The sequence below is a fragment of the Larus michahellis genome, chromosome 1, assembly GCF_964199755.1.
Source record: "Larus michahellis chromosome 1, bLarMic1.1, whole genome shotgun sequence".
In the NCBI taxonomy this organism is placed as follows: Eukaryota; Metazoa; Chordata; class Aves; order Charadriiformes; family Laridae; genus Larus; species Larus michahellis.
The window spans coordinates 190,320,709-190,450,237 of record NC_133896.1 but is presented as its reverse complement, the minus strand read 5'-3'; the positions used below and the strand labels follow the sequence as shown (position 1 = coordinate 190,450,237).

Genomic DNA, 129,529 nt, shown 5'->3' with positions numbered 1-129,529 from the left:
TGGGGCAAGGCAGAACCGAAATCCAGCCTGGGGCGCAGCTGCTGGTGGTGAGGCTGAGCCGCCCCCAGCTCCGGTGCACCCGGGCAAAATTGCCCAATGGTTCGGGCACGATGAGGACATTGCACGGCGCAGGGCTGCGTAAACCACATCTCCGAAGGAAACCAGGCTGAAAATCAGGACAGGAAGCTAGAAGTGTTCAAGAAACATATCTTTTTTCCCTGTCAGAGACAGCCAACTGCCTGCCTGTTAGCAGCCTACGTCGGTGGACCATAAAGCATGCAGCAGCAGATCAGGAGCTGTTTTCTGGCACAGGCACACTTGTCTCCTATAAATACTACTCCGGGAGGGAACAAAACAGGTATTGTGTCTTAATGCTCCCATTAAACACAGCCACGCAGATGGTAATTTATGCATCATGACGAGACTAAATTGTAAGAAGAAACTGGTGCAACAAGAAGTCACCACAAGAACAGCAGGATTCATTTTGAGACCGACTCCTCCTTCTTTGCTTGAAGAGCTAGGGAACAGCTATTCCACATTATGAAAGATTTATTTGTCTGCTTTCCTGAGTTTCGGGTCACAATGGAGCTTTGTTATCTTTAATAGATTCATGTACTCCTTCCCTAGTGCTTTGTCAAATAATAATACTTACAAGGCAATAAAAGGAAAAAGAAAACACAAAGAAAAGAACCACCCCCTGTGTCATAAGTCCCCGGTAGGTGAATGCGTGTGTGCATTTGTGTGTGCGTGTGTATAGGAGCAGGGTTGTTTATTGCACCGTCCAGCGCAGAATGAAATAATTTATGTACCATCTACATGCAAATGTATCTTTCATTTAGGTAATAAACTGCACCCTTGTATAATTTACCCAAACAATGGGGCTGCAAGGACACCGCTACTAATCTTCAAAAATCAACTGTGCCTTTTCAAAAGGGATTTTTGTCTTTCTATGAATTGATCAAACTTGACAAGTAATTTCAACCTAATGTTCACGGCTATCCTCCTCTCTCCTCACCATCTGTAGGTGAGAAATCCTATTTTCTGGAAGTGACAGGAGGCTGCAGACATCTGTAAAAAAAAGAAAAAAAGGAAAAGAAGTGGTTTTCCCAGAGCTACAGGCAAAACAGGGGTGGATTCGGGAAGGATATGAGTATTTTCGAACAAATGATAGATTCTTCATGCCTGCAACAGGCCACATGAAGTCATGTTTTTAAGCCACTAAGTTTAATGAGAGTAACTGAGAGATTAAAGTGTTTCTGTATTTAAAATACTATCGTAGAAACGCTCCAGTGGATTAGCCTTGCTCTTGTTAACAAATATAATAAAGACTCTTGAAAGAAATTCATTCTGCAAACTTACTGCATCAATGAAAACTGCATTATAGACAAAGAGACTGAATGTAAACTCAATTTGCTTCCAGATTTATTTACAGCAATATCAGCTTTGACTGAAAGCTGATCAGTCCTGCATCAAGCAATACAGGAGAAACTGGAAAAAGGCCAGTTATCACTCCGCCAGGATCACTGACATGACTGAGATTAATCCAAAACAACTTGCACAGCTACAAGACAGTCTTGCGCAAATTCGGGGGTTTCACCCAGAAAGTACAATGCCAGCTTCTTAGGGCCCTTTTCAGCCACATCAGGACACTTCAGGGAATACAGACCAGCCCCCATGGATGGAGATTCTGGTATTCCTAGACTGAGAGTATCCAATTCCAAACATAAGCACATCTGTGTGCAATCCATATAAATACACCAACGCTGAGGGAGTAATTAATTTTTTACTTAGAAAACCTTCTGTGCACATGCTTTCCCCTTTTCTGGATCACTGCTGCTCCTGAGAAATCCTTCAGGGCTCTTTTCCCTAGCAAGCAGGAGGTCCTCATGCAGGACACCAGGTGCCCTCACACCCAGCCCAAGGTAAAAGGATGGGTTTTTTTCACCATACTTACATCTAGATAACCGGACCCAGGAGTGTCCTCAGCTGCTGGGTCCTGCTGCACATCTGCATGTGTCCTGCCTCCAAGAGCTCCAAGCCAGCCTTTTTCCCACACACACACTCTACTTCCCACACAGAGGGATCCCCTACCTCCCTTCTTCAACCGTCTTCTGGGGCTGCTTATTGTCATCTTTGAGACAGACCTGCTAAACGCAAGCTGAAGTGCTCATTTCATGCGGATGAGGGGAATAAGTGGTGGCCAGCAGGTGAGCTGTGACTCAAGACGAGCTGTAGGTCAGGTTGAAGCACCTGGCTATGCAGGGCACAGGGATAGCTGGAGGGTGGCAATTCACTTTGGTATCATGAGAATTTTTGAAGTCCTGAAATCTCCTTTAATTTTCCCATTAGAAGAAATCCCAGAGCTTCTGATGGTTTTCACAGCAGGGGATTATGCCACAAGAGATCAAAAAGGTCCTTTGGAAGATTGAAAAGGTTAGGGCTTTCAGGTCTTTCTGTATTTCTCCCCCTTTGTTTCTCTCCCTCAAGGATATAACCAGACAGTCCACCTCCAACTTCGCTAAAGCAGAATGGGAGAACACAGTCAAAATCAATACATGACCACAAAATATCTTCTTGAAGAAAAAAAAAAAAAGAAGCTAGCAAAAAATACATTTTTTAATTAAAAAAAAAAATATCTCTGCAACTCCCCTAAACACATTTTCTTCCCAGACATCCCAGCTGAAACAAAAATTAACCTTCTTTCTGTTGTCGGCTAGGTGGACACTGTGTTATCTCCTTAACCAAGAAAGTTATTTTCATCTTATGGCCTGGTCACTGCTGGTCAGTGTGGGTCATGGGGCTTTCTGATTGCACAAGCAAGAGCTGATCCCTTCAATTTGCCTTGTGAGGGCACTGGCAGCAGTAAGTCAGCGGACCAGTGGCAGGTTGGTCATGCAAGGACAGACATGAGACTTTTTTGGTCACAGAACTCACCAGAATGGGATTTCTGAGTGAGGAAAATGCTAGGTGTGCTTGTTTATACTTCAACAAGGGGAACGGGATTTCATTTCCATTCTGTGTAAACAGTGGTTTGGCAAAATACATTGGCCTCTACTAACAACATTACTCCTGTAGGTAAAACAAAACAAAACAGATAAAACAAAACAAAACAAACCCTCTATAACAATACATCAATTTCTCGAGTCATGAAGAATGGTATTTTTTTTTCCTGTTAAACCTTTGGGCTTCCTGAGGTTGTGAGCTTAAACCCATGGTGAGGTCAGAGAGAAAATGCCACTGCTGAGAGATCCTCTCCTCTCCTCTCCTCTCCTCTCCTCTCCTCTCCTCTCCTCTCCTCTCCTCTCCTCTCCTCTCCTCTCCTCTCCTCTCCTCTCCTCTCCTCTCCTCTCCTCTCCTCTCCTCTCCTCTCCTCTCCTCTCCTCTCCTCTCCTCTCCTCTCCTCCTCCTATCAATCATCATTCATGTCAGGCAGGACCAGACCTGCTGTTCCCACCACCAGTAGAAAAAAGTTCATTAAGCTCTCCAGATCATTTGGGTCACTGAAGGGAGAAGGGCAAGAACTCAATGCCAATGAAACCTTAATTTTTCTCTGAAAAGAGAGGCAGCAGCCTAAGTTACTGCCAATTTCCATAAAGCCATAAAAGTCCGGCAGTATCAGTAAGATAGGATTCAGACTGCGGCTCCTCATTATTCAGAGGGACCGGAGGATACAGAGACGCCAGAGTAATCTGGAGCAGACAATGAAAGTTGTCGAGGCTTCTCCGATTAAAACTGCAAATCCTACAACCCTAACCCTAATCCCCCCCTGTGGAAAGGGGAGATTAGCCTGGGTGCCGAAAAAGATAACTCTACATTTTCCTTAAGTTACGTGTTAAAATTCAATCTCCTCCCAGGAGACGGCATCCATGGACATCGCTTTTTCTCTCACCCTAATTAAGAAAGTATAAGAAAGTAAACGCTGCTGTTTGCACAGTAACGGGAGAAGGCTGCCTCTGTGGTCTCTGATTGCTTTATTAGCACCCTAAGCCTACCCGAGCGGCCAGGGAGAACAAGCCAAGGGGGCTTTTTCTAGCCTTTGGGGGCTATAGAATCATAGAATCATCTAGGTTGGAAGGGACCTTTAAGATCATCGAGTCCAACAATCAACCTAACAGTGCCAAAACTACCACTAAACCATGTCCCTAAGCACCATGTCTACCTGTCTTTTAAATACCTCCAGGAATCAACCACTTCCCTGGGCAGCCTGTTCCAATGCTTGATAACCCTTTTGGTGAAAAAAATTTTCCTAATATCCATCCTAAACCTCCCCCGGTGCAACTTGAGGCCATTTCCTCTTGTCCTATCACTTCTTTCTTTGGAGAAGAGACCGACCCCCACCTGGCTACAACTTCCTTTCAGGTAGTTGCAGAGAGCGATAAGGTCTCCCCTCAGCCTTCTTTTCTCCAGGATAAACAACGCCAGCTCCTTCAGATGCTCCTCATAAGACTTGTGTTGGTGTTTTGCAAGATGCTGAAGCAATCCGTCAACTTCTGCTCCCATTTTCACCAGTGTGAATCTGCAGCAAATGGGGAGAGGACTGGCATGCTTGGGCACCACGGCCCCTCTGCCTCCTTGTGTCTTGCACAGTCCTCTAGGCATTAGGAGAAATTTTTTTAATGGGATTATTTCCTGCATAATCTGCGCACACCAGAGAAGGTCCTCATCTCTCTGAGGCTCCTGATCCAGCCAAATCTTTGCATCCGTAAAAGGTGCTTTTAATGTCAGTGGGACGGGCGGTGAAGGCTGCTTTCTTGGCAGCATGCATGAGGGGTGTGCTTATGTGTTTTGAACTAAGGAGCCCACACCCTGCAGCCAGGACCTGTGGTGGCTGATGTCCTCCAGGGATGGGGACAGAGGCAGCCCTGTAACACAGGCAGCAGCCAGTGGGATAAACATTCAGAAGATGCTCTACATTGGTACCTGGTGAAACACTCTCCCCACTGGCATCCTCCCTGTCGTCCTTCACTCCAGTAAGTCCCTGGTACATTTTTTCCTGGCTGACACCCCAGCCAGACCAGAGGCAGATGTGCAAAACTTCATTGCACAACCAACAGGGAAGGACCATACAGACCAGAGAAGGCTTTTTCCAGCCCCCAATTGGTGCCAACGATTCCTTGTCACAGCAAGGCACGTCCTTGATGAATATCCCTCCCTCAACTTCTTGAGCTACTGTGCTCACCAGTGCCTCCATATGGGGCTGCTGGTTTTCAGCAGGAAAAGGCCAGTTTTGGAGGACAAGGTGGATCAGGGAAACTCCCATGGAGAAGTGCAGCTGCCATGGGGCAGGGAACCCCCTGTAGAAACCCATGTCATTAGAGGGCAAACCCAACTGGGGGGCACCAGGATGAGCCTCTGCCTGTGAAATGACCCTTTTCAGAGCCCAGAGAAGATGACAAAGTAGCAGCCTGCATTAATATGACACTTTTTTTTTTGTCAGCCGGGCTCTTACTGTGTTTAGATGGAGACAATAATAACTCGTCATTTTGTTTCCAAACTAAACACGGATGAGACCTTTGAGATCAACTGGAAACCCTGCTGATGTCTTTAAAACACATCCATGGGAGGAATGCAAAGCATTAGCTGTAATATTTATTTTGCATGGCGTAACTCTGTTTTGAGAAGGGGAGGGCAGTGCTCATTAGCAGCGTAAATGCACCAACCTGTGTTTGCAAGCTATTAGTATGGTGGCTAGTCTTAATGGAAATATAATAGAACAAAATGCTTTTAAAAGTAGGGGATTTAGCACAGTAAGAAAAAAAAAGACATGACATTAATGAAATTTTAATGAGAAAATCAGCTTGCAGTAATTTTACAAGTAATGATTATTTCCCTGATTTGACTAGCCGGAATAGCTTTGTCTTTGGTGGGATGCACTTGCAAGGTGTTCACATGAGGACAGTGATCGATGCATTACAGGCCATTGTGACTGTCCTGGAAAAGAAACATGGTTTGGGGTTTTACTGCCTGCCTGGATGAGAGGATAGAGCCTGACCGCCTCCTTTCCACTGAAGAGCAGGAAAGGCTCTCAGACATGCTTTGGCCACTGTCTGCCAGTCATATCACATCTCAGCGCTCTCAATTTATCCTTGGAGTCACCCACCTACCCTCCTCCTTTGGAGCTGGAGCTAAGGATCTTGACCTAGGTTGTGCACCTTGTCTTCCAGGAGCATGTGCTCCTAATTAGGCACATAAACCAAGTAATACATGGGATCTTACTACAGTACACTCACATACGCTCGTGCACACCTTGCAGAGGTTTCCTCTTTGCTGTGGCATGCTGGCATGTGGGGACCATCACAGCTTTCCATCAGTGAAGCTGACCTGGAGGGATGGGATTGTGCTAATAGGGCTAGTAGGTCTAGGGATTTGACTCACCTAGTCTGGGGTGCCAACAGAGCAGTTGTCTTCTCCTGAACGTCCCACACTCAGCTCCCTTTACTGTCTGTGGGAGAAATGGGCACATTTGGCGTCTATCCCATCTGAATGCTTTTGGACCTCTGTGCTAAGGAGAGCTCTTGCACCTTGAAGGTGCCTACTTGCCTTCACTGGGGATAACATGGACCATATCTGAGCTTGAGATCTCCGCTGCAAACTTGCCATTTGAATCCAGACAGACTTGGTCAGTCCTCCCAAGATCTTCCTAAAGTGAAGCCAGCGTACATCAGTCTTCTCCACTGATGGCATCAGAAATGCCCAGGGGCCTGAGGAAAGAGCAAGGGAGACGCTGTTTCAGGGACGGATCAGGATGATTTCAATACTGCAGTTCCAACTCAGGTTGCCTGAGCCTGCCTTATCACACCCTGGTGCTAGAGAGGACACCCAGGCAGGAAAAATTCTCCCTTGTCCGACAGAGACAGTGTCACCACCATCCTCTGCCTGGATCACATGTCCCTAACCTCACATGTTTGAGAAGCTGTATCTGAGTAGTATGGTTAAATCTGTATGCATCTTCAAGGACACAGCCTCAAAGAGACATTTCTTGTTGTTCCTGGAGTCTGATGTCTAGAATATCTTCTCACCCTCTCCTAGTTCTACAGCTATTATAACGAGAGAACTTCTGCCCCTCTCTATAAGGCAAATTGTCTCTGGTCCTCCATAAAGGGCTGGATCATGGTAGTAAGCCAGGAGAGAAATCTACTGTGAGAAAGACTTAATCCTGGTGCCAGCCACTGCTGGTACAAAATTGATAACTTTTGGGGCCAGGAAGGAACTAATTGTGTATATATAATTTTATAGTGTGAGCTCCTTGACAGAACTATGGGCCATCTCAGTATTCTCACGTGGAGCTCAAAACTCCTTGCTGAGCTATGGCACGCATTTTAGGAGGACATCCAATTGCTTTCTGAGGTCACCAGTGAGAAAACAAGACGTGAGGGTATCCAGGAGGGGAGCTGCTTATGGTGCCCTCTTTTTTACTACTGGTCACGCTTTTGCAGCAAAAGTAAACTGAAGCCCTGTCAGACTGAAATGATTTGTTAACGCAGTGTTCAGTGCTCCGTCCCCACTGTCGCTGCTCACTCAGGCGAGTGGTGTGTGAGCAACCTACGTGGGGTGTATGCTTTGGCAGGCCAAAGTCCAGGAAATACGCTATTACCTGAGCTGCTTTTTTTTTAATGTTTTTTTTTTCATTCTGGATTTGAAAAGGTTAACGTGAAAACTGGAAGCCAAACCTTTATACCTGAACTGCAGTGACAGTAATGCAGCAAGGTAGCTCCGATCACTTCGAAACTGTAATACCCGTGAAATCAAGTGGACACCTCTAATGCTCAGAAGTTACTGGAGTGATTCTCCATCGTTTTCCTTTCCCTGGTAGATTTATTCTGTCATTTGCTTTTGTGGTTTGTTTTTTTTTTTCTTTCCAGCATACTATGAAATTTAAAATTAAAGTTCTATTCTGAGGGGAAAGGAGTGCAAGAGGTGTTATAAGTTATCTGAGCTGCTAAAGCAGAAGGGAAAAACTCAGCAAAGATATTGTTTGTCACCTGCCCTTTAAACAGGAGTGTATTGCTCTGAAAGGTGTACCGTATGGCAAGGAACCTTTAGTGCCATTTGCAGCATTGCTTCAAGCTTGGTTGCTCGCAACTTAATTCCCCCAATGCTTTCTACCTAAAAGCAAATTGCTTATTAGGAAATGACACCGCAAATGCGGATCAGGCAGAAACACTTCTCAGCGTCAGCAGTAGCGTCGGTCCCAGAAGCAGAGGGAAACGGCGGGGTGGCACGGAGCTCTCGCCTGCCAGTGCCCACAGAGGCCAAAGGGATCGAGCAACGTGTGTCACTGACTCGTCACCATTTTCTTCCTCCCTTGCCTGCGAGTTTTATTTTAGTGAAATGTAATCCCGCAGGGTTTCATTTTACTCATTGTCACAGACAATGCAAAAATAGTTCAGCCACCTTTTTTTTTTCTTCCTTTTTTTTCCTTCATTTCACCAGCTGAATTTTCTGTGGGCTGAAGATGTTTCCTTTAGGTTCTGATTCAGCAGAGTGCTTAAAGATGCATTTAACACTCAATGGGTTATTAGTAGAATGGTTTGTAAACATTTTCGGGACGGAAAAATGTGTCTGTGCTAAAGCTATTTCTTCCTACAGCAAAGGGAAACAAACGATAGTGTGGAACCTCTTCAATTTTTTGCCGTTGTCAGCTTTTCTTTAAGCGGAAAGCTGGACTTTGCAGCAGCAAGTCTTGTAGCATGAGGAATCAGAGATCTCTCACCCACTAGTTTAAAATGTAGATGTTTACATCTAAGCCCACTACCAAGGCTTCCTTTATAGCCAAGGAAATAAGCACTCATGAGGTGCTGCCGCTGGTCCCCTGTGCAGGCAGTGGTGAGAAGACACCCCCGGCGCCCGCGCTGGAGACCTTCACAGCAGCCACAATGGGTGCCCACTGCCTTCCTCCCTCAAGGGGTAAGCCTACTTTTTCCTTAAAGCTTGAAAACCGCAAGTTTTCAGCTTTGAGCTCAAGCCGTTGATTTCTTTCTGCAGTGAAAAACTGAAGCCAGTTGCTGATAATGGCGGCTGATAATTCTTCGTAATCCATTTGAAAGGGTCAGGTAGCGCTACCAAGCTGTTCAGCTCATGAAATTTATTTGTGTTTTCAGCACACATGAAGCTTCAAAGTGCTGTGTAAATATTATTAGGACCGTGTTCTCAAGCCTGTCCATCACTTGCCTTATTGCTGCATACTTGAGCATATTGCTATCCTTTGTAAACATCCACGAAACCCATCTTGTGAAAGGTCATTACGTGTTCATTCCCGGACCCCTTTAAAGGATCTGGAAATGAATTATAAAGATTTACATATATATGTGTGTGTGTGTGTGTGTCTCTGTGTATGTGCACGTATGCGTGTGTATATATCGCTTATACATTTTATATATCTATATAAGAATATATGGAATAACTTGGAATTATCTTAGAAATAGGTGATCCAGAAAAAGAATTAACCAGGTGTGAATTGTGCCTCTTCTTCACCTTCATTTTACCTCTGACATGTATATTTGCATGACAGCCTTCTTTCCACTGTCGCTGCCTGTGTTAGTGACACCTCAGCCTCTTGCCACACAGATGTAGGATGGCGAAGTCGCGGCGACGAGGAAGCAAGAAGGCTACCTATCTCCATGAATGACCAGGACATCTCCCACCGCAGTGTTTCCTGGGGTATATGACGGGCGTGCATACTGGTTAGCTTAACAGCAGGAGAGCCGGAGGCCAGGCAGAAAGGAAAGCCATAGCTGTAGGTGAATAATCTGCCAGTAAACAAGGACATCCCGGAGCGATGCTTGAGCTCTGGGCAAGGCTGTAACGGAGTTGCAGAACAAGTCCCAGGACTCGTTTCTCCAAGGCTGGGCGCAGCAGAGAGTTAAGTCATTTTTTTTCTGCAGACCAAGAAGCAGTTGTCAAGGAGTCTGGCCCACTTCCATGGCATGTCAAACCCTAAGGTAAGGTGAGCAGGTCTTCAGACTGTTTTGCATGTGTTTAAATCCCTTTCCCGGAGACGCTGTGACTGGGGATATTTTTTATTAAACCACTGTAAAAAAACATTACCAGGCAGCTACCTTTTAGTCTCTGCCTTCACCCCATCTCTTCCGGGCCAAGGGGGCACTGCCTGCACCGGGCTGGGACCAAGCCCTGGGGATGGCCCCCAGCTCCCTCCCTGCCCCTCTCCCTTCCTTTTCTTCCTTCTCTAGTGAAAACTGTGTGTTACTCTCATAGAGCTGTTACTGGGTGCTGCTGTGGTGGGAGGCTCGGGGGTCTCAAAGGAGGGAGCGGATGAGGTAAAGGATTGAGGACTGATGGTTGACACCCCAGGAGGCTGCAAGCCCTGGGAAAGGGGCTTGTCATCAGGTCCTTCACCTAAATCTGCCCCCCCTAAATCCCTCACCTAAATCCCTTCCCAGAACTAATATGCCTTTTTGCCTTCAGGAGGAAAGACTCCTTGCAACCCATACGGGATCTCACTACTCCAACTTTTCTAATGCGACATCTCCTTTTTAATGGACAACTCCGCTGGGTTCAGACAGCCACAAGGGACTTCAGCCACACCTGGCTCTCCTAAGCATCTATTCAGAGAAAGTAGTACAGCTCCATGTCTGAGCAAGTCTGTTCTGCTGAGACCTAAGAAAGAGGTTTAAAAGGAGAAGGCAGGTCTTACGAGCGTAGCACAGCCCTCTACCACGATGGACTTCTGAACTACAGCTACATCAAGTCCCACCATGTGGGAGCAACAGACCTGTGGCTGCACCCACCCTACATTAAATTCGCCTCAAGTTGCAGTGATGGAAATCTCAAAGCTAAATTATTAAGTGGAAACATTTCAAATGGGGCAAGGCCTGGCCCTCCCTCTTGCCTGATGACATTTCTCACCTGTAAAAATTGCACCTTCATGTTTGCACTTGAAAAACATTTCCCTGTGTACTTGCATCTCTCCCCACTCCCCTTTACCCCACCAAATAGCTTGCTTTTCAATCCCAGGTGAAAAAAGTCCGTGCAAATTGCAAGGCTGACCTTCTGAAAACGAAGCCTTGAATTACTCCTCTCATGTATTTAACTTCTGCTTTACCATATGGTGGGAAGATAAATTAGATAGGTTAATTAGGAAGCCCTGGAATCCTGTTCATCATTGTGCTGTGCAATCATAGATGCAACTTGCCTTTAGGACCCTGAATATGCTGACATGTAGACTTTTCTGCATGCCAGCCTCACGGCATCTCCATCACAATAAAGGAACGGGAGGGGGAGATGGTTGGAGTAGCCAAGCAAATCAGTAAAAACAACCAGCTAAATTGAGTGCTTTCTAATCTAATGCATTTAAGTCATACTCAATAAAGCTTGCCAACAATCCCTGGCCTCTCTGCTGCAAAGATCACAGAGGCATCTGATTAGACTAACATGTGTCTTCTAAAAATCCTCTTTTAAAAAGATTTTCAGTCTGGATAGGCAACACGTAATGAATCGGAAATGTCCCTTTGCGAGTGTGGGGAGAAGGGGGCATTCGCCAAGCCCACCCAGCCCCTGGAGTCCTACTGCTCTCTGCCTGCTGCAAGATGGAAAACCTATCAGCTATGACAAGTTTTTTCTTCCCTGCCAAAAGTAAATAAATGGAGCAGAAATAGCTCTGATCAGTCCTGCATTCAAGTAATTTCCTGAGATCAGTTTGGGGCTTGAAATCCAAGCTCAGTTTTAGATACCAGCAAAAGCAGTCACACATCCAAGGGTCCTCAGGAACATCATCCCTCAGGAAAGTATTGATCTTACATGATGTACAGTAAGTTATCCCAGGTAAGGATATTGGGTTTTAGGAGACAAGAGTGGGCAAGGATTTGAGGAGACATTAGGAATATGGTGAGGAAACGGATAACCATGGTGTCACATCATGGGCACTCTGCAAGTCTGTCGAGAGGAACACAAATATTTTTTTGAAGACTAATTTAAGTTTTGCATCTGAATCTTGTAAAACCCAGACCAGATAAAACCTTGATTATATATTGTAAAGGAGTACATATCTTGCAACACATGCTTTGTTTGTGGCTGATTATTTGTCTGAAGAAGAACCACTCCATGGACTGTGTGTATCCATGCTCTATATGTGTTTATTCCCAGGAGGAGTCTGAGCTTTTCATTTGCAGAATAGCTGGTGTCCATGCCAGAAAATAGTACTTTCTTGGTCAGTCTCAGTCAATCTGATGCTCCAGCTCTGGAGATGTTCTCTAGCAGGGTCACTTGCTGCTTGCCCCCATCAGCCTGAATAATGTCACAAATGAGGTGTCTAACCTTCTTGAGGAAGTTTGTGTTTGTATGTTGTATTTCACACATGGTGTTAGAGCCAAAAAACCCCTCAAGGTCTCTCAGACTGCACATGAGCAAAGCTTTGCTTGCAGCAACAACATTCAATGCACAGTACTGCATGCAGCTCTGGAGCCCTCAGCACAAGAAGGACATGGACCTGTTGGAGCGGGTCCAGAGGAGGGCCATGAAGACGATCAAAGGGCTGGAGCACCTCTCCTATGAAGACAGGCTGAGAGAGTTGGGGTTGTTCAGCCTGGAGAAGAGAAGGCTCCGGGGAGACCTTATAGTGGCCTTCCAGTACCTAAAGGGGGCCTACAGGAGAGATGGGGAGGGGACCGTTTATCAGGCAGTGTAATGATAGGACAAGGGGTAATGGTTTCAAGCTGAAAGAGGGTAGATTTAGATTAGCTATTAGGAAGAAATTCTTTACTGTGAGGGCGGTGAGGCACTGGAACAGGCTGCTCAGAGAAGCTGTGGATGCCCCATCCCTGGAAGTGTTCAAGGCCAGGCTGGATGGGGCTTTGAGCAGCCTGGTCTAGTGGGAGGTGTCCCTGCCCATGGCAGGGGGGTTGGAACTACATGATCTTTAAGGTCCCTTCCAACCCAAACCATTCTGTGATTCTAGGATTCCCCTATTACAGTCCGGATTCCCCTATTACAGTCCAGATTCCCCGCACTGCTGGTATCTTTGCAGGCTGGGAGTATTGGAGGTAGTACTAGAGAAGGCATTTCTGTCCAAGACATACCTATAGGTGGGGTGGCAGAAGAACCAATTCACATGAGGGAGAAGGGGAAGGACAGATGGATATTCAAGGAGGGATCCATACTGGCCTTCATAGCCTCACCCAGCAATGGGCAGGGCAGCAACGCTGAATACAGCAAAGCTCAGGGTCACTTCCTACCATGTCCTCTTCAGAGGTCACTCTTGCCTGGTCAGAGCTCTGGCTCTGGCCTAGTGAGGTGGGATAACCTCCGTTTTCTAATCTGTCTGCACCTGTGACAGATGGGAATGTGGGACGTGATCAAAGCTGCATGACCCTCTAATGCCTTGCCCAACACCCACACCACCGGAAAATCTAGTTGAAGATGAAAGCCTAAGATAGCTGAGAAAATGTACATTCAAAAGAGACTTGCTGCATACCGATGCATGGGTAGAGCCCATAATATCAGCCATATTCTTCAGTTTTATCTACAGTCCCCATGACTTCACACTTTCTTTGGAAAATCAGTCAGGAATGAGGACATGGCTTGTGTTATCCGATACCTGGAGAACCACTGAGCTGTCTCAGATTCGCAAACACATTTAAATGGAACAGTAAACCATTCTTGAAACTGGGTGCCAGACTCTGCTTATATTTGCTCTGGTAAAAAGGTTTCAATGCAGCAGCAATGCACACTGGTTTTACTGGGAATTAGACTGTTCCACTTTAGCATGGCATATGGTATTTTGTTGTACCAACAATTAGGTATTTACAGGCATGCAATTTTATGCCTAAGGCTCGCTTCCGCCAAGCAGTAAGGGTTTGCACATGTGGTGCAGATTTCCTATAAACAAGGAGCTTAGGTGGAATAGCAGAGCACTAGTTTGCGTTCAAGTCTGATAGTACCTTGAAGGGTTGCAATTTCTCCTTGCTTGTTCCGTCTCAGAGGCGTACAGCAACACACTGATCTCTAACTGTTTCCTACAGCGTGTCCCATAAAAAATAACTTTTCCATCCTCTTTGTGGCATTAAATTAGCAGCGTTACAATTCCTCCTTCGGGGTGTTAAAGAATATATAAGGAACCTGTTTCTGATCGCCAGCTGACAGACACACACAGTTTTACACTGCCAGCAGAAGTGAAATCTGCTCCAGTCCCCTACTTGCTTCTTTGTTGAGTGCTCTTTTGCAGTGCCCACGAAATCTCTGATTATTTAAAATAGTTAAAAATAGCTATGGGTTAAGAGCACTTGAACCTTTTCATGCTCTTCAAAGAGTAATTTAGAAAACCTCGCAGGGTTCATCATTCTGTTCCTGATCAGTATAATCTTTTCTGTCATTGGTGGTGGAGTACCAGCTAGACCAAGGGAAAATGACTACTCACAAGTAAGCTGTGGAAATAAAAAGATATTAAGCAAAAGGCTTGGGCATCGTTCAGTAATGACCTTCATCAGCTAAAATGTTTTTGTATTTTAAGTGAATTGATGAGCTATAATTATTAGTGATCTCGGAGATGGTGATCAGGGAAAGCATTTTGCATAATGCGAACAGTACAACACAAATGGAAGCACTGTCTGTCTCAAACAATCAGACAAGGTCCTTTTTGTTATAATTAAATGGTATCACCTTCCTTGCTTCTTAAAATGTGCTTCACACTTTATACTTTGACATCCTCATGCCACCACCCCGTCACTATTTATGGTACAGCCACAACTGCCACAGCAATGGAGGTTTTGAAAATGTTTTACCTGACTTTTAACAGATGGATGTTAATGGGATATTTATTTACAGAACAAAATTAAATCGAAGCTGAATCTTAATGCACAATTTACATAATCAGCTTTGTTCTGAGCTGGTGAGCTGTTTTTCCCAGCACTTGGGACCCTTCAGTCACAGCTGCATCAAAGAAACAGCCACTGAGAATGGAGATTAAACAATTTCCTAAAGCTAGAAGTCTTGATGAGAATCTATTATTCCATATTAGAATCCCATAATTTCTCCAGACACTGCCATAAGATCAAAGATGTATGTTAGAGCTTTGGCATAGCCCATGATCAAAAGGAAGATGTTCGATTTGCATTTAGAAAACATTTCTGTCAATTATATTTTTCTGAAAATCTGAAAGTTCTGCCATTTTACCTTTTGCACACAAAAAAACCAACAACAAAATATTAACCCAGAGGCATTGAAAGGCTGAAAAGCTTGTATATATATATATATATTTACAATGAGTTTGGTGAGATTTGGTTGTGGTATTTGTGCGATCTGACTACGATCCTCTATCCTGCTGATGCTCAGCTCAGCTGGAGTTTTGCCACGGGCTTCAAGGAGCGCAGGACAGAACCCTCACCTGCGATGCTGAAAACCTGCTCGGTGACTAAATCCCTAACTCTGAAGTTGGGTGAGTGGCTGTGAGCCACCAGGATCAGGCTGAGGAGCTGATGTTGGGCTCAGGAAACAAGCTTTTGCTTTTTGCCTACAAGGGGAGCGAGACAAATGACCTCTGCCAAGTCACTCATGGCTCCCCCACCTCCTTTTCCTTTGGTATCTTTTGGGGTGTTGCCTGGGCAAATGCATAAAGGGCTGTGACCATGGCTCAGGCCTGGGCTCTTCCCTCGTAACCTTGGCCACTCCAGGCTCTCTGCATCCAGCAGGGAAAGACCTGCGCCCCTGGAGAAGGTCTCTCTGGCAAGCCTGCCTTCCTCCATCAGTTGTAGAAGTTAGCTCAGGTGGCCACGGGTCTCAATTACTGCTTTCATTTAAGTGCCTCCAGCTAGATGGTATGAATACCACCTTGGAAAATGTGGTCATGTTTTATAAGCTGCCTGCTTTAAACCAGCCAACAGCTTCTGTAGGAAACGATTTCTTCATGCACCTTACCTGAAGAGTTGCTCCCCACCTTCTTTGCACCTCACTGCATGAATACTGTGAGTAGTCTGCACTCAAATTTGAACATCAAAAGAAGGTGACTAGTTCAGTTTCAGAAAAAAAGTGAATGACTTCCACCATATTCTACATTTAAAAGTACACTTACGGTTAATTCTGTGCTGAACTGGGACCGACACTGGGAAGACCAGCCTGGGCTGCTGAAAATCCCAACACACAGCCCGCACCACCGTGGAGAGCATGGGTTTTGGCCAGTGCCACAGCTTCTGAAGCATATCCCCCATTTCATGAAATCACAGGCAAAACTCCTTGAAAACTGTCTTCAGCAGTTGAAAGGAGCAGACCAGGGCTCAAAGAGGCTCAAAACACTTTTTTGCAATTCCTAAATTGCAATTTAGGGATGGAAGGATGTGGTGGGGCTGCTAAGAGAAGGGCAAAAAGCCAGGGAGGGTGCTATATGGAGACAGTACAAAAGCAGCTGTATTAGACTGCCTAATAAGAAATGAGAACAGGAAAGTCAGCATTTGCACAGAGCCCAGCTACAGGCAATAATCCAATTTACAGGGAAGCAAGAGGCTGATGGTGACCTTGCCAAAAATCCAGCTTTCCAAAAATAGTACTGACAAATGAGTAGTGCAAAAATAAGGAGCTAATCAGCAACAATAAGGAGGAGAGAGACAGAAAGTTTGTCTCTCTGCAAAAGGTAAATTATGCACCGTAAGAATGCCATCCATCCATTTCAAAACAGAAGAGTTATCAGTTTTCCAGGAACCTGTAAATCAGTGAACAGGCTAGGAAAAAAAATTAAACTCACCCCATTTTTTCCCAAACCGGCCTAAATGTTATGACAATTAACAAGTTGTTCCTGTAAATACCTGCTGCTGCATTTTTCCTCCATTCGTACTTTAAATGGGCTGCAAAAGCTGTGAGCCCGTCCCTCCTCACCAGCACCCAGTCTGGATGGAGACCTGTAGGATACTGTGATGGCCCCCACTGAAATCGTCAATGCCATTTGCTGGGGACATGGAGCAAAGCAGAGAATGGGCAGTGCTTAGGACTGTCCCCATGAAGTCCTGTGGCACTCTGCAGGCAACTCAGTCAACTCTCACCTTCTGTGCCCTCAACATTGAGTAACAGATGGAGCAATACTCATGTAGACCGAGCAACACTCGTGATCCATCTGCCTTTCTCCTGTCACCCAGAAGTGATCCTCCACTGCTGTCACCAACTCTGTCTGGTTTGTAACCAAATAAGCACGGACCAGAGATTTGGTACCTTCTGGGATTATGAGAGTTTGCTTATCACACAGTCCTCTGAAAGATTAAGCGCTGGGCAGTCATTATGGGCATTGTTATCTCAGCACATGACAGACTTGAGAAACCTTTATGGCATGAGGCAATTCAACTTCTCTATGAGGGATGCCAAAAAAAATACACCAGATATAGACTTTTTGTAACCAGGAGGATCAAAGATCCAAAACAGCGACCAAAGTGCAAAGAGCTCACAAAACCTAATTCCCTCCAGGAACATCGTTAGCATTCGGGAGAAGTAGCTTGTTCCCCTGAGGATCCTACATGCGTTCCTGACAGTTAAGTTCTGGCCAAACTAACTCAATTTTATTCACAAGATAATAATTTCCCCTCGCAACGGAGAGATCTGAGTCAGCTGCCTAATGAAGGCATCTCACTGAAAGCAAAGCCAGGGACTGGGACTGGCAGCACACACTCCCGAGCTTGTGCCACTTCAACACCTTGTGAAGCACCTCCTCTGCTCTGGACTGCCAAGCCCCTCACTCAGAGGGCAGGATATGTCCCCTCTAACTCGGAGAGATCCGAACTGAGTGTCTAAGTTGGAGCTAATTGCCCCCAAAGAAATTATAGAGGCAACAGAGATAAGCAGGTGACTCCAGCTGCTGACTCAGCCCATCCTGAAAGGTTTGTCTGAGAGAGGTCAGATAAATCATAGCCTGAAGGTGCCTGTTTCTTCCTACAGGCTAGAAAGGAAGCCTAGGGTGACTAGCTGAGATCTGGATGTCCTGTCCTGGATGGACACCCGATGTTAGGTGAGATGACACTTCCCAAGCAGCTGGTAGAAAGCTGCACACCATGTACAGGGACATGGCAGAAGTCAGCGCCCTGACCACTGGCTTAGGAGTAGCTTATTTCTTCTAACAGGACGCAAATCACTGTTAAAATATGAACACATGGCCAAAGCCTGTCACTACCACTACTCCTCTCCGGAGCTCAGCATTAGGGTCTTCATAGACCCCTCCTGCCTCTTAACAAATATTACATTAAAACACAGTGAGGGAGACAGCTAGGAGAAAAAGATGGTGTCTGAAGGCATAGAAGCATGAACATGTTCCCCTAAATATAGATATTGATCTATACATACTTGTAATCCTGTCATTAAGAGTGAGCAATTTGGTGGCTGCACATCCTCCTATTAATGGACATTGTCCCTCCTCTTCTCACCTGGTCCTTACACATGCAGCCCTCCCTGCACCACTGAGAGTGAACCTTTTACCTTCAACCATGAGAGGAGATTTGCCTCAGCGTCTTGAAGCCCTAACAGCAGAAGAAAATACCCCTTACTTTAAGCCTCTGAAGTAAACAGTCATCACTGGTAATTGGCCTGGTGTTTTCTGAGTGAAATGCAAGTTGAAACATAATTCATCTTTTAAGTAATTTGGTGCCAAATCACTTAGAGGCCTATAAACTAGAGTGACAACCTGCCTCCAGGGTGCTGTTGCAAGAGGTAAACCTCACCATAACCTTCCCTTTGCTTTACAATAATGCTCCTACAACTCCTCTGCAGGAGTCTCCTTGCACCTGTCTTGTTAGATTACCTAAAGATTCCCGCATTCTGCCTGAAAGGCTGCGGCAAATTGCACTGCATCAGGGATGTCCAAGAGAGAGGAAAATGCATTTGCAGACACTCTGGCCACAAAATTGAGACTAGACCTGATTTTAAATATGAGCATATCAACAGGCTCCATCTCCTGTGCCAGCAGATCATTTGAGACTGGTATGTCCATTCACAGCGTGAGCAGATACGCATCCAGGTGTCCATTCATAGTGTGAGCAGATACACATCCAGGTACCAGCTTAAACCATGGAACAACCACCAAAACATCACTTTTGGCAACCTACTTGCTTGCTATGGAGCAGCTAAAAACCTGTCTTATCTGTCTATTCAAGAAATTAAGAGGGACCTTGCTGCTCTGCGCAGGAGATGTGGCCTTGCTGCCTGCTCCATTCACTCCTGTGGCCCCACCATGATGTCTGGGAAGAGGGATCCTCCTTTATTAATCAGCACTTTGTAGCAGAGGGCTGTGAGTATGCCCTCGGACTATGAGCTGGGACCCACATTTCTCACTGTAGTCTTCTTGTCCACCCCTCCCAGGCTAAGACTGCATGTGACAGTTCAGCAACGGTGCAGAACCAGGCAGTCCTCCTCAGAAGTAGTGTCTCCTACAGCCTGTGCACCCACATGAGTGGGACACCTCTTCCCTTTCTCTCCCTCTACATCTCAGGTGAGGACATACCCCCGACCTCCTCTCATTTTCTCTGGGGCCATATCCCTGAGGCAGGGCAGTGATTTTTTTGCTGCCAGTCAATGGGACAGTTCTGCTGAAGGCACCTTAACGGTGTCCCATCAGCTGGTCTGAATGCATGACAGCATGGTGGCTGCAAGATACACAAGCAAAGCTGAAGAAAGCATGTGAAGAGGGGACTGCTGAGTTGATATCAGTTATCAACAGTTCAAAACAAAGGAGGAAAATCATCGGACATATGAACAAAAAGGCACTGCAAGGACAAGGTGTAAAAATCCTAAGAGAAGCAGGAGCAGGACCAAGGTGCAGAAGAGGTCAGTCCATCCCCACCTGCCTGCAGTGGTCTGGCTGACGGGGACCCGCTGGGTGATGGAGCAGGGTTGGTGAGGGTATCGGGGCTTGGCCTCGCAGCGTGCTTACCCCAGCCCAGTCCTCAGCACGTGACAGCAAGTTATTGCGGTATGTGTGGTCCTGCTTTCAAGTCTCCAAGTCCAATGGAAGATTCCAGAAAGACAGCTCAGACTCACAAAGCTGCCCAGGAGCTTCTGCTGCCCAGGGGAAGGGCATTGCCGTTTCCCTTGCCCTGTGATATCACCAGAAATACCGGTGCTCCTCCAGGCTAGAGAGCTGTTAGCTCCATAGCTACATGTGATTGTTTGCAGACAAAGGCACACTTAATTCCTGGCCACAAAGAAGAGGTGGTCCAAAAAGACCACCGAAGTCTACAGGAGTTTTCTTTTATCAGTGAGCTATAAATAAGACACTAAGCAGTCTTTCCTATACACACTGCGTCCTAAAAGTGCCATTTATCAGCAAATAATAATCTCACTTGAAATCAGTAGGATTATTCAAGTGTACCAAAACAAGGCAATTTCAGAAGAATTAAGCCTAATTAAGGTACAAAATGATGAAGGTAATTTACAAATAACCAAGGCAGAAGGGGATGTGCTGTTCTGGTGGGCGATGTTTGCTTTATGGTTCTGTTATGCTCTGAGGCAAGAGATGGATTCTCTTCTGAGGAAGAGCTTTAAACAAGGGAAAGAGACAACAATTTAAGTGGGAATGTGGGACTGGAGAAACGGAACAGCAAGAATGTATATATATGGCACATACAGTGTGTTTTTCTGTGTCCTTTTGTCTTTCATGGGCCTGTCTCACCTGGGAGGTTACATTTTCCATGATCCACTGCTCACCCTGTATGATAGAGGGAAAGCAGGTGCGTGGCAGAAGACACAGTTCAGCCATTTAACTTGGCCAGCCATGAGAAAGAGAGGGACCGCCAGGGATCCAAATTCAGCTCACAGTTGGGATCCTAATCTCAGGAAGTGAAAAGTATGGCCAACGTAAGATACCAAATGAAGCGTGAAAAACATCAATTAGCTTTTGAAAATCTAGGCCTTATTGTCAGAAACTTTGAAAAAAAAATGCTGAAAAACATGTTTTCCTGACACTAGGCAAATTCATGACAGTCACCCACACTGTATAATCAGGAGGTGCAATACATCTAAGTAATGTAAGAAAGTTTCAGAACAACACAACGTTCCCCAGATGTCTTCAGGCTCTACTAGGGTTTTATTAGGTTCCCTGAAACAAGGAGAGAAGCTTTGCAGGAAATTGAATTAACAGGTCTTAGCACCAAGCTTCAAATTTCTCCAAGCTGATGTCCTGCTTCTTCATACATTGGGGAAGTGATTGCAATGAGCTCCTTTTCCAACATTTCAATTTGAGACCTGATGCCTGACACAGTGTTTTTCACAGCATTCAGCTGCAGCTTCAATTCATTGTAATCTTCTTCGAAGGATCTGCTCACATTGTAGAGAATGCGACAGCCCTGTTCCTCCCCAAGTAGACGGTTCTCTTTCAGGAAGATGTGGAGGAGTTGGTATAAGTCCTGGAGAGCCCAGATGATTTCATACTCACCTTGCATGCCTGAGGCAGACTTGATCTTATTCTGGGTTGGAGTGGTGCTTTTCTCCTTAGCTTCATGTTCCTGCTGGGGAGCTGGGCCAGGGTTACCTTCTTCCACAGCTGTGATGGTGTCAGTATCCTGCTGAAGGTCTGAGCTGGCATCCTTCCTCTCTTCAAGCACTGTGATGGCTTTTTCGTCTTTCCAGATGATGGGGACTCTTTTATTCTCCTGCTGTAAATCCTGCAAGACTCTGTTCTTTTCCTGGACTGCCTGGAGAGATTTGTTTCCTGGGCTGACCTGAAAGCCTACATTCCTCTCTTGGAAGAATGGGAATGGCTTATTTTCCTTCTGGAGGCTTTGCTGAATGGCATCAGTGTAAATAACCTGAACAGCTCTGTTCTGTGACTGGAGACGTTGTAGAGATTTGTTTTCTTCCCAGAGCATCCTGTTCTCAATCCGGAGGACTTGGTTTTCCTCCCAGAGTGCCCTGTTCTCCTCCCAGATGCTCCACTCATTCTGTGCCTTCTTGCTAAATAGTTTCCGGTGGGAAGCAATGGGTGGCTGGCGACAGATCTCATTCACCCATTTACCGTCAACAAAGACAAGCATGTCATCCCTCAGTTTCACCCGTGGGGTGATATATTCTATCTCAGGTTCTGTACACTGGTTTGTCAGGTCAAAAGCAGACATGGCCTTTCTTTAGTGAATTGAGGAAGACTGTGAGAAAAGACTTCTTCTGGGACTTCTGCAAGAGGCCACTGTCCACTGGCAGGGAGGAGGTGACACAGCAGGGATGGAGAAGCTTGATCGTAACTGGAAGAACAGGGAACACAAATGCACAGAGTTACTGCCAAAATTCAAGGTCAGAATTAAAGTCCATTGGATGACAAGAACAAGCTAAGAAGTCCGTTCCCACAGTCGACTGTGTTGCTCCTTTGACTCTGGAAGGTAAGGAATACACCAGAAACACAGTTTATAGAAGCTGAGAAAATTGGCATTGGTAGATAAAGCAGCTCTGTGGCAGCGCTGCAAGTTTTGGTATAAAACCTGGTCTCTCCTGTCTCTCTACCTCATTTTTACAGACTAATAAGGGGGTAAGATGTGAAAGTATCTTGCACTTCAGAATAGTCCATTCCCAACCGAGTGACAGAGGAATTAAAAATCATTACGAGGCTGAAACCAACTTTTCAAAAGAAAACATTTTCAAAGGATGATCTTGAAAAACTGGTCTGAAGAGCAGCTTTTTCTTGTTGATGCTCAGTAGCCTGTGTTAACAGGACACCACAAAAATGTGGTGGCCATTGTGCTTTTTAATCTTAAAATCCACGGAACCGTGAACAGGAAGAGTGATGAATGCTGCAATATGCACAGATAATTAAAAATCCCAACCTCAGCCCCAGACCACTGGGACTAGGAGAGCTCTATTGCTCTTTGCGTGTTTTTCTGACAAGTTCCCATCACCACAGTCCAAAAACTGTCTCAACCTATAGGTAATTCTCCGTCTTTCCTTCTCATTTCTCCCTGATCACTCTTTTCTTTATATCCTTTGATAGCTCTATTATTTTTCTTGCTTTCTAGGCTTGCAATAGTGATTGCTTATCTCTTTTTTACAGTCTGCCTGCCTCTTTTTCACATCACCAGAAAACTCATCTCTTTAAAATCCATACTGCTGGGCTGTACCTCCAGTGCTTCTCATTTCAGTCACAGAAGCCTCAGACTTATCTGCTCAACACCCTCCCTTCCTTCCTTCCATCTGCCCAAAATGTTGCCGCTTAAATCACCTGCTAGTCATAAGTAAACGTGGGCAAATGAAGGATTTCAGTCTTTTTACATGAATAAAAGAGAAAAACGGCCAAAAATAAATAATTTGGTTAATGCCAAAGACAATTTTATTTTCTGCAGTTTTTACCAAAATTAAATTTGTGTGATTTTCAAGGTGAAGTCATTTGAACTGAGGTTGAGCTATTTTTTATAACCAAATTGTTGGAGTTCTTGGGGTTTCTGTGCAGTGTTTCTAACAGCACAAATGGGCCTTTTTCTAGTTAAAAAAAAGGAAGTTTGTTGTCAAATTTCACCCAGGCCTGCCCCTTTTTCCCCCTGAGGTCCCTCAGCTTTCCTCCTGCCCCTTGTGAAACCCAGTTCTGCTTTTCCGTCAGTGAGGAGAGCGTTACCTTCATGAATTTTGTCCCCATGTCTCTGCCCTGAGTGTTAGGCACAGGGTGACGACCATGCACAAGCTTCTCGTACCCTCCAGCTCTGCCATCACATTGTGCACCCCCTGCCCTGTTTTTGCCCTCTCCTTTCCAAAACCTGCCGCTGCCCCCTTTCCCTGCAATCTCCGTCACACAGCACTGCATCTTCAGGCTGGGCTCCTCCAGTTTACTTCTGAGAGCCAACTTCCGCAGATGCCTCCTTTGCCTCCTTTCTAAGTTTGTCCAAAAGCTCAGCGAATTATCGGTCACATTCAAAATCTAAAATCCCTTAACGCAGAAGGGAGCAATTGCAACATAGGTCTGTTTGCAGTTAACACTTGATTTTACTGCAATAGGGTCCCCTGATTCTCAGGGCTGTCTCCGGCATCACCGTCTGGTTTATCTCGCATCAGACTCGTGTTTTCACAATATCGTTCCTCTACTAAAAGGGATTTCCCCCAAAACTCCCAGTTTTGAAGGTTTTTGTTTCTACTTATGCCACGTTCAGAGCCGTATATCACTCCCTCCCTTGCACCCTCTCCCTCACAGCCTTTCCAACCCATCCCATTCCCTTGGGGCATCCCAGTCCCAGAATTTCTACCGTCAGCCCCAGGATGGGTGGTAAATCAGCCACAGGGGGGACTGACCCTTAAATATCCAGATGAGACGCAGAAAACATGCAGCACCATAAGCCCAGACCACTGCGTGTCACGGGCGGGCAGCTGGAGTTGTTAAAGTCACTTATATTTAAAGTGTTTAGGTGGCATGTTTTCAGGATAAACAGAAACTTATAATATATACGGCATTGAAGGACATTATCTTGGGGACAATTAAATTTGACAGCATCTCTGTCAGCTCTTTTGCAGTGCCGGGGAGACATCAATCCAAGCTTCAGAGAGGCACTTCCATTTCTCCCACCTCCTGTATCGTTTCCCCTCATCTCTAAACTAAATAATCCCGGGAAATGCTAGGCAGCTGGGGCGGGTGGTCAGGGCAGCCAGCTGGGGGAAAGCCACACGAAACTGAGCTGGAATGGGTAATTCGGCAGCCCTAAATTACGCCCCGGCATGTGCTTACCTACTCACCGGGACCGGTGGTCTTCCCTCTGCCTGCACTCTGCCAAGAGCTCGCTCTGAAGTCCCGCTGCTGCTGGGGTGTCCGTGGCAGCAAGGGTGTCAGCAGGGGACAGAGGGGACCCACTGTGATGTGAGCGCTGGTGGGGATCTCGCCCCAGAACCGGCCCCTTGCTCTCCCTGTGGGGGCTGCGGGCTCCTGCGCTTCCTCCTCGTACCACCCCCTTCTGCGCTCCTTCCCTGCTGGCCTCCGAGGACTCTCTTTGACTTTTTCCCAGCGTTGTGGTTTTGGGTTATTTCTCATGGAAATGACCTTTCTGGTAGCTCAGCTCTCATGCCCTTTCCTGAACCCAGACTTCCCGATCTGCCTTTGATGCTCATAACTGAGAGCCCTTTGGGTGGATTCTTTCTCCATCACACCCTCTTAAAACAAACTTTGGTTTTATTCCAAATGTTTGAATTATATTTGTTGCTGAACTGATATTGATATATTCAAAAATCACTTCCTCATCTATGCTATGAGACCTGAAGTTATTTTCCAAGGTCAATGTGGATTTGGAGTTTTTGGACTATAAGGTTAAGTTTGGAGGTTTTTTGGACTATAAGGTTAAGAGCAGACTATCACTGAAACATATTAAGAAGAAAATAGAATAGGCAGGGCATTCATGCATTGCAAGTTTAGATATTATTTGTAGCAGTTATTCCCACTTCCATGTCTTTACATTTCTAATGATCTCATTCCCTTTCTTATTTGCTACATCTTTCAGATGTGGAAATATTTTTTTCTAATCAGTGTTCTTGAATAATAAATACAGCAGTTAATTTCTTTTCCAGTGAAAATTACCAACTTGACATCAGCCTCAAGGTGACTGTTATTGCTTTAGGAAGTTGGAGGTACAGTTCAGCTTTGGTGTTATGCAAAGATGATAAACTCAGGTGTAAAATTCTTCTCTGTAATTTCTCCCTCGCTTATATTTAACCTCAGACAACAACAAAAAAACCATCACAGGTTACTATGGCAACTCCCCAGGGAGCACTCTCCTCTATTCAAGCTCCAGGATCCTGCAAAGGAAAGCACGAAAATGTCCTCAAAATAGAAAGGAAAAGATATCGTGGGGTGCTTGTGCTTGGCCTTCCATCAGATGGGAATTTAGAGGTGCTGCCCATGTGCAGCAGTTTTCAGAAGAGATGACTTAAATGGCTTGCCTGAACTTCTGAAGAACTGAGGCTGTGGACCACTGAAACAGACCTTTGATGAACACTTTAAGGTGTAAAAGCTGACTGGAAACTGTGTTAATAGAGACAAGCGCAGCATAGGACTGATCAGCAGACAAAGTCTGCTGAATCCAGCGACACTGAGAACTGAGTTAGCAGTGTACCTTTGCCTTTTCTTATGCAATATTTTCCTGAAAGTTGGATAAAGTTGTTCTGGCAAGTCATTCATTTGCTGAAAAGTATGATTTCAAATACTAATGTATTTGGATCAAATTTAGCGAACAACATGAGATGTGCAAGTGCATACACGGAGACGTACATCAGAATTGGAAACGCTGCAACTGCTCGCTGAAGATTTTTTTATAGCAGCTGCACTGATTTCTGAGCTGGACTCTCAAAAGGACTGAGTTGTCATTCACAGGATTACAAAGGCAGAAATAATGCTGAGTGCGTTCCTCTCCCTGCCAGGAGACAAGTAACCCCTGCTCTGTAAGACGGGTTTGAACTAACTTCCCAGCTGAATGCATTGTCCACCGCTCCAGACTACTCAATTTCTCCAGGTGAAACCATTTCACTATACAAAGAATTGAATACTAATTGGAACCAAAGCCATATGTGGCATCCTACCTGCACATCTTCCACCAGGCGGTTCATCTGACCTTGCTGTCCTTCTTCTCAGTGATTATCTCGTTCTGGAAAGGATCCAGTGGGAGAGAGTGGATGATCCCACATGGATATACAATATTCTCCAGTTGGGAAACTCAGCTCCATGCTGGGCTGCAAAAGGTCACCATCCAGTGACGGGTTGGAAATGGAGGGGAGAGCGAGGGCTGAACTGCTGCCATGAAGATCTTGCAGGAAGGGCCCTGGAGACCCCATCCCATCCTCCTTCCCATTAGGAACAGTGGCATGTACCTACAGCAAATCTGAACCCTTTCCTTCCTTTGCTTGACCTGCTAAAGTACCTGCAATCAGAATAATCTGGGTTTTTTTAGTAAAAACATAATGTTTCTTTGAACTTGGAGCATCTTCTCTCTTTTTCTCTGTATTTGATAAAACCAAAGGCATCCACTGCCACTTTCCACCACCTCAATTCCATTCGTGCTTCTGAAACACCAGCCTTTGTTCATGTTGGCACAGGCTCATCTCACCACACATTCATCTGCTGTTCTCCAGGGCATTAAGTCTGGATGCAAATTCCACTGAGTCACTAAAAAGAACCTTGCATATTTGAGTGATCTTGAATCATCTCCTGGCCTGGATAAGTGGATAGGGAGTAAAAATAATGTTTTCTCAGTTTTTGATGCAATGAAGTGTCTGGAAGGAGAGTGTGATTTCTCAGCATTGTATTTTGACCAGGAAGAGATGAGTGCCCTTGGTCAGCAGAGTAAAAATCAGTAATTAGAACCTTCAGAGCAGGGTTTTTTTTCAGACAGATAAATAGCTTGAGGAACACACCTATGCTGCCAGCTATTTGGACTAATTGCCCTTTCACAGACAACATCACAGTGCTGCTGCCAGTGTGCCTCCGTGTAGCCCTCACACATGCAATGCCGTGCAAAACATCAGACTCTGCATGCTCATGTCAACACCAGCCAGGCTGGGTCAGCTGAGAGCTGAAATAGGAGGTGGAAATATCTACTTTTATACCTTTATTCTGGTCCTAAATTCATTTTAGACATTGGACATCTATTCCCATACCCCCATTTCCACCTGACTTTCCGGTGCAAGCTGTCAAGAGAAATTAGAGTCACAGAATCAGAGAATGGTTTGGGTTGGAAGGGACCCTAAGGATCATGTAGTTCCAACTCCCTGCCATGGGCAGGGACACCTCCCACTAGACCAGGCTGCTCAAAGGCCCACCCAGCCTGGCCTTGAACACTTTCAGGGATGGGGCATCCATCCAGATTAGTTCTTACTTTAAAGTACCTTGAACACGAAGAGCACTCCAGTAAAGAAGCCCACTCTTATTTATTCCCACGATTGTAATACGCACATCGTTCACAAGCTGAAGGAAAACATTTGCTTTTTCCTTGTAAGTGATGTCTTACAGAGACGTCAGGTTTTGTGTTGTTCCATCTTAGATCTCATGCCCACCTTGCTTTCATTCTACTTCAGCTATGAATATTTTAAAAAACAGATCAAACCCATGTGCAGTCTCTTGGTCAACTCTGAGCCGTTGTCTGTCAACACTATTCCTTTGTGCCGTGTCTCTGTGATATACTGCTTGTGCGCCTTGCCAACAAATGCTCACAGCCCCATTACTGCGTCACTCTCCTACTTCTGTCTGACCAAACTTTACAGCGCACTCTGTGTGGCTGAAAAAGCCCATTAGTTGTTTATTGATGATTAAGTACTAGCAGCAATAATCACCGGTGCACTTGTTTTTGTGGAGAGAGCAGAGGCACACTCACCAGGGGCGATGGAGGTGCAGAGCTGACATTGCATCCGAAGGAGTTCTTTGATCTTCCCCTCCACTGGGACAAATTGGATGTGTACAGTTACCTTAACATGCCATGTGTGACCATGGGGTATCCCACGTGGACTCCAGGGGCCACTCCAAGAGGCAGACCTGCCACCAGGCTGTGCCAAACCTGCTGGCCCTGATCTCTGATACCCACAAACCCCAAACCAGACTTGAGTACTTGCTGGCTCATCAGTTAAGTGATGCTCCAGCTCTCATTACTGCACTGATTAGGTGTCTGCTGACTGGAGGAGAGCTTAAGTGCTTCGCTGTGCTGTAGGCACATGTAGACATCTGAGAGTAGGTGTCTACAGTTTGGAAGTGAATCCTTCCTGGCCCGCGCTGTTGATGGACATGGTGTGCCACCTCTTAAAGACGTAGCTGTCTCTACCTGCACTGACTGCAGAGTTGTCTGCAGTGGTTCACCTCCTCGATTAGGTGGCTAAAGCAGAGCCTCACACCCTAGCAGAGCCCTCCAGCTCAGCTTGGCTCACGCATACACCCTGCAAGGGAAGGTGCTGCCCGGCCAACGACTGCTGCCTGTCCGTGGATGCCTAAATGACATCAGGCTGGTAGAACTGAAAGACTCATGTTAAAAATAAGCACCCTCTTCCCAAGGGTTGCAAAAAGCCATGTGCAAAATCCCTGTCCCTCACAGGAGTCAAGCAAAAGACTGCAAAAGTTCTGGGGACAGGGGGAACACTAAGGAACGTCCCATTTCATGTGCAAGGGCAGGAGCTGAGCATCTCAATGAGCAGAGGAGACCACAAGAGCACAGACGTGAGCTGTGATGTCCTGCGAACAGTTGTGACTTTTGGGAGTTGAGGGTGTTTCAGCTCATTCTGAATGCAGCGGTTCTTCCACATGACAAGTCTCACTGGGTGAGAGGAAAAGTCAGTGGCTCCGTTCCTGATTGACAGGGAGAAAATTGAGGATTCAGGCTTATTAAACAGTCTCTAATAGTGATTTATGGGGTCCTGTACATTTTAATCTAACAAAAAAAAAATTAAAATCATCTAATTAGCTAAGTGTGTAATCCTGTATATTAATTGTCTATTAGCCACTTCTTAATTATAATTGAATGCTTATAAAATAACATGTGATGGCCACGTAGCACCAATTTAAGTCATTATCAGACTAGCTCCCGCTTTAATAAGGATCTGTTTAACTGAAATCTAACCATTTCATTTTATTTTAAAAGCTGTAAAGAAGAGGAAGTTAAGATCTTAAAAAATTAGTATCCCGTTAGGATTTACTAGGCGCTATACTATAAACAATGCTACACGAAGAATCATGAAAGCAACGTAAAAAATCCATTCCGTTGCTAACCCAGATGATGAAATGGCAGAGCACGGTGAAGACCTACCAGGGGAGAAAGATGTATCCCGTGTAGAAATACTGGCAAGCTCAGGTATTCCCCTTCTCTTCACTGTTTGACTTTACAGCCTTAATGTTCAACTGACATGTGTTTGTGCATGTGCATTTTCTGACATTTTTAAAGAGATGAACTGAGAAAATTTGATTATATACAACAGCATTGATCTCTACACGTGTCACCAGCAGGACTGGTAACATCTCCACAGTTTGAATTAAACCGGATGTATTTGCAATAGCAATAGTAAGAAGTTATTATTTTATACACAAAGCCATGCTATAGGGAGACCGTATGATGCAAGGAGATAGTTGTACTGTCAATGAGTTTCATGGGTATGTGCTGACTACCAAGGAACCTGGAAACCCCAAAACACTAGGTTTGGATCTGTGGGATGGATAGGATTACCTAGTAGTTCTTCACCGCAGCCCAGCTCCATCAGCTGCTCTGTACCTCTTCTTTGTCTTCTCCAGCCACTGCTGGTCCAATTCCTATAGCTCACGAAACAGGCTTGCGTCCTAGAGATGCCATTTCCAAAAAGGATGAATATGTAGGGTCCCGGTCTCCCTCCTATGATTTTATACAGAGTCTTCCCTCCCTTCCTCATTACTCGTGTTCCATCCTTCAAGAAATTATGAAATATCTTACTTGGCGTTGCACCCATGCTCTAATGGGCAAATATACATGAGCTGCGTACAACTCTCTCGGTCTTTACAGGCATGCAAGATTTGTTCTCCCATTTTGTTATCACCAGATCTGTGGGGGAAGACTTCCAACGGGTCACAGGACCCATCTGGTAATCTTATTAAAAATGAGGTTTGACTTTCAGAAAACACCCTCTACCTGGTGGGTTTCTCTAATGGCAGCTTTGTCCACACTCAGCTCCAAGGACTATCCTTCCACAGCATTTTTGCTTGCTACAGTTCCACCCAGATTTTGACTGGAGCTGATGGGTTTGTTCAAAACAAGAATCTTTTGAAAAATATGAATAGCTTGAAGGGTCTCTGAAGCATATTGCTGGACAGTGTAGGTTTGCCAAACTAGGTACGCAAAAAGTATAGGGGAAAAAAAGGGAATATAGGCTCATAAGAAAACTTCAAATGTGGAGCAGTGCTGAAATGAGACTATTTCAAGCTCTGTGGAGCCACCGGTTTACCTTTTCTAGCATGTATCATGTTTTGATGGGCCACAGCACGCTTTGCTTAGAGGAATACAATTTTAATACCTTTTCGTCTCAGGTTTAAATTGCTGCCAGAGCACTTTTTTAACGGTATGCCAGAAGAAGAGAGGTTTCAGCGATAAAAGAAGAGAATAAACAGTTAGATCCCAGGTACTATTGTCAAGCTTACCTGGGAAAAGTTAAATGGGCATTGTTAGAAATGTTATGCAACCCCTAGGAATGATTTTATGCCAGAGAAGCAGCCCCTTTTACCCATTTCCCTCAACTTTTAATCTACGAAGTCTGTCCTGGGGTGACTGGAGGTTACAAAAGTTACCTGGTTTTATAGAACTACTTGCAAACATCTGTGCAAATGTGGGGTCACTGTCTGTCCAAGTGCTCTGTGGCGGCACTCAAGAAATAACTGGGACCAAAACACACATCCACCCAGAGAAATTCCACAAGAAAGAAATAGGTTAAACTGTATTCATATGTGTCCAGAGGATATCATTAACATTAATGTAGTCATAAAGCAGCACCTGCTGGCTCAATGCAGCAAATCTTTGCCTACTACCAATTAACTCTTCAAAAAATAATTGAGAACAGTTTTCCCCCTTCTCGCCCCAAGCACAATAACTTGTTTCCTACTAAGCATTATTAATTATAATGTCCCTGCTGCTTTGCCTCGCTCAAATGAACAGTTCCATCAGTGGCATAAGCTTCATAGTAAGGTGTATCTCAGCAGGAGCAAGTACAGAGTTATTTGGCTTCAAAAAATATTACACTACTTTTTAATACTATTGTTGTTCCTTACTTGGTGTAGCAATTTCACTCTTTACCATCCAGAAGAAAAAAACCCACAGATCTCAGTCAAAACACAGATCTCAACCCAGTGTAGGGACAAATTCCTTGAAGACGTTCACATTACCGTAATGTCAGTGATTCAGTGAGCAAGTCTGAGAAGGTGGTATGAGGCATGGGATGGGGGAGAGACATGCCTCAAACACAGTTGTGACCTTGTCCCGCATTGCTAAATGTGAACTGCAGTCAGATTGCTACCACGACTGATGGGAAGAGTGTTGGAGGTGACCCTACCTCTGGGCCAAGTGTAAGGCTCTGTGACCTTGCAGTTACACATTAGCTGTATGCTACCGGCTTGCACGTGTCATTGGTTTCCCTCCAGTGGCCCTTTTACACCAGCTCTTCTCCAGTGCACTCAAGCGATGGCAACCATCCAGGAAGAAATTCTTTACTGTGAGGGTGGTGAGGCACTGGAACAGGTTGCCCAGGGAAGTTGTCAAATGGCCCATCCCTGGAAGTGTTCAAGGCCAGGCTGGATGAGGCTTTGAGCAACCTGATCTAGTAGGAGGTGTCCCTGCCCATGGCAGGGGGGTTGGAACATGATGATCTTCAAAGGTCCCTTCCAACCTGAACCATTCTGTGATTCTGTGTGATTCTGTGAACCATCTCTTGTGCAAGGTTTCTGATATGGTGGCCCTGGGGTGCAGAACACCATAAGCGTACTGTCCAACGGGTTCACATGTGTACACAAGCTTTGGATCTCTGATTTACAGTGTAAGGGACACTGTCTCTTCTGCAAGGTGTCTCCTACAATATAACATAAGTCATGTTATGTGTCTGAGCTGCCATCCAAGTCGGACGCCACCCGGCATCACTCCTGGTCTGAGCAGTGCTGGCTGTGCCAGAAGCAAAGCTAACCCTCTTCTGCTTGGGGAAAACACAGCTCACCTCTTTCCAACTGTAAGCAGGGATGAGGTGGCAGAAATACGCGATGCCCTTTAAAATATTTTGCGTGGTATTTAACCTGAGGATTGTGGTAGAAACCGTAAGCCACCTGGACTTTCTATACAAGATAAACATACAGTATGTGGCAGTCTGAAACATCAACTGAAACAACATTTTGCATACTACAGGCACTGAGGTTATACATTGTGCTGATACTACTCTTCCTATCTTACCAAAGTCACTTTCTGCACCCACAGATTATCAGGAATATGACTTGCTATTTATACTTGTCAGTGCGTTGCAGGTGTCACAGACCAAGTACCGTGGTGCTCACTGCCAAATGGACAAACACCAAGGACGCTGGTTTCTATACTTGTAATAGAAAGACAATAATGGGTTGATAGTTCCTGTCTAACTCCAAGTTGTCACTAGTCTATAGCTTGGGGAAGCTGCACAGCAGCTCCTCTAAATGTGTACCTGCTTGCATGTTTTTTCCCAAGTTTGAACTGCTAGAAAAGAACAGTTGCCCTGGCTGCAGAATCTCTGCAAACCTTTTTTTATGAGACAGCAAAGTCTTTCCTGAGCCATGAAATGCTTTGTATTATCTGCTGCTGTGATTGTCACATCTTAGGTATCTAACAAGGTACCTGGAGACTGTCCTCCTATTTCTGGCAAAGATTTCTACCTGACACTAATAAGAAGACAGCATCCTGACACCACCTTTTCGAGGCAGAAATGGGCACTCCAGTGACCTGGGAGGCCTCATCTGAAATGACTGAACCAAAACCTGTCATAAGCTTAGAGACAAGGTACATGTCATCAGCCCGTATCTCCCTCACCTTCCACCCCAATGCTGATTAATTTCTACAAGTCTCATCCCAGGAACTGATGAATGACAGAAAAAAAGATATTTCTGTGGCTCTCGGGCCAATTTTTTGCAGTGCATCTTTATCTGCTTTGCCTGATTGATCAAAGATATTGTTATCCGCTGTAGTCTACAGTCTCATTGACTAGGTTCAGCCTTGCTAACCCCAAGCCTTCAACAGTCATAAAACTTGCTAAAAATAAAGACAGTTTAAAAAATATAAAATAAAAAAGAGGGGTTCTTTTTATTTGACATCTGGATTCTGGATCTTTATAGAGGTCACATTTCCTTCTCACCCCTGGGAGACAGAAAGTTACTTTCTTTCTGATGACAGCAGATGCTCTCTTACAAATAAAGAGACATCTGCCTAATTATTTGTCTTTCTTTTGTCATATTTACTTTTGCTCTGTGATTTTCTTCCCAGAACGTGCTTTCTTGTTATATAGGGAGTAAAAGACCACACTGTGCGCATCTACTTCATAAAACTCTGCCTCAGAAGAGAAAAGCAGACAGACGACTAGGCTACCTCCAGCTCCTCTGGCCAGAGGGATTACTAGTCCTATCAGTTCTGTTACCTGCCACTGTCTCCATTTCTTTCTCTTTGCACCAGCTTCACCCCACCAAACGCTGAGCCCTTAGAAACCATCTCCAACCATGTCCATTTACACCTACGTACAAGCCTCACATTTCCTCTTTTGAGAAAGCCCCAGGCAGTACTGCTCAAAAGGCAAAAATTTGCATGCAATAAGCATGTTTGAGCAAATGAGAGCGGAAATTGTTTGCCACATTGTTCAACCATGCCATTTCTGATGCATGACTGCCACCAAAACACAGGCAATACCTAGGTGATGGCTAGGGCTGATGGGCAGATCTCCTGGGAGGCTTGCTAAAGAAACTGCTTCTGACATACAGGGGAATGTTAATATCAAGTGAAATTGTATCCTTCCATGGGATACCTGTGTTCTTAGGGTGGAAAAATATATAGCACTGGAAGTACAGGCTCTCACAGAAATATGAAGCAGCATTTCCTCTAAATTATGCGTATAAAACACCAATACCTGAGAAGTAATATCACACAACTACCTTTTTTTTTTTTTACCCCAAATGACAGAATCACAGAAAAACTTCCTAAGTAAAAAAAAAAAGCAGATGTGGTAACAAGAGGTGAACTAAAATGTGGTCTGACCATGAAGTTTATTAAAAAGATACTTGTTTTAAATGCCCTGTCACTTGTATATACATATAAAATAAATGATAGAGAGAGTGCCGCCTCATTATACTGACATCTTTTTGTAGTGCGTCTGAGAAACCACAGGTACGAGTTCACATACGTGTCACTGCGTAAAGTGCCTGTGGTAATCATTTTCATGGGGAAAAATAAGCACTTGCAGGATCATATATTTTATGTCGTAACTTTAGTTAATGCCCACATCAATCAGATTGTCAAAGCTGTTTACAGCCTATGCCTGGATATTTCCAGCTTTTGACTTGTTATGTCAAGGAGAACCAGAATCCTTGAAACATAATTTTGTCACTCTCTCTCTACTTACTCCTCTCTTCCCATCTCTGACTTCCCTGGCAAACTCTTTATATCATTTGCGGCTTCTTCAGAATCCCACAGCCACCAGCTCATTGGCAACATCAAGATCACATTATTCCTCTTCCAGGAGACTCCCCTGGACTTCCCACAAAACTCACAAGGACCAAGACTTCCGATATTTAGGTGGGTTCAGCTTCTAACCTAAATTGCTCTGTTACTCCTTTGCACATTGCATTAAAGTCTAATTTCTTTCATGCAATTCCAAGAATGTACCATTCTTCTTTCTCATTCTTTTTCTTTATTTTTTTCCATTTGCATTTGATACTTCTGTGTCTGGCAAGTCATCATTTGCTGATTATGAGCTATGTCTCCTCTGGGGTTTGGCCAAAGTTTAGAACTAGCCTAAGATATAATAGTCCCGAAAGAGGGTGTGAGAAGGAAGAAGGGTTGGAGGATCTGTATATTCTCTCGTGAAAATTTAGAAGTCTGGAATTAGAAATGACCCTTTCCTCTATATTTTTTCCCAGACTAAAATCACAGAGAAATCCACAGTTTTATCTCCATGCATACCATGTGTCACGTAACAGGGACTCTGGAGTCGGGTGTTTCAGGCCATAAAGACACTCATTAACCGAGCGAGTACCAGCACAGAAGATTTCTAGGAACATCCATTGAGAAGCGACAAGTCCAGATGTGCTTTACACCACCACCAAATGAGGTTATCGCGGTCTGATGGACTGTCCTTAAGAGACAGGTGCTGCACTTGACAACAAGCCCGTGAGAAATGAATAGGTGCAATTTATTCAAAGGACTGAATATGTCACAGAAATGGGCAGGGGGAAGGGAGGAAAATACACGAGGGTGAGAGAAGGATCAAAAGCAGACCAAAACTTCTGCGGGCAGCTGCAGCACAAAAAACCAAACCAGTACTGCCCTGAGACCTTGGTCATAAAGTTTAATGGCTTGTTATCTTTACGAAGCCTTCAGCAACACAGAAAGAAGTACCTGTTTCCCGTCACTTCACATCTTTACTGTTAATGCTTTCTTTTCTCTCTCTCTCTCTCCCCATTTTAGTCTAAACACTATATCTGGTTTGAATGCCACTATAAAGCAGACTCTTAGCGGGGATAGAGGTGTGTGCCGACTGGAAACAGCCCTGCTCCCATTCCTTCCCAAGGTCATTCCCTGTTAGCCACACATGAGGACAACGAGCCCGCGATGCCGTGATCAGCCACGAGCATGCACCAAGGGTAGCAAAGGGACAACGTGTCCCAGAAACTTGCCGGGATGCGCCTGAGTGCAGCAGGATCTCAAGCCTTTGAGGTGTTGTCAAGCGTTGTCTTCCTTCAAGATATCTGTTAAACGCTAGATGACAGAACGCCCTGATAGGTTTGCATGAAGGGCGTTGTGAGCCTGACTGACAGACCGATGGGATAAAGATGTCAGGAAAACATTCAAAGTTTAGTTTTGGAAAAAGTCAAGAAAAACAACTGCAAAGCCTTCCAAATCTTGCTGCAAATAGACTTTCCCACGAATTTAATGGGGGGAAAAAATGTGCAAATTCCAACAGACTCCATTTTAAGTCACATTAGCGATTTGAGATGCTTTGTCATTCTCTACACTATGAACTGCAGACTTTTTCTTTCCCAGACTCTACTAATAACAAGCCCTGTAATTAGGTGTTTGTCCTTTGCAATCAGTACTACAGCTTTCTGTTCATAGGAGAAAAATTGTAGGGTGGGGAGAACCACTCAAGAGCATAGGAAAGAGTTGTCACCAGTGCAGTGTGACTGGGTAATAGTTTCAGAAAAGTGATTAGGAGAGAATAGTTCCTTAATTTCGGTATGTAGCACGCTAATAAAGACACTCTTGTTCATTTGTCTGTCTGATTGAACCTGACTCAAGTTTTGGGTTCAAACTCTTTTTCTCAGCCTGCAGTAGTTAAATAACATATTTCTTCTGATTTCCTCCTCCCCTGTACCCATGAGGCATTTGCCTGAATGACCGGCCACGGGCAGTTCTTGCTCATTAGCGCTAGTCGAGATCGGCTTTTGAAGTTTGATATAGCAAGGCAATGCAGAAAGACATGCTGGAGAGATGCTGCCTGGGTTTCTACCCTCCTGTTTTTCCCTGGTTTAGGAGTGAGAATCAGACCAATTCCCGTGCAGTTTGCCCGTTTCTGTTCTTTGATTCACAATGAAGAGCCCAGTTGTCAGCAGGCAAGAACCAGGCTGTTATTGGACTGCCTTGGAAAGCTTTGAGTAGCTGCAGCAGGAGGCTTCAGTCTAAAATCTTGGCCTGTTGAAGTTCAACAACATCGAGTGTATCAGGGATTTCACATCCAAAGGTAGAAGCATTTTGCCAGTCTTATTATAGCCATTAGAAGCAAAAGAGGAAAAATGAATCCGATTACGTTGCCCCCAGTAAGGCAAAAGTCTGCTCTTCACTGTCTCACACCATTGAGCTCACAACAATTCCATGAAACATTCTGGTGGAGTTCCTCTGAACCCACTTTTGCATCTGGAGAACTGAATTTTCCCACTGAGTTGCGCTGGACTACATTTTTAAAATGAAATTCACTCCAGTGCAGCATCCCATTCTTCACTCCAGAAAAACTGTCTCTGGAGGAAGGAATGACAGGTCTCGGACATAATCTTCTGTCCAGCACTTACCCAATAGTCTTTTCATCTCCAAGCTTTCCAAAGGCAGGAGGGTTATTTTCAGAGACAAACGTATTAAAATTAATGGTAAATCAAAAGGACTTCCTGCCGCGGGGCTTGATTGGATTTGGACAAAGAATGTCGCTTTCTGAAGACAACCCGTGTGTAGATCATTTTTTTCACTACCTAATCATGATTGTGAGAACGTAAATCATGCGAATTACAATGAGCGGCGTTGATGAATGTGCACCACAGGAACTCCAGCTACAATCCCCTTCGAGGTCATCACTGCAGAAAGTCCTTTCCTAGGGCTGGGTTTCTACTCCCTGGCACATCCACTCTTTAGCTGCGCTTTTTTTGGGGGCACCTTTGCTTCTGTTTTGTCTATAACCTGTCTCTCCTTTTAACCAGAAAATGAAGCCTGCTAAGTGTCTTTGCTACAAAGGCTTCCTGCATTTTTTTTTTCATTCACTTACAACCGCGCTCTTAATAATTGGATGTAAAGCAAAAATCCTCAGGAGCACAAGAGTGAAGTCTGCAAGTGCATGGGAATTCAGTCCTCTCAATATTTATGTTTAGCATTAAATACTTCATGCAAAAATAATGACTTTGACTCCCGAGGCCTTCCCTCTCTTATCTCAAAAACTGTTCGTACACATGCTCCGGGATCTCTATGCAAATATAAAAAGGGGATTAAGTTGTATGTGTAGTAAATCCTGCTTTTACATTAAATAGGTAAGAACTAGCGGAAAGCCTTTGGATTAAAAATAGGTCCCTGTTTGCTGAGCAGACTAAAGCATTCTTTCCTCTGGCTGCCCTGCCATGCAGGAATCGACGTTTTCCTAGTGAGAAATTTGAGTCAATTATAAAATCTATAGTATATTAGAGGTGTGTACTGTACAATACATGATTTTGTTTTAAATTATTGTATATTAGGGAATGCCCCCCGCCTCCACAAAAACACCCTTTGTTTTGCAATGGAAAGCTGAGCCCCTGCCCCCATCTGAGAGCACCATTGCGTGAGAAACTTCCACATCTGGGTGCCCTTAGGGAAATTCTGGGGACGCAAGGTGAAAATCTAAATCATGGCTGTCTGGGAGAGGTGGTGAGCCCCTGGCCCCAGACATCATGTCTTTGACCGTCATCTGGTGATTTCTCCCCACCCTTTGCAGCAGGAGCTGGGAGGAGGAAAGCTCCTCCAGCACCACCGGCCCTCCAGCCGCCAGCTTATCAATTGTAAGTTCTCAGACCGCACGCAAAGGTCAAACCCACTGACATTTTGGTTCAATTTTTACTGCCGGTCCCGCAAAAGAGGAAAACCAGGCTGTGGCATCAAGCTGAAGGGCACGTAAAGCAATGGGGCTCGGCAGGCAGCCCAGCTGTGCGGCTGCTCCCCTTGTCATGTTTTGTTTCACCTATTGTCATTTGTTCCCTTTAAAACAACAAAAAAAACCCCACATCAAGACACCACAAAGCACAAGACGAATTCCTCTCTGTGCATTTTGTAAGGTCATCCCCTGGGGCCCACTGCAAGCATGGTCGCCAGCGTGGAAAATATCCTGCAGGGACTCATGGAGGGGTTCAAAGGAACCAGCTGTAAAGGGTAAAACACAGCTGGAGGCAGTAGAGACAGGGCTACAAACTTCCTGACAACGCCAGTACATCTCCCAGCTGGACTTTAGCAAGCCCTCCGTTTAAACCTGGCTTTCCTTTCAAGAAATCTCTGAATGAAATGAAGAAGCAGCTTTTGCCTGAGTCATTGGCCTTTGCGACTTCCCCAGGACCCCAAGCCCTTTCAGCTCAGACACTCAGCTGCCAGAATAAGAAGCAACCTTATTTCACCTCTGGATGGCACCGGGATGGGGAGGCATATATATATATATATATATATATATATACACATATATATATATATATATACGAGACACCTAAAACCCACCAAGCTGGAGAGCCCTTTTTGAGGAGAGCAGAGGTTACTAATTCACCCCGCACTCTGACAGTGGATGGGGTGAGGATGATGGTGTGCTGGGGACGGTGAGGGCAGCTCATGTCAAAGAGGGCTCGGGATGCAGCACACGTCAGAAAAACACCAGCGAGGGAGCTCTCGCTGGGAAATTGTCCCCTGTGACTCAGATGGATGGGTCCAAGTGTGAGATGCCCAGGCTCTCCTTATAGAGAAACACACAAGGGCAATCCATCTGCCTCACCTCGCCTTGCCTGGGGCAAGGTGTCTTAGATGATGGTGGTACCAATCTTCTCCTACGACAAGCTTGCAGGTCGGCATCCCACTTCCAGCAAGCCGGGCATCCCTGACTTCTCTGGACAAGGTCCTGCACATCTTCTTCCCCTGCAAGTCCCTGGCTCCTCCATCCCCCAGCCCTGTGCCAGGCTCCCACAGCCCTGCCGAAATTTCCAGGGAGGTTCTCTCCCTGGAAGGGAGAGAATCTCCAAGATGGCAGGAGCCCCCATCTCCCTGCCTGCCCCGTTGCTACGGCCCTGGGAACCGTGACACCAGCGGCCAGACAGAACAGAGGGACAATGGGACAAAGGGAAGAGGTCCACCAACCCTCAGGACCACTGAGGACCAAGAAGGTGTCCTGAGCATCTACCCACCAGCAGGTCTCTGCCTGCTCCTCGTGGGGCCACGGAGGGGTGGTTTCCTCTCCCGCTCTCCTGGAGAGAGGTAAGCCTGTCCTGGGATGCTTGTCCAGGGTTTTAGGAGGGGGGGAAGCTTTTTCGGAGCCCCCCTGTGGCTGTCAGATGCTGCTTTAGCATTTCCTCCATGTTTCCTTGCTTCTCCTGTTTTTGTTGCTCTCCTTCCCCATTTTGCCTTTCATCCCAGGAGATTAAAACCAAACCCCTACAAGAAAAAAACAAGGAAGCCGAAGATGAGGAGGAAGCTGCAGGGTGTCCTGGGGGCTGTCCCCTTCCCTGCAGCAGGCAGGGGTGGAAACAAAAGGGTGGGTGATGGGAGAGGGGAGAGATACAGAGCCGACCTCCTCCTTCAGCCCCTCCCAATCCTCCCTGAAGTCAGACACTCCTGAAATGTAGGAGCAACAGCTGGCCAGACCATACTATAACATACTTTAATAAAAATATTTTTTAAAAAGGAAACAAAAAACAAAAAACAAATTCCTTTCTCCAAAATCTGCTCAGCCAGTCCCGGTGAGAGCTGGATTCAGCGTCCCCTGTCCCCACCCCAGGGCACTGGCGCAGACCTCCGGCTGGCAGACCCTACAAATAACAACCTCTTGCCAAGGTGCCTATGGATAGCATGCAGGCGAGCGGGTTTTAGGGCATTTGGTAGGACTGTGGCTCAGCAGGGTCAATGCTGATGGGATTCGCTCTTGGTTCCTTTCTCGTTCTCTATTTTCCCTTAATAAACAGTGTTCACATTCGTTTATCTCTTTGTCTTTTTTTTTTTTTTCAGATTACGCTGTCATAAATTTCTACTCCAGAACTTGTAGTTTTAATAGGCATCTCTGTGAATATATATTTTTTCCTGAGACTTACCATAACATTTTTATTTCCTGATGCATACTTCAGAGAGCATGGCAGAAAAAAAAAATGAGGCTCAAATGAAGAGCAGAAGTGTAGTTTATTCCATCAGGGGAAGGAGGAGACATCAGAGAGCTTCTCAGCTCTTTCTCAGTGCGGCTGCCTGTGATCCTGTGATTTATTCTGCTCTAAAGCTACAGCCACGGTAGTTACTGAGCATTGCTGCAAATTTACACTGGACACATCGTGACTACAACAGTTAGCTCTGTGTTTAGGGGCTAATGGATTAGTTATGCATTATTTGTCACCTGTAAGTAATTCTGGTTCGATCTGTATTAAAATATTTGCCCTCTGCAGAGGGCAGGGCCAAAGGCAGCGGTGCTGGGCTTCCGTCTCGCGCTGTGGGACGTGAGGCAGGAGGGACTCTCCTGCCAAAAGACCTTTGCATGGATGAGAGGATCAGGTCCTGCTTGCCAAAACAAGCACAAAATGTCTCTACCTGCAGTTCGCTGCAGTGTTAGAAATCAAAACTGCAGCCGGCGGTAACTTCAGCTCGGTGTTACCCAGAGCCAAACCCAGTAAATCTCCAGCAGCGCTGTCGGACGAGTCCTTTCCCCTTCCAGAGCAGGAAAGAGCAGGAATTGCTGGCACTGTTAATCGTGGATTTCTGTGCTTTCAGACAATCTAACTTCAGTTTACTTCTTGTCTCTCATGACGCAAATCCCAGAGCACAAGCTAATAACCGTGATTTAAGGCTGGAGCCGCTTCGTTTTACTGTGTCGTGTAATTGTTATCCTGTTGGAGAGCCAGGCTTTCTGAAGAATATTCATGGACTGCAGCTCCTGTGCTGTGCGCAGAGCGAGTGTCCTGTCTGCTCCACGGCCCAGGCGATGACACCTGCTAAAATCAGGTTTATTTTACAATCCCAGTGATAGAGGTTAGTAGTCTGGTTCTGCGTGCCCCTCCTAAGCTGTTTGTGCCTACCTATTACAAACGCAAATGAATCACAGAATCACAGAAACTTCAGAGTTGGAAGGGACCTCTAGAGATCATCTAGTCCAACTCCCCTGCTAGAGCAGGATTGCCCATTACTCAGAGCGCATCCAGGCAGGTCTTGAAAATCTCCAGAGAAGGGGACTCCACAACCTCCCTGGGCAGCCTGTTCCAGTGCTCTGTCACCCTCACCGTAAGGAAGTTTTTCCGTGTATTTGAATGGAACTTCCTATGTTCCAACTTGTGCCCATTGTCCCTCGTCCTGTCACTGGGAACCATTGAAAAGAGTCTGGCGCCATCCTCCTTAAACCCACCCTTCCGATACTGGTATGCCATAATAAGGTCTCCCCTCAGCCTTCTCTTCTCCAGGCTAAAGAGTCCCAGCTCTCTCAGCCTTTCCTCATAAGGGAGATGCTCCAGTCCCTCAATCATCTTAGTTGCCCTTTGCTGGACTCTCTCCAGCAGTTCCCTGTCCCTCTTGAACTGGGGAGCCCAAAACTGGATGCAGTATTCCAGTTGTGGCCTCACCAGTGCAGAGTAGAGGGGGAGAATGACCTCCCTCGACCTACTGGCCACACTCTTCTTGATGCACCCCAGGATTCCATTGGCCTTTTTGGCAACAAGGGCACATTGTTGGCTCATGAATAATTTACTGTCTACCAGGACCCAAGAGAAGTTACTTTTCTGATTTACCAGAATAAATGGGTTTAACTCTCAGTTTGCGGGTGTTAGTGGCTGCAAGCAGAGGCAGCTGCTTCTCATCCGTGCACCTGCAGAAATAGCGTGGTCTTCATAACCTTGAAGCCGAGGGAATTCACCAGGGTCTGGATCACCGCGTATTTGTCATACCCTTCTATATTGCCTACAAGCCTGTTAATGGCCACTGTGGGTTACAGAGAGACAGGCAGCCCCTCGGCTCGAGCCAATGCCACCCCTACAGTGAGATCCAGGCTTTTGGAGGCAGCCCCTCAAGCTGAAAGGCACTGCTGAGATGAGTATTGCTGGCTCTGCTGGTGCTTATGGGGCTGGTGGGAAGTAGTAGGCATGAGGGCCGCAGAACAGGAGACCACTCCAGAGCCTTCTGTGTGATTTACAGTGACCAGTTGCTCTCCAAACGTCTTCGCAAGTGTAAAGTGCAGAAATGGAGTTATTTTAGGAGACTGTTTTCTCTACAAGAGCAGTGGTTGTAACTCGGAATTTTGGAGATCTAGTCTGGATGCAGCTGCAATGGCAGAAATAGAGGAAACTTCCTGCTTGTTTTTCATGGGCTAGTTCTGCAATTAAAGCCCATAAATGCTTTTTTATATAAGTTTCTGTGTATAAATATAAAATATATATTATACGTATATAGAATCTTCATGGTTGGAAAGGACCTTTGAGATCATTGAGTCCAACCAAACAACCTACAGTCTCTGCCACTAGAGCATGCCCTGAATCATAGAATCATAGAATCATAGGGTTGGAAGGGACCTCTGGAGATCATCTAGTCCAACCCCCCTGCCAGAGCAGGGTCACCTAGAGCAGGTTACACAGGAACACGTCCAGGTGGGTTTTGAATGTCTCCAGAGTTGGAGACTCCACCACATCTCTGGGCAGCCTGTTCCAGTGCTCTGCCACCCCCAGGGTAAAGAAGTTCCTCCTCATGTTTAGGTGGAACTTCCTATGTTCAAGTTTGTGCCCGTTACCTCTTGTCCTGTCCCCGGGCACCACTGAAAAGAGCCTGGCCCCATCCTCCTGACACCCACCCTTTAAGTATTTATAAGTGTTGATAAGGTCACCCCTCAGTCGTCTTTTTTCCAGACTGAAGAGACCCAAATCCCTCAGCCTTTCCTCATAAGAGAGGTGTTCCAGCCCCCTAATCATCTTGGTAGCTCTCTGCTGCACCCTTTCCAGCAGTTCCCTGTCCCTCTTGAACCGGGGGAGCCCAGAACTGGACACAGTACTCCAGGTGCAGCCTCACCAAGGCAGAGTAGAGGGGGAGGATGACCTCCCTCCACCTGCTGGCCACACTCTTCTTGATGCACCCCAGGATGCCATTGGCCTTCTTGGCCACAAGGGCACATTGTTGGCTCATGGTCATCCTGTTGTCCACCAGGACTCCCAGGTCTCTTTCCACAGAGCTGCTCTCCAGCAGGTCAGCCCCCAACCTGTACTGGTGCATGGGGTTGTTCCTCCCCAGGTGCAGCACCCTACACTTGCCCTTGTTGAACTTCATAAGGTTTCTCTCTGCCCAGATCTCCAACCTGTCCAGGTCTCTCTGTATGGTGGCACAGCCTTCCGGTGTGTCAGCCACCCCACCCAGCTTGGTGTCATCAGCAAACTTGCTGAGGGTGCACTCTATCCCCTCATCCAGGTCATTGATGAATATATTGAACAGGACTGGACCCAGTACTGACCCCTGGGGAACACCACTCGTCACTGGTCTCCAACTAGACTCTGTGCCCCTAATCACAACCCTCTGAGCTCTATCTTTCAACCAGTTTTCTATCCGCCCCACTGTCCATTCATCTAACCCACACTTCCTAAGCTTCCCTATGAGGATGCTGTGGGAGACCGTGTCAAACGTCTTGCTTAAGTCAAGGTAGACCACATCTACCGCCCTCCCCTCATCTATCCATCTAGTCATGCCATCGTAGAAGGCTATCAGATTAGTCAGACATGATTTCCCCTTGGTGAATCCATGCTGAGTACTTCTGATAGCTTTCCTTTCCTCCACGTGCCTTGAGATGACACCCAGAACGAGCTGTTCCATCATCTTTCAAGAAGTGCCACATCTAGACATTTCTTAAACACCTCTAGGGATGGTGACTCAACCACCTCCCTGGGCAGGCTGTTCCAGTGCCTGACCGCTCTTTCAGTAAAGTAATTCTTCCTAATATCTAATCTAAACCTCCCCTGCCGCAACTTCAGACCATTTCCTCTGGTCCTGTCATTATTCACCTGGGATACAGGTGAATATATATATATATACACACATATATAAAAAATATTAGGAAAGTAGTCAGCCGCTCTCCTTGGATCTGTAAATAGATACATACGTACATATGTATATGTATATACACACACATATAGCTGCTGCTTTGGCATTTAAGGAAGTGTGGACTCCCACCAGCCCAACCTGCCCTTGGTGGGTGGTATTTAGTTATAGCTCTGTGCATCACAGCACCCATGGTGCCTCTGGACGCCTCCGCTCCAACAAAACAGGGTGACCGCAGTGACGGGAGGGCTTTACTGGGGGCCTCAGTCCCTCCTGGGGACCGAAAACTCCTGAGATCTGATATTGTGTTGTAAAATTCCTGCCTCAAAGTCACATCTAAACAAAGCAGAGGCACCGTCAGATGCCTTTCATTGTAGCGGACTATGGAGCAGGAGATTATAAATCCCATAGGATCAAGCAGGCATTGCTTAGAGGGGAAGATTCCCTCTACAAGCACAAATATCTTGAAGATAGCGAAGGAAAGCAGAGGCTGACTAAACTCATATTTACATAGTATTCTCTCCAGACCCACTGCGGAGTGGAAATCCCCCTGCAATGTCTGTGTATGAAAGTCTCTCTAGCCTTGTGTACATAGCACTCCTCTTCCTTTTGGGGTATGTGCAGGGAGCTTACGGCTGGAATTAATTTAGTTAACTTCTGGCGATACGGCGCGAGGTTTAATCCTCATTTGATGGCATTGCGCTCTCTGCCTTCTGCCATTGCCTGGGGAGTTACAGCCGTGCAAATAATACCATTTCCCCCAGAACAATCCCACGAGAAAGGCATCATCTCTGACCGTGTGCTGGGGATGCTGGGTGCCACCAGGCGCTCTTGGCAAAAGAGATGTTTTCCCAGCCATTCTTGCACCCAATGGGGGACCCCAACCCAAGGGCCTTGGTCATAAAAACAGTGAATTCACCTTGCTTTTTAATGGGGGATGATGGGAGATCTCAGAGTAAGGAAAACAAGGTTTTGATGGCGAAGCAGGCAGCTGTGATGGGAATACCCATGCAGGGCCAGGCAGCCAGCCCCACCAAGCTCAGGGCAGCGCTACAGGATGGGGATGGCAGGAGGTCCCGCCGTGACCTCCCGTGGCCACATCCAGCCTGGCCGTGGCTGAGAGCAGAGGAGCGGGGGGCTGCGAGATGGGGCATGACAGCAAGAGCCAAAGAAATAGGGGGGTAACGGCGCCAGGGAGGCAATTCCACTGTTATTAACACAAACACAGTCATCGCTCTGCCTTTGTCTCCCGATGAATCAGAGGAAATTGCCTCCCGAGCCCTTCGCCTTGCAGCTACTTCAGCTGTGTTTTGTTTCCCTAAGATTCAAATATTCTGACTAGATTTCAGCATATTATTATGAGAACAGAAGAGCTATAGAGAAAGTGAAGCTTCACAGAGGAAATAGCCAATAAATGTTGCTTTGAATTCACTTGCTTTTTATGGCGAGCTCTGATGTCAGGGACAGATATGGCTTTGGAGAAGATGCGTCGCTGTGCTGCAGATGTGTTTGTGAATACTTAGTGGACAATCTCCTGTGACATTGTAATGGGCAGCTTACCATTATCTGTTAGGGTTTTAAGCCTGTCATTTTGATGTGACTGATTTTTCTATTTAATACCGGTCCCCGTGAACTATGAGCTTACAAAAGCAAGAGCACTCTTCTTTGTGCGGCGGTCCTATCTGGCCAGATTAGCAAAATGTTTATTTGCATTTTGCCAAAAAGATTGGGCTTTGTAACGAAAATATGTATCAGGTCAAGTGAAAAATGTGATGGTTTGATATCAAAATCCCAGAATGGCTCGTGATGGAGAGCGGGAGGCAAACTTCCAAAGCAGAAATCTTTAATTTTGGCACTTTCAAAATGTGGCATTTCATCCCTCTAATTTGCCATGGGCTTTTTGTTTCATATATTTCTTTTGATGAAAGCAAGCATGGAAAGAAAAAAAAACACCCTACCCTATTTAGAATTCAATAAAATGCTTCATTTGATCCTCTTCAGTTTCCTGGAAAAGTTCAACATGAACATTCAAGTACTGCATTTCTTCAAATTGTGGGGAAATTGCTGCTCTGGTAGCTGTGCAGCTTTGATGTGCCAAGTGCCAAGAGAGGGTCCTCTAAAAGCCACCGTAACTCATACTACTCAGTAGGGCTGTCCCGATGAGCATGAAAGCTCAGCCTGGCAGGTACAGTGCGAGCACAGAGACAGAGGCTACCTGTCCTGAAGTCTTTACCCTCCTGATATACGGTTCCCGTAGGGTCAGCTCTATGGTTTTGTGCAGAGCGGCACAGAGAGAACGGGAAAGTCCATTTGAAATGACTTTCCATTGCTGGAAGAGTTCTCCACACTTGCTGTGTTTTTCTCTTTTGTTTTGGGGGGAAGTCAGGATAGGAAGGGTGACAAGGCAACATAGACAAGCATATATTAAGGATGAGATCCTGCCCCTAGACTGCTCCTGCTGCGTGAAGCCAGGCAGGTGACCTAAGCCTGCATGTCCATGTCTTGCCCTCTTCTGCTGGGTCTGAAAAGTGCTCACTTCAGTCGTGTTTTTATTAATTTAAATTCCCCATTTTGGAGGTTGCAAGAGAAAAAATTGTAAAAGCATTACTAAGAATACACTATAAAACATCCTTTAAAGCATTTGTGAAAGAGGAAGAGTTCAAGGGTGGCAGCCAGTTTTAAGAGGTGATGGTGTGGGGGGACTAACCTAGGTGAAACGTGGCACCTGGCCGGAGGTGAAGAGAAGCACCATGCACAGACAGGGGGGCGGGACAGCCCCTGACATGCAGACATTGTGAAGATGGCACCAGCGTGACCCAGAGCAGTCTCTCAGCTTGCCCAGATCCATGCATTGCAATTCAAGGCAAATGGCAATTACAGGTAGTTAAAGCGGGGAGACAAAGGTGACCCTGGGTTGGAGGAAATGGCAACCAAAACAGCCAGGTGAGACTTGTCTTCTAAACCCCAGGTGAAGGGACATCATTATTAGCCTCTGCTTGGCACTGGTGAGGCACATCTGGAGTGCTGTGTCCAGTTTGGGGCTCCCCAGTATGAGAGACACGGATGTACTGGAGCAAAGGCTCACCGAGACATGTAGAGGCTGATAAGAGAGCCTATGGAGAGGTTGGAGCCTATAGAGAAGCTGCAGCCTATATGCATAAGAGGAGGACAAGAGAGCTGGGGCTGTTCAGCCTGGAGGAGAAAATGCTCAGGTACATCTCATTGCTGCCTATAGCTGCCAAATGAGAGGATGAGGAGAAGGCAGCCAAACTCTTCCCAGAGCTGCACGGCGGTGGGATAAAGGGCAACAGGAACACACTGGGGTATGGGAAATCCCAATTAAATATTAGCAAAAGTATTTGCAGAATGAAGATAGTTAAAAACTGGAGTCAGGAAGGCTGTAGGATCTCAATCGTTGGAGATATTTCAAATTTGACCAGGCAAAAGCCCCTGATCTAGTTGACTTGCTTTGCGGAGGGGCCTGGACCCTGGCAACCTCCAGAGGCACCTTCCAGCCTGGCTTCTTCTACAGGTCTGTAACCATGAGAATTTGACACAAGAAGCAAAAGGACATCAGTACAATGATCAGTAGAGTTAATGGCATCGGAGATGTTTTAAAGAATGATGAAGCAGCAAAGGTATCTGAACATTAATTTGTTACACGAGAAATGACAGAATTGTTCACAAAAGGCAGAAATGATAGTTTTCCCAAGCTAGCTCTCTAAGGAGACGAAAATCAAGAGACATAATTAGATTACATGATAATGAGATACTTTCTGTCCCAGCAATGAAGGATGCCACTGGTAAACCTGGAAGCTTTAAAATCAGATGTAGACAGCTAGCCCAGACCACACAGTAGTAAAAGAGAAACCTTTGGGTGCTTTTTGGGTCATTGGTATTGGTTTTCACAAGTCCTGGATCAGAAGGGAAGTTCCAGAGAACTGAAAAAAATTATCCGAGAGAAGGATAAGAGAACTAAAGACAGTCCTTAATGTGAATCAACACAGAGTCAGGGAATATGGCTTTTGCCAGACCAGCTCAGTGATTTCTTTTAATGAGATGTATAAGTTTGATAGAAAAAGGGAAAAGTATCAGTGCCCTATGCGTGTGCTTCTCCATAGCATTTGAGTTCATTCTGTCAGGGACTTGCATTAAGAAACTAAACTAAGTCAGCCTTGTGGATTAAAACACACTAACCACCGCATCTCAGACCTACGGTCTTTAGTACACAAGAAATCGTAACAGGTGACCATTGCCAGAGTACCACAGAAGCAGTGCTGGCTGGGACCTCGACTGGTCACTGTCTTCACTTTGGGCGGTGCTGTGCTGTTCCTGCTTGGTGTTTGCCTGCTCTGTTCTCAGAAATTGCCCCACCAGGGAAGCCCAGCTGAGGGGTGAGGAGCACGTCCCTCTGAGCCGCTCCCTGCGCATCCACAGTGCCCTCGTGTGCGTGTGTCCGTGGTCTCCCACAGCTGGTGGAGACCACTCTGCCCATGTGGATGGAGAGGGCTGCATAGTCTAGAGGTGATCCATGGGTACCCCAAAGCTGGAACCCAGGGCACTGGAAGATTTTGGGCCTCCTGCATCAGTAAAACACCTGGAAACGTCTGTCTCGGTTTGCAGTCAGAGTAAAGGAGCATCATACCCAATGGGAATTGGCAGTGACGGTGGGCAGGGGAAGAGGAGATTTCAAAGCACTATTTCTGTTGAACTAACCTTATTATTTTTCCCTCCTTTCTCTTTTGACATTAAACAGGCTGAGTGGATGAAGGGAAGATGCAGACACAATTAACCAGATATTGCAAACAGGAGGGCGAGTTGCTTTTTATGGCTAGTTTATGTTTCAGACATGCCACTATACAGAATAATGCAATAACAAAAATCATGCGGTATTTACCCTGGGTTTATTCACTGCTAGTCCTTCGAGAGCTGCTTTTGTTTGTCTTTATTTAATTGGCATGCTCGGATGGCCACCAGCAGGTCCAATTAAACAGATTCAATACATTCCATTGTACCTTTTTATTTTTTTCTTCATCAGCATGTAGCATAAAATGTCCAAAATAATTTGTCTGAGTACTGGTAATGAATATAAAGTGCACTCTGTTCCAGCCTGCATACAGTAAGTTTCAGCTGTACAGTGTTTTACAGCCAAAGCAAACTGGGTTAATAATAAAATCACGGACGTAATCTTTAGTACAGCCTTAGTGGGGACGAGGGTACCATTGCGTGTTACGATGCGAAGTATTTGGTTGCTCAACTTTGGGCCTATCTGAACACAGATAGGCATTATGCCGTCTTTTTTAGTTATCTTAAGCTTTGGCATTTAAGTGTTAGGTGGAACCTTTTTAAGAATATCCCACCAATGGGACTTGGGCATGCCCTTAATATCAGGTATTTGTTTAAGTGCTTTGTTGAATTGGAGCCTAGTAGATCCTCTTGAAAAGAAAGTGATTTTCAATCTAATAAGGTTATCTTAGTGTGAACATTTTAACTACATCAATCAATATGCCCGTCAGGAGTAAATGACTAATGGGATTTCTCTTTTCTTTCTTTCTTTGTTACCAGAATGATGAATTGACTTTGCCTGTTGCTGAAGATTCTCATCTCCTTAATGCATTGCAGATATGTCTAATGGACACAAGCTGTCGGGGTCTGGCAGTAACCAGTCTCAACCCAAAACAGTTTCCCCTGGGACTGGGTCGTCAGATTCCAGCTCTGCTCTCACGGTGGAAAATGTGAAAAGGCTGGAAAAGGAGTACATGACTTCTAAAGAAGCCTTTACTAAACAGAGAATACAAGATTATATTAAGCAGACTAACCTTGCTTGCCTCAACAAAGAGACAACTGGGAAAACCAGCGCAGAGGTTGCCTGGGATGCAGAGCCTGAAGGAGCCTCCTCATCCTTTCCTGCAAAGGGGAAAGAAGAGAGTGAAGTTTGCTGGAAGACCTCTGAAGAAATTTCAAGGAAAGATAAGCTACTAACAGGTATTTTTCAGCAATCTGTTAGAAGGTAGGAGAGAGAATAAGACAGCTGGCCTTCACCTTTTCCACATTTCTGTTTGCATATGGTAAATATGAGAATAATGCATGGGCACCTGAAATTTGAGGAGAAACTTGTGCGTCCCCTTCCCCGCCTACCAGCGAAGGCTGTGGTTGTGTGGACCGTTGGGCTGGCTGGTACCAGGTTTTGGGCAAAAATATTGAGCTGTGAGAGCATGGTAAGGAGGAGCACCAGCACCCAGACATGAATCCCAACCATGGAGTTTGTCAGAGAGATCATCACAAATGCAAAGTGTTAGTCTAAAAGTGCCCCAGTGGAAAAAATAGGATTTTACCAGTAATTTAAACAGAAGCAGAGTGAAGCCAGGACAGAGTGTAAACGGAAAACCCACCCATCCATTTAGGCAGCACTTCTGACTTTCCAAGATGTTCAGAGTCCAAACACTGTGATTTAGTTTTTTTCTGGAGTTTAGTATTAAACAATTATCTCTTATTAGATATCTCAAGCTATATTTACCTTTTTTTTTATATGTATATACCCTATACCCTGCTTTTAATAATATTTTACCACTCATTAAGTAACCCAGCCGATGTTTGGAGGCAGATAGCAGGGGCTTTCCATGGAAAGAAACACCCTCTAAATTACAGGGGGAAAAAACCACCTTTTTTAAGGATGGCAAGAACTTGTCCCATTTTGGTTCTGGCTGCATGTGGTGACACAGTCCATCTGCTCTGCTTGCAAGCCAGGATGTGGCTTGTGGATGTATGCAGGACAGGGTCACAGCTGTCACCTGTGGGTGGGTGAAGGAGGGACAAGTGGCTCCATCAAAAGCCACTGGAAGGGGACCACACAGCAGCCGTGGGGAACGGCAACTGGTTCCCTACATAGGGAGAGTCTGACTTTCTGCAACAGAGACTGGATCCCAAACTGGGATCCAAGTGGACAGCTCGGCCTTATACTAAGTATAAACAAAGTTTTTAGAGGAAAGGTTGGACTTTTTCCACATGCCATCCTTGAGCACGCCATAAGCCCGCATTCCACCTGCTCTAGGAAAGCCCCTAGTACAGCCTGCCTTGGCACAGCCAGAAATGCACAGCCGGCAAATTTGCCAGCTCCCAAGAATGAGAAAAATCGACTGTTTGCAGACGTAAGGTTTATTTTTGAAGAGCTTTCCATGTGGAAATCAAGTATTCTTAGCAGACATACAAGTGAGCTGCACCCTTGAGGACAAATCTGCCCCTGCAAGAGGCTGAGGATCTGAAACAGCCACAAGTGACTGGAAGCAAATGTGTGCAGAAACCTCGCTCGGTGATATCCCAGGCAATCGCTTGTTGGATTTCGACATCACAATTTAAAATTCAGATTAAATATGAAGTTTCTTGCAGCGTGTTTCAGTAGAGGGATAGTATTTAGACACAAGTAGATTTACCAAGGAAAATCAAACATGGGAATGCCTCATTAGGGACCTAGAGTGAACAGTTATTATGTCTTCAAGAATTTGTACAGTACAGTGATTCACAGCGCTTCATTGGCCTTTTTCAATCTCTTTTCATTGCTTTTTTGTCTTTCATAAGAGTGGTTTATGTAATCTGAGCCATAACCTTTTTTTTTTTTTCATTTTGATGCTTTTTCTGGCTCACTCTCACAGCCGTGCTTCTCTTTTTTCCATGTCTTCTACATTGTCATTTCCACCGTCTCCTCTGCCATCCTGCTGCCCTTCCCAAATGCCTCCATGTCCATGCTCTTTCCCCGGACCTCTGCATGCCCACGGGTGCCTCGCCTCTCTCCCATCACCTTCTGCATAAGTCTGCCCTAAATCTCTCCCTCCGTCCCCTCTAATTTCTTGGAAATAACGCCACTTGGGCTGTTGGCGCTGAGGTAGGTTGCCTCAGCAGTGGTTTATCTGATAGAGCATTTGGGGTGAGCCGAGATGTACAATTAACCCTGTAGGAGGGGGCTGCATCAGACCTGGAGGAGAAAGAGGCCGCTCTGGCAGCAAACCCCCCAGGGTACTTCATCTGCCTGGACAAGGTGTTTGGGCCAAAATTCCCGGTTTCCTCCCTATTCTTGTAGCATCATGCCTTCACCCCATTGCCCCTGTGCAGCCGCAATGAAGGTGAAACAGGCGTGAGAATATGCCCTCCCAAAGAGTCGGTAAAGGGAAGAAGCCCAAACTGCTTACAGGCGAAACCCGAGCGGAAGGGCAAAGTAAATTAGCTTGTAACTCTTGCCTCTTCCTCTGCAAAGCCTGCCCTCTGTCTCCAGCAACTTTTTTTTTTTTTTTTTTACGGCTCATTTTTGGGAGCTTTTTCTTCGCTCTCTCGCAATTTATTATACCATAAAAACCCATGGCAAAAAATGTTCCTCGTTAAGGTGGGAAGGTTTTATCTGAAATACAAAATAATGAAATGGCAAGAAATCTCAAGGCAAGAAAAAAACCCTGCTGTTCTGCACAAAAAGAGGATCTCTTTTTTTTTTTTTTTTAAAGAAAGCTTTTTCTGTCCCTTCCAGCACCGACGACAGATTCCCCATCAGATCAGCCCACTGGTTCTAAGCCAAAGGAATCCAAGTAAGGAGAGTAATTGGTAACATTTTTCTATGGAATTCAGTCACGTTAGGCTGTATTTATGCCACATGCGGGTGAGCAGCAGGAACACCTAACAACTGGAGAATTATAGTATGCCTGAGACATCCACAGCCTGGCAGCCGCTGCTGTCCCCCTGCTATTAATAAAGTGGAAGTTATGTCTGTCCAAGTGGTTGTCTTCAGGCCCTTCAGCATTTGCTGTATTAAAAGGGATGCTGCGAGCCTCTGCAGAGGTTTTTTTTTTTTATTTTTGTTGTTGTTGTCAGATAGATAAATCCCGTGCAGCATCTCTCGAAGCGGCTGCGATGTGTGATTTTTATTTTGCAGGCTGGTCTTCCTGCTGGGGAGGAAAGGGAGGTCTGATTCCCCAGCCACGGTAAATCAGCGTAATGCCACCCTTCACGCCACTGATGCTGCTGGAGCAACGTGGATTTACATCGGCCGGGGATGTAGCTCACTCCTTTCGGCTGCCCGATACAAATGTTAGACATATCTAATCTTCCTTGCAGACAGAGAGAAGGGGAGAGAAAAGAAATTGAATAGAGACTCTTGTTCAAGAGACAAATAAAGACCACATTCTTCTGCAGTCTACTTCAAATGGCACTCAGCTCGTTGATAAAATTCCTTATGTGAATATCTGAAGGATGTTTTGCCTTTTTTCCTTAAAGATGTTGCCACATGCACTCGGCACCAAGGGAAATGGATATAAGCAACTGTTTAAAGGAAGGCTGTTGTACTGCTACAGGAACATGCAGCAAGGTGTTTTTTTTCATTATAGGGTTATAAATTCATAACTTGCAGCCCAAAAGAGTGTGGGCTCTATTTCTTCCCCCAGATTTTGAAAATGTTACGGTCTGAGGTAAAAACTGTGTTGTGATATCAAGGGAAATCGGTCTTAACTGATTCCTCGAAGGTTTTAATCCACAGATGCATTAATTTGTGTGCACTGCGCCCAGAATCCTTTAAAATTCGTAGATAACTAATAAAAAAGCAGTGATGTGTAAAGGCCTTGTTGAATTACTAATGCAGATAAACAAACAAAAAAATAAATAATCAAAAGCCCTTCACTCCTTTCCCTGAATCACATCAAGTCAGGCCCCAACCACAGTTCGTTCAGCATCTTTTTTGTTTTCCTGCTTTTTTTTATTTGCCGAGGCCGCCAGCATCTTTAAATTAGTATATCACAGGGGTGATCAAAAAACTCTCCCTGCATTACTGAGACAGAAGCAGCCGGACATCTCAATAGCTCTGTGTCGTAGGCTGGGAATGATTCCATACCCTGCCAGACAACTGCGGGGGAAAAGAGAGAGTGGGAGGGGGTCTGGAAAGCCCCAGTTACCCCCACCCGCACCCTCCTGCCCTCAGCTTTGAGAGAACATCTCTCCCCTCCGCACGCCGCAAGACCTAACTTTCACATCTTCTGAGCCAGAACTCATTTAAGGTGACTGGTGCTCCCTGCCCAAAATAATACCACCAAGAACCACTGGAAACAGCTGGGAAACCTTGTCTGCTCCTAAACCCCACAGCCCTTTCCCCCCCTCCGCAGCCACGAACGGCCTACAAGTGTCCTACCCAGTGTCACTTCTTTTCAGATGGCGTGAAGACAGCTATCCTGCCAACAGAACGGACGACTTCAAGGACAAGACGACCCAGACGGAGTGGAGCTATTCAGACGAGTCCCTGACTGCCAGGGAGGAAGGTGAGTTCATCTAAAGCATCCCTGTCCGACATCCCAGGTACTCAGAACTGTAGAGGTTTTTTAAAAAGCGGCTTTTGGCATCAGCTTACTTAAAGAAAAATACTCACATGGTAGGTTTTGTTTGGCAGAAATGTTGATTCAGTTGAAGCACTTTGACAAGGATAAATACCTCTCATCACCAAGATCCTAAGTTCTGTTCCTCCTCCTATTCTTATGGCACAAAATGCCTTATGGCATTTTTCCTTAGACCCAGCTTTGTTTTACTTTCCACATTATTAGGGCTTTCACCTAGAAAATGGCAAAAGGCAAACTCTCAGATCCCTGCACAGAGCCTATCAGACACCAATGAGAGCCCAGGGGTAAGCCAGGGCCATGCTCAGCACCTTGCCTGATGGCCCAGCAGCTGACGAGCATCGACAAGAGTGCTCTGAGCCCACACCACCCCAGCCCGCTCCGTCAAAGTGCAGGGGTGAGCTGATTTTGCAGTCAGCTGCCCCTTGAAGTCAGGCTTGTTCTCCATCGCCACCCCAAGCCATGATGCTGGAGCTGAGGGATGACACCTGCTGAGGTGGGAGGATGCCCAGAGGTACTCAGCATTTCCAGCCCATGCTCTGTTAGTGTGGATTGTCTCAGTCAACAGAGATGGTGACAATCCAGAATGGAGAAATATTCTAGTTTTCAGCTTCTTGATTTCAGTAGGCTTCCTCGGGCTGATGGATCCCTCTCGTTTTGCCCAAAAAGGGGGAGCAAAGTGAACTTCACTTGAAGTTCACGAGTGTTTTGACAGTATTGTCATTGCGGTCTACCAACACTGGGCAAAAACTGCCTCCTGGAGCCCTGAGGTTGTCCCTCCTTGTTGCCACCAGCAAGATTGGCCTCTGCAACTATCCAAGGTCAATTTTCAAGGCCAGCGTCTCCTTTTAGGCCAATGCAACTCCTCTATCTCCATCCATCCAGGTTCAGAAGGACGTTTGAGGGCCAAAGTCACATTGATTTCCAGGGGCACTTTAGACACCTAAAAGTTTTAGCGGAACCTGGCCTAAGGGTTTCTCTGTGAGAGAATCACAACGTTGTCGCTAGGCTGTCTCAGCCCATGAGGGTTTATGCAATGCTTAGCTAGCAAAACAAAAAGCATTAAGTTCTTGGCTACAGCTTTCTGCCAAAAGATAGGCAGGCCGTGCTTCAATGCAGATGTCTCGGGGAAAAAATGTGCAGTGCATTAGAGAGCTGTGACTCATAGAATAATTATCCTCGTTTCTCATAGTTTATTAATAATTTAAACCCAATCTTGGTGTTATTGATCTATCATTGAATCAGAGATTTATTTCAGATCTGTAGTCACTGAAGCAGTAAATTTAATCCCCCTTCCCCTCCCACCCTTCCATCCACTAAACTCACTTTATAACTAAAACATGATGTTTAGGCTGTTTCAGTAATAGGAGAGGGGAAGAAGAACTCAGAGGCTGTGGATGGCAGGAGCAGCCTTAAGCCCACAGAAGACCAAAGTGAGCAGCATTAAGGTTCTGGGTTTAATACACCTTTTTTGATCGAACCATCCTCTGCACACGGTCTCAGGGATGCCAAAAGGACCAAACGCTGCCTGCTGGCACGTGCATCACAACCAGATCCTAAACCAGTTTTGCTTGGTTTCCTCTGGGTTTGCTTACCCATTCCCACAGTTAACCATCGGTTTTGCACGCATCCCAGTTGTGGATCCCAATTTTACTCTTTGTCCTCTGGGAACACAGATATAAGCTCACCGAGGTAAAAGCGCCTGCAACACGTAGGGCGTTGCAAGGCACACAAGCTCTTGGGCCTGATCCTAATCTTACTTAAACTGGCAAAAATCTGAAGCAGCTGCCTGGGTGTCCCAGGAGTACCATGAGTGTAAAATCAATTTAAGTGCGTGGAGGATGAAGCATAGAAAACTATAATGTGAAGACTCCTACAGCAGTGCTCACTTGGCTGTACCATGTGTCTGGTGCATTCACTAATATAAGCAGCAAGACCTGGCCTTTTAAAGGAAGCCAGGAATAGAAAACAGCACGCTTTATGGCTGTAAAGTGCCCAGAAGAGTGATTTTTGTAGGCAAATGAAATACATTTTTATTAGACCAATTGTAGTATACAGTTGGGGTGGAAAAAGTGTTCTTGGCTGTACCAACTCTTTCTCGGGTCTGAAAGAAAGCAGCAAATGTGCCCAAATGCTTGTCTATTCTTTTCCATCTATATTAATAGATACAATTAAAGATATTACCATCCACTGCCAGCCCACCCTTGCTGCTGTCCTTAGACCCTGCAGCTGGAACCACAGCAACTGGGGGCTCTTGGCCACGGTTGGGGCTTCTGCAGCTATGGAAACATGCAACGGGGGCCAAGCTCTCACAGCCTTGCTCTAAAAAGCAAACAAGACTCAGTGTAACCAGGCAGAGAGGATGCGTTGGTGGGGTAAAGCACTGGTGTGCACCCGTGAGTGTGGGCTCTTAGCGCATCTGATGTTTCTTGCCCAAGTGGATGGGCAGGAGATGAACAGCAGGGAAAAAAAAGCACAACAAACTCTGTGTAGTCTATAACTATGTTTTCCAGAAGTACCATTCTTAATTAAATAGACATGAAGATGGGTTTTCCTTGTTTTGGGTTTGGAGGGTTTTTTGGTGTTTGGTTTAGGTTAGCTAAACCTGGAATAAGACCACTGAAATGCTGCCATTTTACTAGGCCTGCAGGACAAGAGATGGTGCCAGCAGTAACACATGGGGATGCAGGTGCTGGGTGTTTTGAGGCTGTTGGGAGGGGAGCAAAGCCAGGGAGATCCACAGCTGGAAATGCTACTGGGTCCCTCTGATGCTGGGTCCCTCCTGTCCCGATGAGACCATTGTCATCGTCAGGTCACAGCTCCTGCAAAGCCCTGGCTTACTGGCATTGAACCTTTCTCTTCTGCGAGGCCCAAGAGACTTATTTGGCCAGATTTCACGTGAAGGCATGAATTCCTAGAAACTGGGGCTTTCTTGCAGTTACAAAGCAGTGACCTCCCTTCTTCCCCATCCTCAGTGAAAGGGGCAGAGTGAGCGATCACAGGCACAGGTCCCCATCACAGCTGCAAGTGTGTTTTGAGTACCCACCTGCGATGGGAGGAGGTTCAGGGCCTCTCTGAATACAGAACCCTTCCTCCCACAGTTTAGTCCTGCACCAGGCAATTAGGAGGGTATTTTCAGTACCTAGCAGCCAAGTAGAGAAACTGAGCATCACTTCAGGGTGCAGTTCACCCAGAATATGTTATTTAATGTGTTTAGGTCTCATTGCACCCTGGGGAGGTGAGGAAATACCTTTTCCTGCTCTTTTAGGGAGTGAGTAACTGGAGAGCCGTGTCCCTGTCTCATCCCCCCTGAGCTGGGTGCCTACTCCTCCAAATAGTTTGCTGGAGGTTCTCGTTCCTTGCTGTTGACAATAGTAGGCTCCTAATTCAGGCACTTCACTTATGGAGACAACCTTGGGCCTTGGTTCAGCTTGCACAGGTCTCCTGACCTGTGGAACACCCTCCTCAAAAGGCCCAGGTAAGGTACTTGGAGAGGCAGGGCACGCTCAGCTGCCCCACCACCCTCCTCCACCCAGGCTGGCCGCAGGGCAGGCAGGTGGTCCCCACCCCACCTGGCACCCATCGGAGGCTGGGATGGTGCAGAAGCAGTTTTGGCACTGAGTCCTCACACTGCAGGGATTTCTGCTCTTCCCTTCAGCCGCGGCGGTGCTCTCCAGGGAGAGCGAGGTGTACTCTGAGGCCGGAGAGAGCAAGGGGACAACCAAATCTGATGAAGAGGCAGCGGACGAGGATGGAGAGGAGAATAACGAAGCAGGACTGTGTGAGCAAGGTACAACGTGATATTTGGAATAATCACATCCACTGTGAGATAAACCTGAGCTTTTTAGGTGCCCATCTGCCATCCTTTGAAAATCACAGGCTAAACTAAAGATCATTTTGTTTGTAAGAACAACCAAAGCATTTGAAGTCCTCCTTTTGCCACCACGGATCAGAGATTAGCATCGTTTTGTGGCCATGGAGGACAAGCGATCCTGTCTAGCCATCCAGGGCCATAATAAAAATGAGGAGGGTAATGTGAATGGGAGCATTTTCAACAGAATACTAGACTTAGCCTCTAGGAAAGGGCCAAGAAGATTCTTGGGAGCACCAGCTTTAAACCAAAGGGTCACAGCCCTCTTCCTCCCATGGTCTTCCTCCTCAGTTTCAGGGGGTTTCAGTTCTTCCACATCTTAGCTGGGTGGTCATGTGATGTCAAAGAGTGCAGGAGGCAAGAAAAACCTGTGGTTTGCAGAAAAAAGTAGTTGGGGAAGGGGATGAAAGAAGGAAAACAGGGAACCTGAGAAAGACGGCAAGAAATAGGAGATTAGAAAAGGAAAAAATATGAATAGCTGTGGGCATATAAATGAAAAACTAAGGAGGACAGACCCTAGGGAAGAGTGGAAAACAAGAATAGGAATTAAGAGAGAGGCAGAGCAGGGGGGAAGTGGAAAAACAGAGGGAGAGACATTGAAAGGGGAGGTGGATATAAATTAGAAGCAAAACTTAGAGGAGAAGAAATTTATCAAAATTGCAAAATAAAAGCAGCAAAGTGAAGAGCGGCTGGTTCCAGAGAGCAGAGGAGATAGGCTCGTCAAGACAGTGCTCCTGGTTGTTCGTTGCTAAGTTTGGTGACAAGATAGTGCAGGGAAGGTAACTCCTCTTTTCTGCTTCTGTCTGGACATCTGCAGTCCTCAGAGGAATCAGGCTGTGAAAGAAAGACCTGGGACTGCAAAGTGCTTCCTTTCCGTTTGGGGTAAAAAGTGCTCATTCTGGGGAGAAAAGGGGAAAGGGCAGAAAGAAGAGATTCTTGATTTTCATTTTTCTTTTTTCTTATTTAGTTTTTTATTTTCACAACAAGCTTTGGCACATGTTCGTTAGGTAGAGAGTGGCTGCCCGGAGCAGGGGACATGCTCCATGGTGAAGTCTGCTCCAGCATTTCCCAGAACAGATATCGGGCAAACAGAGGGGCACAACTGCGGAGTTGCTTCCTGTGCTACCTCCCTTTACCCACCCCAAACCTCTCGATCTCCCGTCAGTGGGGTTCAACAGCTTCAGATCTGCAGGAGGAGAATTCCTGGAAACCCAGCTCCGTTCTTTGCCCTGCCCTGCAGCTCATCCCTCCATCCCTACTTTTGCTTGTCAGGCATTTGTATAAATAGGATTAACATCTGCAGTTACACTTAGCTAGGTTGCAAATTACACAGGCTATCAAGCCTTGTGCTTCAGGGCATACACTGATTACCATCGGAGGGGCAAAAATGAGTTTTTCCAATAACAGAATATTGCATGATTGACTGGGGACATTACGGGGCAGAGTGGATTAGCCTTTGCCATCAGTATCAGTTATATGTCGTTACCGCATCAAAGCACCAGACGTGGGCGAGCCGCTCCCATTCAGGCAGCACTGGGGGTGGCTGGGTCCAGAGGAGCAGGGCTGGTTGTTAAAACCAGCACTGATTTCTGAACCTGCTTATAAAATGTGCCTCCAGCAAGCTGAGCTCCCTGCTTCTGCTTGCCCACCTCCCGGGCAGCAAGCTGCATGCTTTCGGCTCACCAGAGCCATCCTTCCCTCCCTTGTCCTCTTACAGCCGGACCCAGCCCTCCCCGCTGCTACCGCAGGGATCCAACCATCCCACCTCCCTGCCTTGCTGATGTCTCTTTTCCCCTAACCCAAACGATATTCCTCTGGTGGTGGTTTCCCCAGCTCTGAGCCAAGGGTCAGGTCCTGCAGGACAATATACAGGCTGCTGCCCATAAAATGTCATCCTGAGACGTGATTTTTCAGAAGCCCAATTCGCACGTGGGCTCTCGGGGCTCCCCATCACCACTCCGATTCTTTGCAGCGAGAGAGGAAGCCGTGACCTACAAAAAGCTGTGGTATCTCCTGGTGTTTCCCAACCTTGGTGGGATCAAGAGCTGTCAGAGGAGCTGGCACATGCCGTAAAAGGAGGCTGGAGGGTACCTGAGGGAAGGGTCTGCTGACCCCATCCTTACAGTGCTTCCAGGGGGTTGCGAGAGGGGCTGAGGCCCCTGTTAGCTCGCTGTTATGTATGAACAGCTTTGCCCACGCTTAACTTTCAGGCCATCTCATTTCCTTCATCTTGGCAGCAAAATGATTGTCTCATTTGAATGGAAGAGCTAGAATTGACAGAAAATACAAAATAAGAAAGGTAATTAGCAGCAAAACTTTTAATTCCCCTCTCTAAGCCATTTCTAAATGTGTTAGCACTTATTTATTGAACCTGGCTTGACATTTAGACAGTTCCTTTTTATGCTAATAGGGTTGATTACCAGGTTGAATCCTACTGCTCTGAGGAAACTGCTGCTCAGTATTCAGAGCTGAGTTCTGAATGTTCCCCCTGCACAGAAACACCCGCCTTTCTTCACAAGAAATATGTATTATTCAGCACAAGTTGATTAAAATAAGGCCACTGGGGGAGTGAGGAACCTGCACCAGTGATGCCGGACCGGCAGCCCCCGCACAAGGCATGTGGCCATGGGGCACCTGGATTCTGCCTTTCTGTGGCCAAAAACTCCCTCCAGCGTTGGCAGGATGGGCGGCTTGCCTGTGGTGCCGGGGGGCACTCTGGGACTGGCAGGACCCCCGTCTGGTGATGGGTGGGGGGCCCCGAGGAGGAGGAGGAGGAGTGGGGGAGAGGCACAGCCACAACAAGGGAGGAAGGGGAAGAGGAGAAGGAGGAGGAGGAGGAGGAGGAGGAGGAGGAGGAGGAGGAAGAGGAAGAGGAAGAGGAAGAGGAAGAGGAAGAGGAAGAGGAAGAGGAAGAGGAAGAGGAAGAGGAAGAGGAAGAGGAAGAGGAAGAGGAAGAGGAAGAGGAAGAGGAAGAGGAGGGAGCCACCTCATTTCCCCAGGTTGCAGCCAAGAGATGGAGTTTTCCTTTCCTTGCTCACTTGCAGTTCACACTCTACTTTCAAGACTCTCATCTTCCTCCTTATCCTACAGAGCCAAACACAGCGGGGACCCCTTTCTGATGGAAATTGAGGGCCAAGAAATGTGGGTGGGTTGGTTTGTTGTTTGGTTTTTTTTGTCATAACAATCACTATCCTATTATTTGCTTCAGTGTGTGTAATGGAGTGTTTTGCGCTCCCTTTCCTGCGGATCAATCGACTGGACAGATGTCTGATTGTCCTCCTGTTTCAATGTGTGTCATCATTACTCCTTTGGAGCTCCTGTAAAATAGCACAGGTGTCCATAAGAATAGAATTTGGCCTTGCGTTTACTTTAAATTAGGCTTTATAGGTGAAAATGGCAGGTTTTCAGAAAATAAGCCTCCCCTCCACATTACTGAGCACGCAATCGCAACACGAGGCGGCTTGGGCGATGCAGCAGCCTCCAGAAATCCGGCAGGCTCCTAAACGCTGAGAGTGACAAGCCAGCCTGGCTTGACAAGCTTTTGCCAATGGCTAGCGGAGGGCAAGGAGATTACCCTGATCTGAGGAACAGAGATACTTGAGCTCAGGAATTTCCCCCCGGGGTGTGATTATCTTGTAATAGCCACTATCCCTCATTCTCATTTCTAGCCGGAAAGGAGGTGCAAAGCGAGGCTCCTAGTTTGTATCCATCAGGCTGTAAACAGCCAAGGCATGGCTTTTAAGGCAATCTTGGAAAAGTGCACGGGGACACAAACGTCCCTGTCATTAAGGTGGTGAGTTTCCAGCCAGAAGAGGCACTTATATATTGCGTCACCAGAGCATCCAAGTGTTTGTTTTTAATTTACATGGGGAAAACCTGAGTGAATCACTCAGATTTGGACTCTCCATTCAAGCCATTGCTGTACGTTTTCTTTTTTTTTTTTTTTTTTTGCTCTCCTCTCGTTCATAACCATGCCTCATAAGAAGAACAGGAGCCGCTCTCTTTCAATGGTGCCTTAGAATGATGAAACCCAAGATGATCCAGGCCAGGCTGGGGGAAGGTGAGCTGACTGCAATAAAACATCCTTGTCCTGAGACCCAGCCACCACCAGGCCGCATTTCCATGGCATGGTGAGATGCACATTAGAGGTCTGCATGTACCACAAGGTGCATCCCTTGGTTAGCCTTGGTGCTCCAGCTGAGGACCTGCAGAGAAAATTCATTCGTGCAGGACAGGTGGACTAGATAGGCTTCCTCAGGTCCCGTACATGGTGATGGGAAGAGATGGTGTGAGCCAGGTTTCTACAGGGGCGCGTCTTTTGCTTTATGTTGGGGGCTTGGTGTTTCCCCTTGGTCACTAAGGTCTGGCTCCCACCGACAGCCACAGAGGTCACTCCTTTGTCTTCCACGGTGGAGATATTCTATGAGAAGAGGTCTATGCTCTGAAGTGTTGGCCTACACAGGCTTCCATTTTGGGAGCTAAAGGAAAAGGGGATGCACCTGCCTGCAGGTCCTGGTGGAAAGGGTTTTAAGCTGAAAATCGCAGCTGGTGTGTTCAGGCTGGAAAGGCACCAGGCAGCTCTATCTCTGTGACGCAGGGGGCTGCGTCAGAAACAATGAGGAATGGGAGTCCTGGTGGACAACAGGATGACCATGAGCCAACAATGTGCCCTTGTGGCCAAGAAGGCCAATGGCATCCTGGGGTGCATCAAGAAGAGTGTGGCCAGCAGGTGGAGGGAGGTCATCCTCCCCCTCGACTCTGCCTTGGTGAGGCCGCACCTGGAGTACTGTGTCCAGTTCTGGGCTCCCTGGTTCAAGAAGGACAGGGAACTGCTGGAGAGGGTGCAGCAGAGAGCTACCAAGATGATTAGGGGGCTGGAACACCTCTCTTATGAAGAAAGACTGAGGGATTTGGGTCTCTTCAATCTGGAAAAAAGACGACTGAGGGGGGACCTTATCAACGCTTATAAATACTTAAAGGGTGGGTGTCAGGAGGATGGGGCCAGGCTCTTCTCAGTGGTGCCCAGCAACAGGACAAGAGGTAACGGGCACAAACTTGAGCACAGGAAGTTCCACCTAAACATGAGGAGGAACTTCTTGACTTTGAGGGTGGCAGAGCACTGGCACAGGCTGCCCAGAGAGGTGGTGGAGTCTCCAACTCTGGAGACATTCAAAACCCACCTGGACGCGTTCCTGTGCAACCTGCTCTAGGTGACCCTGCTCTGGCAGGGGGGTTGGACTAGATGATCTCCAGAGGTCCCTTCCAACCCCTTCCAGTCTGTGATTCTGTGACAGGAAGCATCACCAGACATCTCAGGCTACATTTAAGCTGTTTTTTCTTTAGTGGGAGACATGGCCTTGTGTTAAATGCAGGATGTAAGGGTGACTGCAAAGGGTCAGCCCCAAAGCGTGCCTGGCACAGCATCCTGCCCTGGGTGAGACCCAGCAGATAGATGCTCAGGAAGCAATACAAAAATAGAGCAAACATTTGTTTATACTTCCCAGAATACTCCCCATTCCCCTAGTGGTCTGTGACTCAGGAACCTCCTGAACTGTAGACACCATCTCTGCATTTAATAGCCCTTGATGGATTCTTCTCCCGTAGGTTATTTTACACCCTACTGAACCAACGCAAGCCTTAAACATCCACTGTACCCTACGGCAAGGAATGCCACAGCTAAAAATCTCTTTTGTTTATTTTGAACTTGTCACTTGATAGTTTTCTTTGATGATCACTCTCTTCCTTTGAAGAGCACTGAATACTGTGAACAGCTGTTCCCCAGTCGTGCCACTCTTCCCATCACAAAACTCGGTCATATTTCTTCTTCAGTCGTTTTTTCTTCCAAGATAAAAAGTCTTAATCTATTCAGTCTTTCCCTGAATGAAGGCCCTTTTATGTCTTTGATCATCTTCAATTGTCTTCCTCTGTAACTTTTCTATTTCTTCTATATCATATTTGAGATTGGTGAATCAGGACTGCACAATAGTATTCAAGAGGTGGAAGCCCACGAATTTATACAGCAGCATAATGATTTCCTCTGTTTTGCTCTCTCCTCCTTTCCTAATAATTCCTAGCTTTCTGTTTGCTTTTTTGATTGCTACTGAGTGTTGAGCTGACATTTGCATAGAGCTATCTATTATAACCTGAAGATTTCACTCCCAAGTGGAAATAGCCATCTCAGAGCCCATTATTTTGTATGTAAAGCTAGGATTGTCTTTTCCCATGCGCATCACTTTACATTTATCTACATCAGATTTCATCTGTGATTTTATTACCCTTTTATTCAGTGCCACGAGGGTCTTTCTGCAACTCTTCACAGTCAGCCCTTTGCCTCAACCACCCTGAATATCATCTGCAAACTTCTCCTCTCCCTGCTAACTGCTATTTTGAGATTATTTATGAATATTTCAAAAGCATGGGACCGTGTTTAGGCTAATTTAGCAGCTTTCCCTCTCAAATTTGAAGTGCCAGGTCCTAAGGAGAGGGAAGAAATTTAGTTTCCCAGGCTCTTGGGGTGTCACTGGAGATTAGTCAGTGCTTCTGAAGATGGATGGATGTGCCTAACCAGCACATCTCCCTCTCCCCTTGCACGAATAGATGCTGGGGGTAATGCCGCTTGCTGGGATGTGTGTCTGCCCCCTCCACCGGACTGGACGGGACCAGCAGGAGGCCCTGTGGTGGCCCTTCCTCCTGCTGAAGGTGGGCCCTGGCACAAAGAGGCATGCAGAAGTCCTGGGGCCCCAGCAGAGGAGGCAGAGGGAAGCGATTGATGGCAAAGCCTTTCTCTGAGAAAAACCTCCGCACACAAAGTTGGGAGATGTCATTTTGAACGAATAGGAGCTAACTGGCAACTCTTCCTTGCAAAAAGATGCATGGGAGCCTGTCGAGCTTGCCCAAGGGAATCCACTTCCGGCATCAGACAAGCACCTGCTGTCCACGGGAGGAGAGCTCGAGGATGATGGGTCGGCAACTACCTTCTACTCAGGCAAGGTGAGATCCAGCTGGTCAGTTAGGAAGACAAACCAGAAATTACCAGTGAGGAGCACTCTTTCGGTGGTGTTTTTTTCACTGCATCTTGCAGCAGTGCCCGGCGGGGGAGGTTGGTGCTGTGAGGCAACAAGGAGGGGTGCTTCTTCCTGCTGGGCGCATCTTTGTTTGGGGGAAGAGGTTGGAGAGTTGCCACTGCTATTTGTAGGCTGAGCAACACTCCAGAGCTGAAGGTGAGCACAAAATTAATTCAAATTCGGGAAAAACAGGTGACAAAGTGAACAGCTTTGATGGAGGGTTCTTCATCCCAGCACAGTGGTGCACCTCAGAGCTTCAGGGTCACACAGAGCGTGTCTCTCTCTCTCTCTCCTCCCTGGCCCCAGTAATTTCTTGTTGCTTCCTTTAGAGCCAGGCAGTGCAGGATTTGCCAGCTGTCTGGTGAGATGCCTTCCAGAAAAGTCACCTGGCTCCAGAAAAATGTTCTGCAAAGACGCTTGATGCTCCTGTGGCTGGGAGAGGAGAAAGGAAGACAGTGTGTCTTCTCTGATAATGGAGCAAACATTGCTCCAAAGGGCAGAGGCTCTACCCTTTAAGAGTCTTAAGCTTGACCATCAGAAAACCAGGACCCATCTAACGACACAAGAAAAGAGCAGGCATCAGTGACTCGGTCACAAAGTGTCTCTTGAGCTGTGGGAAGACCTGTGTCTCCTGACAAAAAAAAAAAAAACAACAAACGGTGCATGCCTTTGAAAAAAACCCCACTGGTTTCACAGATCCACAAAGAAAAACAGAAATTCAAGAAAAGACCAGTGGCAGACCCACTGATACTGCAGCCATCAACCCCCTCCTCATCTGAGTGGGGAAGACGCTCAGCCACCTTAAACACAAAGGCAGAAGTCTCTGTTTCCACCCCAGACATTTGATGGCCATGCTGATGCCCGTACTGGGGACTGAAGCTGGGGACCAGCCAGTGCTGGGGGCTCCTCCAGCATGGCTGGGGGTTTCAGCTATACCTTCACCCCTCGCTTGCTTAAGGGTAAGGATTTTGGGGCTGGAACAGCTGGGTGTGCCCAGTGCCAGCCCACTGCTGGTGAACCACATCAGCTTGGTGCACACATCTGCACAGCCCTGGGGCACCGATAGCGGGTATAAAACCAGTCCCTTCGGCTGCTGTTATAAATTTTCCATTTCATTCAGGTCAGAGCTGGAGGGTCTTTGCCTTCCTCTTTCAATGGGAGGTTTTTGGAAGGAACAAGTAATAAATAAATCACCCGGAAAGGCAGATGTGGGTGGTCGATAGAGCACAACTTTTATATAAGCAGCAGCAGCAGCCTGCGTAGCTGGGCCAGCACAAACCCGCGCTGCATCAAATGAAACCAGTGAATGGCTGCAAAAAGGTACGGGTGCTGATTATCAGTCCTGGTGGCACCAGGGTTTGTGCTGTTGGCCAGCCCACCCATCCCCCGGACCACAGATGGCTGATGGAAGAAGAAAACCCACCTGAAAGCAACCTGGGACAAGACGGGGTGGCTTTGGGTGACATGACTGCTCACGGTAGAAGGCATCGGGATGGCTACTATAAATACTACAGAGAGGAAAAAGGCCTTCAAAGCTAACCCAGACTTAAGCCACTTCTGAGTAATTATCAGGAAGGCATGAATGTTTCCATCACAAATGCTTTGCAAGCACAGGGTTTTCTTTTCCAAAATGCAAACGTTCTCATTTCCCTTGAAGTTTCTCCATATCAAGGTTGCCTTAAAAACGGAGCGCGTCTTGATTTTTAATGTAGTTTCTCGGGGTTTTGTTTTTAAACAAGAGACAGGAGATGCTTTTTAAAACTTGTTTTAAAAGTTTTAAAATTTTAAGCCATTGAAAAAGGCTTAAGGCTTTTAAAAAGGCTTAAAGCCTTTTTTCACTCTTTTTTTTTTTCACTTTTTCAGTGCTTTGTAGGACATTAAAAGAAGGCCAAATTAACAAGCTGTTCACATTTTTCACATGAACTTTCCATTGAGCTCATGCCAACTGCATTTATTTGGGAGCACAGATAATTAAACATAACCTGACATTATATATATGTAATGAAAAGCAGTTCTGGTGTTACACTAAATGAAGTAGGTTTGCTTGCCTTTACAGGAACAGCTTAGACTTAAGCCAAAATTTTTTTTTTTTTGAAAAATTAATGAAGCTGATGCTGAATTTCCTTTGTCCTCTGAGGAAACCATCCAGATGGGAGAGTCTGCAAAGTGCACCTTTTGCAGCACTCCTGAAAAGCCAATCCCAACAGTGTCGGATCTGAAGGAACAACCCCAGGAAGATGTGAGTCTGCCCATACTGTGTGAGCATGCCTGTAACACCAGTTCCTTCCTGGCAAAAGGGGGAGCGACCACCCCATGGCAGCAGCAGAGAGGAAGGGGAGAGGGACATGGGCAGAAGAGCTGGAGGGTGAGGAGGTCCCTGGTCTGTCCAGGTGCCTCATGACAACCCCACTGCTCCTGATGGGCACTGTACCCCACAGCTCTTTTGCTGCAGGAGATATATGGAAGCGTTTGATGCTGTCATCCAAAAGCTGAAGAGTGAAGATGAAGCAGAGCAGGAAGAGCGGGACATCACTCCCCATGCCAACCCTTCTCAAGCTGAGTTGAGGAGAAGCATCAAGGAGAAACTGCTGCAGCAGTAAGGACCAAGGGACACTGGCCCAAGGCCCTGGCAGCAGGAGGGAAGACCCACCACCAAGTCCCTTCGATCTGGTCCCAGGGAGTTTCGCTGGTGGGAACCTGCCTGTGGTGTTGTGGCACTGCTGCCCACACGCACCAACAAGCGTTGAGGCATCTTCATGTCGGTCCTATGATAGTACCACTGGTAGGTGGTATCTCCTGCCCTGGCAGGACGAATGTCCTGGTCCATTAAATGTTGGACCAGGACAGTTCAGTGCTACCAAGGCAATACTTGCCTGAATGTCCTCACGCAGCTCATCTTCCCTTAGAAAGGTGCTGGGTGGCTTGATAAGGGCTCAACAGCCATCAGCTGCTTCATCTCAGCAATTTTGGCATTGAAGGTTTAACATTCACAGATTTGCAAGCTCCCTAGAAAGGGAGATGGGGCCACATGCTTTCCCAGATGGCAAAAGGTTTTCCCGAGTCAAATCCTGGGTAACTATTCTGTCCCAAGAGACCCTGAAGGCATCTGACCCCATTCGAGGCCTCCCTCCCATCACACAGCCCCTGCACACCTTCCCACCACAGCTGCTTCAGTACCCACCACCCAGTAGCCTTGGTGGACATGGATGTGACTTCTTAACCTCCTCCCAGGCTGCTCAGCCGCAGCCTGTTTCACCAGGCTGGGGATGCATCTTTCCCAGGGAACACCACAGGTGGCCATGGCTGGGGCACACTGACCTTGCCAAGGTGGGCAGAGACTGGACTGCATCACTTGAGTTATCCATGCTTTGTTGCTGTTTCCCCATTTTCTCCCACCGTTTTGGTCCTTTGAGGTCTGACCTGTAAGTGCTTCTTGTAAGTATGTTCATGGGAGCAACAGCCCATGACAAAATTTTTCTCAGCTGCAGAGGGGCAGTACAAGGTTTGAGTGCCACTCAGGTCTCCAGGTAGGACCTGGTTTGAGACCTTTGAGTAGGGTCTGTCTTCTGGCTCTGCAGGAGCCGGCAGCATACGTGGCGTGAAGCACTTGGGCCGACCAGTCCCACAAGCTGAGTTTTGTGCTGAGAGACCAGAGTGACAGTCAGGGCCGTGACACGCAAGTGGAGTGGGGCAGGGTGCCCAGCCACACGTGTGATGAGCTGTGTGGGCAGGGTGTCCCAAGGGCTGGGACTCACTTCACCTCTGCAAGCCCATACCCAAGCCTTCCCCTGTCACCTGCAGCTCCTCTTGACTGAAGGGCAGGGAAACAGGCATCTCCTGCAAAATTCAGCAAACATGCAATGAGATGGATCGCCCATATCTCTTCTGTGGCTATAAAAGCCATCTATGGTGATAATCTCATACGCAGACATCTGCATTGCTTCAGGTGAATCCTGATATAACATCCCATGATACTTTTTTTCCCTTAGATTATGCGAGTAGTGTCATTAGCCAACAGTTTGATTTTATTTTTAACTTCCCTTTTTTTGATCTTAGGTTGGATGAAGGACACTTTGAGAACCTCAGTGAAATACTTCAGCAGTATATGAAATTTGCTGCCTGTACGTACCTTTGCTAAAGAGTTGCTGTCATTGCTGGGCTTGACCTGGAGCCAAAAGTAGATGGTAGCTTCAGCACACCTAGAGAAGAAGCAGACAATGCAGCCCTTTGTGTAGTAAAAGGTGCTATAATCCTAATGACAAGTGGCCAGGGACATTCATAGTTACTCAAAATGCAGATCTGTATAATTGCCTGCTGCAAGGCCTGTTGTCTCCAAGCCGTATGTCCCCTGGTTGGGAGGAGCAGGAGATGGTATGGAAGAGACTTGCTAGTTCATATCTAGTCTATCCTTTGATGTAAGTAATTCTCAGCTGCCCATGGGCTTGATGTTTCATTGTTTTAAGCAGGGAGATCCCTTACAGCTCTTAGGAGAGCCACCCTGCAGCATCACAAAGCCTACCTCATCCTAGTTATGTCAGGTTTTCCTTTCCACTTATTTCTGCTCAAAGCAAAAGGCACAAAAATTCCTCAGTCCCTCCCTCTGTCACCCCTCCTTTCCAAATAATCCATGACACAAGGCTTGGAGAGACAGATCTGCATCGCCTTCTCCTCAACAACAACATTCTAAAATTTTTTTCAGGGACCAGAATCTCATTCAGACTCTCAAAACAAAACGAATACCCTGTCAGACCAAAAACTGCCCCTTTCAAAAAGCATCAACCAACATCTGTACACCCAGAAGACCTGCTGGAGCCGGACAGTGAGTTTGTTGCGGTGCATTTAAAGGTGGGTGTAACCTGTTAGGTCTCTTCTTGTTGCTTTTCAGGCAGGGATTGTGGAGACCTGCATAGTGTTGGGTCTGCTCATACCCCATGAGAGTCCTGTGGTTCCAGTCAAGCTCATTTCGATATCTCCTATGGGATATGGAGAAGAACCTGATTCAGCCAAACATTAAAAAGATTGTTGATGGGTGTGCACTAAGTTGATGGGACACACCAACTTGTGGCTGTTTGAAGATGGACTCAATCAGGTGTTCGTGGCTGAGATGGAAAGCTGAGTCTGGCGTCCCTGCGGTTTTACTGGGATGGTGGCCATGTATGAAGGGTTTTTCTTATGGAGCATCCCATGCAGCTTGAAGGCTGAACAACATTAGTCAGTGATCTCCACCCCAGCTGAAGCCTTAGACCCTGGTCTACTCAGTTCCATACCATTCATCCCTCTTACCCTCCAGATCAGGCTGCCTTATCCAAACTGCCTAGTGGCAAGAATCACTTAGGGAAGTGCTCCCGGTCCTTGGCCAAGCCCTAGTCCAACAATTAGTAGCACAAGCAAAAGCTTTACAGGGTCCGGGCAGCCTTCAATTCATCAGTAGGGACGTCACCGCTGTGCCCAGCAAGGGATGGGGTGTCCCGGGATGTCCCCTCCACCCCAGCTGCCACGAGAAACAGCTCCCCAGGGCCTGTTGTCCCTGTCCCGGTGACCCTCGGAAGGAAAGCGAAGACTGGGGGCATGTCCCATCATCCAGGGGCTGGATGGGACTCCCCTGCCAGCTCAGCCCCCCCCCCAGCATGGCTTCTCTCTTCCCTCCTCTGCCTCTCCTCTCCCTTCCCAAGCCAGACAGCATTGTAGTTTCTGCAGGCGTGCAGGAAAATTACCTGTGATTTATCACACAATCAGTGATTTTGTTGGCTTTTTTATTTTCGACATAGAAGCACGTTATACTGCTCTCCCCTCCTGAAATATAAGGGTAGCAAATCCTCCTGCCTGGGACCGTTCGTCTTTTTAGCCTTGTAAAAAGCCTGAAAAATGAAAGCAGGAACAAAATGGGCGGTTTGTTGCTTTTTTGTTGACCTCCGTCCCTAACAACCAGGAAGCAACTCTTAGCTGTTCTGCAGAGCCAAAGCGTGCGTCTTCGGGTTAATATAAATCAATGCCGCAGTTACGGTTGGAGTCAGCCGTCGTAGGGAATGCCTCCACCTGGGAGCTGCTGTGGGTCGCCACGACAGACAAAACCTGAGCACGGCACCTTTCTTCACGTGAGAATTATCTGCTGCTTTTAACGATGACGTTAAAAGGGAACAGCAAGGTGTCCCCACTTCCCTCCTCCCCAAACCGCTCCCTGTTCTTCCTGGAGAAGCAGGCGGTAATGCTGCTTATTCCTATTAGATAGCATTAAGCTGAGCTCCCTTGTAAGGCTGGGAGCTAAGCCCTTAGCAAAGAAATGTTTCTATTTCGCTTGTCAGGATGTTGCCGGATAAATTACTCGCATGTCTGATGGAAAGAGGGCTCTTGGCAAATTCTATCATCAGAGAGCGGCTAATAACATGAAATAAGAGGAGTTGAGCTTTGTACGTGAAATGCGAAAACACAGAATTGAGGACGAGTTTTCCTCAGTTATTTAAAATGAGTTAATTAAAAAGTAAGCAAACAAATAACAAGTTAGGTGGAAAGCACAGGGTGTGATGGTGTGGCTTGCCGGCGCTCCGGGGGTGGTACCGGTGCAGGGAGAGGGAGGCCTGGGGCAGAGCATCCCTGTCCCCCGTGTCCAGGCAGGCATGCCCACAACGGCCTCCCCCAGCCCCCCCACCTGCCTCTCACCTCCTCGGTTTTGCTCCTGCAGCGCTGCCGTTCTCCTGAACCCATAAGACGTTGTTATCCTGATGGACAGACCTTTTTTCTCCTGTTCCCAGATGGAAGTGGTCAGGTTTAGTATCCAGCAGCAGCGACGCTTTGCGGGGCTGGGTGGGCAGCCGTGGGAATGCCCTGCCTCGGGGTGGGCCACCGTGACCCTCCTCCCTCGGGGTAACCTGCTGGGGCTGGCTACACAACTTGTGCCACTCTTGCAAGGAAACAAGGTCTAGAGAGCTGGTTGGAGTCGGCTGTCCATAGGGTGGGGGAGGCTTGGGTCACTTCCCCCCAGACAGTGTCCCATGATGGTTTTCTTCCAAAGCTTTCTGTGGGCTTTCTATGGGCTCCTCTTTTCTTAACCGTTTCTCAGCTACCCATCGGGCAACGTGGCCATTCTCATCACATTCTCCGAGGAAGCCCTGTTCACCTATTGCATCCTGGAGGACAGCAGATACCCAGGGATCAGGGCTGCCTTTGGGAGCCAAGGCCACGGGGTCTGCTTCCACCCTGATGGCCACCTCTGGTAAGTGCAAGCCCAGAAGTGACACTGGATCCCAGCTCAGCCCCAATCCGCCCTGGTGGCACCCCCAGGGCTTTAAGGCATGCTGAAAGCATCTTCATTTTCTGTTACAGTTTTATTTTTATTATGTGAAAGTGCATAACAAGGAGGGAGGGCTGTGCTGCAGCCCACCAGAGACCATGGTGGCTTCTCACGTTGAGCAACAAGGTGCCGGGGGAGTAACAGCGTGCTCGGCACGAGGGCACTTGGGGATCATGCCATCTCAGTTGCCAGTGACATCTGTCCAGAGGCCCCAACATGAGGATTGATTTTGGCCAAGGTTGGCCACACAGCCGTGGAGGTGGCTTGGCCCCGTTACAGTGCAGGGATGAGGGCACATCATCTTTACTGGCTTGTCCTGGAGCGCCAGGAGGCCACACTGGAAAAACATGGGCTTATTATCTGCACGCCAGGGCAAACCTCAATAGCTGGAGTCAGTTAGCTTGAGGTCAACACTGCTTTTGGTTTGCTATTCTCATATCCAGTGAGTGTACCTTGCCAAAGAATGACTCAGGTGACCAATTTCTTGCAGTCTAATTTGTAATATGAGGTGACCGATGGCTTTCAGTAAAAACTGCTGGCGTTCAAGCCATCAAATACTAGTTTTTGACACCCCACCCCTAGTCTCCAAAGTTTCCCTCCAGAAAGCTGAGAACTGGGGGAATCAGTAAATCCCATCTCAATTTTACAAGCCCTCCCTGTGTTGAGACTAATTAATGGACATCCTAAATGTCTAACAGGCTATTACAAATCATTTTAAGTAGCTTTTGCAATAATGCTTCCATCAGACTCCTGCAGTCCTCCCGTTCACCTGCAGACACGCTGGACTTTCATCCATCACGCAGCAGCCAGGTTTTTATAGCCCGGCACCGGAGTGATCCCTAACTGCCCTAAATCATCGCTGACCCCGCCATGGGGCTCTCCTGGCCCTACTGGACCACACACTCCCCATCGGCATTAGCCACGCAGCAGCTGCCGGCTTGCCACCGAGCTGGGGTGGGCTGCTACGACCCTCCCAGCCTCTCCCAGCAGCCATGAATTAAGGGCAATGCTAAGTGACCATTCTGAGGTGTATAAATAGAATATGATAGCTTTGATGAGAGGAAAACAGAAAACCGACAGCCTGTGGGGTAGTTCGCCTGTCCCGCATGTGGACTGGTTCGGGCTTGTCTGAGGCTGGCACTGTAGCACATCACAGCCGCAAAGTTAGATATTATTTTTTTCCTGGGCTTGTTTTTCCCATTTTTTTCTGAGCTGCAGCACGCGGTAATGCTGGGGGAGGCTGAGCTGCTCTCACAGCCCGCTGAGAATCAACTTCTTCACCGTTCCATGATTCACAGTTAGGCAGGAAAAACTCAACGCAACACATGCTGCGGATGATAAAAACTCCCCATGAGCTGTGGCTGGGGGGATGCTCCAGCACCCAGAGCCGCCCACCCTGGCTGCCCGGGGATGGGGAGTATTGATTCCTGTCTCTATGCTGCAAACATGGGCTGTTTTCCCCAGACGCTGCATTTCTCTCCCCTTCGCAGTTTGGCAAGGCCATTTCCTGCACCCGGCCACACGCGCGACCGCACACGCGCGCACGGAGGACCTGTTTTTAGCATAAAGGTTCCCAGAGCAAAAGAGATTTCCATGTCCAGGGACTTTCAGAAGACGTAGACGTGCTATAGGAAGAGGGGGACTCACACACAGACAGAGCCCACACTCTGCCCAAGGATTTTCTCTGACCTTCAGGGACTCATTGGTCTCCCAGGGACCAGCCAATTTCCACAACGTGCTTTTACTCCAGGACGAAAACTATTACTAAAAACCAGTCCCTGACCTGATGCATCAGGTCCCAGCACTGACTCTTGGATGGCAAAAATAAGAAGTTTGGTCCAACTGCAGATAAAAGATGGCTTTCGGGACCGGGAAGTTGTTGGTTCTGGATTCATCCAGCTTTGCGTTTGTCCCCAGGGCCGCCGTGAACCCCTGCACTGGGATCTGCTTGGACCGGGCAGGGGCCAGCCAGAAACGCTGGAGGTGGCAGGACTTCAGCCACCACACTCACAGCCCTCCTTTCCAGTCCGTCACCATGAAACTGAACGGCTACATCACGATTAAAATCCTGGCTCAGGATCAAATTCATTTATCATTCACCAGCCGCAGAGATTGCATCCGTTTCAACGTGGGGTCCCGGCTCAAGGTGAGAACTTGCTGTGGTGGCCTTGCCCAGCCGGTTCCTGCCCACCAGCCCTTTGGAGAGCAGAGGCAGCAGCAGGGAAACCAGCTGGTGGAGATAAGCTTGGGGTTGCTGCACGGGACTGGTCACAAATTTTCAGGTGGAAAAATCACCATTTCATTCAAAAGCAAATTTCCTGCCTGTGTGAATCTTAATGAAATTGCCTTTCAGGAAAGCGTTTAGATAAGATTGAAATGCTGTCGCTGAAGGGTAGGAACAGCACGTCTCACAAATTCATTTTGAAACACTATTTCTTTTCAAAACATTTATATTAAATGTCAATACAAACACAAAGCTCCTGATTTTATCTAAACAGCATTTCACTTAACATGAAACAAGCATCTGGGGAGAGGAACAACAAAATCCCTTGATATTTGTTCCCACCTCTGACCCTTCCCTGGAGGTGGACGTGCTGCTCTGGCCAGGGCTCAGCTCTGCTCAGTGCCGCTGTGACTGTCCCAGCCTACTGGTGGGCATCCCTGTCCTCCACTGGATGCAAGCACAACTGGTCAGCTTTGAAACACAGGTGACACGTCGCCCCAAGTTCATGGTTGGGGGCTGTAGCCTCAGGGTGAAGGATCCTTATAGCAGCGTTCCAGTACCTGAAGGGGGCCTCCAGGAGAGATGGGGAGGGACTCTTTATCAGGGAGTGGAGCAATAGGATGAAGGGTAACAGTTTTAAACTGAAAGAGGGTAGATTTAGATGAGATATCAGGAAGAAATTCTTTACTGTGAGGGTGGTGAGGTGCTGGAACAGGTTGCCCAGAGAAGCTGTGGATGGCCCATCCCTGGAAGTGTTCAAGGCCAGGCTGGATGGGGCTTTGAGCAGCCTGGTCTAGTGGGAGGTGTCCCTGCCCATGGCAGGGGGGTTGGAACTAGATGATCTTTAAGGTCCCTTCCAACCCGAACCATTCTATGATTCTATGATTTGATTTGTCTTCCCTGGTGCCACACAAACCAGATGTTGACAGACTTCATAGCAATAGTCTATATCTGGCCACAGATGTATTGCTAATGGAAATAGACATCTGGGGCACCTATTCAGAAAGGTGGCAACAACCCAAGGTCAGTATTTGGGACCATAAAGCACTGGCACCTGCTCTTCCATCTTCTTCTTAGGACCCATTGCTACATTAGGTAAGGAAGTAACTTTCCTTGTCCCACTACTTCTGGGCAGCGCACTCCCACCAAAGGAGGCCAGAGCCGTGAGTTTAGTTCCTTAGTCCCCTTGTACCTGCACTGGAAGAGGATCACCTCCAAAGGGGAGCCACAGGGTTAGTGTTCTCCATGGACATGGAGGGAAAGGGCCTGGACATGCTACAGGGGTAAGCGTGCAAGCTTGGGTTACGAGGAATACTCTCCCGCTCAGACTCCCTTCAGGGGGTTCAGCATTAACGCTCTTTGCTTCACACGGGCTCTCTTTGCAGTTGAAAGACCCAGAGACAAGCCACCTACTGAAGTGGCCAGAAAGCGAAGAGGAGCTCTTCCTTCAATCTAAAAAGATTCAGCTCAGGAGCCTGCTTTCCAAAATACAGACAGCTTTGCAATACTTTTGGCAACCCCTCTCTCAGTGATATCACTCCTTGGATTTCATCATCTTCTATCTCCATGAAATACTGAAACGAAGATACTAACACTCGCAGGAAGCAGTTACATCAGCGCTTCAGATCACCGTTTCCTTCATCAAGGTGATAACAGTGACTTTGCGCTGAAAATAAAGCTCCTTTTTTCAAGCTGACAACGCCTCTTCCTGTACATCAAGTCCCTGTAACACCAAGCGCATCTCTTTTGAGAACACAATGGCTCATGGTACGATCAGTAGGTTTATACAGCGGGTGTGCAGTACTTTGAAGGAGGAGATGGCTTCCTTCCTACAGCTGAAGAACTGGACTGTGGGAGCTTGTTGTAACAAGCATGACTGACGAGCCTGCTTTGGGTACAGGAACCAGGGACAACCCAAGAGAGAAGGAAGATGAGGAGCCTTTTGGGTGGGGGCAGTTGGTGGCAGGTGGTAAGTCCCACGGCTCAGTGGCATGGTTGGCCTCCACTGAAAGGGGCCAACTGATTATTTTTTTGTTTGTTTGTTCTATTCAGAGGTCTTTATATCAAAGATCTGATTTGTTCCACAGTGTTGGTTGGTTTTAGGGTTCGAGAGACCTGGACAGGCTGGAGAGTTGGGCGGAGAAGAACCTTATGAAATTCAACAAGGGCAAGTGTAGGGTGCTGCACCTGGGGAGGAATAACCCCATGCACCAGTACAGGTTGGGGGCTGACCTGCTGGAGAGCAGCTCAGCTGAAAGAGACCTGGGAGTCCTGGTGGACAACAGGATGACCATGAGCCAGCAATGTGCCCGTGTGGCCAAAAAGGCCAATGGCATCCTGGGCTGCATCAAGAAGAGTGTGGCCAGCAGGTCGACGGAGGTCATCCTCCCCCTCTACTCTGCCTTGGTGAGGCTGCACCTGGAGTACTGTGTCCAGTTCTGGGCTCCCCGGCTCAAGAAGGACAGGGAACTGCTGGAAAGGGTGCAGCAGAGAGCTATGAAGATGATTAGGGGGCTGGAACACCTCTCTTATGAAGAAAGACTGAGGGATTTGGGTCTCTTCAATCTGGAAAAAAGACGACTGAGGGGGGACCTTATCAACACTTATAAATACTTAAAGGGTGGGTGTCAGGAGGATGGGGACAGGCTCTTTTCAGTGGTGCCCAGCAACAGGACAAGAGGTAACGGGCACAAACTTGAGCACAGGAAGTTCCACCTAAACATGAGGAGGAACTTCTTGACTTTGAGGGTGGCAGAGCACTGGCACAGGCTGCCCAGAGAGGTGGTGGAGTCTCCAACTCTGGAGACATTCAAAACCCACCTGGACGCGTTCCTGTGCAACCTGCTGTAGGTGACCCTGCTCTGGCAGGGGGGTTGGACTAGATGATCTCCAGAGGTCCCTTCCAACCCTATGAGTCTATGAGGATAAAAATGCATGAGGGTAGGAGAAAGCAGCATTTGTGGACACTGGGCTGGATCTACCTGCAGTCACCACCTGAGGTGCTACAGCAGCACAAACTTTTTCCCCCTTTCCCTACTCACATCATTTTGTCAACATCAAACATGGGCAGTTTGAGGAAGGGACTTGTTTTTTGTTGGAAAACACCCAGCACAGCATAAGCTATGCTGCAGGCATCACTGTCGTACAAAAAGAAGTGTGAATGGCCGGCCAACTGCTCTGCCATTCACTTCATTTGTGAGAGATACAATCCAAAGGGTTAAACCTCTTTAGGAGGCTCCAAGCGCCCAGGAAGCAATGGTCACCCATCACTGCCCCACACCAGTCAGGCTGGTGCTGAATTCCACAAAAAAAGGAGCATTTTTCCTTAGGTTAGTTAATTCAAAAGACACTGTCGAAGCCGGGGGTGAAGGGAAGCTTCATGCTGGCATTATGGGGGACAAACCACAAGCCTCTGGATGGTGTTTCTACAATACCAAGGACCAGAAGAACAGAATGTGGTAATGAGAAACTATGGGTAGATGAGTCTGTGAGTAACCAGGAAAACAAGAACAGCTATCAAACACAACAATACTTATGATCTGCCACCAGCTCCCAAAAGCCTTCTCTTGGTAAAAGCCAACTAGTTAAAATATGGTCTTGTCTTACACTTGTGGTTTCTTCCCCCTAACAAAATTGCAAGCAAAGAGACCACTTAGTCACAGAAGATCGTTTGTCAGTAAAGAAAATACAAATTTACTTTTATTATAACCATAAAGAGGCATTACTGTAACAATTAGCTGTACATTCAGCACTCGGGTATACATCTGTGCCAAATAAAGTCAATTCTCTTACTGCTAAAAAAGAACACTCCTTCTCAGCGATGCACTGCCCGTGCTTACAGGATGTTTATTGTCTCTGTATTACAGTTAGCTTGACAGACAAGCCTCAGGGTACAGAATAAAGCTTTACTCTTGGACCAAAATAGGAGGCAACATTTTTATTTAAAAAAATTAAAAACAGCAAGTTTCTAGTCAGATAATATAAAGCATCTTAAATTAATCTTTTGAAAGTATTTACACTATTTGTAAACGTAAATATCTGAAACTGTACACGTTTAAACAAATGTTCATTTAGCAAACAGGCCGTATAAACTGATTGCTCTTCTAATTTTTTAACCAGCTGTTCTAGAGCTGTCTGGGTCCTCTAAGAGAGAAAAAGATCCCGAGCACAAGAGTGACTATTGCAACGGTTTCCCCTTCATGTCTTTTCTGTACAATGTCTGTATTAAGTCAGTCCTAACTCTGTACAGCGACCATGCAGTCCTTCTGTAAAACTTCATAAAAAAAACAAATATACATATATTACAACGCACCGGGCATTATTTTACAGCCTGTATTTCGACATAAGTAAAAAGAAAGGGCAAGTTTTCTGCCTTGTTAGTTCCTTTAGTTAATTTTTAAGGAGTCCTGTAAGGTCCTATGAGTACCATTTATGTACCTCAGCACTACTGCTGCAACGCTCCTCGTGGTAGCGTTAAATCCTACCATCTTAGTCTCCAGCCACGTGATTTACAACAGGAAAATTATTAAATCAAAACACCACCGATGTGCATGGAAATGTCTACATATTTAAAACTACAGAACAGGTTTTATAAATAAGTTAAAAATCTGCCATGTAAGTCACTACATTTTTCTTTTGCAGTGCTGCACGATAAAGACTTACCCACTGAGGCACCCTAAAGCTGCTTGTAGTGTTTCATTCCATTAATGGCCAAGTGTTTAGCGTTCAGCTCTCCGAAATAACGACCGATAAATGCATACTGGACACCGTGCACTGTTTACCAGTTACCAAGTACTTATCCCCTGTTTACAACCCTGATTTGACAGGCTTGTGCATTCAATTTCTGGCACACACACCCCCACCCTTCTATTAGCACTTAACTCCAGCGCACAAAGGCTGTACAAGCTCCAGTCCCAGTCCACGCTTTAAACAGGGAAACCCCACCATCTGATCTTGGGTAAGGCCAAAAAACAACTCTTAAGAACTAGAAGAACCAAGATGATGATCTCTAGAACCAAGTACCTGAGAATCCCAATGCTAAGCTTTGCAGTAAAGCATCTGAAAACACGCAGTTGCCTCAGAAAGAACGGAAATTGTATTGCAGTTTTCCATCACGAATCCCAAGGAACCGAGATTCTTTACACAGAGCATGAAACTTCAGGTCAGATCTCACAGCTCCCAATCGCAACAGCGTAAGAAAAACAGCACATCCAGTGTTTCAAAAAATGCTTCACTTGCGGGAAATAAAGTTTTCCCAACTAAGAACCTCTGAATTATGTTCAAACACGTGGTGGATTACCAGGATTTTGAGGGGGGGGGAGTTAAAGAAAAATCGGAGCATGCCTGCTTAAGTCAAACTGTCACACCAATGCGCTTATCTCCAAGCCTTACAAATACCTATTACCGCTCCCATGTGATTCCCTGCGCACTATTTCCAGCATGTCTTCGAAAATGCAGCTTTTCACTGTATTCAGCTTACTAAGGGAAAGTAAGAAAGGTTTTTACATTAAAAAAAAAAGAACTACAAAGAAAATAGGATTTCAACTTTGAAAACATCTGGAGAAGGCAGTCACTGAGCTTCCATAAGAGTGATCAGCAAAGGCTATTTTGTTTTGTTTTCTTTCCTCCCCCCCACTTCTCAAACCAATGAATAGGAAGACCTTTCACAAATCAATAAAACTGGCTTCTTTCTTTCTTTTCCTAAAACAGGGTTAAGCAGCCTGGAGAGTTTTGATGCAGACTGGACTGCGCAGTGGGATCCTGTGTTAATTTCAAGCAAATGTCTTCACATTCCCTTCACTGCCTGGCATTCAGCTGAAGCTTATTTCAAGCAGCCTCACTGTTGGGCTACTTGGACATCGACAGAAGTAAGTTCACCTGAAAGGCAAAAGGAAAACCTACATTAGACAGAGCAGTGAAGTTTCAGAACTCATGTCTTATCTGTGAACCTCTAAACGGGACTCCTAGGAAGCACACAGAGTCGTAGATGAATCAGAAGACAGCTACTAAACAACCGGCCAAAATTTGCAGTCAAATGCCTACTCACAGGCTTTTTAAAATGCGACTGTTCACAATGCTGACTAGTCATTTCATCAGTCACAACCTATCATGTCAAAGTTTTTAAAACGACTTCAGGCATTGTCAAGGAATTCCAAAAAGATCTGCTCACTGCCAAAAAATGTTAACATTGATCTTTGATACATGAAACAAATTTGGGATCCTTTGCAGTACTTGTTTCCCACAGATTACAATATTGTTTCCCATACACTTCATTTGGTAGGAGAAGTGATCCTAAGGTTTAACAGATAAACAATTAAGAAGATGCCATCTCCTCTAGGAAAACCCCACCTCATCCCAGTGCATCACTCCCACTCTGTGCTCCAGGACCGTTATCACACATCCCTGTGGCCACATTCGCTGCAGGAAATATCCTCTAATCCATAAACTAGGTTATCTGTTTAAATATTGGCATCCTGGGATAATCATGATTCTATCCACATTCCCTGGATCGCTAAGGTCAAAGCGAGATTTTTAAAAAACCTATTTGGTTTCTGTCAGAGCATCCTAATACAGAGAATTCTTAACCCCAATCATCTCTGAGACTAAAGACCTTATTATGTAGGGTTAGGTTTCCATAAACATCTGCACGTTTTCCCAATGCAATTTATTTCAAATGAACCCTTGTAATTCTTTCTCATGCTTCCTAAACGTAAAAGTTGCTTCTTTTTGTATTTGTCAAAAGCAAGACGCACAGGCTTTTTTAAAGCATATTCACTAGCTTTGATACCTCTCTGAAAAGACAATGTCCAGAAATGGCAAGACTCTGCCACGATGTTGTACAACTCAATCCCCAGCAACATCAATCGCCACCTTCTGTTTAAAAACTCAATTGGATATCCATTAAAAAAGAAAAACAAAAAGCAAAACCCCCTTTCAGCTGGGAGCCTAGAGTTCAGATAAAGCCTTGAGTGTAATCATCCAGGATTAAGGGGGATAATAAATAAATAAATAAGGATTCCAAACACTGAAAATACTAAAAAAGAAAAATTGATGTTTAAAAACAAGCCAGTCACGTGAAAGAGGAACTGAAAAAACAGGGAGCTTCAATACATACCTGTTCCATTGAAGGACAAGCTATGATCTGGAGATCTTCATTACTAAATTCTTCCTTTAACAAAGCATGGAGTTTCTGGAACATCTGCTGAATGTTATTCTTTTAAAGGAAAGAAAAAAAACCTCAATGTTAAAAAACACAACACTCATCTCAAACATGAAACAGAATAAGCAGAATGTATACATGGAATAGCTACTGAAGTGACCAGGTAGGGAGAAGTGGTCAAGCTTTAAGAGCTTTTCTTCTAAAACAAGCCCCAAAACAGCTACAAGGAATCCACGTTGTCTGTCAGATAAAAACTTCAGCTAAGATGTGCTAAGCTGAAATACTGAGTCCTACAGACTTAACCTGGAAGCTTAAAACTCAAGCTTGGTTCTTTCTGGTGGATTCACAGTGGGTGTCCCATTGAATCTGTATCGTCCTCTCTGCCTCCAGTGCTTCTGCCCTCGTGTAATGGACCAAGCTGTACTGGTTTTGCCTGGGACAGAGTTAATTTTCTTTATAGTAGCTTGTATGGTGTCGAGTGGAAGACGTGCAGAATGAACAGAACCAGCTGATTTTCTGTAACGTGTGTGTGATACAGGCTGAGTACAATGGAGAGGAGGACGGCTTTTCTTTTTTCTTTTTTTTTTTTTTAAATCTAAACATATAATTATAAAACATATTATCAGATTATTTTTTTAAATTTTATTTCCCGTGTCTTTTCAACAGGCTTCTCAGATCTGGGACACCACAGTGACTGCAACAGTCTGTTCACTATTAAATGTGGATGGCATGCATCACGTTTACCGGCTGGACTGGTAGTCTAGAATAACTCTACAGATATAGAGGTACATGTATGTCTACATGTCTGAATATATACACACGTAAATATATGCATACATACATTTATATAGATATATTATACATACAACCATACAGACACAGAAATGTAAGGTGAGTGATCTCACAAAATGTGTGTTTAAAGTCTTTAACTAAATGAAGGCCCAGCGCTTACAGGAAAACGTGCTGAAGTAACTCCAGCAACACTCACCCGAACTGGCTTAAACAAAATTAATTCTGTATCTTTATTGGACAAGTACAACGACATGCTCCGTAACGTTGATGGCAGCTTTGTTTTTATTGTCTTGTAAGTGGAAGAGACCAGATCGTTGATCTTTGCTGAAAGTAAAAGAAAATGTGCTTAATAGGCTAAAACGGCATTCTGCTAGTTGACACCTACACACCAGAATATCACCCCCACCTTACTGGGGCTGATCATAACCACGAGGTTGAGGGAAGGGAAAGAGGGGGTGACCGGGCTGTGCAGCACCAACCCGTCATATGACCACAACACACCAGACAAGGCTTTTCTTTTGGGATCTACTCAAGACATCAGCCCCTCTTTCCCTGCAGAAAATGCATCCAACCCATTTCTGCGACCAGATCCCTCCTGAGGTTCCTGAAGTTGCAGCCTTCCAACAGCAACATACACCTTCCCCTAGAAAACTTGCCTGGAAAAGAAACTGCTGGGACATAAACGGTGCTAGTAAAAAGAACAGCATACCATAAATTCTCCTTACTGACCACAGGCCACCTCTGTAAGAAGGCTGCAGAGCCATCTGGATTTTGAGTCAACGAGACAGGAATCCCCTATCAGACAAGACCTTCTTTCTTTATTGCTAGGTATTTTAATGGTTTTACAAGCTCTTTACTTAAAGGGCAGGAAAAAAAAATCCATTCATAGCTTTAAATTACCGAAGTTAAAATACAGTAGTGTTTTTTTTCCCCCCCTCAATTTCTACCATATCTACATTTTCTACCTACTTCTGCTTTCCAAACAAATGAATCCAAGAAATAGCAGAAGCTCTGCTTAGATCTGCCTCTACACACATAATTATCTCCAAACAAACATTAAAAATACTCCTGAAGAAGGAGGAGATGTTAAGTAGAAGCTCAAGTTAGCCCTTGAGAGCGCCTGACCCATGGAGCAGCACTGAATTATGAATGAACGTGGCTGGCTTTGCATTTTAAGAACATGATGCAACAGAAGGTTCCAGTGTACGAAGTGGAATTACCAAATTTCTCAGTGTCACCCAAAGGCACAACTTCATTATGTGAAAAGCAAAACAACCTAGGAACATCTAAACTACTCCCAATGTTCTTACGAAGCATTCGCATTTGAATTCTTAAGAAGAGGGAAACAAAGCTGGATTACATTTTTGCATAGTGACAGGAAAACTGAAAGAGAAGTAGGTACCAAACGTAGAGACAATAAAAGCTTCAAGGCAGACTCATTTTTTCCTACAAAAGCAAAAACTTTATCTTAATGTAATCAAATAATTCCCTAAGCACATTTCATATGCAGTGGCGTAAATGCTGTTTTCATGCAGACACAGTCACAGCTTGAGAAATACTCAAGTCATTCATCTACTGCACCAATTAAATACATATTCTGAAGGTTGGCAGGTTTTGATTTAGAGGCATCTTAAGACAGGTAAAAACATAAGCCAGGATTTTCAAGAAAAAGGTAAACAGTTCTTAGGTAGTTAGAATTTTTCCAGATCAATCACAGTCTCACAGTCCAAAGTAATCAGGCCAGCTTTTCAGAGCGCTATGTTTAAAAGTCAGGCACAGAGACAAACGACATTCTGAAATACTCGAGGCCCATGTAATGCATCTTATATTGCTCTACCAAAAACAGTGAATGGAAGGGGTCTTTTCCTCCATTTGATGAGAAGTTTACAGGAGTCTCAAAGCAGTAAATGATCATGGCTTTATTAGCCCACAGGCACCTCAGAGGTAACATGAATATAAAACAAAGCAAATACCTGGCTGTGCCCAAGGCTGCTGTGAAAGGCTGTAACTGGGACCTCCTTGAGTGGCCATTGTTTTTAAAGCAGCTACCTAAAACAAGTACAATCAACAAAACGATGTTTTTTTCAGTTGAATTCACAACAAAGGTACCAAGCATCAATTGCACAAGTCTCTCGGATGCTGCAGTGTATGGAACCTCCCCTGCTCGCTCTCTTCTATGCACTGACTTAACAACACACAGGGGAAGCAGCTTGACAGAAATGCAGCTCAAAATTACAATCATGATCACTTCTTGAAAGTAAAATTCAAAATGCAATTAAATTTACAAAGACATTTAGGAAACTAAGGATACACAGAAACCTCAAAAGAGATATATACCTAAGCAGGTTAGTCAAACTCCCCAAATTCCCAATGAATCACTGGGATCACTAGGACCATCTATCAATCTCATGGGGTGACCATCCAAATTTTAGGTATGCCACTGGCCCCTCACCCCAGCATGACAAGCATCAGTGCATGTAATCCCCTAAATTCTCAAATGCCAGCAGCTGGCATATTTGCAATGTCCATGCAATGCTGTATCCCCAATTTCTCAGATGTTATGTTGTAAAATCACTTATTCTCAGTACCCAAGGATCCACATCACACGTTTTGTTTTCCAGAAGTAATAGATTCTGCTGCGCGGTTTTCTCAAGATGCCTAAAAATCCTGAGCTCTAGAGCAGGTTCTAGGAAGAAGCGTATTGTAACAAGACAGCTTTTTTGTTCCAACCCCCTAGGAACTAATCTTTCTGACCAGCTTTTATCAGGAATTTGTCACTAGGGAGGAAAGTCCTGCTCAGCCAGCACCTCACTGGTGTAAAATACATTGAGAACAGAACTTCTAACATGCTTCACAGTCATACTCTAAAGACCTCCCCCTCAGGAACACACATGACCCAAGATTGGTTTTGACGGCCTACAAATTCAGTCAAGGTAGGAGTTCTCCTGCAAACAGAAAAGCTCCTGCCAACTTTCACAGACCTGTTTCAACTCAATGAAGTGTTACAGCGTCTTGATTGAAGAGCATAAGGGTTGCTTTTTTTAAAAAAACCAAACCAAAAAAAAACAAAACCAAAAAACCCCAAACCCACCACAACTACATCATATTCCCTTAATCCATTAATCTCAAAAATGCCTGGAAAATTGTTATTGGAACTTAAAGGAAAGCACAACTTTCTAATGGGGAATACCATCATCTTCAGCTAATCAGACAGAACTAGCAACTTCTCCTACACCCAATTTAAATACTAATTCCCCTGTCCTACCTGTATTTCAGTTAGGCTACCGAACACACAAGATGTTTGTACCTTTGTCATGAACTCGTCCAGCTGTTCTATAAACTGTTTGGTTTGCTGCTGAATAAACTGCTCACAAGCCGATTTCAGATGACGATCTACATCTTTCTTAGAGTCGATATAATGTTCTCTGATTTCTGGAGTACCCTTGAACAGAAGGCAACAAATCCCTCCTTTTTATTTGCCATACATCACCACCCGCTTAAATGACCAAATTTTTCTTAATGCAATAAGAATCCATATTACCTCCAGTAAGAACTGTATCAAGGCGTTGTTGCTGTTTAGTCTAAAAAATCTTGAAACTGTCTTAGGGTTCAGGATTTTAAATGCTGCATCTGTGAATCAGAAAGTCACTCATGCTGTAAGTCAATGGGATTCAGCTCCAGGAATTAGAAACTTTAATCACTCGTTTACGCATGAAAATGGCCTAGACTGATTAGGAATGTAACATTCAATGATTCCACTGCCGCTAGGTGTGGATGCACAAGTGCACAGGCACAGAAGCACACAAAGCTTGATCCACTATTTTTTAGTTTATGGCAAACTAGAATCTAACCGTTGCAGAGTCTAAATGGATAAATACATTACATCAACCTCACGAATGACTGCTACCAGCTGCAGTGCTACCAGTATACAAGTTGTGTGAGCTCTTTTCCTTTTTTAACTGTTATCTACAAATGAAAGACTTTTACATAAGCTATGTAATTAAGCAGTTAAAGAACAATATGCAGAATTTGGCCCATGTTGCCTGGGAAAATCAAGTACAGTTGCATGAAATAACTTGGAACCGTCACTCTTTTCCTCTGTGCTTAATTATTTTAGTTAGGACTAAACAACAAAACATCAAGGTTGATATACACTCATGTTTACGGTCTCTGCAGAAGTCCCAAGAAGTTGTAAAATTGTCTGCAATTAACACACAATACCGAAATTATTCCTATAGAGTTAAGGGGATGTTGTCAACCTGAAATCTAGTGAGACTGGGGAATAAGAAAATTATCAACACAGTTTCAGTACGGCTTGTTGCTCCAATGTCACTCATTTATCATCCTACACACCCATCTGCTTTTTTTTAATTTCAAAAGCAATTCTGAGCCCCTCTTGCTGTATAAAACAATGGGAGGGAAACAAGATGTAGGAGTTAACGAAGTGCTGTCAAAGGCATTAAACGAAGAGGGAATACCAGGTACCCAGGCATGCAGACTTTGCACTGAACTAAGAATCTGCACTCCGATGCGGTTAACGGAGACTGCAGAGAAAGATTCCTTTTGTTCTCTGAATTATTTCCCAGAAACTTCCCTGATTCCAAAGAGAGCCTCAGTTCTTGATTAGAAGCCCATGAGCTAGTCAGTGTGAAAGTCACTTCTCCCCACCGTATACAAGAATCCTATCTTTATACGACTTTAAAAAAAAATTGTGTGGAAGCATGACTTTTACATTAAGCAGTGTCCCTTGGTCTATAAATCCCAAATTAAATCTTCAATCTATGTACAGACAGCTCAGCTAGAACACAGTAAAACTCCTATTAGCCATGTTATTTTTCTTCTACAACTCAACCCAAATACAAAAGCCCTACTGGCCTATGCTACCCTACATTAAGAATTAAGCAGAATGTACATCTTTGCAACACCACCATCACCACCCAATATTAAAAAAAAAAAAAAAAGTGTTTTCCATTACTTACCACTACCACCTGCAAAGTGCTGGCTGGCACAAAAATTTATTCAATTAAATGAAGATGTAGAACAAAGTTGTGTGTCAGCCAGGACAAGACACCAAAAGGATGTATTTGCCCTTTAACCTCCAGTCAACTAGAAACTACTCAACAGGTAGGAGGTTTCATTGATGTTCAAATGCAACAGGTGAAATGGTTAGTGTAAGAATTGCATGCTTCAGAGTTAAAACAGCAGAATATTAGATGGCAGGAAAGAGAAGATATTTCTTCATCTTTCTCTTCTGGAATGGAAGAAGAGAAACTTGACATGCTTCCAATTAGTCTTCCCATTATCTTTATAAACTTGACAAGTACGTGGCTGTTCACTTTTTTATTGAGAGGGCTTTTTTCTGCATTTTACAAAGGAACCGTAGTACAATTTTAAAAATCATGACTATGGCCACTACCTTCTATTTTCCCTTCCTACAGCAGACATGGTTGCTACGTAAAACTGTTCAACAACACTGCTCATTGAACTTGCAACATAAGAAATCCTTTCTAAGCAAAACCTCACAGAAAAGTCTAGGAAATCTTAATTTGTTCTAGGCAAGTCAACTATGTATTTGTAAATTCACCTGCTAAACAGCAGTAACAAACAATATTCCTTTAAAGAGTCAGAAAAGGGGAAAGACATCTCTGTGCAACAGAAATGTAGATTCCTTAGCTGTTCTTAAAAAAGACTGAATAAATAAGTTAGGTCAGCAGCAAAAAGCAGTCAAACGCATTTCATACAAAGATAAAGAATGTGTTAGATACATCTTGAATCGCCCTTATAAGAAAACAGTTTTGGGTTGGTTATTTTTCCCAGAAGATAAGAACAAAGCAAGAGATTAGAACAAGCACACAGGTCATTGCAAGTGAACATAAAATAAACCCAGAACTTTTGCTGGCACATTAAGGGAGGACAATCCCATCCCTTTCTGTAGCCAGCAACTGTTTAGTACCTCTAGTTTTCTTAAGGTCCAGGGAAATTTCCTTAATGGTGAAATCAGTGTGGAAAGGAGCAATTTGTTCACGAAGAATCAAAAGGTGTTTTATTAAGAAAAGCTGTCCATCAACCTGGGTCTACAGCACAACAAGAGAAACAACACGCATTATGTGTAAAAAAAATAACAATGAAATGAAGAGCAAAGTTTCAACACTTCCACTTTTAATAGTTACTTCCTATAACAAAATTAATACTAATAATCTTACTAACAATCTTTTTCTATTAGTCTGTAGTGGCATTAACTACACCCTGGAATCAACAAATCCCATTTCTGCATTGTTTCTAACACATTGCTCTGCAGAAGCAGGCTTTATTCACACTTCTTAGTTAGAAGAATCAGATTAGGCAGCTATACTACTAAACGTCCACATTAGGTACAGGTATCCATTATTTGAAAGATACAAACTTATTCTTCATAAAAGCCAGGAATTATTTCATTTAATTCATGTAATTTATAGTTGAAAAACATGAGGTTCTAAAAATTTTTTAATCATTACGATGATTAAAAAAAAGCCAAACAGACAGATAATCAAGGTTATTGCAGAAACATTAACTGCTATTGTGCAAAGGTCTTACGAGGCATTTTTCTCATGTCATTAAACACAAAGCTTGATTTCTAAACAGTACAGCAAAGATACAAAGAATAAAACAAGGCCAAGTTCACACCACTGAGACGATCAATTTTGCACTGCTTGTTATTTTTGCTATGTGCTTTATACTGCATGCTGCTTTTAATCTTTGAAGTTCATGGCTCATTGAGGTAAATGGAAGAGGACTCAAGAATTCAAATTTGCTTTTGCAAGCTGGAACTTTCCTTGATATAACATTAAACAAAACAGTAAAGAAGAAATTAGATTTAAATCTGCAGTTTTAATGAATAGAAATGTTTACTAAAAATAAGTGGTGGAAGTTTCTTGGGTTTTTTTTTTGTTTGTTTGTTTTTTTATTTATTCTTACATGCATAATTTCACCAGATAATGTTAAATTAACATGCATCAAGAGCAAAGTGGTATGGACTCTAGTATTGGGACTAACCTACCTAGGGATCACTGCAGGATCAGTTTCATTGTCTGCAATACTATAAGTTAATGCTGACCCGATATACAGTGCTGGACTGGATAACTAACTGTAGAACTCTGAATCATTTACATATGAAATAGTTATCCGCTCAAGCTAGAGGGAAAGGCGGTCTGAATTTATTTTTTAAGATATTACATTTAACAGATGTTTTTCAAAGGACACTCAAAAGAAATACTTCAAAACAGTTCTTCACTTCCCCTAACAACCAAAACTTTTTTCATTACTAGATGTTTACTGTTTCTACAAACCCAACAGTTCTAGCCTATTAAGACTTTCCCTCTATTTTTTTTTAAATTAATTTCTTGGCTGCTAGAAATTAGAAAATTACTACAGCATTTGTATTAAATTTGTATTGAAGTGTGGCAGGACACTTAAGGTTAAAATGACTTGATAAACTTCACTGAATACTGAGCAACCTATCAAATACAACCTTTTGATTACAGACAGTTCCGAGCAGCGAATACTTAACAAATCTTCTCAGTGAATTTAATACTTGGACAGATTTTTGAAAATTCAAAAAATGGAGGCAGAGAAAAAGAGAAAAGAGTAACAGGCAATGAAAATAAATACAGGGAGCAGAGACTTCTAGCAGAGTTTTTCTTTAGGTATTACTTGATTGAATTCACATGAGCTAGAGCAGCCTGTAAACACGATTGCTATGATTTGCACTGCACCTTTACAGATAGGCTAGCATGTGAATCATTAGCTGTGCTTTACAATACATTAACCATAACTAAAAGCTGGCAAATCCATCAGGTCTCTAGGGGCAGAGGAACATGCTTTCACTGAGATTTCAACAGAATTCTGAACAACTGCCTCACAGCTTTAGATATACATAGGGGAAAAAAAAAAAAAAAGAAATCATACCCAAAGCACAGATTCTGACCTTGTTTTTGCTGATAGAATCAGCAGCTCCCAGCAGCGAGTGGATGCAGGCAGATAAGGCCTCTTGTGATAATCCCTGAAACACTGCCCTCTGCAGGGATGAGGAAATCGGACAAAAAAAAACAAAACGGGTGTTAGCAAAGCTTAAACAAAATTTAAGAGCTGCAGCTTGTGAAGGGTGTGCTTACCAGCACATAATACTCTACAATAGTTAGCTACAAAGATGTCGCTCAAGTGCAGTAAGAGAGGATGAAGCGTTGGTATATAAAAGCTTGCTACAGCACTTAGACTGGAGGCAGGTCAAGCATGCCCTGTTCACTCTCCGGCTCCGAATCTGCAACCAGGTAGTGACATGGTCAGTGACACCTAATGCATTCACAGCCAAAGGCATGAACGATGCTTCCTGGGTAACCTGACCAGACCCTTCACGTGTCAGGGTAACTATCTGTGTGTGCAGTTTAGACTTGGAATAGACACGAGATCGTTCGAGCGAGCTTAACCTCAAGCAAACTCAAATTACCTCACATTTGCGCCAGGTTAGCAAACAAACATGACAGCTGCTATGGCCCGGGTGACACAGAGTAACTCATTTAAGCTGCAGCAACTAGATCATGCGGCTGAGCTGGCCACAGGAACACAGCTCGCCTCCACCACCGCTCCAAGGTAGTACATGACAGCCCTGACTGTCCCAAGGCTTGCCAGTGCCGCTTCATTCATGTCTTCTCCTATCTACAGGGCGCAGGCAAGGCATACCAGTTCTGCTGGTTGAGTCACCATCCCTGGAGGTATTTAAAAGACGTGTAGACGTAGCGCTGAGCGACGTGGTTTAGTGGTAAATCGGCAACACTAGGTTAACGGTTGGACTCGATGATCTTAAAGATCTCTTCCAACCAAAACGATTCTAGGATTCCATGTTACAATATGTCAGTGAAAAAAAAAAAAAAAAAATCACTGTGCAGATACGCTATAAATGAGCCTTGCAAACAACCTTGCAACAACGACCTCATCTCCAAAGGTCTAGCTGAAAACAAGGGTAAATACTCATTTATCTTTAATGACATTGACATACTAAGCAATAAAGCATTAATATTTTCCAGCTTCTTTTTAAGCAAATAGCATCTTGGTAGCTGTTTCACATAACACCCATCAAATATATTTTGAAATGCATTCAATGTATCTAATAAAGATACAACACCTACAGAAAAGCAAAAACATTCGCATTATGTTTCTCAGAGACTTATTAGTCTTTTATGCTATTAGGTGACAGGCATAAATCAGGTTCTAAAGGACAGGTCTCAAAATATTTGCAAAGTAAACACCGCTTTTGTTTCTTTTAGACATGAAGATTCCTACTGTCTTAAACTTTGGAAATGTCTCCTACATTTTGGAAGGTGAAAAGATGTGCCACAAAAAATTTTTTGAGAACATTTCCAAAATGTAGATGTAGCAGAGTCATCATTGTTACAACCAGAAACATCACCTTGTCTGATATCCTGCAAAGTACACAGCAAGAAACACATTCCTCCAGTAATTTCAGCAGTAAGATCATTCTCTATAATTGACCCAGAACTTTCTATTCTTTCCTGTTCTATTCACTCCTCAATTTTGGTGCAGTAAGTATCTTGAGCATCAGATACTGAAGTATTTCTGTAACAGCAAAAGCAATAGACTTACAAACCAGTGCCTTTCTAATTGGAAATGACCTAAATTTTTCAGTTCACTTGTTTTACATAAAGATAGCATCAAAAAGACTAAGAGATAACAGAGGCCAGTAATTGTCCATTCCTAATTTACATTAAAATATTTAGACACGGTGCTACACACTTCATAACTTCACTTAAAAAAATTAGATAAAGAGATTTTTGCTTACGTCTATACATCTGTACAGTTTGGAGAGACACACTAGAGTCCTTCTGACAGTAGGATACCACATTCCATGCAGATCTGCTGGCGAAATCGTCGTCTGGTGCCTGGGATTAAGGGATTCTGAGGAACCTGTTTAAAAGTAAAATACACACATGAAAAACTTGCCCATCTGTCCTTTCAACTGAAGGAGACTGCAATATCGACTTCACTTCATACAAACTCCACAGTAATAAGACATATGTTATTGCACCCAAACAGGTCAGGGTTTTTTTTTTTTCCCTTCTAAGCAGGTCAATACTAGGCTTCTGATGTGTATAGAGCACATGGCTGTAAGAGACATGAATTTACTTTCAGGGATGGCCCAGCTCAACCTTTTCTAGCTAGTTTTACAGGCATGTCTCCAGTATCACCCCTCCCTACTCAGCTCAACAGCTGAAATGATCAAACAATTACTGGGAAAAAAGAAAAAGCATAGGTGAAAAAAAATTGGTTAGCGATCATGGAACTACAGGAGGTGCTCAGAAACAAAAAGGAAAAAAAAAAAAAAAACATTCCATCAATTTTACTTCTTCATGCTTTCCTTTCTGCTGGGGATAATCCTACACAGATAAACAGCTGCAGGAAGTGCAGGGTTTAAACAACATGTTAATAACCACAAAAATAATGGCAAAACCAATTTTGTCATGAGGGGGTTGTAAACACAAAAAAGCGCTCCTCCTGGGTAACCTTTGTATGCTCAAAATGGATCTTCACAACACCTGACAGACAGAAGTCTTGTATTTCCATTTTGTCCTTAAATCCTGGGGAACAGCTGAGTGAACAGCATCAGCACTGATTCCAATTAGCAACCCTTCAAAAAAGTAAAATTTTTAAAGTTTTACCTAATGATGGAATAAGCACTTGTGAAGTGTTTGTGTGATCAGCACAGGAATTGTCTAAAATAATTCAGCAATATTTTTCTGCCTTTTGCAACAATAGATTTATTGTCACAGTAATTAGAAAGCGAGACCTCAGTTGTCAGTTTGAGATTCCTAAGCTATTTGTTTGTCACTTCAGCTACTCCTGCAGGCACTGAAATGGGAGAGAGCCACCTTTGAAGGGCAAATAATCCCAATTATCTCAGACACTTAACTTCAAATTACACCATATGGGTTCCTTCCATCTCCTGAATGCAAGTGGGACTTAAAGCCACACACCTGGCTTGAAGTAAAATGAACTCCATTCCGCCAGGAAGAACTTTGCAGGCCTTGCAAGCCAAAAGCAAGAAACTACCAGATAATCAAAAGGAATATGAGAAACAACTGACAAAGAGCTGAGAAAGGTGCTGCTGGGAAAAATAACACTGTACCATTCTGAACAATGAGAAAATAAAGGGAGAAATTCTTCATGGAGCTTAGACAAAAATTTAAAGGGTTGTAACACTCAGAGAGCCATATTTCATGGAATTTGCTTCCAGTTCACTGTAATTTAAAGGCACATGGGTCACATATTTAGTATGTCAAGGACTATATTCTGAATTATTGTAAACAGCAAAAATTACTAACTAATAACGTTTCAGTAAGTGGAACCGCATTCAAAAGAAGAAGTTGCCTTCCCAGGTAAAGGCACACACAAAGACACTTCTAGATGCTCAAAGCATTCAAGAGACATGTCTGACACCAAACCACCCTTCTCATCTCAGCACAGCTAACAAACAGAAGCATCCTTAAGTATACATCGTGATGGCAGGGACACTTTGCAATAGCGAATACAGAAGCTCAGTTTTACACAAAGTACAATAGATGCTGTCAGCTACAACAGTAGTTGCTTCACAGAACGGATTGGACTGGAAGCACAAAAAAATGCTATCAAAAGAACAAGATTAAGTTGCTTCTCATCCAAAAAAAAAGAGTTATTAAGAATCCTGAGACAAAGTTCACCTCTCAAAACCTCTTACGAATTTCTCTAGGAAAATAACCCTTTAAGATACATGCAAGTTTCTCACTGATGGTTCAAGTTAATGCTCACTCTCTGTGAGCTTTATGCATTAATTTGGCAACAGGAAATATATTTCATACCAGATTTAACTAAGTTGCAGGAGTCAGGATCTTCTAGCCGGACATCTGAAAATGAAGCTTCAGATGGCAGCTTCTTCTGTTCCTCTTTTAAACTCTGTGCAATTTGCTGCAGAGAAAGATGTACCACAAAATTTATATTCTTTTTCTCTTTAATTTAAGTGGCATTACGCTGCTTTGATTACAATAGATAAAAGCATACTAAATTGCAAAAGGAGTCAGCTACACTGAGCTCCCCAGTGTTTCAAAGGCATTAAAAGAAATAGACAGGTGTTTCCAAAACAGTAACATTTCAATATCAATTTAAGATTCACAAGTATTACACAGAACTGTGTAAAGCACTGTTCCTTCCATTTTGCCTGTTTTTATTGATCTCTAAATAACGAAGCCACCTAGAAAGAGAAGCTCAAAATAGGAGAACCCAATTCAACACTGACTTGGATTTCATACAGATAATTTCTCTGATGGCTTTATTCCTATAAATGACATGTGCAGATGGCCCCAAAGTACTGTCTACTCTATTCCCTGCAGGAGTTCAACAAAAAGCTTTCCCCTAACATTACTCAATACTTCCACACTTCAACCTTTTTCACTACTTGGTCTGCTTCAAAGCAGTGAGAGGCAGCAAGAACAGGCAAAGAACTGCATTAATATTTGAGCAGAACCGCACAAGAAATATTTCTGTCCTGTGCTTTTAACGTTTTAATAATTCATTTACTCAGACAGAAGGTCTCTCTAAAAAACCTCTCTTTTGAGGTTTAAAAGCAATCAAGGAGCAAAAACTGGAGTCTTACGAGGACATATGAAGAGCAGCATGATTTCTCGATTTAGAATGAACTGTAAAACTCACTTTTTTATTCTTCCTAACTTAACAGCCATAGGATCCTAGTTAGAAAATAAAGCCTTGTGTAAACTAAGTATCTGCATCGCTTACCTATAGAAGTTACAGCTAACATAAAAAAAGTTCTCACAATCTTTTTTCATCCAGTTCTGTTCACACAATTTTAGCAAAAAAACCCTAAACCAACCAAACAAACCTGCACTCCTAACAGTTATACTGGTAAAACTTCTGATCACGAGTTGTTCTGAATGGAGGGATCCCATCTAGCTACATTTTGTGTGGTGGGCTTCTCAATTACTATTTTTGCTTTTTCTTCAAAAGCTTATTAGTCCTTAAACTTTCAGTATAAAGGGCAAGTATTCTACAAACTCACTAGCTTCAGGATTTGTAAATACTTTCCTAAAAACCTATGAATGTCCCTAATAATCACCAAAGCATAAACTGTAACATACTAAAAGCTTTAGACGTGTATAAAGACAAGATTATAGCAATGTGAGTTCAGTACTAAGAAGTTTCTCCAAGTTTCTCTGTTTACAGGCAAGAATTTAACACAGTAAGGTACAGCTATATGATATTAATCTCTTCCAGCCCACAGCAATATATACACACACACACATACATACATATATATATATAGTTATAGATCTTCATTTTATGTAAGTAATGCTCTGATTCTGAAGTCAAACAACAGCTTCTGTACCAATTGGTCAGCTGCAAATAAGTCCTACAATTTTCTAAGCACCACCAGCTGTTCTGGTAGATAGACAGAAAGCAGAATAGAGCAATAAAATATGCATCTTGCCAGTCTATGTCAGAATTGCTGTTCTCAGTCAACTCAATCCTTTGACAGCTTGGGACTCTCATTATAAAGTCAAGGGCAACAGTTATTTATTGTGTTGGGCGGGGGGGGGGGGGGGGAGCGGGGGCTGTCTTTATTATGCTTAATCCCTTCCATGCAATGCTACCTTTCAGTTGCATATCAAATGCAGTTTGCTCTAGTGAAAAACTAATTTAAAATCTTTCATCAGCCACTTTTTTATTTCTGTGAGTAGTTTCATTCTGAAATCTTTCATAAATACAATATTACAATTTGAAGTAACTGGAATTAGTTTGATTCCTTTCAACAGGAACATTGACCCAAAGGGCTTGGAATGACTACAAAAATGGCTAATACCAATGAGAACTTGAGAAAGGTGACTGGAAACCATCGCTGACATGATAAATTACCTAACGGTACAAGCAAGTCTCCCCTCACACTGTCTGAGCAGAGAGTACACACATGCGTACAAAGCGCTGGTTGACCAGTAATTCTGAGAACAAACCTGCAGGTAACTGTACCTGTCTAAAGCTCTTCAACTCCAACCCAACCAGAAAATACACTGGGTAATACCTACTACTTCTGAAAGTAAATAAAAATTTACTGTTTTAAAAATTTACTGAGAAAATTTAGAGGCTTCAAGTTTAAATAAAACTGGTAACTGTGAGAACTACCGCCAGTTTTACTGAGTTTGACAAAAAGTGTTCTCTGATATCTTGTTTAGGGTCATAATTTAATCAGCAGGTGCCAATTCGACAGTGCCAGTAATGCCAAATACACCTAAGAACTGGAAAACCCCACCTGTAAAGCACTATACTGCACAGTTGTATATACTGCACATAAAAAGAAAACCAATTAAGGATAATAAAAAAAGCTGATGCTATACCTCCATCATTTCCAACTTGTCAGGATATGCAAGATCGCCTGGAGCGGGCTTGTAGCCCGTGATATCAGTCTGAATGTAAATATGCGTCCTATAGACAAGCCGCTCTTGTACATCTTCTAACATCTGCTTGACACCAGCTGCAAATGCGCCCAGTTGTTCAGCTGACAAAGGTAAAAAAAGGCACAGATTTGTTAATGTAATTATGAAACAGGCTTACAGACACAAAGTTTGAAGTATCACACACAGAACTGTCACAAAACTGGCTTGCTGCAGATGAAGTCAGACTATTTTTGGAACAGCGGCATGCAGACAAATTTGTGACAAACAAGGAACTACCGTAGTTGCTTCAGCTCCCCAAATTTTCATTAGATTGTGAAAAAGCGATCTCACACCGATAAATTAAGATGCCATGTTAGAATTAAGCATTCTAATTATTTGAGACCTGCGTACATCGAGTGGCATTTCTGCCTGGACATCAAACCGACGTGCTTTTGGTTCTATCACAGCCAAGGCCTGCAGTGTGACTCCTGGGAGCTGACAAGTTAACTCATCCACCTACCCACCAGAACAGTTGATCCAAAGCTGCTCATGCCCAACTTAAGAACTATTGTATCAGCCTGAGTTTAAGTAGTAAAAAGTCACTTCTTAAGATTAGCCAGAAGATTATGTGACCGATTTCTTCCTCTTTCCCAACAGTGTTACAATTTTTTCTTGGCTATGCAATTTAATAATTTTAACAGTTAAGACAATAGTTAAAAACGATCAGGTTCCATCTATAAGTTACCATTGTTCTGTACATGATCTTCAAGCATCTCATTTTTGAGAATCCCACAGAGTTCAGAAAGTGTCTCCAAGTGAATGACATGGATGATCATTGGCCTCAGGACATCATACAATGAAAGACACAACTTCTCCAAGAGTTCACTATGAAGAAAAAATAAAACAAAGCAAACCACTTTCAGGATCCCGCTATACCAAAATAAAATTTTATCACAAACACTGATTATTTTATGGCAAAGACTTTTATAAGGAGGGTGAGAAAACAATGTAAAATAGCATCACAGAAGACTTAAGAAAGGACCATTTAAAACATGAACCCCTGATTTCCTACAAAGTATCTTTAGAGATGTAGGATACCAATTGCTTAAAGTAGTGGTGCAGTTTTGAATTTATTTTAAAATTAAAAATTAAGAAAAAAAAACACAACAAAAAACAACTCAACCTGTCACAAAGGAAAGATACTGCCAACTGGTTTACCTGGCTTCTGTGAACAGAAATGCTCCTGCTGAGGTCAGAATTATATCCCCAATTTCCCCTTGAGAAAAGACTCATCTGACTCCAAGTAGTCAACGGTTTATTAGAACCAGAAGCACACAAGGAGGGACACAGGAGGGGAAGCTTGGTAACCTTTTCTGTAACAACTTCCAACATTGCAGGGCACACTTTCCAGTCTAACTGAAGTTACGACATCAATACAATATTAAAGACCAGAAATTCCATTTTGATTTATTTTCTTTCCTGTTCAAAGTGATGCATCTTTTGGTTAAGACGCCGGTAGCATTCTTTCTAGACTTTTTTGCCATTCTCAGTTCTCCCTGCACTAATCACACGTTAGCTAATAATGCTGCTGCCAGTAGCTGAAAATTCCAAGTAATTCCTCAGCTAGACTTGGAAATATAAACACTAAGATTGTTTAAGTATTTACAGTGTGGTACGGTTGTTGAATTTATTGCACTATATATATTATTTTTTTCTAATTCACGAAGAATATCTGCCTATAGGACAAGGACACTTCAGTTCCTTTCAGAGTGTGGACAAAAAAATGCTCAAAAAAGAATGCTCACAGAAGAAACATTCTGAACGTCTCTTCTGTTGCATTCTATAGCTTTACAAGCAACTTGATAGAACTGTAACTCCATGTTAAGAGCAGACACAAAGGAGAAAGTTTCAACAGCCTTAGTATTAAATACAACACTCAATCTGAGATCTCTGCTCTTGGCTAGAGTTTTGGTAAACTCTTTTATTTGTTACGTCTAGCTATTATTTCTTCAGAGCACCTCAGCACTGCAGAAAAAAAATGAACCTATTTATTACGCAGCTAAGAAAAACCTAATAAAGTAGTTACTATTTGAAACATTTTCCTCTAAATATTTAATTTAAATGTAGGCAAAAAAGGGAAGCAAGTCCTTACGAAAAGAGGTAACTACTTTCCATCAAGATTCAAAAATAATAATCAGAAGTCTATTCTCATTCTTGGTTTGAAGTGCAACAGTGACGAAATTTCTGTCTGAACAACATTTTACAGTGATTTCAATAGGGGATGTTTACTTCAGGATTTGGTCTGAGATAGCTAAATTGATTCTTAAGCCAATTAATTAGGTCACCTGAAATCCTGAGTACATCCCACATGAGGCCTCAGTTTCTCAGGATAGAGAAAGACTGCTCCTGCTGCGGCACCGTGGCTTATTTCTAGTGAGACTTCATGTGTTTATGGTTTTCCTTTAGCTTTAGAGGACAGGGAGGGTAGCGGGCAGTATTTTTTCCCAGGTTACATTTATTCAACTCAAGCTGCACTTGATTTTAAGATAATACTATGCTCAAAACCAGCGTCCTAGTTATATTAATGGAATATGCTTTATTTATCAACTTCATATCAAGGGAACACGATCTGCCCAAATTTCAAAATTAAGTATCATTATTAAAACATACCAGCAAACTGGAGAAGGGGCATAATCTACTCAGTTGCTCTAATATTACAGGCCTGTTGTAAAAAACTTAGAATACTTTTATAACGCAATTACCATGTAAAGACAACAACATGTCCCCCTTCTAGATCTGTTCATGTCAGGGGTCCACTACCCTGCCTTCCATTCAGCCCACCTACAGGCACAGGCAAATATTCCTTGACAGTAAGGGCAGCTCACTAACTAAATCCTTGACGAAAAACGGCTGGAGTTCATCAGCTTAATTTTACACTGAAGTAAATGAAAAGCACTCCTGCAACTGACTGTGCAAACCATTGGCATAGAGGCAGTACAAAAACAGCTGAGAGCTGTAGCACTGTAAACTTCTACAGCTATTTCCAAAGCAACTGTGTGTTTTTATCTCTTTCAGACCACCTAAAGAGCATTTACATTACTCGTGTTATTTATGGGATGGCAAACTACCAGCTTCACTTGAAGAAAAAAGAAAACAAAAGAACATCAAGTTCTGATGGATAAAGTGATTAAGGGTTTTTTTTTCTTGCTGGTTCTTACCAAACCCCTTCAGTACAACCCTATTTGCCATATAACATTGTCTGCTATATCACAGCATAGTAAATACAACATGCAGTAAAACAAAACCAGCATGTACCACCTACTCCAGTTTTGGTGTTGGCTTTGTGAAGAACTCATTGTAAAGCTGGTGTTCATCCTGGCATACATGGACCATAAAGGCACAGCCGCTTCGTACCTGTATTCACAGGAATACAAATACTTGATTATTAAATTATTTTCCTTGCATCAGGACCACAAGGGGTATTACAAATATTATAATTATTATATAATTATATTATATATTGTATTATTATTGTTATTACTACAGCTATGATTAAAGTGAAGCTCTGTGAAATTCAAAATTATCAACTAAGGACTGAAAAGATGCTACTAGCCAAATAAAAGCTTACTGTGCAAGCTTCTGTCCCTTTTTGTTTCTGAGGAAATGTAAGTAACCACATTTTATGCTTTTGTAAATACCCCTCTGCGAGGTTTGTAGCAGAGCAGAGTTTTTACAGAATAATCTTCAACAAAACATGCACTACTTGAAAATTTTCAATTTTAATGATTCAAAACCACAAACGAAAGCGACAATTCTACATGTAAACGACTGAATTAAATAAGCACGTTCTACTTGGGGGAGGGGGGATTAAAACATAACAATAAACCCCACAACACATGACAACTTCACCTACCAGAGCACAATGATCTCTGTTGTTCTGACTGGTTAATTCTGTAACAGTGCTAGCGATGCTTGGACCAAGCAAAAGCTCCCTCTGGTCGAGGTAACACTGATGGATTTCACTGAGAACTTGTTGATACCTAGCCAAGAAATTAAAACAGTAACTACAACCTGAAGCTCGTTTTTTGTTAAACATAAAATTCATTCTAATACCTCTTCCAGGTCTACATAATTCCAATTTTTTAAAACTTTCTTATAAATGAGTAACATGTTAAACAGTATTTAAACAAAAGTAAAGATTTTCAAAACTTACAAGAGTTGAAAATAAATTATATGGACATACTCACTCTGGCATTTTTTCAGATCTTTGCTCTACTTGTTCAATAAGAGTCTACTCAATAAAAAGAAAAAAGAATTATCAGCAAATGATTTTTTTTTTCTAATAATTGGAAAAGAGTTTGCGATATTTTTCCATGGACACAATATGCAATCTTTGGACATTCACACTTGCACAATATGCAATCCTTGCATTCACACTACTAATACATTCAAACTGCATTTTCATAGCTTCCTTTTCAACAGTTATTTACCAGCCTACTTACCCTGACTTTGGGAGCAGCTGCTCTGAATTTTACATAAAACAGCGTGAAGGCATTGTCAGAATTTGGCACGGCTGAAGGATCCTGAAAGAAGAGATGAGTAATTGGTTAAAAAGGAAAATACTATATTTGGTTTCTAGTATTTAACGGCTGAGATAATTATGCTCTAAAACAGATTCTTTACATATTATACGTTATAATATTGGTTCTTTATGTTTATACTGCCAGTGGAACAACTCTTTGCCACTTTCCACCTAGAAAGGCATGCTTCTGTCAGAACTCGGTTAAAACCAGATGGAAAAACACCACGCGTAACAAAAGTTTCAACCAAAAGACTCTATAGCAAGAAACATTTTCAGTAATTATGGCACTCTCCATTAGGAGAGAGAACAATTTTCTCTGGACCTGCCACAGTAGTACTGATTGTTGCTCCTTAATCTGTAGTACTAAAATGGAACAAAATTTCCCTTTTACCTGCCAATCCCAGTGCAGAGAAGTTAAATTTCAGCTTGCCTTCAAGCTTCAACTGGAATGTCAAGTTTTGAGGCTTAGCTGCACACACTGCTTGAAATGAGACAAATTCTAGCACTAACGAAGAAGAACAGAGACCCAATTTAGCCACCAGTCTTTCTTCCCCTTATCCCTCTGATGACATAGAGAGAAGCGGGCGGCTGTCTCTTGAAACTTGGTGGGGACAGGAAGACTCTTCCACCTTCCCCACCTCCTGCTTTCATCCCTGTGAGCGACCTGATCATTCTTCTACAAATGCAGATCAAAATCCCCAAACACTCACATATGAGGAGTAACAAAAGAACAACCAGATCTCATCAGCCCCTTTCTAGTCCTGACAACACCTCGTGTTGTGTCGCAATAGGAAATCTCAACACTTGATCACAACTAAAGACCACTGGTCCAGTAACACACTTCAAGCAGAAGCAGACATTAGATGTTTCAGAGATATATGCAAAACATTCACAAAAATCCCATGTAAATGGGAAGGAGGGGGTCATGTGACTCCTAAAAGAGGCTCCTTCCCGACTTAAAATGCTAAGCAGCAATTCAAATCCAGAAATGAGGTTTCACTTCTTTCTGTAGACATGCTTATTATCAGAGGTGTTTAATTCTGCTCGAGTTCAGCTCACTCCTGGCAATCCACTGGCATCAAACCAAGCTACGATACTTTTTTTAAATAAAGAGTATTTTCGTACCAAATATGAAAACATGTTCAACACCACTTAACCAAGATCTCCAGTCCAGGACTATCCTTTAGCAAGTCTCTATGTCTGAAAGATGCTAGAATCGAGAATTGACAATTTCAATGGTTATCCCTCATGACACCAAGTTTGACTGTAACAGGACTAAGCACAAGGCATACACCAATCAATTGGAGAAAGAAAGAAAGGGGGTAGAAAGAGACATTCCCCTCCCATTCCTCCTCTGCCAAAATACTGCAGCATGAGACTATTAATGTTTTATTGAGACCAAAAAACCTCCTTAATCACCTTTATGCCTAAATCCCACCAGAGTGAGTGGGAGTAAAGCACCTAACTCTTCCCTGTGACTCTCTAACACCGCTGTCAACAATTCAGAGCTAACCAAAACATACTGCCAAAAAACAGTAGGAACATGTCACAGTTATTCTTTTGCAGCTACACAAAGCAGTGCAGACTTATCAAAAAGAAATATGTAGATGACCAAGAGCACCCAAAAATACTTACTGGGATATAATACCGAAAGAGCCGCGTCATGAACTCAAGAGTCGTTGTGCTTTAACAGTTTTCATCCTACAACACCCAGCTCCTGTAGTCATTCTTCAAGCCTTCCCTGCAACCTCCCTCTCTGTCTCCAACGATCCATCTCCAGCACAGACCCCCACAGTACTCATATTTCTTTTGTGCACCCTCCCCATTTGGCAACACAGATAGCAGCATGTGCTGCGGCTGATTCAGAGCTACAGTGCACAAACTGGTTCAGGAAAGCACGCTGTCTGCCCAGCTGGTTGCTGCCTCTCTAACTCAGCTGTTTATCCATCCCTGGCCTTCACTGAGGTGACTGTTCACCTACCTCAACTCACCTTCTTCAATTTCCAGGATTTTTAAATTATTCCTATTTTAAAATCTTTTGGATCACTAGGTCTCTGTCAGATTCATCTGAAACTTGGCCAGCCTGCACAAACACCGTGGTGTAGGACTGACCTATTTTCACACAAAACCACTGACACCTCCCACCCTCAAAAAAAATAAAAAACGAGAAGAAAACTGTAGTGTTACAACAGACATTTCAGTACCGCACAAGTTACCACTTACTGATTCCTCTTACCCTTTTCATTAACTGGCTGGTGAGGTTCTGTAGTGTATTCACAGTGTATGTCTTGATAAGGTGCATAGCTTTAGAAAGGCATTGTTTAAATTTAATCAAATATACAGGATAGTCTTTAAAATTCGGCTGAAAGAAATTAAAAAAAAATCCATTTTAAATGCAAACAACAGGAGAGTTAAAATTCATCAAAACTTAAAATACTCTTTTTACTACCTAGAAATGCTAGTTTGTACAAACTAAAAGCAGTATTTTACAAAAACTGAGCAGAATATGAAGTATATTCAGTAAAAATTTCTTAAGTTTACAAACCACCATCTTTGCTTTCTTACTGTATTTGAAGAGAGAACATTTTATAGGGGGAAAAAAAACACCACAAAAATAGTATGAATACATAGTTTTGAAACTATTAAGATTTAACTAAAACCAATAGAGTTACTTACATGTGATGAAATATATGCAATACAATCATCAAGCTTAGCGAGCATGGGAATGAATCCTTCACTGTTCACGGAGAGCGTAGGGGAATTCAATTTCTTTGAAACACAGGACAAAGCATCATTGTAAGGAACCCCAGTAACAGTGTTGGCGACAAAGTTCAAAAGAGCAGTACACTTTCATTTTCTATGACTATTAACAGGGAAATAATACTTACTGTATTGATGTTTTCCAGCTCATTAAAATAAGAAAGTTTCTGCTGGATGTTTTCAGCCAGGTCAACAAGTTCTGACTATTCAAAAATAATAAATAAAAGAAAATCAGCAACCTAGCAAGTAGTTTAAGTATATAATTATAAACAGATATATAAAAAAATACATGTATATATATAAAAATGTATACATATATAAATACATATATACATAGAAAATTATTCAGCCCCCCTTTCGGCTCTTGGCACACACCAGTATTAACTAAACCTGCAACTAAGTAGTACAACAAAAGCTGCAGAATACAGCAGTGCTCTCTCGCTCTTTCTTACCAGTGAAAGACCAGTTGCTCTCAATAGTGTATTTAAAAACATATATTCTACAGGTTTGTCAGCATTCCACATATACTATTGCATGCAAACAGCAATGCTGTCACCAGAATTACAGAGAACTGTAGAAATCCTGTATTTCAGGACTGCAGCCTTTAAAAGTTCTCCCTTATCCAGTCATGCTAATAAGACATGTTCATTACATCACTGTGGGAGCAGTTCATGAGAAGAAAGCAAGCAGCTGGGAAATAAGCTCGTAATTTTGTTAAAACCTTTCTTCTTGCAATAACCAGCTCAGAATACTTTGTAATTTATATGAACTGTTAACCTCAGTAAATTTTTCACTTGTCAGGCATCAGTTACAAAAGTTCCCCTCAAGTAGCTCTCCTTCTTGATTAAAGTGTACATCGACACGTACTGAACATTTTACTGCACAGAGCCTGACACCCTGGCTGCAGGGGAAACACCAAGAACAAGGTCCAAAGCAAATGGAGGGATTGGCACCACAGCTCACAAGTTTTCCCAGCCTGAGAAAAAGAAACTTTTGTTTATGGTATCTTCGAAGTTTCCAGTAATCCTCCCATCAAAGATTACCTGCTCTTTCAAAAGCTGTTCACAGGCCTCATGCAGCGTTCCTGTCTTCGTGGAGACAAAAAGATATTGTTTTTGCAGTGATTCCAGGTGCTGAAGGGCACTATTCACATCGTTCAAGATAGCATCACACTGCTCCTGAAAGCCAGACAAGTAATCCCTCATCTGTCTAGAAAAAGAGAATCGATAACAGAAGTAAAATTTCACTTTCCGTATTTGCAAATCCAGCTGCCTGCAGGGTCACTGCCACTGCCTTTCCCTCTCCAGGAATAAAAGACCACTTGCATCAAGCAAGAGTGCACAATAAGCAGATGTTCCGTGACCCGCAGATGTAACAGAGCTATAGGATTTGGAACAGCCACTGCAGTAACTCCATTTCCCCACTATTCCTGATAGCAAGCCTATCCAGAAAGCAGCAGCATGCACTACAGCTGGTCTAGAGCACGCAAATACTGTCTAAATGGACAGTGGAAACATAGAGGCTACTGCTAGCAGCCAAATTCTACCTGCCTTGCTTCCAACAGAAGTGTTAATTTGGGTCCCCTTTTCTACACAATTTTCAGTTTCCATGTAGAAATGAGTTTTACTCTCCTAAAGTAGCTGAAATTATCCAAGGGATTCAAAACTTACTGCGAGGATTGAAAGAGGCTTAAACAAAATAAATCCAGTATCTAATGTCACCAAGTTTGTCGAAGGTTCAATGCAGATATGGACTCTAAATGATCACTAAATATATGTCATGCATTCAGCCTGACTAAAGCACCATTTAAAATTAATTACTCTTGGATATCAGTTTCTGAGCTCTACTTCACCACATACAAAGCAGCAAGTAAAATCACAACTCTCTGTAGTCATGTGCTGTTGCAAAGAACGAATTTACGTTCCTCCTGCAAACAATTACATATTGGCCATCCTACAGACCATTCTGCCTCCATGGCACACTTTAGTATCCGCGTGCGCTATTACGAACACGTCAACTGAAAAAGTCCGAGGATGCTATTCTTTTTAGGCTGTTAATGACAGGGCTTAGTATACGTCTATATGTCTAAACCTCTGCTTTTAAGAACCGTCATGTCCTCAATTGTCAGAGCAAGAGAGAAAGAGATACACCAAAGAAAATTACATAAAAACAGGAGTCAGGAATACAGCAGTCTCTTTGTGGCCAAAGGCAAGTTTGTAAAATTTCAAAATCCAGTCCAGTTTCTGTAAAAGCCACCAGCAGACTCGGCTAAGCCATTCAGCTGTACTTCAGACTCTTGAGGAGTAACTGCGAAAGTCAGTGGGAAGGGGTTCTTCTGAGCCTGACGGAAAAGCCAGTTAGATAAAAATAAATGAGAATGCCAAGCCTCAAAACTGGAGTTGAGCAAAGTGTCAAGGAATGCAGGAAATGCAGATACAAAGTCACAGCGATAGCCACTGGCGAACCGAACGGTGATAGCAGAACTGACTAGCAGCCACAGCTGCTTGCACAGTCTCGCCCTCAGAGGATGCCATTTCAATAGCAGCAGCAGCTGAAAAGGCATATGAAAGCTCTTAAGACTGCCTTTGTCTACAGCCCTGTCTATGAGCCCAAACTAATTTCCATCTGTCTTACTATACTAGGCAGTTGAGAAGGAAATCTGTGGCCCTTTTAACTGCCAAAAGGGCAACAGCCTTCAGGATGGGAGTGGGACATATCACCTTGGAAAGCTTCAGCTGTTCCAACACATTCCCCCATTCCCCGCCAGCTGAATCCGAATGCGTGCTAACATTATATGGACAAGATGAAGTCTTTCAAGGTTTAGAGTGATTAAAAGTGAAAGGAACCGAGGAAGAACACATACCTGTACTTGGCACCTTCATCTTGATCCATCTGTGTTTGTACCTGAGCAAACCAGGAGAAGAACTAGAAGAGATTTTATGGTGTGAACAACACAGATATCACATGCAATCAATTAAAACAAACAAACAAACAAACAAGGTTCTATGAAACGAAGATGAGCTTTTGTTAAAAAAGAGATTTTTCAGAACTTAACTATTAATCAAAGAAACAAACTACAATTTCTCATTCCAACTGAAATATTCTATTCTATTCCTCCACTGAATTTCATCTGGTTTTATTTGCACAAGAACAAGGCTGTCACAGTAAAAAGGGAGGGAAGGGGTGTGACATTCTTCTATATTATGAGTAACACCACCTTACTGAAGGGGTGCTTTGCTCTCACTTCAGGCTCCATTCAAAATCAGAAAAGTATCTGTCACTTACAACTTCAATGATTTTTCTTCCCCAAGTTTCTTCATGCATCTTGAAAACAGCCAAAAAAATTTAACAAACCCACCAAAAACTAGGCAAGAGACAGAGAAACTCACAGAATTCTCTGAAGTAGATTACTGCGACTTGGAGGGTATTCAGCATCACTTACCTGCTGTGCTGTTTCAATTCTTTCATCCTCCATCCCCAGTACGGCAAATCCTTTTAAGAGGACATCCTCTGTGGATTCCGGCACCGCAGCCGTCAGCGAAACAGTTAGCGACTGGGACGTTAGGCTGCACAAATCTTCAATTGGAAGCTGCTCACAAAAACCCACAAAAGTTGAGTTAGGCAGCTTACTAAGAATTAGCATATTCAGCTCAACTACAATAACATGATCCAAAGCATCAACTCGAGACAATCACAGGCACCTACTTTTGAAGAAACAAATGCAATGGATATTTTACCTATCGATATGATAACACACCAACTACCCTATCTATATATTCAGAAACACCTAACAGTTTTGACTTTTTTTTTTAGTTAAAGTTGGAAAATATTATACAGGATTTTACGTAAGTACACGTTTGTACAAGAACAGAAATCGAACGTACACGTACCTGACATACTGATAAGCTATACTTTAATTTCCAATTTAACTGGTTCTACACCCAGAAAAACGCACTAGAAAAGTATCTAAGAACATAAGAATTCAGAATGCACACCGAAACAAAAATAAATGCCACTGCTGTCTAAACTACATGGAAACATCACTGCACAGGAATTGTCAGATTTTTTTGCCAGATATTCAGAGAAAATTCAAGATTTAACATCACCCGAATTTACTCAGGAAATAGCATTTCATATTCTTTCAAATGCTTTTAATGAAGAAGTCAAGCTAAAAAGAAAGGCTTTTTTAGAAGACAAGGAATAGCTCTGCTGAAAGGGGATTATTGGCCACAATGATTTTTTAAGCAAGAACAATATGAACAAAAGTAACTTGAGAGAAATTGTATTTAAGTGTGGTTGGAGACTATTAACTTGCTTATAGAGATGAAATTAAGTCAAGAAAACAAATATTGTTATAGACTCTTCATTAGCATAATACTCTTTTTAATTCACTTAACAAGTACAGTATGTTTTCTATTGCTGAGAACATCAGTAACATAAAAACAAATTGGTGTCTCTCTAGAAAATCACTCATTCAGTAAAATATTCATTACCTGGTAATATTAGTCTGACAAAGAAAGAACTGTCAGGATTTCAGATATCTGAGAAAACACAGACTGACCTTTTTTGTTCAACTTCCACGTATCTCTGCCCCCCACCCTCCAAAATAGGCAGGACCCTAGCTGGGGAGCCAGGTTTTCTCTCGTGACTACTACTGAGGAGAAGATGAGTTGAGCAGAGCCTGCTTTTTCAGAACAGTCAAGACACCACTGTCTCAATCCACTTCAGCAGGAGCCATGACCAGCTGAAGTCCTCAGTGTCTTGGCACCCCTGTTGGCCTGACTGGCAAATAAGGTACCTGCCTTGTTACAAAGCTGTTTTAGATCCTTAAGAACATCCTCCGATAGCAGCACATCCTTCTACAATCATTTTGGATGGCTGCCAGTATTTTTTGTACAGTTGCGTATGGCTTACACAAAAAAGAAACCAGGAAGCATGAAATTAAACAGGTGCATTTCAGAAAGGAATTGCTTTACCCCCTCCCTTTTGTTATTTTGACCTTTCAGACACTCGCTGAGAGACAACTTTGTTGATTTTATGGCACTATATCTTGCGCTATGATCCGCTTCAAATACAAAACCTCTCATGAAAAGTGCAGTTAAGGAAGGCAAACATTTTGTTCTCCTTCCCTTTGTAGACAAGGAAGCATTCATAAATAATCATCATGTCAGAGTTTGATATATTATAACCAGGTTGGGAGACCACTTCTTCCATGATAATGAGAAATTATTAAGCTTTTTACCACTATTCCTGGCTTTATATGGCTCGCTGAATCACCTGTAAGTGGTACCAGGAAATAGTCATAGGATGGTTTTGGCTGGAAGGGACCTTTAAAGGTCATCTAGTCCAACCTCCCCTGCAGTGAGCAGGGACGTCTTCAACTAGATCAGGTTGCTCAGAGCCCCGTCCAACCTGGCCTTGAATGCTTCCAGGGATGGGGCCTCCACCACCTCTCTGGGCAACCTGTGCCAACGTTTCACCACCCTCGGCATAAAAAATGTCTTCCTTCTGCCTCCTCTGAGTCTATCCTCTTTTCGTTTAAAGCCAATACCCCTTGTCCTATCACAACAGGCCCTGCTAAAAAGTTTGTCCCCATCTTTTCTGTAGTCCCCCCCTTTAAGTACTGAAAGGCCGCAATAAGGTCTCCCCAGAGCCTCCTCTTCTCCAGGCCGAACAACCCCAACTCTTTCAGTCTGCCCCCACAGAAGAGGTGCTCCAGCCCTTTGGTCATTTTCACGGCCCTCCTCTGCACCTGCTCCAACAGGTCCATGTCTTTCCTGTGCTGAGGGATCCAGAGCTGGACGCAGTATTCCAGGTGGGTTCCCACCAGAGCAGAGCAGAGGGGCAGAATCACCTCCCTCGACCTGCTGGCCACGATAATGTTGGTGACAGCATCTATGAATCAACGAGGATCAAATCAAGAGGACCTAAAACATGTAACCACGACTAAAGCTCTCGATTTCAGGAGGACAAACTTTGACGAGCTGAGGGATGCAGTAAGGACAGGCAGAGAACGCCCGGTGGGTTTTCAGAGGAAAATTGCCACCGCTGCCTATAAACCCCCCTCCAAGCCAAGGCGGGCGGGCAGCACCGTGCCATGAGGCCCCTGGGGAAGGCTGGAAGGAGACCGAGCCCTCCCGAGGGAGGCGAACGTGGGCGGGTAAGCGGCTGGGAGCGCAGCGGGGGGTGGGCTGAGGGTCCCGCCGGCCTGGGAACCCCGCTGGAACGCAAAACGCTGCTGAGTCCCGCAACAACCCGGGGAGAGCGGCGGCCCCGGAGGCCCCAGCGGGCCGGGCCGCCACCCCCGGCCGCCTGGCGACGTGGCACGGCGGCACCTCCCTTCCTACCGCCCTCCCCGCGGCCGGGACAGCGCTGCCGCCTCACCTCGGGCGGCACCGGCAGGTTCTCAGCCGCCGCTTTCAGCTCCAGCACAGAGTCGGTCTGGCGGTCGCTGAGGGGCGCGGCGGGCAGCGGGCGGCGGTCCCACAGGCTCAGGCGGTCCCGCACCTCCCTGCCCGCCGCCTCGGCGGGAGGCGGCTCCGCCATGCTGCTGGCGGCGGGGCGAGAGGCGGCGGGGGCGAGGGGGGGTGGCGAGCGGCGGCCGAGCCGGGCCGCAGGGTTGGGGGGGGAAGCGGAGCGGAAGAGGGAGCGGAGCGCGGCGGCGCTTCCGGGGGTCCCGTCGCTTCCGTCGGCGTCGCGTGGCAGCGGCGTCATTGGCGGGGGAGGAGAAGTGCGTCAGCCAAGGGCGGAAGCGGGAGAGAGCGTCGGCTGGGCGGGATGGCGCCCCCTAGCGGCGCGGAGGAGCGCAGGAGGCTGCGTGTTCGCGTCCCCGCCGGGCACAGCGTTCCTTGGATCCTTCTTTCCTGGGAAGGGGGCGGTGCAGGACCACCCTGGTGATGGCACCTTACTCTGGGCCCTCCCAGCTCTGTCCCAGGCTCCGGCGAGAGGGTTCCAGTCTTCTGCAGCATCACCCAACACACTGAGCTGCATTTTCCCACCCGCTGCAGGATTTATTCCCTTTTAGTTTGCTGTTAGTTTTTTTGTAAATTTAGGATTTATTTCCACGTGTAACGATAAAAGATTCAACTAAGGCACATCTGAATTAAAGAGCTTGAAAACAGCTTGAGTTGTTCTCTGCAGCCGAGATGCTGAGCCCCGACTTCACCCTTTTGATGCCTTTGGTCCTTAGCAGGTAATTTCTGTCCATCTCGTCCATCTGTCCCCCTCCAGCTTCCCACAGCTCCCACCCCCCTTACTCCAAACCAGTGGGTTCCTCATCCCCCCAGGACCCCAGGAAACCACCCGGCTCACAGGTGTAATGTTAAGCAGTAAACATCGTTTGGCTGCTACACAAAACGAAGCCGATTGTTATAAAAAGTGATTGGTCTGGAACAGCAGAGTGGGAAATGGTCTGGCAGTTCAAGATATACCAAAGAACAGCAAAAACATATGGTTAATGCATGTATTTTCAGGCTGTAAGTTACAGGAACACGAGCTTTCTACCTACAGCACCTTCAGTCTGCCTTGGCTAAAACCCAGTAACAACACACTGGTGCCCAGCGCCAGCAGCAGCTTTCCTTTGAAATACTTGGAGGCGATTAACAATTCTTTGCTAATCATCTGCGAGCATTTCAAAACATCCCCACCTCCCACCCCCATTTGGAACTTAGAAACCAAAAGCAGTACAGAGTCATTACATGGTGATTTGAAAATGTTTAATAAGCTTAAAAATGTAAAACATACACTTAGTTTACACCGTGTACAAAAATATTTACAAATACATCTATCAAAGCATAGAAACAGCTGTAAGGAAAAACTCTGCACACGAGCATACACATATACATAGAAAAAACTTTGTGCCTTAGGAAAGAAAGTGCCTTGTGCATTTAAAAAAAAAAATCCATTTGTGAATTCAAAATTAGTGATTTTAAGTGATTGTAGTAATTTTGAAATCGCAAGGAAATTTCTTCAAGTGGAATGTCTGATTAACCAAAAGTGTTGAAGAGATTTAACACACGATGCCACAAAAACACAAAGCTACACCGCCTGCTTTGCTACCCCCCTGCAAACACAGAAGGGCCACCGCATGGCTCACATCTCCCACCTCTCCTTTCTCGGAATTAACGTTTGTCAGAACCTTGACATAATCTTTAGTTAATGGCCCTGAAGTTTTGATCTGCTTTTAAACCCCCAAAGTCACACTTTAAGGAAGCTGCAGTTGATTTCTATATGAAGTGTAACATGTAACAGCCACTCGAGCCTGTTTGCTGTAGGAAAGTGCTTGGTGGTTCCACGTTTGGGTGTCTTTTTAAGAAGAAATCCGATTTTTATAGACAACTTATCTTTGGCGGCGTTTGGTTCTTTTCACACAGCAGCCTGAACTGCCCAATGTAAAACCTGTGTCTTTCAGATGATACGTAACAGCCCGCGACTGTTACAAGTAGTTCTTCCCAACAACGGAAGAAGAGTGAAAAGTTTCTCTGCGAGATAGGCAGATGAGCGTGGACTCATTTGAATTTCATTCCTAATTGCAATTTGCATATGAGTACGTTGAAGAATCACTTATGCTGAAAACCAAGAACAATAGACGGAGGGAGGGGGAAACCAACAACTTTCCTCAAGCTATGCAAGAGCTGACAACTGCAGCAACCACACTTTCAAATGAAGCTGGATTACTCCCAGCAAATTATGCAGAAACCTAAGGACTTGGAACACAGGAAATCTTTAAAACCAGAAGCAGATTTTGTATCGCAGCAGGTATTTTGCTCAACTGAAGGCCTGCAAAGATGTCTTGTGACACTTTCGGTTAATTGGAAGCTATAAACTATTGCAGTTTAATTGTATACACTTCTGAAAAGAGGAAAAGCCCAGCTCCGTGGTACTACCTATCTTCCTTTAGAGAAAGATTGTTCTTTGTCTCTCACACCTGCAAAACACTGTCCATCTGAGTCTCAACAGCGTAAAGTTGCGTTACACATCTTCACATTCAAGAACACTTAAAGAGTTGACAGAAGGTACTCCACTATATTTGGTTCAGTCTAGAAAATAGTGCACATCATCCACTGAATCACATGCGCAAGCCATTCTTACAGGAGCCAGTTTGCCTCAAAATCACCTCCAGGCTGTTCTCACTCACAACAGTCTTGTAGCGACCTCTTCCTTCGGCCAGCGTCTCCGACGATAAAGAGCAGATACTCAGGATAACTTAACAAGTTGCTCTAAGCTCAAACAGTACATTAACAGAATTCAGTATACACTTCATCACATCAGAAGTCTAATTTCTTCAGCTGTTCATACGTCAGAAAGAACTGGAAGAGCCGATTAAGGAAAACTCTTTCCTCTTCACTTGGTGCAAAATGGTCACTTCGCTACTGAAGGACAGCAGCATCTGTGCGAAATTTTGCTCTTCTCTTACTTCCCTCCTATGTAATGGTGCCACTTGGCCATTTTTGTTATGCGGAACAATAAAACTCGCTTCAGGGCACTCCTGTACATCAAAAGCTTTAAGGCTGGTGATGCCAACTGCTTTCCCATCCCTCTTCCTCAGGATCTTACACACAGGACTGAGGCGGCATAGGAGTACTACAAAAGCCCTTAAAGACTTTACTCACTTAGCTTTGATAAGCTAAAGTAGGTTTCCTCACAGTAAAAAAGACATTACTAACAACTTGCTTCCCAGGGTTCCAGTCAGCTGGCTCTTGGAACACAAGCCAAGCTGTGTGAGACCACAATAAATACAAAAAGATTTCATGGCTAATTGCCAACAGTTTCCCCAGTTCTTCAAATAGCACCATTCCTAACTCATCTGGTCAATTTTATTTAAAACTAGGCTCCAAACTAAGGAAGTGGACAGGTGTGAAATCAGAGGGACAGAAAAATGTTTTACAAGGTAACATTCTAAGATTCACTCTGTGTGAATCACAAATTCAGTCTGACCAGCAGCACTTGACTAAGTAAACGGTCAACTACACAATTTTCCATTCATAAAAAGGGAATATTTGTGCTGACGTGACACTTTCCCCACTGAACATTGTGTGAAACTGTCAATGCTTGCTGCTGTATGGCTATCTTCATAGTTTCACACACCTTTGAAAAGGATACAATGATATTCCAAGGACCAAGTCTTAACCAGTTTGGCCAAAACCCTTTATATAGAGCAAAAAAGCCTTCATTCTTCCATGTCTGGAAAAAAAAACCACAGCAAGAACACACTTAAGTAATTCTTCGTTAGTGAGAAACCTAGAGAGCATCTCAGCTAACAACATTCTATATGAGACAAGGGGATGGCTCAGTGCTGTAACCTTGATTTAAACATATTGTATGATGGGACACAGAAACATTTCACTAGATAAAGCCAAGTTTAGTAATGCCTGTGGCATTGCCTAGCAGGTAAAAGATGCAGTCTATGTCATTTAGTATTCAACATAGATTCGTCCAAATTGCATTCCTGGACTTTTCTGCCCCCCGCCCCCCCCAGAAAAAAACACCTTTGCAGAGCGCTGCATGTAAACCTGCAGTTCACATTTAGCACCCCCTTGAAATTCGCTGTATGTAAACCTTCAGCTCATATTAGACACTCCCTTGAAATTTTTCAGTTTGTTTTATGAACTTCACAAAATTGGACTGTTATACAAACTGAACCGTTCAGTCTACAGTTTGGACACCAATAGCTTCCTATCCACTCTTCTCCATGTAAAAGGCCATCATGCTCCCACCTCATACCCAATTTAGGCATTTAAGAAACCAAGCCAAAATAATTAAAATCAGAGACTGACATTGCCTTTGGCTCTACTAGGCTTTCCATTATGCAGTAACCAACAGAGAAAGCCATCTGCCCCAGAAGACGATGTTCTTCAAGAACTGACCTATGAAATTATGATTCCCTATCAATATCCTAACATGTATAAAGTAAGAGACAGTACTGCTGAAAGACTTAGTCTCCTCATCCAAGCACCAAAAGGAAGTGCGTGCCTGCAGTATGTACTAACTTTCTTCCTGCCTTTCTGTCAAGATAGTAGATACTTTTCACACCAAATGCATTATTGGCAGTAGTCCTCTTAAGCATTAGGCCAAAAAGCGTATTTAAGTTACTTGTATTAATTTCTAGGGAAACTTAGAACAATTTCTACACCAGAAATCATTGCTTGATGGCACCAGTTTCTACTTGTGTTGATACGTGAACTACTTACTTGTAGCAAGCAATCCAAAGTGCCCTTGTAGTTTGAGTGCCCCCCATGTTTTTGGCTTCTCTGATTCATCATGCGTGTTCTCACAACATCAATCGGGTTGGATGCAAGGGCTCCAGCTAACCCACAAGTAAAACTTGAGCTAATAAAAGAAAGGTTTAATGAAATTTCAGCTACCACATTTCAAGATGCACAACAATTCCCCCTCCCCAGAAAACATGTAGTAATAATGTGTGCTTACTGCTTTTAATTAAAAATTACATCAGCTAATAGATGTGGAAAAACTACTTTTCATTTACTGTAAAGCACCATTTTCAAGATTTGATATACAGCCCTTATGTACAGTTTCTGTATACTTGAACAGACGTTTGTGCCTCTAAGAATAGAGGAAAGTTCTAATCAAATATTTTTCTAATCTTAATTTGCAAAGCTGAATGATTCAGATCATCCACAAACCAAAATTCCATATTCATAAGAAAACTAAATCCACATCCTAAATAAAATTAGTTTCCATGCTAAGTGCTACCATTTGAGATGCTATTGCATTAAAAAGTATCAATACATCAGAAGTATATTTGCCTCTAGACTGATGACGGGGTTGGGGGGGGGGAAATCAAGATTCATTCCCCATAACGAGAACTAGCCAATGATGACCTATGCAAGCAGTTAGTTATACAAACTTACAGGAAATGAGTATATACTGTATCACCCATAAATCCAGACATAATTAAGTGCTTCTTGGTAAGGTCATACACTGGCAGTTCCACTCCAACAACAATAGCAGCTCTCTGTGCTGTCAGTGATACACCCTGGCAAAAGAAAGAATATAGTTGAAGATAAAAATTAACCTTTGTGTGCCGTCAGAAAAGCCTAGCTTTTCTAATACAAAGCAACACACCATGAATGCGTTAAGAACATTGTGAATTCAAATAAGCCTAATAAGTACAGGTCTTAAATGTACGTGCTCCAAAAATGCAGATTAAATTTAATAGATAAATCACATTTCCACAGGGAACAGCAATTTCAGTTCCTTTATGCTACTTCATCTCTGCTTAACATATGAATTCTTACATCAACAGTCAGCTAAGACCTCAACAGACAGGTGATACTGGCTCCCCTTGCTGCTAACGGAAAGACTGACATAGGAAGACGAGTAGAAAAACGGCAGTCAAAAAGCTTTGCAGAAAAAAGCACATTAATAGAAAAATATTTCTACTTTACAGTTGTTTCAGAGCAACTGTCCATTCTTGGTCTTCCGTTGTTATACAGTCACTGACTGTAATTGACATAAAAGACAATCTACAAGGATGAGTACAAGAATTTCTGAACTGGAGGGGATGTTCTAAAGGTATTAATGTACCTTTACTTCCAAATGTTCTTTAGCACATGTTTTAAAGAGAGCAGAGTATACAGACTGAGAGGTGTCTTGCAAAGGGTTGTTGAACTAGTCCTAGAGCCAGTCACCCTAATTTAAACCTCCATTTGTCTCCCCCTTTTTAAGAAGTGGCTAATCCTTGAATACAAGACTGGCAGTAACCTTCTGTAAAAATGCACTGAGACACCAGCAGTGAAGGAGTCACGACAAACTACATACATATTAGCTACTGATTTCTCCATATTTTGGCTGAGAATACTGTAAAAGCGCATGCAATTCAGTTGAGCAAGAAAGTGTACTTTGAGTGTAGGATTTAGTTCAAAAAAACTTGCCTTCCATAATCCTTTAGTGCCTTCCTTTTGGTAGATTTGTATGAAGTTGCCCATCATACTTCCCTGAATCACGCTGCCTTGGGCTTGCATTCTGATCTGAGGTTCATTTGAAGATTAAATTAGAAAATCAATACTTTTCAAACATAAAACCAGTAATAGTTTAATATAGTTTTATTACCATTTTAAGTTACAATCTTTTAAGTAAAGTCAATTTCTCTTTGCATACAAATCAATAGCTAACATTATCATAACCAGGATGAAATCTTTTGAAGTGCCTTAACTATCCAAATGCAGCTGCTAATTTTGAACGAGCACGTGGTGCAAGTTCTTAACTGCGTTAAGTCATGTCTATTTCTGTACTTGAACACTATTCTACTTAGATTAGACTGACAGATGGGTTCTGCACGATATCCTTTACAGTGTTCTCACAGGAACATGTTAAAAAGAAAGGTTAAAGATTACAGTTTCGGCTGGTGAGAACCATGGTCTTCGATCCTGTGGACTTCTAAAAACGTCCTTGGGAAACTGCCATGGTAACTACCAATTACAAGTTTGATGACAGGCAAGTTGGTACGTGGACATGATTTGGGGAAATAACTAATTGAAGCCACACTTGAAATAGAAGCTCATGTTTGAAATGCTTCTACATAACTACACTAGCCCTATGAAGGATTAAGTTTTTAGTAGCTATAGAAGAACAGAAAATTTCCTTGAATTTTTCATTAGAGGCAGCCATGTAACTCACATGCTGCACTTTTCTAAGTTAAATACCATCAACCTGTTAAAGTAACTGGAGGAGGTCATTGAGCTAACAGATTGTTAAAGAGGTGAGGGCTTCACCACTTCACTTTAAATGACTGATGTCGGAACACTATTTCCATGGGACACACTGATTGCAAAGCTTCTCTAGAGGATTTTAGAATCTTACAGTATAAGTATCACTCACAGAAACTCAATTCATCTTTACCTATTTTGAGCTCTAGAAACCTCCTAGTATAACTGTGTTACCAAGGTGTACAGATGAAATATGTTGACATAGTGTGGCTTACACACAAACACTATAGCATGAAAGTTAAAGAGTCATCTAAAGTTATTCTCTCCCCACCCCCAGAAAAAGTTGTATGTATCCAACTATCTCCCCAGACATCAGTTTCCTGGTGCATACTTCAAACAATCAGTATGGACCAGAAGGTTAGAAAAATTCAGGATGTTACTGATTTATTTTTTTTTTTAAAGTTAAAATGAGAATAAATAGGGTTACAAAAAAACCAAATCCTATATTTACCAGGAGACTCTGCATTTCCTCAATGGAAGGATAAAAACTAAGGACAAACTCTACATAACACATAATTACCTTTAAGACATCTGTAGGGTTGGCAATAGATGATGAGATTACTCCCGAAAGAATGCCACATAGAACATTTATCATCAGGGTTTCATCTATTCCATAAACAAAGAAAAAGAGTTTAGCTACAGATTTACAAAGCAGATGCCTCGGGACAGGATGATGCCACCCCTCCTTTAAGCAGAAAGAGTGCCAATTACAGAAACCTTAAAAACTGCTCCAACAAGTTTTCCTTGCTTACTCACTTTGTTGTAATTGGTACAAGGAATGTCTTCTCAGTAGACTTGTTCAAACCGCTACAGTAAGATACCAAATGGAACCAACCAGCTTAAAGCAAAATAGTCCTCAATTAAATTGAAAAAAACCCACTCACCTTCTGGACGCTCAACAAACATTCTCTTTAAGCTCTGGTAAGTGCCTATTTTTATAGTTCCATATGAAGCTTGGCGTAGCATTGCAGGTGCAATCCTGTAAAAAATAGGCAGTTGTAATATTTATGCTCAAAATCACTGAGTAGCAAATACTTTCTAGAGCAGAACAGACTGAACACAAGATATCTACCAGAGAAAGGTTTGTTCATTTAAATCAACTATTTAAACTCACTACAGACAAAACAAGGTTTTATTGTTTTGTGTTTATGTTTTGGGTTTTTTTTAAATCAAGCCTTCAAGAACATGAATGAACTCCAGAAAGATTACTGTTAGAGCATGCCTCAACTTGTGATCTATAAAATAGCTGGCAAGTTTGTCTAAAACATAATCTGCAGATTACATCTTTCCCTCATCATTTCGCATGTTTTGAAGAAAAGCATGCTCATTTATACACAAAGGTTAATTCAGTTTTTCTTCTGACAGATGGAAGAACCATAGCAGCATTGTATAGAATAACTTTATGCTTAGCTATTTTTTTTTCCCCAAGTAGGTTGGTTTGGTTTCTTTAAACACAAAATGCTATTGCAGAGTGCAAAGGCTGATGCAATCTAAGCTTGGGCTTTCAACTTCCAGATTAACTGAGGCTAACTAAATACCTTATAAATCTGAAACCCAAGAATTCACACACTATGGGCTTATATTTATCAATATACCGTTCAACAACCACTACTGCAAGTCAGTTAATTTTACCCAGAGTATAAGGCTTTCAATCCTTCTTCTCTGCATATTCTGACTAGTGCATGCATCATTCCACGGTAGCGGATCTCTTTATATTTGGCATCATTAACTTGACCTTGAACCTGCAGACGTGTTTTGGTCAGATCAATGGGGAAAGTACCTTAAAGAAAAATTGGAGAGAAAATTAATCAATTACTTACCTAACCAAAGACAACAAAGAACACAACATAAGAAAAAGCAACCTTTATTATATAATAGATAGACTAAAATAGATAAAAATACTCCCGGGGAAAGACATCTCTCTTACCAAGACTGTCTTCTAAAGAAGTGGTTCATTTTATGTCACCTGGTGTCTTCTAGAAGCATGTCAGAGGCCCTGCCGACTTCCTATGTTTATGTTTTGCATTCACTATGTTTTCAGGCAACATGGTATTGCCTGGTTGTAAAGATGTAAAGAGCCACACTGAATAGGACTCTGCAATCACAATCAAGTACAGAGTTTGCACATGTATTCTACCAACATCTTTGAAGAGCATTGAAGGCAACAAAATAAATTTCATAGGACAAGCTATACAGATTCTAGCCTAGAACTTAAAAAAGCAATAGCAGCAGTACCCATTTCTGTTATTGCTTTCCTGTAGCCTACTGCTATGTCAAGTTCATACTCTCCATGCTCGCTTTATGAAAGGGTTAGAAAGCACATTCCTCCAGACCTTATCTTTAGGAAAGGGAACACCTCAACATTCAATACTCACCTAAATACTAATAGGATTCAGGATTAACTATGTCTGTTCTAACAAGGCTTTTATGAATTGCTTGTCTTCCTCATGAAGCTTTTGGCATTATTCAGTCAAGTCAAATAAGAGAGGTCTCAAACTCAAGTTTGAACAAGATTCATAAGAGAAGTTAGAAAAGGAAAACAAAATAGTAGGTTTAAGTGTAATTTTATACTGCATCTACTTTGTTAGACAGACTTCACGTGCAAGCCCACCATATGTCAGACTACGTACTGCTACTATGAAAATTCAGGTCTCCTTTATTTTCATGTACATGCATTTCAAGTAAGGCTTTAAAAGGATGTTATTATTTCAGGTTTGTCTTTAGAGTAAGCTTTAGAGGCGCTGTCTCACTGTAGCAATTATTCTGTGTTGCACACTAACTCAATTTTAGTGTTCAATTCTAATCATCCACTCACATTCAAGAAAAGGGAATTTAAACTGAAACACAGCTACTCAGAAAAGCTAAGAGAAGAAAGTTCCAAGTTAAGAGCTTAACTTGTCTACTGTAGCAAAACAAAAACAGTATATACTTATGACCACTGTTTAGGAACAGATCAACAAACACCAAATAACAGAATGTAAAAGCAAAGTTTGTATAAAAACAAGACTCACAAGGAATGTGCGTTTACAGACAAGAGTGTTCTGACATTGTAACAAAGTTCTGAGCAATGCTTCAGTCAGCATTAAAGAAAAAACAACTCCTATGCTGTAAGCCACCACATATTACTATGTCACTGATCGCATGGAATCAAGCTTGTTTTAAAAGGGACTGAGTAAAGGAAATCATGTCAACAGTTAAAGAAAAAACTTACCACATTCTGCAGTGATTGATGCTAAACCTCCATAGATAAAGGGCTTCCAGTTTAGTGCCGACATTTTTGATTCTTCTTTCTGTGAAATAAGACAATGGTTTAAAGCTCCTGTAAGTACACGTTATATTAACATATATGTTAACATTTAAGAAAACTTTGTGCCTTGTACATTTCAAATGGACCTTCCAAACATGCTAAGGGTAAAAACATTTAAAACCTTTGTCAATGAGAAGAAAATCAGTAATACTGCACAGAGACATCTGGGTTTAAATCAATGTCTCTGCTATGTATTTGGGCCACCATTATCCTCACAATGAAACGTTAAAGTAGTTTGTCTCCCAGGCATGATCTTAAGGAGCACTACAGTGAATAACCTCCAACGGTTCTTACCAAGCTGAATTAGTTTGACTACATCCTGCAATAAAAAGGAACTTAAAGATAGTCATTACTAAACTTCTGTCCCATTTTTCCTGGTATCAACATTAACATGAGCTGGTACATTTGAACAGGAAATAGGGACACATAAAACATTTTGCTTCCATTAAGGCCTATTTCTGCTACTGGTGTTCACAATATTAATTCCTGTGAACATTATATGAAAATAGCGTAATCCGGTGCATAAGGCCTTTTACAGTAGAAAAACGTTGCTCTAACTTATAAGTCAAGTAAGTAGATTTGACAAAGTGATCACAAATCATAATTGGCATGTGCTTGCTAAAGTAATCCAATTATTTTACAAAAGATATAAGAACTGCAAAATCCAACTAGTCCAGCTGATACAAGATTACTCTTCTCAAAACCAAGTAGGTCACTCCACAGCTTATTTTTTCCCTTCCTCATAATATAAATACTTCCCATTACCCATTTTCTATAATATTCTCCTAAACACTGAATTCTACAGTTATCTTTTGACAATTAATTTTGTGGAATAATTGTACATGAAACCATTTCCCTTGGCAATTCCATTCCCTGTTTATTCATCTGTACTGCCCAGCTGGAAAATATCACAAACACACCAATTACTTAGCACCGCCTTTTGTACAGATGAACCTTCTTTTGTCACTTCCTCTAGAAGCACCAATAATCCAGTATCCAAATGAAGTTAACAGAAGCCACAGACACTGAACATGCCTGAAAAGTTAGTGCAGCTCTAGTTCTCCTTTTATCACCCTTACTTCATGAAGTCACCTGGCTCTTCAGTCTTCTGACATTCAATACAATAAAAAAAAAACCACAAAAGCGCAAAATTTCAATTACTCAACAACCAAGTGCACAGAAATCCATCTTACTCTTTAGGCCACTGCAAACAACACCACTGACATAAAAAAACCAAAGGAAAGGCAAGTAAGGACACGCAACATATTGCCAAAAAGAGTGCCATGCAGAGATCAGGAGCCACAGGCATAGACTATGGCAGCTTTTCAATATGAAAGCAGCAGAGCCACATGGGTATGACACTGTGCCAGAGGGAGGCCACTTCCAGCTCCAAGTTCCTCATATTCCTGCCCTGGCATGATTAATAGCGGATAATTTAATTAATGGAGACAAAGCTAAGCTCAATTTCCCTACTGTTAGCCCTCACTGCAGAATAAATTGAGGTCTCCAATTTTATAAAAAGAAAATGTCCTTATCAAATATACATGGTTGTTCCCTGAACATCAGTAAGATGACAGAGGCAATACTACCCCTAAAGGACACTGGGTTAGATTAAGAGAGTGGTTCATCCACACACTCTTTGCAAAAGTCAGAAGCAAGTTTGATTGCTTTTAATTGTGACCAAAATAAATTCAAAAGCCCAGGCTCCATAAAAGAATCACTTCAAACAAGCATTTAGATATTTCCTTGTTAAAGAACAGACTCTAAAAGTCATGTATCAGATTCTTTATTGGTTATCAGTATTGCTAGTATACTAGGTATACTATACTCCAGCTTACAATAGTTTTACCTATTTAAAATGGATCTGCATGTTACAGAAAGCTTATGCTAAATGAGTTATTAGTCCTAAAAAGTTATTACCTGTAATATAAGATAGTTATCCAAGTAATACTTTTTAACTGCACGGACTACACTGCAGACAGACAGCTCAGACTTTGCATTCAAGTAGGGAAGTATCATCAGAAAGAAATAACAGGGAAAAAAAAAAACAGGGCTAAAGCTAGCAACCATCGCGGCAAGATCTTGCAAAATACCAGCTGTCTTTCAAGTAGGGAAGCCAGTGAAAGTCGTCCCCCCCTCCTCCGAAACGAAAGGGATTGCCTGCAGCAGCGCTACCTGTCTGTTTAAACAGCCGGTGCGAAAAGGACGCAGCTAACACCTATTAAGGGGCAAAAATGACTGCGCCGACCACCTACAACACGAAGCGCCTCATCTTAAGGCGAAGAGCATCAGAAGGGGAAAACAACCAAGAGAAGCAAGCTCTGGAGGGTGCCGAGAAAACCCTCACCCTCCATTAGGGACCGCAAGCGCTGAAGCTCAGAGGAATGCACCCGGCCGGCGAGGCCCCTCCGCCGCCTCGCCGGCCGGGGAAATAATGGCCTCCCACCCCCCACAACCCGAGGACCCAACAGCCGCCACCTTCCCACTCACCACCGAGCCTTCCCGCTCCAACCGCCGCCACAGTAAGCCTTCGGCCCGCCGGTGCTTCGCCGGTTATAAAGCCTCGCCGCGCTCCCCTCAGCCGGGGCGGCCGTTGCACCCCCCGCCCCGCCCCGTCCCGCCCCGTCCCGCTTCGCTCCGCTCGTTGGTGGGGCGGGAAAGGGCGGGCTCGCCTGAGGGGACGAGCCGTCCGGGACCGGCGTGTGTGTGTGTGGAAGGGGTGGATTTAAAGGAGCAGCGGCTGCGAGGGGAGGTTTGGACCGTAAAGGGGGAAGGTTTGGTTAGAGGGGGACACCGAGACGGCCTGTGATAAACCGGGGGGGGAGGGAGAATTAACCGCCGTGTCTCTTCCAGTCAGAAGTCAAAGCCTTTGGAGACTTTTGGCTGGTGGGGCAGGGTGGTATTTTCCACTAGCAGTCCCGCCCCAGGAGGCCGGAAGAGGTATGTCAGGTATTTCAGTGCTCCTCGGTTGATGAACAGGTCGCTCACCCCTCAGGGTTTCTCCCCGTCATTAACTGTAACGACATTGATTTTGTCCCTGGGTTTACAGTGTCATGGCCGCCTCTGCTGCCTGGCGACACGACAGCAGTATCTGCGTTCAGCTTCCTTACATCAGTACAGGAACCTTAGATACCTGCTCTGAGGGGGAACAGAAAGGGACAGGGTGGGTTTAAATAGCTATTTTGTTCTTTAAAATACCCCGCTGCACATTTTTGACAAAATAGTTCCACAGGTGGTTTTTTTCGTCATTATTATGCAGCTCTGTACAATTCTAACTATGTTTCTTTGTATTGCCAACGCTGAAACTATGCACTCACTATGCAACCTTTACATTGCATCACTTTGTAAATGTATATCCAGTGCCCTTCCAGAAGGATCACCATGTGCTGTACAGGATATCGGCTGTGGCCACCGTAATGCTGCCTGGCCAGAGGAGGGACACGGGGGCTATCCAAAAGGGTGCCGTACAGGTGGCTGTGACCAGGCCACCAAGCCTGGAAGAGAACCAGAACTAGTCCATTCCCTTGGTTCAGAGCCCAGGACTCCCTGTGAAATAGCTGAAATTAGCTCTTTCTCTGCCCTTAAAGGCAGCCTGTTCTGGCAACTCAGCGCTTTCCCTTTCTGACTAAAGAGCTGCCAGACGTGCTTGTAGGACCTGCCTCCATGGCTTGTAGGATCTACCCCTGCGGTGCAGCCCTGCTGCCGCTGTCACTCCGCTGCCTCCCAAGTGGATGGCGTGCCTTGCCCCTGAAAGGTCAAAAACATCCTGTGGTACTGCTCCCCTCACTAATCTCAGGGCAAGGCTAGCAGCTGAGCAACTTTATTTAAACTTACCTTAGCCTTTATTTAAGCTTAGCCTTACCTAAAGCTCCACGTTTAAGGTGGAGGAAGGGGATAATGCCCATTCAGCTCTCATTAAGAAGCTGGCTGTGGCCTTCCATTAATCTGTCATAAGGAATCCAACATTTGGGTCCCACTGTGCTGTAAATGCTTCATACAGTGAAAATAGGTCTCTACAACCATACAAGTCCAACACAGACCTCCCAGAAATTTTACATTTCGGTTGTTACGGCATGGGCAGTCCACAGAGCTCACGCTCCGGTCCCACTGCTGCAAAGCCGTCTTTGCAGATGGGCCTCTCGGAAGGCAGAAACTCACACTTCAGAATTGGTACTTATGCTCACACCCCTCCTGAAACTCATAGATATTGTCTAGTACTTTCCAGGTTTTATATCTACAGTGGAGGGGGATCTTATTTGAGGTAAACTTTGAATGGTTCCTTTCTTTATTTTTGCACAGAGATCATTTGGTCTGATTCTAACACTGAGTGATTTTGCAGGACAGCCACTTCTGTTTTCTGACTTCCCAAATTTCTGTCTCCCCTTAAGAAGAACTTTAGTTTCAGTTTGACCTTAAGTTGTTCCTGGAGTTTGGCCAGCTCCTTCCCCAGGCAGCCAGTTTTTATTATCTCTGATGCAAACCGGTTCCTGCTCACCCGTTACAGCTTGCACCTGATCATATTTCTCAAATACCTGCTAGTATTCAGCCATGTACTTCTGAATAAAGAGGAATTCAGGCTAGCTTTTGTTACTTCTAGTGACTTTTGGATGTATCCTCTGAATAACTTCTTTTCTTGTATTTTCAACCTGTTTCATGCTATGAGATACGTAATGCTTTTATCAACAGTCAGTAGACTATTTTTGGCAAGCTGCCTTGAGTGTGACATCAGTGCCATATCAGCAGTTGACTTTGGTGCTCAGCATCTTTTCACATGTCTGTGAACAATCCACGTGCTACCGGTGTGCTACTAGTTACACAGTCTTACAACAGTTTTGTCTGAAAGCCAGTTCTTTCCTGGTGGGCTGTGTAGGGCTAAGGCTTAATTAATTAGTTCCCAGACCCCTAATCTTACTGCTTCTGAGTTTCCTTACACATTTTTTGTGTTTCTTTTTTAAACAAAAGAGGGCCATCCTCTAACAATTCTGCCGGAGTTCTGCTTTTTCTGCATTGATTCTTGCTTCACTGTTTCCACTGGTACTTACAAGGGAAAATCGTTTCTCTTATGGTCTCTGCAGTGATGAAGACAGTTTTGCCGAGTGTCCTGTTTAAATGAAGGGTTAATGAAGTGACCCAGATGGTTATGGGCATTATTCAGACTGCCTTGTTGTTTTGTCACTAGTTGTAACCACTGGAGAGTTTCCATTGTTCCTTGGAAACTTTCATAATTATTAGTCACATAATTCATTTGCTTTGTTCATGTCCCATTGGCTGCACAATGAAAACAAGTCTGGCACGTGAAGTCAACCACTCCCTGCCCTGGCACAGCCTTCTCATCTTTGGTGTTTGCACTTTCTGTCTGAGAAGCAGTTAATCTGACCCTCAGTCACACAGCAGATGACTTTGTTGGAAAAAATAAACACTCAAGGGGCTATTGGCATGTGTGAAAATGTAAGACATATTATATAGTCCTTCCATTGTGTTTGCTAAGGGCAAAGCCTCAGCTGGAGCACCACATCCAGCTGTGTGTGATGCGTTTCAGGAGGTAGGAGAATAAGGCTAGGGATACAAAAGATAATCTGCAAGGAAGGACTGAAAGAAGTGCACTTGTTTATTTTAAAAAAAGACTGAGGATAACATAATCTTCAAGACTAAAAGGTGGCCGTACAGAAGAAAGGAATTATCTCTTCTCCACCACTTGTATTAGACATTAGAACAGACTTTTTAGTGGTATGGACAGTTCTAGATGAGACTGCACTGGGCGAGTTTGCAGTGGTTTCATCATCACAAGCTCTTAAAAAATGTTAAGCAGCTGTTTCTCAGGAGTACTTTCAGTCTGGATGATCCAGCCCAAGCACAGGGATGGACTCCCAAGGACCTTTCCAGCCTTTTTTTCTGTGATTCAGCAACACTTCCGGATCCAGCTTCTAGCATATGTCATACAGACATACAATGACAACATGTTTTACAGTTTCCAACTTAGTAACAGACGCTGCCGTGCAGAGTTCAAGGAGAAAGGAAAGTGAAAGCATGAATAACAGTAAATGCTATTTTGTAGTCTTTTTGTTAATATTTTTTGATAATCTGATTTGGGCTCTGGCATTGTCAAGAGCCAAAGGTCTTTATCGTATCCTAGTTTTGTGGATATAAAAGGAGCATGTTATTTGCTTTTAGTGTGTAGAGGGTGAAGGAACTCAGAATAGTTCCGGGCTTTGAGGGTGAAGGAACTGGGGATAGTTCCGGGCTTTGAGAGGAGGAAAGAGTCATACAGCATGAGTTCCCAGCAAGGCAATTCTAGTAAATGTAAACCTGTAATCCAGACAAAATTTTCTGAAAGTGTTGCAATCTTCCGGTGTGTTCCCAGGAAACTGATTTCTCTTCATTTCTGAGACTCTCTACAGAGATAATAATCCCTATGTGTGTCACAGTGTTGGATTTGATGTTATTTGAACGAGAAAATTAAAAGCTGACAGAGATTCTCAAATAGGAAGGCACTACGGAGAGCTTTTCACTACTATACAATACTTTCCAATCTCAACAGGCAATCTGAGAAGTAAGCTGTTGTCCTCTGACCACTTGCCAAATAGAGATTAGTCACAATTGCTTCACAGAGGCTTTTGTCCAACACGGCACTGCAGCTAAACAAGTAGCAGCTGGAAGAAATGATGCCAATTTGAATGCTAGTAGATGACACACAAAGAAAAGCAAACATGTTTCTATGCCCTACTAAAAGCCAGGTACCATGTGGTGTAAGATATGGCCTAACCTTTTCCACAAGAGGACATGATTCAATGTTGAACGAAGGACAGAGGGGTCGGTGTGACACCAAAGAACGTGGTGCGT

General features: G+C 44.2%; 4 protein-coding genes across 5 annotated transcripts; 1 reads left to right on the top strand and 3 right to left on the bottom strand.

Moving 5' to 3' along the window:
- Window positions 1-21,071: 21,071 nt before the first annotated feature.
- Window positions 21,072-22,028, bottom strand: CBY2 (chibby family member 2). The gene has a single exon (XM_074572936.1). The coding sequence runs from the start codon at window positions 22,026-22,028 to the stop codon at window positions 21,072-21,074; it is 957 nt and encodes a 318-aa protein (XP_074429037.1).
- Window positions 22,029-50,716: 28,688 nt separating this feature from the next.
- Window positions 50,717-77,429, top strand: ERICH6B (glutamate rich 6B). Its single transcript, XM_074572574.1, is given in 14 exon segments — window positions 50,717-51,077; window positions 53,605-53,662; window positions 55,272-55,401; window positions 56,802-56,883; window positions 59,109-59,240; window positions 66,190-66,311; window positions 68,523-68,624; window positions 68,824-68,981; window positions 70,442-70,506; window positions 71,085-71,230; window positions 73,065-73,153; window positions 73,443-73,595; window positions 75,591-75,819; window positions 77,283-77,429. Coding segments are annotated over 14 exon segments (1,974 nt in total).
- A 2,134-nt stretch (window positions 77,430-79,563) lies between these two features.
- Window positions 79,564-112,384, bottom strand: COG3 (component of oligomeric golgi complex 3). 2 transcript variants are annotated; one of them, XM_074565245.1, is made up of 23 exons: window positions 112,040-112,384; window positions 109,098-109,244; window positions 108,519-108,580; window positions 106,699-106,864; window positions 105,784-105,858; window positions 105,572-105,664; window positions 105,132-105,257; window positions 102,816-102,896; window positions 102,561-102,604; window positions 102,227-102,353; window positions 101,636-101,727; window positions 99,059-99,198; window positions 98,275-98,435; window positions 95,734-95,839; window positions 93,681-93,805; window positions 91,812-91,901; window positions 89,802-89,922; window positions 87,390-87,478; window positions 87,156-87,290; window positions 85,822-85,897; window positions 84,045-84,172; window positions 83,012-83,110; window positions 79,564-81,774 (listed from the first exon to the last, which is right to left on the bottom strand). In XM_074565245.1, exons 1-23 carry the CDS (start codon window positions 112,367-112,369, stop codon window positions 81,745-81,747), a joined length of 2,643 nt encoding a protein of 880 aa, XP_074421346.1. In that variant the 5' UTR covers window positions 112,370-112,384; the 3' UTR covers window positions 79,564-81,744. The 2 variants fall into 2 exon arrangements, with proteins under 2 accessions (XP_074421346.1, XP_074421336.1); XM_074565235.1 differs by lacking the exon at window positions 105,572-105,664 and having other exon boundaries at window positions 112,040-112,332.
- A 964-nt stretch (window positions 112,385-113,348) lies between these two features.
- Window positions 113,349-125,836, bottom strand: SLC25A30 (solute carrier family 25 member 30). Its single transcript, XM_074565221.1, has 10 exons — window positions 125,180-125,836; window positions 122,594-122,672; window positions 121,015-121,162; window positions 120,267-120,361; window positions 119,903-119,988; window positions 118,549-118,644; window positions 117,526-117,650; window positions 116,845-116,983; window positions 115,757-115,837; window positions 113,349-114,963 (listed from the first exon to the last, which is right to left on the bottom strand). Exons 2-10 carry the CDS (start codon window positions 122,655-122,657, stop codon window positions 114,922-114,924), a joined length of 876 nt encoding a protein of 291 aa, XP_074421322.1. The 5' UTR covers window positions 122,658-122,672; window positions 125,180-125,836; the 3' UTR covers window positions 113,349-114,921.
- Window positions 125,837-129,529: the final 3,693 nt, after the last annotated feature.

Coding starts and splice junctions, on each gene's coding strand:
- CBY2 (XM_074572936.1), bottom strand. CDS start 22,028: ATGTCTGCTTTTGACCTGACAAACCAGTGTACAGAACCTGAGATAGAA.
- COG3 (XM_074565245.1), bottom strand. CDS start 112,369: ATGACGCCGCTGCCACGCGACGCCGACGGAAGCGACGGGACCCCCGGA. Junction 108,581..109,097: donor GAATTGAAACAGCACAGCAG/GTAAGTGATGCT, acceptor AATCTCTTCTAG/TTCTTCTCCTGGTTTGCTCA. Junction 91,902..93,680: donor AACTGTACAGATGTATAGAC/GTAAGCAAAAAT, acceptor TCATCCCTGCAG/AGGGCAGTGTTTCAGGGATT.
- SLC25A30 (XM_074565221.1), bottom strand. CDS start 122,657: ATGTCGGCACTAAACTGGAAGCCCTTTATCTATGGAGGTTTAGCATCA. Junction 120,362..121,014: donor TTGAAAGCCTTATACTCTGG/GTAAAATTAACT, acceptor TATTTTTTACAG/GATTGCACCTGCAATGCTAC. Junction 117,651..118,548: donor GCACTAAAGGATTATGGAAG/GCAAGTTTTTTT, acceptor TTCTTTTGCCAG/GGTGTATCACTGACAGCACA.